The 124,161-nt window shown below is 36.6% G+C and overlaps 12 protein-coding genes across 22 annotated transcripts; 9 read left to right on the forward strand and 3 right to left on the reverse strand.

Annotated features, from left to right (window-relative positions):
• The first annotated feature begins 810 nt into the window (after positions 1 to 810).
• On the forward strand, positions 811 to 6,215 carry LOC127789728 (vacuolar cation/proton exchanger 3-like). Its single transcript, XM_052318681.1, has 11 exons — positions 811 to 1,175; positions 2,289 to 2,356; positions 2,534 to 2,562; positions 2,692 to 2,888; positions 2,998 to 3,210; positions 3,395 to 3,526; positions 3,942 to 4,058; positions 4,147 to 4,200; positions 4,296 to 4,412; positions 4,511 to 4,601; positions 5,852 to 6,215. The coding sequence occupies exons 1-11, from the start codon at positions 909 to 911 to the stop codon at positions 5,872 to 5,874; spliced, it is 1,308 nt and encodes a 435-aa protein (XP_052174641.1). The 5' UTR covers positions 811 to 908; the 3' UTR covers positions 5,875 to 6,215.
• Positions 6,216 to 7,532: 1,317 nt separating this feature from the next.
• LOC127789684 (probable envelope ADP,ATP carrier protein, chloroplastic) lies at positions 7,533 to 12,484 on the forward strand. 2 transcript variants are annotated; one of them, XM_052318634.1, is made up of 10 exons: positions 7,533 to 7,914; positions 8,389 to 8,445; positions 9,571 to 9,633; positions 9,737 to 9,793; positions 9,898 to 9,981; positions 10,131 to 10,199; positions 10,308 to 10,420; positions 10,511 to 10,680; positions 11,537 to 11,615; positions 12,076 to 12,484. In XM_052318634.1, the coding sequence occupies exons 1-10, from the start codon at positions 7,567 to 7,569 to the stop codon at positions 12,206 to 12,208; spliced, it is 1,173 nt and encodes a 390-aa protein (XP_052174594.1). In that variant the 5' UTR covers positions 7,533 to 7,566; the 3' UTR covers positions 12,209 to 12,484. The 2 variants fall into 2 exon arrangements, with proteins under 2 accessions (XP_052174594.1, XP_052174595.1); XM_052318635.1 differs by having other exon boundaries at positions 10,511 to 10,644.
• A 2,988-nt stretch (positions 12,485 to 15,472) lies between these two features.
• On the forward strand, positions 15,473 to 16,653 carry LOC127791089 (chlorophyll a-b binding protein CP29.2, chloroplastic-like). Its single transcript, XM_052320859.1, has 2 exons — positions 15,473 to 16,048; positions 16,141 to 16,653. The coding sequence occupies exons 1-2, from the start codon at positions 15,551 to 15,553 to the stop codon at positions 16,504 to 16,506; spliced, it is 864 nt and encodes a 287-aa protein (XP_052176819.1). The 5' UTR covers positions 15,473 to 15,550; the 3' UTR covers positions 16,507 to 16,653.
• A 1,379-nt stretch (positions 16,654 to 18,032) lies between these two features.
• LOC127789677 (protein yippee-like) lies at positions 18,033 to 21,994 on the forward strand. Of its 3 annotated transcripts, none has more exons than XM_052318623.1 (6): positions 18,033 to 18,141; positions 18,287 to 18,415; positions 19,143 to 19,186; positions 19,555 to 19,663; positions 19,745 to 19,800; positions 19,875 to 20,259. In XM_052318623.1, exons 2-6 carry the CDS (start codon positions 18,320 to 18,322, stop codon positions 19,957 to 19,959), a joined length of 390 nt encoding a protein of 129 aa, XP_052174583.1. In that variant the 5' UTR covers positions 18,033 to 18,141; positions 18,287 to 18,319; the 3' UTR covers positions 19,960 to 20,259. The 3 variants fall into 3 exon arrangements, with proteins under 3 accessions (XP_052174583.1, XP_052174584.1, XP_052174585.1); XM_052318624.1 differs by having other exon boundaries at positions 18,039 to 18,141; positions 18,312 to 18,415; XM_052318625.1 differs by lacking the exons at positions 18,033 to 18,141; positions 19,875 to 20,259 and adding an exon at positions 21,934 to 21,994 and having other exon boundaries at positions 18,150 to 18,415.
• Positions 21,995 to 25,622: 3,628 nt separating this feature from the next.
• LOC127791245 (uncharacterized) lies at positions 25,623 to 30,260 on the forward strand. Its single transcript, XM_052321107.1, has 6 exons — positions 25,623 to 25,920; positions 26,558 to 26,711; positions 26,819 to 26,930; positions 28,049 to 28,163; positions 28,465 to 29,511; positions 29,736 to 30,260. Exons 1-6 carry the CDS (start codon positions 25,915 to 25,917, stop codon positions 29,904 to 29,906), a joined length of 1,605 nt encoding a protein of 534 aa, XP_052177067.1. The 5' UTR covers positions 25,623 to 25,914; the 3' UTR covers positions 29,907 to 30,260.
• Positions 30,261 to 37,298: 7,038 nt separating this feature from the next.
• LOC127790835 (putative serine/threonine-protein kinase) lies at positions 37,299 to 60,966 on the forward strand. 2 transcript variants are annotated; one of them, XM_052320545.1, is made up of 7 exons: positions 37,299 to 37,904; positions 38,747 to 38,859; positions 39,201 to 39,411; positions 39,566 to 39,803; positions 42,162 to 42,312; positions 42,793 to 43,148; positions 60,786 to 60,966. In XM_052320545.1, exons 1-7 carry the CDS (start codon positions 37,841 to 37,843, stop codon positions 60,949 to 60,951), a joined length of 1,299 nt encoding a protein of 432 aa, XP_052176505.1. In that variant the 5' UTR covers positions 37,299 to 37,840; the 3' UTR covers positions 60,952 to 60,966. The 2 variants fall into 2 exon arrangements, with proteins under 2 accessions (XP_052176505.1, XP_052176506.1); XM_052320546.1 differs by lacking the exon at positions 60,786 to 60,966 and having other exon boundaries at positions 37,303 to 37,904; positions 42,793 to 50,004.
• On the reverse strand, positions 57,403 to 59,198 carry LOC127790836 (clathrin light chain 2-like). The gene is made up of 3 exons (XM_052320548.1): positions 58,902 to 59,198; positions 58,265 to 58,418; positions 57,403 to 57,948 (listed from the first exon to the last, which is right to left on the reverse strand). The coding sequence occupies exons 1-3, from the start codon at positions 59,069 to 59,071 to the stop codon at positions 57,601 to 57,603; spliced, it is 672 nt and encodes a 223-aa protein (XP_052176508.1). The 5' UTR covers positions 59,072 to 59,198; the 3' UTR covers positions 57,403 to 57,600.
• A 2,571-nt stretch (positions 60,967 to 63,537) lies between the features above and the next one.
• Positions 63,538 to 68,067, forward strand: LOC127790833 (probable LRR receptor-like serine/threonine-protein kinase At3g47570). 2 transcript variants are annotated; one of them, XM_052320537.1, is made up of 3 exons: positions 63,541 to 63,882; positions 64,035 to 67,537; positions 67,632 to 68,067. In XM_052320537.1, the coding sequence occupies exons 2-3, from the start codon at positions 64,123 to 64,125 to the stop codon at positions 68,012 to 68,014; spliced, it is 3,798 nt and encodes a 1,265-aa protein (XP_052176497.1). In that variant the 5' UTR covers positions 63,541 to 63,882; positions 64,035 to 64,122; the 3' UTR covers positions 68,015 to 68,067. The 2 variants fall into 2 exon arrangements, with proteins under 2 accessions (XP_052176496.1, XP_052176497.1); XM_052320536.1 differs by having other exon boundaries at positions 63,538 to 67,537.
• A 347-nt stretch (positions 68,068 to 68,414) lies between these two features.
• Positions 68,415 to 72,364, reverse strand: LOC127790834 (auxin transporter-like protein 2). 6 transcript variants are annotated; one of them, XM_052320543.1, is made up of 9 exons: positions 71,976 to 72,364; positions 71,424 to 71,615; positions 71,124 to 71,309; positions 70,926 to 71,038; positions 70,616 to 70,799; positions 70,410 to 70,507; positions 69,813 to 70,020; positions 69,468 to 69,725; positions 68,415 to 68,908 (listed from the first exon to the last, which is right to left on the reverse strand). In XM_052320543.1, exons 2-9 carry the CDS (start codon positions 71,601 to 71,603, stop codon positions 68,696 to 68,698), a joined length of 1,440 nt encoding a protein of 479 aa, XP_052176503.1. In that variant the 5' UTR covers positions 71,604 to 71,615; positions 71,976 to 72,364; the 3' UTR covers positions 68,415 to 68,695. The 6 variants fall into 6 exon arrangements, with proteins under 6 accessions (XP_052176503.1, XP_052176504.1, XP_052176499.1 ...); XM_052320544.1 differs by having other exon boundaries at positions 71,424 to 71,624; XM_052320539.1 differs by having other exon boundaries at positions 71,785 to 72,364.
• Positions 72,365 to 86,677: 14,313 nt separating this feature from the next.
• LOC127789523 (aquaporin PIP1-2-like) lies at positions 86,678 to 88,890 on the forward strand. Its single transcript, XM_052318405.1, has 4 exons — positions 86,678 to 87,057; positions 87,182 to 87,477; positions 88,279 to 88,419; positions 88,531 to 88,890. Exons 1-4 carry the CDS (start codon positions 86,730 to 86,732, stop codon positions 88,624 to 88,626), a joined length of 861 nt encoding a protein of 286 aa, XP_052174365.1. The 5' UTR covers positions 86,678 to 86,729; the 3' UTR covers positions 88,627 to 88,890.
• Positions 88,891 to 98,644: 9,754 nt separating this feature from the next.
• LOC127790309 (sulfoquinovosyl transferase SQD2-like) lies at positions 98,645 to 117,451 on the forward strand. Its single transcript, XM_052319751.1, has 11 exons — positions 98,645 to 99,257; positions 107,311 to 107,377; positions 107,921 to 107,991; positions 114,607 to 114,724; positions 114,847 to 114,920; positions 115,184 to 115,239; positions 115,332 to 115,415; positions 115,545 to 115,632; positions 115,718 to 115,795; positions 116,352 to 116,408; positions 116,678 to 117,451. Exons 1-11 carry the CDS (start codon positions 98,917 to 98,919, stop codon positions 117,171 to 117,173), a joined length of 1,530 nt encoding a protein of 509 aa, XP_052175711.1. The 5' UTR covers positions 98,645 to 98,916; the 3' UTR covers positions 117,174 to 117,451.
• A 1,999-nt stretch (positions 117,452 to 119,450) lies between these two features.
• LOC127789753 (transcription factor DIVARICATA) lies at positions 119,451 to 122,295 on the reverse strand. Its single transcript, XM_052318709.1, has 2 exons — positions 121,012 to 122,295; positions 119,451 to 120,519 (listed from the first exon to the last, which is right to left on the reverse strand). The coding sequence occupies exons 1-2, from the start codon at positions 121,434 to 121,436 to the stop codon at positions 120,024 to 120,026; spliced, it is 921 nt and encodes a 306-aa protein (XP_052174669.1). The 5' UTR covers positions 121,437 to 122,295; the 3' UTR covers positions 119,451 to 120,023.
• Between the last annotated feature and the right edge of the window lie 1,866 nt (positions 122,296 to 124,161).

Here is a 124,161-nt window from a genome sequence, read left to right on the forward strand (position 1 = left end):
GCAAAAAAATTACTAAATTTTGCACTAAAGTATAAAAACGTTATCATTTCGTTAATCTATTTTAACATATAACGATAATTATAGAATCGTATACTAAATTGAAGTTCATTGACCTTTTGGCTATAAATTGAAATTGAGTAACTTTTTTGTATTTTAGTATAAAGTTCAATGACTATTTATGTTATTTAATTAGAAATACTCGTAATTTTATATATATTAACTCTTTGCTCTAATACATATATATATATATATCTCTAAACTTTATTTTTAAGCGAGTGATCAATGTCTAAGCTTGTGCTTAATAACCCACAAATTACCTCTGATAGCTAGCTATATAATATAACATATAATATAGTTCAATCAACTAGCTAGGGTTTCTCTACCCAAAAAGGAATTAAGAAGCTTTAAGGGTAGGAGTAGCCCATGCATCTCAATTGTCTAGGGAGGGTGTGACTACATCGGGATTGAGCCAATTACACCTAATTGTCTATTGCTATATATTTCCTAAAAAACTTTATTAGATCTTCTTTTATTGCATCACAAGCGGAATTTTGTAAAATCACTCTTTTATTGTATCATAAGTCGATCTTGGTGGAATCGGCTAAAATAAATAAGAAAAGAAAGAAACAAACCATACTTGGCATGCCCCATATATGCAGATGGCTAGCTGCTGTACAAGAAACCAAAAATGAGAAACTTCCCGGAAAATTCAGGATGATGGATGAGCTGATGATAGAGATGAACCTACGTACAGGGCTTTTTATAGCCGTACATATCGATAGCAACCGATCATCTCTGAGCATCGCGTACTTTCTTCTTGCTAGCTATATTAATTGCGTAGATCATCAGCTAGCAAATATTCTGCAAATTATAAGCATCATCAGCTGGATATATTTTGCTATAGCAATATGGCTTCAACAGAAGCAATATGGCTGACGGAGGATGGCAACATCAAGGGCATGAGCAAGGAGATGAAGCATGGCCGGACGGCGCACAACATGTCGTCTTCGTCGCTGCGCAAGAAGTCCGATATAGCCCTGGTTTCCAAGGTCCCCTATGGGCTTGTTAGGCAGTTGCTGGCTAACTTTCAGGAGGTTATTCTGGGGACGAAGCTCTCTATTCTCTTTCCCGCCATTCCACTTGCCATTGTTGCAGAGCTCTATGGCTTTGCAAGGGTGAGTTCCTTCGTTTCCCATCTGGGCTTTGCTTATGAAACAGTGACCCCTTCTCCAAATCATATGAAATTAACAATAATTTGATTGATATCACCACTGTTTCTTTGGTTCGAGAAGGGTAGGGAGCGTTTGTTAACGAAGATAAACAAGAAAAAAAAATTAGATATAAAAAATATTCTGAATGTTTAGTGTTTTTAACGTATTTGTTAAACTTATTTGATTATATCTAAAAAAATCTTCACGTGACCTCTTATCTCACTCTTTTAAAATAAATTTATCTAACTTTCTTTATTAGATAAATTTATCTGATATTTAATTTATTTATTTAAATCTTACAATTAATATTATTTAATACATTTTTAAATTATCATATATTTTGATAATTTTTAAAATTTAAAATTTTCTCTCTATATATATTTTATTAACTAATACAATTCCTTTTCCCAAATAAATTTCTCCTTCTCTATATATATTTTGAACATGGATTTAAAAAATAAAATATTATTTTTAATATTATTTTTTTAATAATTCATATTAATCATAAAATATTATTTTAATCATAAATTTGATGTTGATGTTAACAAATAATTTTAAATAAATTTGATAATAGAGATATTTTAATAAAAAAAACTCTTATCTTAATATTTATCTTATATATTAACAAACATATAGAAAGAAAAAGTATAATTATCAATGAATATAAAAAAAATTAACAAATAATCTGATAAAAATTTTAGAATACTTTCCAAGCTTATCTTAATCATTCTATATCTTGATCCAGAAAGTATTACAAACTTATCTTGATATTTTTTATTTTTCTCATTTTAACAAACGCCCCTAAATATTTACAATTGACTTTCTTAGCTCTTGCCTTTTGTTTTTGTTATTTAAATGTCAATAAAAAGACAATTTCCGATAATAATATTCAAAAGTTCTGTGTCTAAACTCTCAAAAGAGATTGATTTATGTCCCTTTCCATTATGCCAACCTAAGGGTTTTCGTTTTTTTTTTCATTAATCACTTCTCCATGTTACCATGTAATTAAGCTACGAACCCCTAGGTTTAATTGCAGCAATATATAATCGTTTAGTTGTGTATTAATTTTGGTCACAGCCATGGGTTTTTGCTTTGAGCTTGCTTGGACTCACCCCATTGGCGGAACGTGTCAGCTTCCTCACAGAGTAAGGGTTTCAAACGCTTAAAAACCAGTTTTTTCCCTATTACCGTGTTCACTTGTTTCAGTTTCGTAAATATTCAAGTATTTTAATTAACGACTTTGTAACTGTCACAGACATAAATGATTGTATTGTTCTTTCATACGAGTTTAATTTTTTGATTTTTTTGATGAATTATGGCAGGCAAATTGCTTACTACACTGGTCCTACAGGTAACTAATTCATCTAAGTTTAAGCACTGATCGAAAGTCATCATTTTCTTATCGAATTAAGAAAAATATATTATGAGATGGTCCTGCTAAACTAAACCTAATTTAGAGAGGAAATTGTTGTTGCTGCAGTGGGAGGGCTTCTGAACGCAACATGTGGAAATGCCACAGAGCTTATAATAGCAATACTTGCTCTGATCCAGCACAAAGTAGATGTAGTCAAGTACTCTCTCTTGGGCTCCATTCTCTCCAACCTTCTCTTGGTTCTTGGCACTTCTCTCTTGTGTGGTGGCCTCGCCAACCTTTCCAATGAACAAAAATTTGAGAGGGTAAGACTAATTACGTTGCCCTATTGCTTAATTAATCCCATTCCTTTTAGCTGTTCGATATAAAGACTTTGGTGGTGGTGCATGGTGTTGTTATATTGCATGGCTGCAGAAACAAGCCGATGTGAATTCACTCTTGCTGTTGCTGGCACTGCTGTGCCACATGCTGCCACTGATGTTCCGATACGCCGTGAAGTCCGATGCGGTGGCCGGAAGAGCGACGCTGCAGTTGTCGAGAGCCAGTAGCATTGTGATGCTGGTCGCCTACTTCGTGTACATTGTGTTCCAATTGTGGACTCACAGGCAGCTGTTTGAGGCACAAGAGGTGATCTCTTAATTAAGCCTTGATTAATTATTAATACGATGCTTTTACTAAACCAGTTAGATGACAAGTCTTTGAGCCATGCATCATACTGCACAGGTTAATTAAAAGGTCCTGAATTAATTATGGTTTGTAAAATTGGTGATTATATATATACTAAGCTAATGTAATATGTGTGTGTGAGCAGGAAGAAGATGAGAGTGACGATGTGGTCTCGGAAGAACCACCGGCGATCGGATTCTGCAGTGGATTTGCTTGGCTAGTTGGCATGACGGCGGTCATAGCCCTCTTGTCGGAGTACGTGGTGGCGACGATTGAGGTAACCCAGCTCTTGTTCTCACCATTCTAATGTTCAAGTAGATGATGTCTGATAATACATCAGAAATAGTGATTTCTTCTTATATTTGAGCTAGAAAAAGAGTTAAGAAGAGACTAATTTATCTTATTGATCCTTATAAATCACATCAACGTACCCGTCCTTTTTGTGCTTTTCTCAAATCAAATAATTACTCGTCTATCTATTTATTCTGTCGCTAATAGAAGTAATGAGATAATAAATAAATGAATAATGATAAAAGAGTCACGATTGCTTGTATCGATTGTCCAAACCTAAAGATGCTTGCAAAAGCATCCACCATGATAAAAAAAAAAAAAAAAACTAGACTCTAGACCCAATTTGACCTCCTCTCAACAATCTAAATTTGCAATAATTAGCTACCACATATATCAAACAGGATGCATCAGCAACTTGGGGCCTCTCTGTAAGCTTCATCAGCATAATCTTGCTGCCAATTGTTGGAAATGCAGCTGAGCATGCGGGAGCCATTATATTTGCTTTTAAGAACAAGTTGGTAAGGATTAATCCCCCTAATCATTAATTATTTCTTGGGATTATATATTAACCTGCTTAATAATCTTAATTACTTTGTTGTAACGTAGGATATAACTTTGGGAGTTGCTCTTGGATCCGCAACCCAAATCGCCATGTTTGTGGTGAGCTGAGTTAATAATTACAGTTCATAATCCGACTAAGATTAAGATGTTAGTTAGTTAATCGATCTTAATACTGTTTTTTTGACTTAATACAGGTTCCATTAAGCGTGCTGGTTGCTTGGATAATCGGTATCAGGATGGACCTTGATTTCAATCTCCTTGAGACCAGCTCCCTCGCTCTTGCCATCATTGTCACAGCCTTCACTTTACAGGTGATTTAATTAAACAAAATCAATGCTAATTTGATTAATTAACAAGAACAAGAACATGAACTAAACATATCTTATTTACTGTTAATTAATCTCTGTAGGATGGAACTTCTCATTACATGAAAGGATTAGTTCTTCTGCTCTGCTACGTTGTTATCGGAGCCTGCTTTTTCGTTTCTCAAACGCCATTAAGTAAGCATCTATTGAGTAATCATCCATTAACATGGCTGCTTTATTTTTTGCATGTCATTATAATATTATGAGAAACCGAGATTCGAGACACCAAGCTACTAACTCTTATAAGTACGGGTTTTTATTCTAATATATTAAAGAACAAGCAAGAGAGAAGAGTAATAAATGAGTTAAAAGTCTTAGGCTTGTCTCGTTATCTTGAAAATTTATGGCTTATATAGGTTGAGCATAATTTCCATTGAACCATTTTCTAAAATGTGACCTATGACTATTCTCTTGATCAGTGTTGATCCATATTTCTCAAATCACTCTAGAATTCATTTTTTATTTATCAAAAATTCCTTATCTTGAGTAGTGAGACAAAATCTCTATATACAATTTACTTCATTTACCGAAATTAAGGGTACAAGTAGGAGACTGTGCAAGAATGACAATCTCAAAAAAAAAAAATGATGATATATGATTATTTATCAAAAAAACATAACACTGGGGCACATGTATCATCTTGATCTTTAAGAGATTTAATTGCCATCCGTCAATATTTTTATTTTTGTTACTTGAAAACTAAGTAACTTAGGCCATATTTATATTTTTACTCTTTCGTACCCATTTAATTTTTTTGCTATTTCGATTATAATTTTAAATTTGATTTTGAGTCAATTTAATCTGTGTAATTTAACATTTTTTTCATACGACAATCTAAATTTTTATTATTTCGATTATACTATTAAACTTGCATTTTTGAGTCAATTTAATATTTTTACTTTTATGTGAAAAAAAATAAAATAATATAATAAAATACACATCATACTTTGTTCACGTTAAAATATATGAGTTCAATTGACGCGAAAATACATGTTTAGAGGTGTAATTGAAATAATGAAAATTCAGGTTATTACACAAAAAAATATTAAAATATCAATTAAATTTATTAAAAAATATAGATTCAGATATATAATTAAAATAACAAAAAAATTCAAATAATCACGTAAAGAGACTTGAAATCACATAAAAAAAATATATAAATTTGGCCAACTAAATCCATCTCTTAATGCACATAAAAATGGTGTCTTGGGACCTAGTCTAGAATCTTAACGTTGTAGAAACACGAATCCAAGTGTAAAATTCATGAGTTTTGACAATATTAATTGCAACTTCTATTTGAAACCTTGTACTTGATTATTATATTGTTATAGATCCAAAGTAGTGTTCATGTAGTAACTGTAACTCGTGCATGTGAATTAATGCAGACACAGGCCATTTGGCGCAGTAGGTGGCTGGCTGGCCGTCAAGTGATGAAGATGATGACAAAGGACAGATTCGATGCGTTTGTTAAATTCTTTTATTCGAATTGCCCTCCTTCTCTATCACCCACCAATACCATAAGTTGAGCTTCCTTGCTGTCTTCCCTACGTATATAGGGAGGCTCTGTGGCTTCAAAACTGAGATGGGTACCATTGAAGCTGCAGCCAGTGATCATGTGCTGGGCTTTTTTTTTTTTTTTTTTCTTTTTTTTGGTGATGTCATTTGCTAATTTCCTATGATTAGCAGATGTGTTGTCGCATCAAAAGGGTTGCTTACTGTCTATGTTTAGCAATCAATAAAATGAAAATTTTCAAGTTTTGATAAATACATATGTATGTATGTATATGCTAAGTATAAATTATTGTAAATACGCATATGGACAATTATACTAAGAGATATTGGGTCTAGGTGAGACTTCAAGAAAAGATTCATAATATTGTAATTGATTGAATATAACAATTAAAATTAATATTGCGGGAGAAACTTCAAGAGTTAGTAAAATTTGACAGGGAACAAGGCTTGTACGGTAGAAAGTTGTTCGAGAGAATTGAATTATCGGCCAATGAGAAGACCTGCAAGGTAGAAAAAAAGTTAGAATGCACATGGAGACTTTTTTCGTGTTAATCTTTTAATACTAAAGTAAAGAAATGTTGCAGTGATGTCTGGATGTAGATAAAATTATGCATAAATTAGCGGTAGGATGTAGTGAAGTGTTGTCTAGGAGAAAGATGTTTTTTTTTTGGGGGGGAGAGTTTGTGTTATTGGTGTTTCCAAAATTTGACAGTCGGGAAGAAAAATAAGAAAAAGGTCCTTATAGCTGTTAGTTGGTAATTGGGACACATGGCATGCACATGCAGGGGTACAGTACCTTTTTGGATGAGAGATGTAATGTTGTTCGGAAGAACTCATTCTTTAAAAAAAAAAAAAAACCCCGAAATGATATTTTCTCCTGAGTATGATGTTTTTTCCAAAATAATTTTTCTTAAAAGAAAGATTACAACAAATACTAAACCAACAAAACCCAATAAACTAGAAAGCTTCAAAAACAAAAGCAAAATATAACATGACTTCTCCAATTAATAGTGTCAAGAAAACAAAAAATCATAAAAACAATGATACGTGGAAAGCCCAAACAAAAAGCATGAGCAAGGTTCATTAATCACAAAAAATCTTATTGAAAGAAATCTTGGTCTAGTCATTCCTCTAACCATGCCAAAGAAAATGGATCAAGATATTGAATTTGAGTTTCAGGATTCCACAAACTTAACCTAAAATTCGTAATGACTGGAAATCATCACTAAAAACTTAACATGAAACTCATGATGCCTCGCAGTCACCAACAAACGCAAAGAAAATGAGAAGGACTTGAATGAAAGCTGGTTGAGGGGATGCGGAGCAGCGGCAAAACCAAGCACTGGACAAGTTGACATTTGGAGCTCAAACCGAGACCATTTGATACAAGGAATTTCGTAGCATAACTCAAAAATCAAGGGCCAAAGTACGATTTAGTGTAAAGTGGAGGGCTGTAAGTGCAATATTCCCTTTTCAGGGGAACGGAATTTCAACGTTCAGTTCACACACTATAAATAGGCCGCAATGCCTTGAAGTCTGACCGAATCAGAAACCAGCAACAACTCTTATCTTCTTACAGAGAAGAGCCATGGAGCTTCCACTTGTTCGAACCCGGCCCGGGAACCAGGGATCCAGCGGAGCCATTCTGGTTTTCCGAAACATACCCGGTGTCGAACCTTCTTCCCTCGGTATTTCTACCTTCGAAACAACTAAAGACCAAAAATGGAGCGACGGCGGCTTCGCCTGCATTTCCTTGGCTGAGAAGAGAGCCGAAAGGAGAGAGTTCGCGGCGACGACTTCCCAGCTCTTCAAGCACCCGCTGGCTATGCTCGCGCTGGTGCCCAGAGAAGCCACGCTTTTCGCTGCCGGCGCCGTCGCCGGCGCCGCTGCGAAGACCGTCACCGCGCCTCTCGACCGTATCAAGCTTCTTATGCAGGTACTGTTGTTATCCTTTTACTTTAACTTCCGTTTGAATTCTGGTGATTTCTTGCTGTTTCGGAGTTTGCTTTTGTTCGCAGATGATTAAGTATGATGATGCAATTTGACTTAAACATCCTCTAAATTATGTGTAAATTAGAACGATGCAATAAAAAGAAATCATTGTTCTGATAATTTGCAAGAGTTAGGGAAGAGCAGGATGATTGGAGCAAATAATTCGTCTCTTATGCTGATATGGTTTGGTGTAGTGTGTATATTCATTAGTATAGTCACTTGTGGTGGTTCTCTCCAGAGAAGGAGAAGATTCAGTAGAATTCATTGAATTTCAGAAATTTGAGGTGAGAGTCAGTAGCGATTTGACGGGTTGGTGGCGGGGAGAAGTTAATCTTATTATCGACAGAGTGTCTTCTAATTTGGTTGGGATTGTTGCTTGTTAGTCTCTATCAATCTAATGATCTTTGTTGGTTTGCAGACTCATGGGTTACGAGCAGGGCAAGAGGTTGCTAAGAAAGGAATCGGGTTCATTGAGGTATGTAGTCGTTCCATATCCCAATGCTCTGTTTTTCTCAATTCTTTATCATGTAATAGATCCCTCACACTTGATCTTATTCATGTTCAATTCCATTAATCGAATGACACAAGAGCAATGCACAATTTCATTGATAGTCGGAGGCAAGAAGATGGGTAGAAAGTTGGCTTATATTGCAAACTTAGTAGAGCACTGCCATTACATCCTAGGAGTCTGTACGATATCCATCTTTTAGTCCCAAATCATCTTCGTGAAGTTGATCATACAGGCTGTTCGTTCCACCTTGTGAACTATCTTCACTCTGCTTCTAGGGTTCTATTGGCTTTTTATTTCAACATTGATGGCAGCTAGCCTACCCTTCTTTGGATCCCACAGCTTATTAGTTTAGTTTCTTTTCCATTTAGTCTTTGTTTTGTCTTATCCCCATCAAAGAGTTTGATACAAGGGTGCGTTTGATAGAGGTGGTTCAATTCCATAGAATTCTAATTCTCACCCCAACCCTTAGGAATTCCAATTCCTTGATTTTAAGGAAAATCTTCACTTTTTGAACTAAAATGGAATTCGAATTCCATGGAATTGAAAAGCTGTTTGATAGAATTTATTAGAATTTAGATGGAAAATGAATTTCATCCTCATTTTCCACCCCTATCAAACGCATCCTAAGGTCAGTGGAAATGATCAGTGAGGCTATTCGTCTTATGTTTCAACTTCATCAATTTGTGATCTTCATTTGGTGTTATAAAAGCTTTTGCTATTCGATCTATAAGCTGTGTACTCTGTAGCGCATGCTTATATAATTCCTTACTAAGCTTCATCCATCTACTTTTCCTTCCACTTCCTTTTCCATGTCTCATTTTGCGCCCACCAGAAATAAGGCTAGTTCAGAGGATAATTATCCTTGCTTCAATTCTTTAGGATTTTCTCTGATTTCCAGATTGTAGTAAGGATAAACATTACATGAGTGGTATAAATGGATAACCAACTGTTTTTTTTAAGTAAAGCATTTTATCTGGATCTTGTGAAGTCTCTAAACTTCAGTACGCAATCTGCGGTCATTGCTTTTATATATGCCTGCAATGAATTATAGGGGAGATGTTGTATGGTCTTACTGGGTATTAATTTCAGGCCTTCGCATTGATAGGGAAGCAAGAGGGGATCAAAGGTTACTGGAAAGGCAACCTTCCTCAGGTCCTTCATTCAAGCATTCCTTCTAACAGTAGAATGTACTTCAGCTGGGTTTTGGACAAGTTCTTTCTCGAGTCTTCATTTAACGTTTCCTTTTCGATTCTAGGTGATACGCATCATACCTTACAGTGCAGTTCAGCTGTTTTCTTATGAAGCCTACAAGGTAAGAGAAAAAAACTATTTCAAACAAATCTTAGTGCACCATTCATCCAAATAGAAAACAAAAATCTTAACATTGTCTTATATGCTTTACCTTTAAATTTCTAGAAACTTTTTAGGGGGAAGGATGGGGAGCTCTCTGTTATTGGAAGACTCTTTGCTGGTGCTTGTGCTGGGATGACTTCGACTTTTGTGAGTGATATAGCAAATAAAATCACCTATGAACTCAAATTTATGGGTGATTATCTGTGTTTAGATCTTGTATTCACTTTATTTTTACTCTATTTTTATGTATATTAGTGAATACAAGTCATAATCATTGAAGCTTTTTCTCTTTATAGGTAACTTACCCTCTAGATGTCCTAAGGTTAAGATTAGCTGTTGAGCCCGGGTATAAGACAATGTCAGAGGTAAGAGTAATCATCTTGAATTGAACATTTCGAAAAAAAAAAAGTAAAAAATTGTGTTTCAGATAAGAGGATCTCTACGTATAATGGCGTTTATTGGATTGTTTTCAGGTTGCCTTCAACATGCTAAGAGAGGAAGGAGTTGCTTCCTTTTATAATGGTCTTGGACCTTCTCTTATTGGCATAGCACCTTATATTGCTATGAACTTTTGCATTTTTGACTTGTGAGCTTACTCTTACAGCATTGCCTTCCCTATCACCAATTAAGCGCTATACAAAAGTATAATGTTTTTATCACGAATTTCATCTGTCAGGATGAAGAAGTCTTTGCCAGAGAAGTATCAAAAGAGAACTGAAACATCTCTAGTAACAGCTCTGTTGTCGGCTACTCTTTCAACGCTTATGTGCTATCCTTTGGATACAGTAAGAAGGCAAATGCAAATGAAAGGTACACCTTACGAGACAGTTTTGGATGCTTTCCCAGGTAACTGAAATCTTTGATATGCCAAGTGTTGAAACTAACAGAAATTTCTAAAAATTAGATCATAACACAGCTTGATTCATTTCATGTACATGATATCCAAAATAGTTTTCAGCATTTCACCTAGGCATCTATGTGTCCTTCCTAAAACAGAAGAATCCTAATTTTCCAATCATCAAGTCATTTTCCTTTTCCCTTTTTTGGATATAGAAAGTATACCTGTGCTCACAGAGTTTTTCAAATTGAATGGCTACTTGTTTTGTGCCCCTATGTTTTTATCATGCATCTGCCAGAGCATACATATTGTAGAGAATTAAGAGAGTTACAGTACTCACTCGAGTGTATTCCAGAGTATCACTCAATTACTCCCCTGCTGCCTCCCGTGAAGTCACTCAACTACTGCTCGAAGATAGCTAAAGCTACAGCTTCCATTTATGCTTTCTTTTCTTTCTTCCCTCACAGTCAGATAGATAGTATTTCTTCCACTTGTTTGTTATGTTTTGTTGTTGCCAACATAGTCAGTGACAGATATTTAAACTCTTGTATCAACTCCTCAATATACATGAGAGAATCATTTTCCGTTTATCCTTCTCTCTCTTCTTGCAAATTACTCGACCTCTGAGGGAGATTTCTAGGTTTTGACACATATGCCTACCAGATAAAACAAAACGTACCCTTTACAAGTCAAGACTGTTTTTTGGTTGAGTTAATAGTTGCAATGATCTCTCAATTAGCTAAGTTCTGTTACCAAGTGTAAGCATGAAACCCATTAATCAAAATTGATAGGAATGCTCGGTTTCTGAACTTCTAGCTAAGCTTAGCTAATTGCTAATTCTCTGCTTCAATCTTGCTGGCGCAGGTATAGTGTCGCGTGATGGTTTAATTGGATTATACAGGGGTTTTCTTCCCAATGCACTGAAAAATCTACCAAATAGCAGGTTTCTGTTGCATCTGCTCATCAAATACTTTCTTGTAACCAATTGTTTTGAGGTTTCACTTTCAGATTCAATCAGTTTATTGCTTGTTCTGTTTTAGTGCTGCTAGATTGTATTGATTGCGATCAAAGAGGGCAATCGGGAAAAGGATACAATGGCCCTATATGAAGGAATAAGGATTAAGGATCACTCTCATGATTGAGAAATCCTGGTGGTTTTGGTCCCCAAGGATCGTTTCTGCCTCTTTATTATAGGACCAAGAGGGGATAATATGTTTCCCCCTCTCACGACATGTTTAGATTAATCGATAGATAGTTAGATACTGAGTTGATTTGCACCATAAAACAGGGTTGGCTGCTAATACTTTCCACTTTCATACCATCATCAGTCGCATTATTCTCAATATAGCACCTATCCATCTTCTCTGATCTTCGCGTTCTTCTTATTTTCTTTCCATTTGCAGCATTCGACTTACCACCTTCGACACTGTGAAACACCTAATAGCAGCCAGTGAGAAGGAGTACCAAAGAGTTTTGGAGGAAAGTGACAAGAAAGCAAAGCAATGCACCACTGATTCTACAGAAGATTGTTGCTGATTTTCCCCTTCATTTTTGCCTACCTTCTTATGCAGAGCACTCTCTTTCATTCTTCTTCCTTCATTTTCATTCATCAACCTGTCGTTTGAAATAGCTTAGAATTTCATGAGAGCGATTTACATGGATCAGTTTTTATCTGTAATAGAATCCCTCGAGAGCCATTAACTAATTACCATAGATGCTTTCTCTAGTATTTCATGTAATGCAGCCAACACCAATCATTTATACTTGGAAACAATGTAAAAAATGTAATTTAAAAGAAAAATATTCAATGTCCTTGACATGTTTAACATTAGTGTGATAATTGTGACTCGAAATTCAAATTTGATTGAGGTTGGAACACATTTACAATTGAGGATTTATTTTTTTCGTTACTCATTTTTTTATCAGAATATATATTTATATAATTTTTTTTTGTATACATCTAAAGATGAGTGGTAGATCTATAAATAGATACCCAATAATTTAGAATTATTGTAGTAATATCATTATTGTAATATTTTATTCTTTATTTTCATAGTTTTTCCCAATTTGGGTTTTTCTTATAAAATATTTGTGTTTGATTATGTGCTTGATGTTTTGTTTTCAATATTAAATTCTTACAATTAGTTTTAACACAAATAACTAATCATGCTAACAAAAGGAGGACAATATCTTTACTACACTTTCAATTTTTTGCTTAATAATTATTGGTCCCTTAGGGTATGGCCATTTAAAAGGGGGTGAATTGAGTGATTAAATTTTTTCTCAATTTTAATAAATATTATTGATTAAATATTTTATTGAAAAATATATTTGATAAGTATAATAAATTATGTTTAAGATTAATAATAAATGTAAACCACAAGATATAAGAAAAATAAATATAATGAGGTACAAGACAATTTATAGTAGTTCAGTGTCTTTACATACACCTAGTCTACTATCCCAAGGTCTAACCACCATTGGGGTTCCACTAAATCAAAATCATCAAGGTTTTCACACTAGCTCATCTTGGAAACTAGATACAAGCATAGATTATAATGGGTTCTGGGCAACCACTATACCAAGGTTTTCTCTCTGGATTACCTTGGAAACTAGATTCACCTATATTTTAACGGATCTAGGAAACCTATACAATACTCAATAATAATTAAATAATTTGTCCACACTTGTACACAAATAAACAACTAAGAATAAATTATACAAGGTAATAATATTTAAATAAATAAATTTGTAACCTCAAATGGAAAAGTTTGGATTTGTCGTAGAAGACTTGAAGAACTTTCCTCCTCTTACCTTGTTACTCTTCGGTGGATGAACAATAAATCTTTGAGAGTTTTGGAATGCTTGGAAATTAGCTTGAGAGTTTTTAGGAGTTTTGGATGTACAATATGTGCAATGGATAATCAAAAAATGAGTTTGAGGGGTATTTATAAGCATTTTAGTCACTAAAGAAATGATTAATATGAAATTTGAAATTCAAAAAATGTTTAGACTTTATCAAACAATAAAAAAGCATGTCTCACCTTTAATTCAAAATAAATTTACTTTTTTGCATAAGAAATTAAGATTTGAAAATTTAAATATAAGCTTTTGAGATATAAATGATTAAAACAAGAAAATATGTCTAAAAATAATATCTTTTAATTCAAAATAAATTTACTTTTTTGTATGAGTAAGAGAAACATGTCTAAAACCAATTCTCTTTAATTAAAAAAAAAATTACTTTTTGTATAAGAAAGAGAAAACATGTCTAAAAGTAATTCTTCTTTAATTCAAAATAAATATACTTTTTGCATAAGTAATAAAAATATTTATAAATAAATAAAAATTCAAATATAAACTTTTGAGATATAAATGATCAAAAGTAGAAAATATGTTTAAAGACAATCCACCTTTAATTCAAAATAAATGTACTCTTTATACCTACGTTTAATTCAAAATAAATTTATTTTTTATATGAGAAAGAAATACATTTATATCATAAAAATATTTTTGTTAATCATCAAAACTTAATTAATATCAGCAAGTTGGCTCAACAATAATGATTTTAAGTGATTGGGTAACGAATATTGTCATATATGTTTGGTATCGATTTAAGAAAAATGTTATTGACACAGATATAATTTAAGTTTAAATAATTAGTACACAAGTAAAATAACAAAGCATCTCAATATTTTAAAAGTTGGTTTGGCTAGATTTTTTCTAACAAATTTTTTAACTTATATTTAGCATTAAAACCTCCCATTTTAACTATATGTATATTTATCTTTTTGTTGGTCTAACTTTAGTTTTTATATGTAGCTTTAAGCTTTAAACAATAAAAAGTTGGGCTAAATATCATAAATAGTCACTATACTTTACACTAAACTATAAAAAAATTACAAAACTTCAATTTGTAGTTAAAATATCACTCAACTTCTATTTAATATATAATTTATAATTACAGTCAATTGTCGTTAAAAGAAGCTTAAGAATGTTGGCATGATTAACAATGTGGACGGCTTAACATGATCAATAGTCATTGAACTTTGTATAAAAATATAAAAAATATTATTAAACTTTGTATTAAATTACAAAAATATCAGCATTTCATTTGTTTTTTTTAAAAAGTAATTGACGATATTTATGAAATTGTATACTAAATTGAAGTCAATAATTTTTTCGCTACAAATTAAATTTCATTGACCTTTTTATTCTTTAGTGCAAAGTTCACTGACTATTTATGTTATTTAACCTAAAAAATTCACCTCTTTCATCTTTCTAAAAATACTGTTATAAACGTTTCTACAGTTTAAGTTTAATAGTTCATAATTTTTTTTGAAAATGCTGATAATTAGCTTTAAAATTAGTATTAACCTACACTTTTGTAAGTACATGAATTACATAAGATTTTTAAGAAAAATTCTTTCAAATGTCTGTGCTAACTTAAATTATAAACTTTAAATTCTATATCCTAAATTCGAAATAATAATTAAATATCAAAATAAATTTTAAATTAAATTAATATTAAAAGGGAAAAAAAAGGCAAAAAAGCAACTTAGAGAGACACACAGATTTTGTTTCTGCCCAAGTGAATGTGAGCCACAACACAAGCAGCCCAGCAAACCAGTAGAAATCAGGCAGATTCCACAAGCAGATAAGGAAAAGATAAGGCCGAGGCTCTCTCCACCGTCAGATGGATACGCTCTTCAATCCGACGGCTGGAAACCCACTCCTCAGATAATCTGATAGGCCCACCAAAAATCTACAACCCCCATCACCAACTATAACCCGAAGCTCCCAAACCCAAGCGCAGAATCAATCCATTAATCCAATCCCCCATATCCTCGCACCCCCGGCGCACGTTTGTGCACAGACATGGCCTCCACCACCGCCGCCGCCACGTCGTCTTTCCTCGGCACGCGACTCCCCGACGTCCACTCCAGCTCGGGTCGGGTGCAGGCGCGGTTCGGATTCGGAACCAGGAAGGCAAAGCCGAAGAAGTCGATTTCGAGGCCGAGCGTGGACCGCCCGCTCTGGTACCCGGGAGCCAAAGCCCCAGAATGGCTCGACGGCAGCTTGGTCGGAGACTACGGGTTCGACCCGTTCGGTCTGGGAAAGCCGGCGGAGTACTTGCAGTACGACTTCGACTCGTTGGACCAGAACTTGGCTAAGAACCAGGCGGGCGACATCATCGGGACCCGGTTCGAGACCTCCGACGTGAAGTCGACGCCGTTTCAGCCGTACACGGAGGTCTTCGGGCTGCAGAGGTTCCGGGAGTGCGAGCTCATCCATGGGCGGTGGGCCATGTTGGCCACCCTCGGCGCTCTCACCGTCGAGTGGCTCACCGGCGTCACCTGGCAAGATGCCGGCAAGGTTCGTGCATATATATATATATACGTATATTAATGTAATTGGTGCGGTTAATCTATAATTGAACTATATTAATACATGTATGGATTGATCAGGTGGAGTTGATAGAAGGATCATCGTACCTCGGACAGCCTCTTCCATTCTCGATGACCACTCTGATCTGGATCGAGGTTCTCGTCATCGGCTACATCGAGTTCCAGAGGAACGGCGAGCTCGACCCGGAGAAGAGGCTGTACCCCGGCGGCAAATTCTTCGACCCACTGGGATTGGCCTCCGATCCGGAGAAGAAGGCGACGCTTCAGCTGGCGGAGATCAAGCACGCCCGCCTCGCCATGGTGGCCTTCCTGGGCTTTGCCATCCAGGCGGCCGCCACCGGCAAAGGGCCGCTCAACAACTGGGCGACCCACTTGAGTGATCCGCTCCACACAACCATTTTTGACACCTTGGGACTCTTCTCTTAGATCTTCAACTTTCAGTGGCTTGTGCCGGCCATCCATCTCTTACTTGTATCAGCCATGGATTGATTACTACTCTGTATCTTTGTTCCCATCTCTGTAAATGTTGCAACGTTTCACACTCCTAAGCATATTATGCTCTGTTGCCTCTTATCTTAGTCTCAAACACTCCAATTATATTAAAATATTTTAGGATATGGTATATTTATTATTAATTAATAAAGATATTTAATATTATAAATAAATTATTCACAGTAAAATTAAGAAAATAAAATTAATTTTAGACAAAATTACCCCAAATCAATATTTAAAATTATTACCCTTCAGATATATAAAATAAAAAATAAAGAATTAAAAAGAAAATTGACTTGAGATAAAATCTGATAATTTTTGAAAAAAAAAATTGGATAGATTAAATTGATTTGAAAATATAATGTAAAAGAATAATTAAAATAATATAAAATTTAAATTATTATAAAAAAAATCAAAACACATAAGATAAATTGGTTTTGAAAATATAAGTCTAAGATCGAAATAATAAAAAAATTAAATAATAATAAAAAAACATAAAAATATAAAAGTAAAAACATGTGTTTGGCATGATATTAAATTCTATTGGCAGCCCGACAAATTACTTTTCACAGCCTATTTCATGTAAAATTATGCATTAATTTTCAAATTCTCATTTTAACCCCAACTCATTACCTCCTCTGACCACCCCAACTACCGCTTTGCCTCTCTCTTTTTCTCCCGCACCATATACACATATATACACACAAACACATGTACTGTATATACACACTCACACACACATATATATATACATACACACACGATGTCATGGCTGTGGCCATGGCCGACCCACACACACACATTTATATATACACACACACACTCACACATTTATATATACACACACACTCACACAGTCACACACATATATACACACACACATGGTCGCGGTCATGGCAGCCGCGACCATGGAACCTCTACACCGCAAGGTGCGGGGGATTCTACAACCTCTGCATCTCGCGGTGCGGAGGTTCCATGGCCGCAGCCATGCGTGTGTGTGACTGTGTGTGTATATATATATGTGTGTGTGTGTGTGCGTATGTCCTATTTCTCTCTCTCTGCGAGGTGGGTCAGTTTCCATGGCCACGACCATGAAATTGTGTGTGTGTATATATATATGTGTGTGAGTGTATATATATATATATATGGTGTATGAGTTTGTGTGTGTATATGTGTATATGGTGCGAGAGAAAAAGAAAGAGCTGAGGCGATGGTCAGGGTGGTCAGAGGAGGTAATGGGTTGGGATTAAAATAAGAATTTAAAAATTAATACATAATTTTACATAAAGTGAACTCTGAAGAGTAATTTATCGGGCTGTCGATATAATCTTACTTGGTTAATGCTTAAGTGTGGAAGGGTGTGGAATATTGGCAAATCTAGGGACTAAAAGTGCAAAGACCTCAAACTACCTGAAAAAAAAAGTTGAAAATCAATTTCGAGTATTTAATTCTGGATTTCTTGTCAATCTCTCTCTCTCTCAGACTATAAATAGGGGGGAGAGGACGGTACGGATCCAATTTGTACATGGCGATTGCCTGATTCGTATACGTGCTTTGTATTAGTTGCTGGTAAACCCTAGAATCCTTCCTCGTTCATTCTTGATTTCCTTTCTTATATTCTGTAGGTTTTTCTTTTCCCTGTATTCCCTTCAATCTATCGGTGTAATCTGAAGCTCTCTCTTCTGGCTTTCTTGGATTTACCGGTTTCTGATAGGGAGATTGATTCCTTCGTTCTGTAGATAGAGACATGGGTAGGGTTTTCTTGATCACTCTTGAAGGGAACGTCTATAGCTGCAAACACTGCCAAACCCATTTGGCTGTAGCCGAAGATATCATGTCAAAGGTTCCTATCTGTCTCTTTCCTGTTTCTGAGTTTTCAAGGATGATTACTTTGGCCCTCTGGTTGTGGCATTATTCGAATCTTCACTTTGAAAATTTGTTGAAAGCAAATGAAAATATCCTGATGAGCGATTTGGGCTTCTGGTTGCGGCATTTTAATCTTTACTGGCAAAACTTGTAAGAAGCAGTTGGAAATGGAAACTGATTTTAGGAAAACCTGTTTGGGGGTTTGCTTTTGTTTAAGAGCAAGGGAATCTAATATCGATTTTCCGTTCTATTAAAAAGAAAATAGAGATCCCTGAGGCGTGCTATGAGTTTGCTTCATATCATCCTATGTTCTTGGTTAAACTTGTAAATTTTGTAATTAGTTCCCGATTGAGTGATTCCTACTGTCTATAGATCCTTGCATCCATGTTTCATAGGATAAAGCCTACCAGGCAATGTTTAAACTTGTGAAGGAAATCTGTGTTGTTTATGGACTCATTGATTACCAGATTATATGCTAAATATTATTTCTTCTTCTCATAAAGAATGCCTCTGTCTTGTTGTCCAGACTTACACTAACTACCATGCTGCACTTGTTTTGACAGAAGTTTAAACTTGGAAACTTATCTAGATTCATCTTTATTCCGTGTTTTGCCTTGCCCTTGCTGTCCTATCCATTCTTGTTAATTACTCCTCTAAATTGATTAGCATATATCCTAACCCATTGCTTTTGGTTGCATTGCCAGTTGTTCCACTGCAAACATGGGAAGGCTTATCTCTTTGATAAGGTGTAAGTATTTGCAGCTTCTGTGCTGCTTATAAAATTAGAACCATGTAGTTGATAGGGTGTAGGCTATTTCAGACCTTGCATCTTGACGTTTAATGGTTACCATGCTTACAGTCAGAACCTATTAATGCTGCATGAATACATTTTGAATTCCTTCTTTCTAGTTGCTGGAATTCCTTGCTGAGGCACCAATATTTATTGGATGTTCATCTGATTAACATGCGATTGTACATGGAAACTAATCAATGACCAATCACTACTTTATCTTTATATTCGATCTGTTGATAACCTCAAGAAGATGCAGACGTGGCATGCTTCTTGTTCCTGATTAATGCGAGAATTGACTTTTGTTCTTTCTCAATGCCTGTCAGTGAAAATGTTACCGTTGGAGAAAAAGAAGACCGGATAATGATGACTGGATTGCATACTGTTGTTGACATATTCTGTGTTCGATGTGGCTCAATTGTGGGTTGGAAATATGTAAGATAGCTTTCATTTGTTTTATTCTCTTCTCCAAAAGTTCTAGAAATTTTCGTTAATGTATCTTCCTCCTAACTTCAGGAGGCTGCAAAGGAGAAGGGCCAAAAGTACAAGGAAGGGAAATATATTCTTGAGAGGTGGTACCACTGTTTTGCTTCATGTTAAAACAATTTTTGTTGATGAATTTGAGTTCTGAATCTGGTTTCAGCAGGTTTAAGATCCTGGGTCCTGATGGAAGCAGCTATACATTTTGTCCGGAAGCTCAGTCAGGTGGAAGCGATGCTGATGAGGCTTGACTATGCTCGCTGCTGTTGGTGTTCTTTCGCTGGTTTTTTGGGGCAGTCATTCAGTTTGGGAGTTAATCAAAGTGTTTTTAACTGTACATTCTTTGTTGTTTTTCTTTCATCCTAGTTTCAATCTCGTTTTGGTATACTTACTGATGAGCTCTTAACATCAGATGTAATGCGCACATTCAATAGCAGACAATGATGAATAGTATTACATATATTTTCCCCTGAGTAAAAGGGATAAGTCCCAATTCCGAAGGCACCTGTGTCTGCAGAAGAAACAGGCCCAGCCCCGCTCTTGTATATCTAGTCTGCATTATCTTCTGTTCATCTATTGCTTTTTTTTTCCCCCTTGTGTTCTCTTGATTTGATCTGTGTAATCTGAAACACTCTGTTCTGGCTTTCTTGGATTTACTCGGTGGCTTCTTTTTCTGTACATAGAGACATGGATAGGCTTTCCTTGATCACTCTTAAAGGGAACGCCTATCGCTGCAAACACTGCTAAACCCATTTGGCTATTGCAAAGATATCATGCCAAAGGTTCCTATCTGTCTCTTTCTTGTCTCTGAATTTTTGTGGACGATCATTTTGGCTCTCTCTTGCTGTGGCATTATACGGATCTTTACTATGAAAACTTGTAAGAAACAAATGGAAATGGATCTTTCCTGTTTCTGAGTTTTTTAATGAACGATCACTTTGGCTACTGTCAAAACTTGTAAGACGCAAATGGAAACCGAAATTGAATCTGATCTTGATTTAGCATTCTGTTGAAAAGAATTGTAATTGAATGCTTTTTGACTCATATAAGCTGGTTATGTTTGCATAATTAATAGCTGTTGCTGTGTCTGTTATATTATCCAATGTTTTAACTTTGATTAAACTCGTATATTTTGTTGTTAGTTCTCAATTTTTTTGTTTCCTACCTTCTATGTATCCCTTCATCTATGTTTCACACGATAAACCGCACCATGTGATGTTAAAACTTGTGGAAGAAATACGTGTCGTTAATGGAATCACTGATTACCAGATTATATGCAGTTAAATATGATTTCTTCTTCTCATAAATAAAGTCTCCATGTTACTGTCCAGACTAAGAGGAACTACCTAGCTGCACTCATTTTTGACAGCAACTCAAGTCTGGAAACTTATATAGATTCATCTTCCTTATTTACTCTGCCCTTGGTATCCTATTCATGCCTGTTAATTCTTCCGGTAAATTGACAAGCACTTATCCTTAACCCATTGCTTTTGTTTGCATTGCCAGTCCTTTCACTGCAAGCATGGGAAGGCTTATCTCATCGATAAGGTGTAAGTGTTCTCAAAATTCTGTCCTGCTTAATTAAAAAACTAGTACACTTGTAGTTGATAATGTATGTAATTCTGTCCTTACATCTTGATGTTTAATGTCTGTGGCATGGTTACAGTTTGTACATGTGATCCTTCTTTCTAGTTGCTGCAATTCCTTGTCATCACCCGGTTATATTGGGATTAAGAGACACCGATATTCTCGTTTATGTTTAAAATGAGCATTGGATGCTCATCGATGTAGGCATAAGAGCGTATGCATTCATTACCTTGGACGCTTGCCCACTTTTCTTCACCCAATCTCACTAGTAGAAGTGGTAATTGCAAAGCGATTATCCTAAGAATTTGCAAGAGACGACTGGTTATGTACCCCTAGCAACCCTAGCAACTGAAAGCTTCAAAGAGCAAACCGCCCCATGCTAAGTGGATGTGTGAGGTTTTATTCCGTTCATTTGAAATCTCCTCAAGTGACCCTCTGGTAAGAGGCTTATAGTGGTCTCTACCAATTCAATCAGAGTTCAAACCTCCTCAAGGCCGAGCAACTTTAACTGACTCTGTTTTCTCATCTGAATATGAAAAGAGCGAAAAGTTTTATTCTTGAGAGGTACCACTCTCTTTTGCTCTGTGTTACAAGCAGTTTTGTCTATTGAGTTCAGGTTGTAAATCTGGTTTGAGCAGGTTTAAGATCCTGGGTCCTGATGGGAGCAACTGTTCAGTTAGGTAGCTCAAGCGGGTGGAAGCCAATTCCATGATGCCTTGACTATGGTTGCTGCTGCTGCTCTTAGTGTACATTCCTTCTTTTTCTTCTTCCATCGCACTTTGTTTCTCTCACTGCATCTAAGTGCCATCTCTTACAATTCTTGGGTAAAACTCACTCTCAAAAACTTGCTATCAAGGGAAGGGTGTCCAAAAGATTATAAACTTCATATTAAGAGCTTAAACTTTTGATACTAGATAAGTCCCATACTTTGCATTTGATCATAACATACCACTATGTTCCATAGTCTGACGCTCATGACAGTAGGTTGTGCATTAACCATAGCTAGTCTTGACGAACACTACAATGTCGGTGTCACTTCCATTGTCGCGCGATTGCAAATGAGAGACATGGAGTTGGTTCTGATTATACTGTTACACTGTAAGATATAAGATTTGTTCTACATTAAAAATTTAGACTCTTAGTACAGGGTTTATAATTTTTTCAACACATGTTTTGATAACTAATTTTTGAGGATAAATCCTACCTAAGGAGTATAACATTATCTACCCTTTGCTAGGCTTGAGTAGTAAAATCGTTATTCAATAGTCCTTTTATCTGTCTGAGCTTAGGATAATTCTATGACAAGTCATGAACTAAATCCCCCAAAATAAGAAAAGGGTTCGAATATGAGATTTTTCTTTGAAAGCGTATGATGTAATGTGCAGAGAAAAGGGCCCAGTGGATTAAGAGAATGTGGGCTGTGGTCAAGTCATATCGAGTGAGTCCCTTTTGCTTTACGGGCTGAGGTTTTGTCGGGGCTGGGGGGGTGGGGTAGTCACATCTCAAATCACTTATAGATTTTAATTTATTTTTTATTCGGGTCAGTCTGAAACGGTTTAAGGTTGAAATTGAATTGTAATTAATATAATATATAATATATTAAGTTTAAAATATATATTATATACATATATATTTTTTTAAATTATATTAAAAATAGAAAAAAATATTTAATTTTTGTTAGTGTTGTTATTTAAATACAATAATAAATTTATTTCTGCAAAAGAATGTCTCGATTAAAGTTTGTAAATGATTTGTTAAAAAAAAATAAAATCAATTAAGAGGTGTGGGTGATCTTTTGTGTGGGTCTTTCGAGGCTTAAATTAGCTTTTTGTTTGAAATGTAGAATATAGAAAATAAGTAAAATTATAATCTAAGCAGAGTTGTGAGTATATATTTACTAGATGAGTGGTCACCCATTTATAAGGGGGAAGGAGATTAATAGGTTGACAAAGAGTTATAATCAACGATGAGTATTTTAAGCTCTTTTCTTGATTTATTGACAATAATATTGGAGATAGGATTAACTGTATTTTTCATGGTTTTAAGTGAATAGTGTCGGGAGATCAAGTATCTCAAGATTTATAGTCTCTTAGAAGGGTTTCTTGCGTGGTTGAGAGAGCGGCTTTTGTGTCTAGACATAAAAATCTTTCAAATAGATAAAAATCTTTCAAATAGTAGTGATCGAGTAACATATGTATTCTTGAGAAGGTCTCGAGTGAGGTCACGTAGTTATCTTTTGGTCTTACTTATTCGGTTTAAATCACTCGATTGATGTCTCTTGGGTCTCACGATCATCCGCCAATTTCATGCACCTGTGATTTATTTTTGTAGATTTCTTTTTTCGATAACTTTTTAGATTTTTTTCTTTGAACTTAGAGCTTACTTTCTTGGATACGATAATTAGAATTGGACCAAATGGAATTGATCCGGTCTCAATTTTAATTGGTCTTAGTGTTCAATTTGAAAATTTTAGGAATCTTATTTGACTGAATGACCACTCTTATTATACTAAAAATGCTCCTTGTTTTATAAGTTTGAGATAAGTGGGTCTGACTTAAACCTCATTAATTATTGAATATAATATTTAAAATTTAATTGACATTGAATCTGAGTTTGGGTCAGGCCATTAGGCTCGTGAAAGGGCCTACTTGACAACATTTGGATTATAGAATGAATTTTGATATATAATTGTAAAGACGTGACACTCAGTTGAATGCAACACAATTTGATCAGGTTGACATTAGGGTTTTTATTTTACAATAATAATAATTGGATCAGGTCTAAATCAATCGTAAATAATGATGTTATGATTGATTTTATAAAGTGTGGAGAGACCCCACAAGGGGCCATAAGTCTTGTTATGGGTGGCCAGATTCAAACGACATGAACGTGGAGTTGGAGGAAATGGACAAGTGATGAGAGAGAGAGAGAGAGAGAGGCAGGCCATCTATGCATCTGCTCTGCTGTTATATCATTGCATTTTGGCCAATAGATGCTACTTACTACCCTCGGGATTGGCCCGGACATTTACACATTTAAATTTACCTTATTTATATTTTATCTTTTGAACTTATATCAAAAAATTATTATTTTTTTATTTTTAAATTTAATCTATTAAATACTTAATTTTTATAATTTCTTTTTATTGACTCTTTAATTTAATTTAAAATAATATATAAATTACGCATAAAATAAAAAAAAAATGATCAAATCCATCATTCTTTTTGTCTTTCCCTTTATTTTTAATTGTTATTTTTGTTTTCATTGATTTAAACGAAAGAATTGAGTTTCTTACCGACTCAAACGGAGGAAATTTAATTTTCTTTGTTGTCATCACGATTAGTTTTTATTTATTTGTTTTTGTTCTGATTGATGACTTGCGAGTCACGTTGACTTATCTGTTTTTGTTTTGATGGATGATATGTAACTTATTTATTGATAAATATTTTAATATTAATTAATAAAAATATTGAAGATTAAAAATAAAATAAAAATTTGAAGATAATTTTTAACAAAGATTCGTATTCAAATAAGAATTATGTTAGATGTACAATCTTTTTATACATCTTAAATTATATAAGGAGTATTATGATCAAAATATTCTATAATTTACATACGTCTCACGAGGAATTTTTTTATCGTTGATATATTTTTATGTAGTTTAAGATGTATATAAAAGTATACTAATAATATTTTTTTCAAATAAATAATGTTTCCGAAATAGTAAATGGAGTGTCAGGCGAGCGGTGAAACAGTGTTAAAACTCACGGAAGCATATGATAATGCATATCCCGAGGAATCAATCATCTGACAAGACCAGTCCTCTCCTCACCCCCACCTTGGAGTTTGCTCAACTTTCAAATTGAACTTGAAATTGAAATTGACAAACAAAAGGGGGTCATTTTAAATTGAATTATATAAGATTTAAATTAATATAAAAATATAAGTTTAGTCATATAATTAAAATAAATAATTACGTAAAAAATAATAATAATTTTGTTGAATTAACCATAATAATAGTTTGAGATAAGAGTTTTCGTTATGATAAGAGGGGTGAGACATTAATGCTTAAAATGGTTTGCTCGAGTTAAATTAAATGATATTAATATATTAAATTTTATGTTATGTCATTATAATAATTATAGTAATAATAATATTAATTATGATAAGGGTAACGTTGAAATAGGATTTTGTAATAGCGGCCGGCGGAGGCGGTCTCCACAGTATTGCGCCATCAAATGGCATATTCGTGATTATGCTTATTGTTGTTGTCAATTGTGAAAGCGATTCAAATCCTCGCTTCCTTCCTTCCATAAATGAAAGTGGAGCGAGAGAAGAAGCATCACATCACTCCGTCGAAATCACAGATAAACCAAACGCAGGCCAAGTCACTGTCGTCGTCTCATGAACGAACCCCGTTTCCCCCCACATTTATCGCGCACCCCTCTCTCTCTCTCTCTCTCTCTCTCACGCGAGCTCTGTTACTCTTTCCGGCCATTATTGGACCGAAGGATGGAATAAATTAACGCAAGCTGCCACTGCACCTCTTCTTCTCCTCCTTCAGCCTCTGCACTGGACGTTTCTGCGACACATCTACTGGAGCTCTTTTTTTCGGCAAAATGGCGGTACGTTCTTATATTTGATTCGTTGAATCTCTCTTTCTGTACACACACATGTATATATTATGTTGATGTGCGAATGATCTGAGAAATAGCTGATGAAGTTTGACTGAAGTTTACGGTAGGCAGAGAGAGAGAGAGAGAGAGAGAGAGAGAGAGAGAGAGATCTCGTTCGCGATAGTCAACCAATGGTTGCGACTTTGGCATGTCGAGTTTGTAGTTTTCGGTCTTCATTCAGATCTAACGAATCGGATGAATGCGGAGTGCCTTTGGTGTTCGAATGTCTGTTTCTGGACTAGGATTGTGGAGTAAAAACAATAAACAATGGGATGGAATAGAAGAGAAAATGAAAGGACTGAAGTTGAATTTATTTGTTTTTTTTATTGGATTTGGAAGATGAAAAGAAAATGATCAGATTTTTGTAAGAAAAAAAATGTGTTTTCTGCTTTGTTGTTTGTGCGTTAAAGAGTAAGTTCATTTTCCTCGACAAATCCTCTGTTAAATGGTAGCCTTTTGAGTTTGTAGCCATCTATAGATGAATACATAACCAATATCTATGTACATATGTAAATTTGTATTGTTTAGCTGAGTTGACATTGGGTAATGATTTAGCAGTTTGATGGTTTGGGAATTGCAAATGCAGGCATCTGTGCAGTGTAGACAACAAGAGAGGAGCCTTGGGATGGTGATGAAAGAAAAGGATGATGATCTAGATTTGTTCCTTGAGATGCAGAGCCGCGAAACGGAGAGGAACAGCCTTCTTCTCCAGAGCTCTGATGATTTTGATGAACAAATACGTACTGTACATAGTGAAATTCAATTGATTCTTGAAATTGAACTTCTCCTCGATGTTTGGGTAGTGTACTATTTGAATGGATAGATTAATTGAAATTCTTGGGTGCAGATTCCAAACAAGAAAGCTCTTCAATATCTTATAGAACATCTGCATTGCCTGCAAGCCAAACAGCTGCCAATGAGCTTCTGAGCTGTGAAAATGATAGAACTGATTATGATTGGTATTGAAAAACATTTTATTAGCTTCCTGCTTTATGCTCGAATCTTTTAGTTTACTTATGATTTGGTGCCCCAAAACAAATTTATTTTTTTCATCACGCTCATCTCAAATTCGTTGTGCGTTTACAAGTTATAAAGTTAATTTACATCCCCCAGAAGCTGTTCGGGATGCAACAATAAGAATTATTTGTTGGAATCCAAATATTCTCTGAAAATGGTTGTTAAAACAATAAGAGAGTAGCAAAAAGTGTCATTTGGAGGGAGAAGAAGTTTTGCCAATGTAATTATAATGCATCTTTTTTGAGAGAGCGGTGGCGTTTATATGCTTAAAGATGTTTATATCAACAAGAGTTTACATATTCATTGATCCGATTGCAGTAATTGCAAGCAGTCTATTTATCTTTCAAGAACAAAATTATATAAAAAAATTTAGGTTGTATGTTGTGCTTTCTTGCTAAAAAAATCTCAGAATTTACTATTAATGTCTTAGCTTATCTTTGCTGGTTATCTAAAAGTTCAATTCTAATTTTCTCCATTGAGGTGTGCCCACTGTTCTCACACTCACAGCTTATGTCAGAATTCTTTCCTTTTGGTTTCTGTTTACAAATAATCAACTAGTTTTCTTTTTTTCCCCCATTGAGTAAGAAGGCTATAGTTGTCACGAATTGATGACGGCATATCTTGCTAGATAGGGAAGAAAATTCTATTGAAGCATGTCTTTGCGTTAAAGTGAACATCAATGTGTGAACAAGCAGCCTGCAATTCCCCCCCTGAATTTTATAGTACCATATTTCATTGAAGTTGCAAAGTCATTTTATTTAATGAACTATATTTATTTTTGAGCTATTAGGATTTTTCCCTCTTAGCTGAGGTGTATATATATAAATAGTTGCATATGATACAATGCTCTTACTTTATCCAAGCTTTCAGATTCTATATGTTGGTGTATTCTACCAAAATAATGTCTTACTCTTTGGTGATCATCTGAAGTCGTTGTGTAATAAGGGTTATATACATGAATAGTTGCATATGATACAATCATCTTGCTTTATCCTAACTTATAGTTTCTGTATATAATGTCTTACTGTTTGGTAATCATTTGAAGTTGTCGTGTACTCAGGCTTCTTACACCACCTGCTACCCCACCATGTCCTTCATTAGAGATGGAATCAAAGAAAACTGCAATGAAACAGATAGGGATTTCAAATGGTCGTCCTGTGGCCCCAATATCTGTGGTGAGGGTTTCACTTGAACTGAGTTTTTGAACTTTTGAACTTGTCCACTGGTGTTTTTGAGCATGGCTGCAACTGACTCGTTAAGATTACTGTCCTAGTCTTTCAGCATAAAGCATATTGATATCTGAAATTGCAGTTCCTAAGCTTACCGTTGCTATTAAATGTTTCATCTTCTTCTTCTTTTATTGTTTATTCATGAGATGGTTGTTGGTTTGATCCTAATTTAGTTATACCATTTAGCTTGTTTCTTTTTTCGTTGTATTGCCAACTCATATTGCCATGACCTCAACTTGGATTGCAGTCAGATAACCAACCTGCAGAACCTGCTTCAAGGAATAATCAAACTAGGGAGCTTATATCCACTTCAGTTGCTGCAAATAGAAGGCCATCATCATCAGGAGGCTTGAAATCAAGTGCTTCTAGGTCTGCAACACCAACTGGAAGAGCCACATTGCCTGCGAGAGCAAAGTCCTCAAGGCCTTCCACACCTACTTCACGAGCTACTTTACCTGCTACAACAAAGCCTTCCAGACCTTCCACTCCAACTTCACAAGCTAGATTAACCTCAGTAGCAAAGCCCTCAAGAGCAGCCACACCTACTTCACGAGCAACATTGCCTTCCCCTAAGCCTTCTTCTCCTACAGTGAGATCTTCAACTCCAACAAGACCAATGGTCCGCTCTTCTACACCAACTGCCAGGTCATCCGTACCAGCAGCTTCCAAGTCCACACCAAGATCAGCAACACCAACAAATCAGTCATCAACCCCTTCTAGTGTTACTAGCATATCAGGTCCTCCCAGTTACTCCTCTTCTGTGACAAAGTCAGGTCCCAAAATTTTGAAAAATCAGGTGCCATCACGTGGTACTTCTCCAACAGTGAAGTCTAGGCCTAGGAAACCCTCTGAAATGCCTGGTTTCTCACATGATGCCCCTCCGAATTTGAAGGCACCAGTGCCTGGAAGGCCAGCTTCAACTTCTAGGAGTAGACCAGGACCAACTAGTGCTCAATACTCTTCTACTGTGTCTAGTTCTATTAGAAGACCAAGACGGCAATCATGTTCTCCTTCTAGAGGACAGGCCCTAAATGGTAGTGCTAATAACAAAGGAAACTCTGTGCTGTCTCTGAGTAGAGGACATTCCATTTGTGGTGATGATGTGAACCCTGTTTTGATTGGAACGAAGATGGTTGAAAGAGTAGTAAACATGAGGAAATTAGCACCACCAAAGCATGATGACCATTTATTTAAGAATAGTAACTCCTCAGGGAAGTCTTTGTCATCCCAAGAAAATTCAGGCTTTGGGAGATCGCTTTCCAAGAAGTCATTAGACATGGCTTTGAGGCATATGGTATGTTCCCTTGAATTACCGTTGATTACCCTGAATGCTTGGAAATATAACCATATCCCTTACACATGCATGCTAGCATTTTGGATATTTTGCATATAGTTTTCACATGCATGCCACAGTTGGAACTACGAACATATTTTTTGTGCCTACGAGAATGATAAAATGCTATTCATATTCTAGCATGTTTCCAGTCTTTTTCTGATGCATCATTTCCTTTTGGGCAGGATATAAGGAGAGTGACAAACATTCCAGCTTCTTCTGTGTACAGTGTGAGATCGGGATCAACAAAAAGCAGGACAGCCAGTGTCTTGGACTCTCCTCTTGCCACAAGTAGTAACGCCAGTTCCGAGCCAAGCATCAATAATAACTCTCATTGTTTAGATGGCAGTGACTAGATGAGAATGAACTTGGCAATTAGAGAGATCAGTCCTTTCCTACTAGCTGCCTGCACGATAACTGATCCATCGGGACCTGTCATGCTGTGATATAAATTGGTATATGTTTATTTCCACGTGTTCTCTTGTTGCTTTGAAAGCCCAATTAAGAAGAAAGGGAAAGAACACTTGTTCTGAAAGGAACTGACCCAGAAGGGCATCCCATATTTTTCACTAATCTTGCTGGAAAAGTTCTTTTACATATATTTTTCCAGGTTGTTGAACCTCTTATCTACCTGCTGTTACTGTTCTTCTAATATGAATTTTATGTAATTAAAATGTGACAGCTTAAGTCAAAGCTCCCTTCATGAATAAGATGAGTGCGGTAGTGGTAGCATCTAGCATAGGCTGTAGGGTGAATCTTGTGCACCATGGTGTGCAACAATTATATACTCTTTTCTTTTGCCTTCACCATGATACAACTCTATAGACATTTCAAGTCTCTATCTGGCCTTTACTTGCTACTTATGTTTCAGTGGGTTTGAAGAACAGGTAACTTGTGCAAGGAGTTTAGCCATCTGAATTTGCTTCTTTACCCTATCCTTAGCACCATCAAAGTCATGAACTTGAACTGTAGAAGTCAGTTCAACCGTCCAAATGTTTAAAAATGTTCAGCTGTTTTCAGATGATCGATCAATAAACGCCTTAGCATGAATGTGGCCAAGAGTTCACGTTTCATCGTTTCTCTTTTGTTGAATTTGGCATCTCTGGAGAAGTTGACTTTACATAAATTTGCTGTTGTTTCAAAATACCCATTTCCCTATTTTTATTTCACTTTTGGTATTTTAGGAAGCAACTCTGGCAGTTCACCATAGTGACTCTTTCATTTGATCTTTCCATGTATTCATAAGCAGCATGAGCATTAGGACGATGGAATCTTCATCCCAACAAAGCCTCTTGATTCAGGAATTACTCTATTCTGTTCTGTTTGTAGAGACACGTTATGTTGCCCGCGCGTTGCCGGACGTAGGGGTGAGCATTCGGTTTAACCGAACCGAGCCGGCCATTTTTTATCGAACCGAACCGAACCATTTTAAAATAGAAAACCGAACCGACCAAACCGAACTATTATACTAACCGATTTAACCGAATCCGAACAAACCGACAGTAAAATTCACTTAACCGAACTGAAAAATCGAACCGATTATACACAAGAATAACTGAAAAAATCGAATCGATTATACCCAAAACCGATATAATCGAAATCCTACAAACAAAATCGAAATTGGTGAACAAATTCTTACAAACAAAACAGAAGTTTGCAGCCAAAAGTTTTCCACAAAAAATTGACAAGTTTGTTGGAAAACATTGCATCTAAACATAAAAATCATCAACATAAGTTGGCCGAAAACCATTACATTTAAACATAAATCATAAACAAACATACCCCCATTGCATCTAAACAATAAACATAAATCATCAACATAAGTTTGCTGAAAAACCATTGCATATAAACATAAATCATAAACACACATACCCCCATTGCATCTAAACAATAAACATAAATCATCAACATAAGTCTGCTGGAAAACCATTCCATATAAACATAAATCATAAACAAACATACTTCCATTGCATCTAAACAATAAACATAAATCATCAACATAGGTTTGCTGGAAAATCATTGCATATAAACATAAATCATAAACAAACATACCCCCCATTGCATCTAAACATAAACCATCAATGTAAGTCTGCTGGAAACTAAGTCATGCAATGTGACTTAACTACAAACAAACAAATCTTCATTTTATATAAACATCTAAACAAACAAATCTTCATTTTTGTGTTGTCCTCAACATAAGTTTGTTGAGTTTGCTGGAAACTAAACCTTAACTACAACTCTACAAGCATTTTGACATGCCCCTTCCAAAATTTGATCACAAGTTGATAAAAAAATTTTGTACTTACCTTTGAGTACAAATTTTGAAGCAACTAAATACATAATGACGTTAGAAACTTAGAATGTTATCGGTCCTCCTCATCTCCTTGCATCTAACCTATAAAAAAAGTGGAGCCAATATATGTTAGTCCATGAAGAAATTTGTTCAAAGCAATTCCATTTCAGAGTACACAAATAGAAAGGTTGTATAAGTACTTTTACCAATATATGTTAATACCCATGAGGATAATTAGGTTGATATTTTTTGCACCAAACGAAATGCAAATGTTGAACTCAAGAACAATGGAACAGAAGCCCATTCATTGCAATTATTAATTGTATGCACCACACAAAATATAAAATATATACTTACAAATATAAAATATATACAACTAGAAAGTAGAAAACATATATACTTACAAATGCACGAGATCTTCAAAATCGGAAATCTAAATTTTCATATTGGACGTTGAGCTGCTGCTTATGATAACCTTTGACAATTCTAAAAGCAATATGCAAAATGAATTAGTTAATATCAAAATAACATGTATTGAACTAACTCTTGAGTGAATTTAAAAGAGAGTAAAACTGAGTTTTACCTTCTTCAAGTTGTTCAACATGCTCCAAATCTTCTTCAACACTTATTGGGGGTGGTAGATGACCGAAGCCAATATTGCGTACAAATCAAACTTTCAACCACTTTAGGAGATAGAGAGCTTCTAAATGGATCAAGACTCGACCCCCAGTGCTGAATGCAGACTCAGACGGAACAGTAGAAACTGGAATTGCCAATACATCTCGAGCCATCGAAGACAAAATAGGAAATCTATGACAATTTGCTTTCCACCATTTCAAAATGTCAAATTTTTTAGTTGGAGGCTCACACACTTCACTAAAATATTTATCCAATTTCGAAGGCACAATTGTATGTCTACTACCACTGCCACACTTATATTTTTTGAAGCGAAAAAAAAATGAGTTTTCAAAGTCGTCCTCATCATTCGCCACAACAATTGGAGTAGACACTTCAGATGGCTTTCTAGCATCATCTCAAGATCCCAACTTTTTCTTATATTCCTCATATAAAGCATGTAGGAAATTTTTTAATAATAAAACTACACTAACTCCTCTCTCACCTTGATACATCTCTTTCAATACATATTCCATATATTCTAACTTGTACCTCGGATCAAGCACCACAACAATATAAATTAAGTGATTTGTTTTATGCGGATCCCCCCCAATATTTATCAAACTTTCTTTCATTTTTATTTATCAAACTTTCTACCATTTCAAAATCGTCACTCTCCAACCACCCTTGTAAGAGACAATGCATCTTACCAAGCTCATGAAAAGATGTGTTGGAGGTGACATATGATGGACTCGATACTCGCAAAGTTAGCTCATAAAAATGTTTCAACACTTTGACAAAAAGTCTGACCTTATTCTAATCCTCTGCCTTCGGTCTCCCATCTATAGTAATAACATGGTTCTAATCCTTTGCCTTCGGTCTCCGATTCATTTAGGTTTTTCAACCTATTTTGTACAACCAGATTTATAATGTGAGCCACACAACTCATATGCAAATATTGCCCATTTATAATGCTAGTATCTTATTTGCCATTTTTTTCTTGAAATTAGCCACAACAACATCATTTGAACTAGTATTATCCATGGTCAAAGTAAAAACTCTATCAAGTTCTCGTCCCATGAGACATTTCTCAATTGTCATAGCAATGACATCACCCTTATGACTAGAAATTGGACAAAAGTTTAAGATTTTTTTCTTTAGAATCTAAGTATTGTCAATATAGTGCGCTGTCAAGCACATATAATTCATCATTTGAATTAAAGTCCAAGTGTCAGTGGTTAAGCAAATTCTTTGACAAGAATTTTTTAACTCATTCATCATGTTCAATCTCTCTTTATTGAATAACTCAAAACAATCACGCGCCATAGTCCAACGTGAAGGAAACCAAAATTTTGGACAAATAACATTCACAAAGTGTCTAAACCCCTCACGCTTAACAAAATTTAAAGGTAGCTCATTTACGATCAGCATACGACCTAAAGCATTTCTTACGAGCACTTGATCAAATTTTCAATTAACCACTATAGCAACATTATCACCACTCTCTTTCTCACCCCCTATTGTAGTTGATTGAAAATGTAATTCCATTTGACGAGATTCTACAACATGGGGGTGTTTCTTACAATTTCCCATATGATTCCTTAAAGCTGTAATCCCATTTTTTTTGGGATCACAGTGAAACTCCTTAGAACAATAGTTGCATCTCCCTTTAATCTCACCATCTGAATTTGTAAACTTGGTAAAATGATCCCAAACCTCTGACCTAGCTCTTATCGGTTTTCTCTTTGCCTTCCTAAGTGATGTTGCACGTCTATCATTTTTTAGTTGGCTATCTTGGATTGGTGCTATTGTGCACGTGATTTTGAAAAATATATGTTTTTATTTTATGAGTGAAAAATATATGTTATTTGTCATGTATTTTTTTAAGTATGACTTCGAACAATTCAAGCCTTAAAGATCCATTTGACTATATCATCCCGTTTTATTTTTATTTTTCAATAATATATATTAATGATGTACTTGTCTGTAGTGATTTTCTCAATAAGCATTAGAATAATTCAAATACATTTTTTCATATCATAAAAAAGAATGGTTTTGTTATATCAACTATAAAAATGCAATTGTTCCAAACAAGAATCAAATTTCTCGGTCATAACATTGAAAATTGAACAATCATTCCTATTGAGAGATCTCTAAATTTTGGAGATAAATTTTCAGATGAGATTATTAATAAAACCCAAGGATTATTAGGTAGTCTCAATTATGTTTCTAATTTGTATTCAAATCTTGGAAAATTGTGTAGACCTGTATTTGGTAGGTTGAAAAAGAGTCCTTTGACATTACATGCTTTCCTTTACATACATCTCCATTGTTAGGATTATCTAAAAACATTTTAAACACTTACCTTGTCTAGTTATATGTCATCTGAAGTCACCAAAAATTATTGAAACTGATGCATCTATCTAATATAAGATATGGTGGCATCTTGAAACAAGTCATTGATGGTCATAAACATATAATCCATTATCACTCTGGTACTCGAAAAAATGCCCAATTAAATTATGTTACTGTTAGAAAAAAGTTTTATCCATCAAATTATGTGTTGTGGAATTTCTAGATGATTTTGTTAAATCAAAATGGATTGATGCCATCATGCCAAGAAGAAGTCATTTAATTAAAACCAAAATAAAATCATAATGAAAAAATCAAAAATAGATTAGTACAGTGTACACAAAGACAAAGTTTAATAGCATATCAAAAGATTCAAAACAAACAAAAAAACCAAAATAAAACCAAGAAGAAATCATTTAATTAAAACCAAAATGAAAAAGAAAAAACCAAAAATGGATTGGGACAAACAGTGTACACAAAGACAAAGTTGAGTAGCATATCAAAAGATTCAAAATAAACGAAAAAACCAAAATAAATGAAAAAATACCTAAGAGTGGTGGACGCGGACGGACGATGGACGGACAACATACGGTCGGGCGGGTCAATGACTCGGCGTTGGCTCTGAGCATAACCAAGAACAAAGTTAAATACCGGAGAGAGAGAGAGAGACGCGAGGGCTGATCAGAGACTCACCTGTGGCTGTGTGAGTATGTCGATGTCTAACAAAGGCGACGGATGGGCCCGGACAACGGAGGTGATGAAGGAATTGACTATCGAGGGCGACGAAAGATGGCTACGATGATTACGACCGGGGTTCGAAATGGGGTTTCTGGGTTAGGGTTAGGGTTTTGCTCTCTCTCTCACTTTGAACTTGGGAAAGCTAAGGAGATCGATGAATGGCGTGCGGATGAACCGACTATGGGTCTAAGGCAGGGTGAGGTCTTAACACAAAACGACGTCATTTCATATATCGGTCGGTTCGATTTTTTCGAGTAAATAGCCGAGCTACCCGAACCTCTAAATTCCTAACCTTTTAACCGAACCGGTCACTGCCAACCTAAATAATCGAATCGAACCGATCGGTTCGGTCGATTTAATTTGGTGGGTTCAGTTAAACCGAAATAATGCACACCCCTAACCTGACGTAGGCTTACAAGGGGGACCCACACCCCTCAATCAATTTTCCCAGCAACAGAAAATTTTCCTCAATTTGTGAGTTCATTCCAGCATTATAGAGGTGTCAACTTCACATCCTAACAAATGACACCGTAATCTCACCAACACTACTTTTTCTCGTGATTTGAAATCGTGATGTTATTAATATGAGGTTGCTTGACGATTGAATTTAGTTGACTTTGATCTCATTGAGGATTTGATATATATATATATATATGGTTCTGGTTAATTACCCATTCAGGCACCTCGACTAGCAACATGTCGCGTATAGAATTAGTTTTCGAGATAAATTTTGAGGCCACAACGTAAACACACGTTCATGGAATGGAGCCAATTTCTGTCAAGAAAGTCAAAGAAAAGCGCTTGAAGTTTGAGTCAACCTTATACCAGCTACCAGGCTTTGGCCTTACTCCTCGTAAATGGGTGCTTAAAATGAACAACGGGGGTGCGAAAAAAGACATTTGACTTTATCAACACCTACCTCACTGCCCCCTCCCAACTCCAAGATACGCTGCGGCAGGTGAGACATTAATACCTTCCATAAATATTTAGATGACTGCTACATTAAAATAACAAAATCAAAAGCCACTTTATACATTATATTCACAAATAAATACTTATTTACAAAAATTCATAGATGAATTTGAGTTTAAAAAATAAAATAAAAATGTGATCTCGAGTGTCACTTATGATGTAAGAAAATATTTTGGGTGCTGTTTCTGTATTTTTAAAATCGAAACATCTAGAAACATTAAAAAAAAATCTTACGAGATCGTTTTATAATATTAAAAATATATTAAAAATGAATTTCTGTTCAGGAAGAGATTAGAGGTGAAAAAATTTCTCCTATATTATACAATATAAAAATATAGAGAATTTTTTTAATAGAGAATTTTTTATATTAAAAATTATATTTATAAAAAAATTCATATATTATTTTCATTTACACATTTTCTTTTATTTTTATTTATTATTTTTTTAAAAAAATATCATTTTCCATTTCACATGATATTCATTTCTCGTTTCTAATTTTATTTCTTTCTGTGTAACTTAGAGTATTAGTATTGAATGTTTAAATAATATTTTTATATATTAGTTGTATGATTTTATAATAAATAAATATAGACTAGTGAGCAACTAAAATTTATGTAATGCCTCCAAGGCTCCAACATGTTTATTAAATAATTAAGTGGTTTTATTAAATAAAGTGATGATGCGGAAGTTAGCGTTACAGTTAGGTTGGTGTACCGCACTGGCGCACTGAACCATAATAAGCGGACAAGTAAGATCCAAGTCGTTTTCAGCGCCTTCTTGGCAGGCGCCATCTCTCTCTCTCTCTCTCTCTCTCTCTCTCTCTCGCAAATGGCCAGGCCAAGTTCCTCTTTCTGGCTGTCAAACACTCTCAAGCGCAGAAGAAACAACATACGCACAGACAATTAATTACAGCTATATGCACACCTGTACCCACACGCATATATGATGTTCGTACGGTTCTACTTCTGCATAATTGCCTCCAAGCCAGGGTAGGTCTTGATCCGTTGTGTTTTTGCTACCTGTGGTTGCAGAGGATATTTCTCCGTTTGATTCTCTGAAGAAAAGACGGAAAGAAAATTGCCTTTTCTCGTTTGACTCTCGAAGAGAGGAGGAGAGGAAATAGGCTTTGAGAGATCCAAGGGAGGAAGAAAACCACGGCGACTGCTTCGTCTTTTCTTGTCGCCGAGTTCTGTACTGCACATATTCTTCGCCGTAATTTTTCTGCTGAGATTTGTGGTTTTCAGCGTTGGATTGAAGAAAGGATGTGAGAGAAGGCTTAGGTTCTGGAAGGTCCAGCACGAGTGCTTGTGACGGAAAGCGATGAGTTTCAGTTGCTTTGGAGCATTCGGTTCGTGTAAACAGAAGCCTGCGGCGCAGGCAGGAGGTAAAGAGAATGCATCATGATTCCAGAATGTGTGTTTCGCAAGTTCATTGATGTATAGTCTCCGTTTGCTACAAAAGAGCTTCTTCTTTTTTTGTGTCAATTTTTTCTTCCTGGATATCTTGATTTGTAAATTGATTGAGTTGAGAGAGATGGCTTTCGATGTTCAGTAGCTACTGAACTTGGTAATGACGGGAGAAGAGCAAGACCACTCGTGGAGTGCATACCAGACACTTAGTTTTTGAGTATTTAGACTTTAGATACGGTGATACACTTCATGCTTTTCTTTTCTCATTTATTTGTTTATTTTGCTTGTTATGTTTTCCATGCCTCCTCCCTCAAAATACACCATAATCAAGGCCCATGTGGTATAGGATCCCGGTTTTGGCCTTTGTATAGATCAATTCACTTCGGATTTAGGTTGGACCTGGTTTGTCGGTCTCGATATATATCATGTACAAACCAATACAACAACAGCATATACAAAGAACTTCATGTACAAGTCAATGATCTTAGAAATTTTCAGCTTCAGGAAAGAATTTCATTATGAGATTCACCTTAATGATCGTGCAATTTTTATGACTCACTAGAAAAAAAAAAAGATCATGGAATTTTTCTTTTTTTTTTTTGTGACATTCAGTAATGTTTAGATCATACTATTCTAATCTAGCCAGTATGCTAATTGCCCGTATATAGTGCTTGGCCATTGCATGTAATAAACCAAAACAAAGAAGTAGAATGTTTCCATAGATATTTCTTTAACTTCTATTGTGCTTCCTCCTTAATATGCTGCAGTGCACAATGTCTTCACATTCTTCGTTTTTTATGTGTTTGTGCATGGTTAGAGATTGCTGCCACCAATGTGAGGCATTTTTCCTATAATTCGTTGAGATCAGCAACAAGGGACTTCCATCCATCAAACAGAATAGGTGGAGGTGGTTATGGAGTTGTGTATAGGGTATGTGAAATTCTAATTTTGTGTTTCTTTTTACCATCTTTTGCTAGAGGGAGGGGAGAGAGAACAAAGTTTTTTAAGTTTCATAGAAGCTTGTATACAAATATCACTAGAAGAAAGACTGAATTAACATGAATGAAGTACTTCAGAAAAAGGAATTGCCGAAACAATGCAAGAGTTTTAGGTTACCTGATGGCTTGCATAACGTGAATGAAGTACTTCAGACAAAGGAATTCCCAAATTTTCTGCAACTAGATTTTCCTTATCCCCGCCCCCCTCACGGACGCCCGCGCACGCGCGCCCGTTATTTGGTACTTACCCATCTTTACTACGTATACCTGTAGGGGGTTTTGCGTGATGGTACTCACGCTGCAATCAAGTGTCTCTCTGCTGAATCCAAGCAAGGGGGTAAAGAATTTTTGACAGAGATTAATATGATTTCAAAAATCCAGCATCCAAACCTTGTTGAACTGATTGGTTGTTGTGTCGAGGGGAGCCATCTGATATTGGTGTATGAATATCTAGAGAACAACAGCCTTGCTGGCATTTTACTTGGTAATTCCCATTATACAATAAATATTTCTCTCTTTTTTTCTTGAATTTGTATTTACCCCTATGATTGCTGGTTTATATATATGAAATATGTGCTTGCTATTATAATGAGTTATCAGGTTTGGGATAATTTGATATATAAATTATTTCATTTCAGGTTCGAAAGGAAAACATATTGCTCTGGACTGGCCTAAAAGGGCTGCTATTTGTATAGGTACAGCTTCTGGTCTTGCATTTCTTCATGAGGAAGCTGAACCACATATTGTCCACCGTGATATAAAGGCCAGTAATATACTGCTTGATGGAAACTTTCATCCTAAGATAGGAGATTTTGGGTTGGCAAGACTTTTTCCAGACAATGTCACACATATTACTACTCGGGTGGCAGGAACTGCGTAAGCCTGATACGCCTGTAGTTTTCATTTTTATGTGTTGTCTTGATGAGCTACCTGAAATATTCACCCGTTGGAAAATTATATCTGATGCTTTAATAGAACTAATGACTCATGTTTTAAAGGTCAGTAGTAGTTGTTTGGAAACTTCTATTCATTTGGCCATTCTATATTTCAGTTGGATCATACGATGCCGTAAGTACATCTTATACCAGTAAGATCTATGAAAAACAGCCAGCTGAAGTGATAAAATTAAAGAATATGAAGAGACTCTTTCACCTTTGAATAAACAAAGATACAGAGGTAGGTTTTATGTTTTGGGTTTAGGATCCTTTTGGATAATAGAGTCCTAACCTGTATTGATATCCATCAGAGGGAGGTTCTATGTTTTTGGTGTAGGATCTTACTGAATCAGAGTCCCAATCTGTATTGATATCCATCCAATCTAATTTTTATTTTTTAATATTATTTGCTAAATGTGTCAGTTGTCTTTGTTTTTATTTTTGTGGCTTGAATGGCCATTTCAGTTTAGGCTCAAGTTGAGTAAGAATGACTCATATTGAATCAAATGTATGAAAAAAGTAAAGTGGAACGGCATTCATACATTGCAGTAAAATAAAAGAGGTATAAAGGACTAAGGGAAGATAGATACAATTTCAAATATCTCCATCCCCTTCTTTTGCCCATACTGTTGTTGGGCAATTTGTCAAATTCTTTCTGATCTCTCAGTCGTAGATTTTTCTCCTATGGTACATAAATGTCTCTTCTATTTTCTAACATCTCCAGTGCAAATCTTTTTCTTAATTATTTTTTCTCTGTTTTTCTTTATCCTGTAACTATTACCACAGTAATAGAATACAAAGTGCTGTAATGAAACTGTTGTACTCTGTCTCACGTATTTTTTTCTCATTTCTAATGAAATAATAAACTTTTACTGTTAAGGTTTCTAAAATACAATGCTTGTTTTATTATATCTTTTTACAATTTACTTTTACATAATTTGAGGCTCATTTTTGTATCTGCTTCTGATATATATTCATATATGTGTTTCATGTATCATTTTCTATTTTGTAGGATCTTACAGTCCTCAATTCAGTATCCTGTAAATCTGTCCAAGAATCTAACCTGGGATCCAACATCCTTGTAGGGTTTTATTTATTCTGGTAGCTTCCTCACTGGAAAATGTCCAATCAAGACAATGTTTCATTTCTTCAACAATAGTAGAATTTCCAATCCGTGTCTGATTCAAAATTAAATTTTGGTATTTGACTGTGTTGTGACATTTGTATTAGATTAGATTAAATGTAAACAAGTTTATTTTATTCCGCTGCATGTTTTCGGTTTAGCATTAGAATTAAATTCTCTTCTACAAGGTTTGTTTCTAGAAGGGGCAGCTGACCTATTAGGTTAGTTAGGTCAGTTGGGCAGGCGGTTATGTCTTGTAATCCTCGCCGCTATATCTTATAAATAGGGGTCGTGGGATAGAAGAAGAATCAGAGGTTTTTAGCGCATCTATTCTCGGAAAGGTTAATTTCCAGTTGCTGTCTTATTTTTGGGATTGAGAGCGAGAGGTAGAGAGTGGCTGTATAGCTTGTATTCTCTAGGATCCTAATAGCTTTCAGTGTATATGGGCGAGGGGGATTCAAATCTCGTTGTAATCATCTCATGGATGTTTCAAGATAGTGGATCAGATTGGAGCCTAGCAGTCTGGATGTAGGTCTTGTTTTTCAAGACCGAACCAGGATAATTCTTGTGTGTTTTTTGTGTGTGAATGTCAGTTTGTGTTTCTCCTCTATGTGTTTCATTATCGGTGAGTTCTTGAGTTGGTAGTAAGCTAGTTGAGTTGAGAGAATCGGTGGAGTTGTTGCGAGTTACTCTAACAGACTGAGTTGTCACTTAGTTCCTTAAAACTGTTTGGTTTTTAAGTGCTTGCTTCATCGGGATGTGTTGACTGCTGATTGTTGATCCATGGCACACAGTGAAATGGTGCATTATGAAATATGTTTTTATGAATTATCAATTACCATTTTCTGGTGTTGGCTCATCTTGAAGTTACTTTCAATTACATGACTTGCCATCACAATCAACCTTGTTGAAAATCTGAACCTGGTATAATATTCCTAATGACATGAAAACTATAAATGTTGGGGAGCCATAAGGAGGTTAGAAATAGAAGTTGTCTTATCTTGCTTATTCCATATATGCACATAGTGATTCATGCAATCATGAAAGACAAAACTACCAGAAGTTACATTTGCACTCTAGCAGGACAGAATATTGTGAGCAGTGGTTGTATTCTATTCCTTTTTTCTATTTATGGCTTCCCCTCTGCTCTGAATTTTTATCTTTTGAATTATGCAGAGGATACCTTGCTCCGGAGTATGCCAGGTTAGGGCAGCTCACGAAGAAGGCAGATGTATATAGCTTTGGAGTACTTCTACTTGAAATTATAAGTGGCAGAAGTAGCAGTAAGGTAGCTTTTGGAGAGGATCTGTTAGTTCTGGTGGAATGGGTAGGTTGTGGAATCATCATATTGATTATGCTGACTGTGTCACAAATTTAGATTTTGTTTCTTTGATTTGCAAGAAAACATGCAAGATAAGAAAATTTGAGGTCTTATGGCTGACTGAGTTTGATGGATGGTTACGAGATTCGAACTTTTCTGGTCTTGCTCTGAGAGAATTATACTTTTAATGAGGTGAACAAGGTTTGAAATAAGATCTCTCTTTATAAAAAAAAAAAAAAAGTAATCTGGTAACTTAGTGGGAAAAATAAATAAATAAAGTAGCCTAGGAGGAGTTTGTAAATGTAGGCTTCACTTACCCCATTGAAGATATTCAGAAGTTCAAATAGAACTTTATCATAATGGTCCTGAGACACTGCAAAAATTGGAAACACACTTGAATAATTGTACAATGAATCTGTGCTTTTGTGAACGGATACAATATGTATGGTGTTGTTTTCATCTGACTAAAGAATAATGTTGTTGCAGGCATGGAAACTGAGAGATGAAGGTAGGATTCTAGACATTGTTGATCCTGAACTGGTTGAATTCCCTGAGGAAAAGGTACTGCAGTTCATCAAGGTTGCACTTTTTTGTACCCAAGCAGCTTCTCACCGAAGACCTGGAATGAAGCAAGTGGTAGATATGCTCTCTAAAGAGGTTACCTTGAATGAGAAGTTATTAACAGAACCTGGGGTCTATAAGGCACGTACCTCTAAGAGTTTGGCTGGTGGTAGTTCACAAGTTACATCCTCCTTCATGAAGAAAGGCAAGCAATCAATAGATTCTACCTTAACTTCAGGTCTGATGGATAGCTCTGAAAGTGTGACACAGATAATTCCTAGGTGATGCATGTTTTTCAGAAATAATTAATTAGAAATCCTTATTACAGCAACATTTTAGTTGCATTTTGGATCATCTTCTTATTCTCATATTGCCCCTTCTTGAAGCTTGAAAACTGCCTGCTCTCTTCGAGCTTCTTCTTCCATTCTTGTTTGCATTGTTGATTCTAATTTTATTCACCATGGTCTTGCAGTTGTATTTATGCGTTTCAGAAATAATTAATTGGAAATCCTTATTACAGCAACATCCTAATTGCATTTTGGAGCATCTTATTCTCATAATGCCCCTTCTTGAAGCTTGAAAACAGACTGCTCTCTTCGAGCTTCTTCTTCCATTCTTGTTTGCATTGTTGATTCTAATTTTATTCACCATGGTCTTGCAGTTGTATTTGATTTGATTTATATTTATTTTTTGTGGCCAAGGTATAATTCATTTAACAAAAGGAAAGAGATACAAAGAAATAGCAAACAGAACAAGCATAAACACCCTCCTAGACAATCCTGCCACCATAACATACTAGCACACTATCCTCTTCCCTCTCCTTACTCATTACTTCCTTTAGAACAAAAGGTGAATTATCAAGTTCCAAGCAGCCATTATCATTCCTTCACAGTGTGGATTTAGCTAGATATTCTGCAGCCATTATCATTCCTTCGTTACTTCCAAAAAGTTTTTGGATATCCAGAACCAGATATATGATGCCGATATTTCTTTCCCTGTCTCAAAGCAATTCTTTGCCAATAACAATGCATCGGATTCACGAATGTGTCAAGTCCATCCTAGGTTCAAATCCCAAAGCAAGCCTCCCTAGCTATCTTGACTCTTCTGCTAATGCTGAGCATGCAAAACGGGTATAATTTTTCACTCCGACAACATTTCCTTCGTGATCTTTCACAATGGTCGCTCTTCCATTCTTTACAGAGCAGTATCCTTTTTTCACTTTTAGAAATCCTAGCTCAGGTTTAGTCCGTACCCCTTGAGATAGAGATGAATTCATGTTCCTTGTAACTTCTTTTTCCTTATGGATCTCCTTCTGTTCCCTCCAATTTGATCTGATTTCTCTTCTGTCCCATGAACCTGATATGAGTTGGTATCCTGCTGTATCTTTTCCATCTACTCCATTGATTCAGCTATTTTCTCATTACAGTTCCCCAAAACTTCTTTGTTCCACTTCTTGGTTCATTTTTTGTGTTCTTCAATTTCTTGTATAATCTTAATGGATTCAAGCCTAGTACATCCATGGACCAACCTTTCTGAACTACTCCTTTTTAAGGATGGATCTCTTAACCACATGACCTCAAACCCAAAAGGCCTTCTGGAAGCAACTATTTGTCCCTTTGTGTTTAGCTAAAGTGGGCAATGGCTGGATACAATGGCTGGAAGGTGTTTGATAGTTGCTTTGGGAGACAATTCCATTCATTCTGCTTTACAAACACCCTTATCTAGTCTTTTTTTGTCCTATACCTTCCCTTTTGTTAAACCAAGTATATGGCATCTCAGAAAAGTCAATACCAATTAACACCAGAGGTTCTAAGAAGCCCTTAAAACCTCCACTTGAGAATTCTGCATTTTGTCTTCCACAGATGAGGTTGAACTTCTTCTAGTTTTAGCATACACGTTATCAGGAGCCAATATTGGTTCTCCTTTTGTTAAATGATGAGTTGAACTAATATTAAAATACTGGTGCTCTACCTCCACCTCCATGCCTTCTTTACACCCCAAACATATTTCACCTGACTTGCATTTTCCATAGCATAGTTTTTGAATCCTAGCCTTTTGTTGAAAAGTGTTATATTTGTTGCAAAAGATCAGAAGTTGAATAAGTCAAAACAGTTGCAAAAGATCAGAAGTTGAATAAGTCAAAACAATTGAAACTATTGAAGATTTGGTGGAATAACGGAAGCTAAAAGGCTACTGAGATTTTGAATTTCTGTTGCAAGTTTATTTTAGGGATTTCTTATTGAGTTTGTTATAATTTTCTGTACAAATACATTCATAAGTTAATGAATGAAGTATCAGTTTTTGTAGCTCATTACCTCTGTTACTCATTTTCTGTAAAAACATCCAACAAAGTGGTATCAAAGCGGTTTTCTTAAGGGATCTGTGATGTTTTTTGTGAGTGAATTCAGTGAGAAAACTGTACTCCTCCATACTAAATCCTACCCTAACCTAAGAGAGAAATGCCAGGAAACAATTACATGGCAGCACCACCTATCTTCACAGGAGAAAATTACCAAACTTGGGCTGTGAAGATCGAGGCTTTTTTGCAGGCCAACGAGTTGTGGGACTTGGTGGAATCTGATGAAACTCCACCATTGCCTGAGGATCCCACGTTGGCACAAGTTAGGAATCAAAGGGAAGAGAGAAAAAGGAAGTATAAGGCCAAGACCTGTATTTACTCAGCTGTATCAAAAACGATCTTTACAAAGATCATGGGGTGTGACACAACAAAACAGGCGTGGGATCTTCTCAAGGAGGAGTACCAGGGTAATCAAAGACAAGGAAGATGCAAATTTTGAATCTCAAGAGAGAATTTGAGATGAAGAAAATGAAGGAAGCCAAGAGCTTCAGGGAATATGTTAACAAACTGATGGCCATTGTCAACAAGATCAAGATGTTTGGTGAAGCACTTCCTGACAGCAGAGTTGTTGAAAAGATACTGGTAACACTTCCTAAAAGGTTTGAGGCTAAGATTTCCTCTCTTGAGGAGTCAAAAGACCTATCAACTATTGCATTGGGAGAGTTGATCAATGCGATGCAGGCTCAGGAACAGAGAAGAGCTTACGGGAAGAAGGAGGGAGTAGAAGGGACTTTTCAGGCAAAGGACACCACTACTAGTGAAAATAAGGGAAAGAGGCCTTGGAATAGAGGAGGAGAAGACAATGTTGGCAAGGGCACACAACCCTCCTAAATTTCCTCCTTGCCAACATTGCAGCAAAACTAATCATCATCCAGCTAAATGTTGGAAAATTTTAGAATGCAGATTATGCAAGGAAAATGGGGACATTGCTAAATTCTGTAGGAACAAATAGAGGAAAGATCAGCAAGCCCAGGGATAGATCGTGCAACAACCTCATGAAGAACAATTATTTGTTGCAACTTGTTTTGCAGGAAATAACTCCATAAGTAAGGCATGGCTAATGGACAATGGATGCACCAACCACATGATGTACGATGGCTCCATCTTTTAGGACCTTGATAGGTTTGCTGAATCCAAAGTCAGAATTGGCAATGGTCAATTGATTAAGGTAAAAGGAAAGGGAACTATTGCTATAACAGGTTCTGCAGGTAAAAAAGTAATTACTGATGTATTTTTTGTACCAGAAATAAACCAAAACCTGCTTAGTGTTGGGTAACTGTTTGAAAGGGGTTATTTTGTATTTTTTAAAAATAAAACATGTGAAATTATTGACTCCAGAGGTGAAGTTTTGTTCTCAGTTGGCATGAAAAGCAAGAGTTTCAGCCTAGAGAATCCAGTGCATACTTTTGCTCAAAGGTTGATTTATGGCACCGATGAATGGGACATTTTCATAATTCTACATTGGAATTTATGCAAAAAAATGAAGTTGTGAAGGGAATGACATTTACTGGAGAAGGAACCAAGGTATGTGAAGCATGCTAGCTAGGGAAACAAGCCAGAAAACCATCCCCAGTTAACAAAGCTTGGAGAGCAATTGAAAGACTATAGCTAATCCACACTAATGTGTGTGGACTAATGAGGACAAAGTCTCTTAATGGGAGTAGGTATTTCATCCTCTTTATTGATGATTTTAGTAGGATGTGTTGGGTGTATTTCATGAAAGCACAAATAAGAAATTACAACAATTTTTTGGAAATTCAAAGCTTGGATTGAAAATCAAAGTAGCTGTAAAATCAAAGTAATAAGGTCTGACAATGGAACCGAATACACAACCCATATATTTGCAAAATTTTGTGAAGACACAGGGATTGAGTATCAATTCATTGCTACAAATATACCTCGGCAAAATGGTGTGAGTGAAAGGAAAAACAAAACCATAATGGAGATAGCTAGGTGTTTGCTATTTGAGAAGCATATGCCAAAAAAATTCTGGGGCAGAAGCAGAAGCAGTTAATACTGTTGTATTTTTGCTGAACAGGGTTACAACAGAAGCCTTAAGAGGGAAAAACACCTTTTTAAGCATGGTATGATACTAAACCTTAAGTGTCAAATTTAAAATTTTTTGGTTGTTTGTGCTTCACTCACATTCCAAATGCAAAGAGAGGAAAGCTAGATGAAAAGGCAGAACATGGAGTCCTGGTGGGATATAACAGTCACTAAAGGGTACAGAATTTTTCAACCACTAATTGGAAAATTCATTATTAGAAGGGATGCAATATTTGATGAAGATGCAGAATGGGATTGGGAAAAGGCTGAACCAAGGAGACAAACAACAACAACCAAAAAAGAGAGGAAGTAGTTGAGCTTGATGAAGATTGATATAATTGTATAGCAATGGCATCAAAACCTAAGAGGGGGTGAATTGGGTTATTTAAAAATTTTGTTTGAAATCATTTTTATGAAAAATAGGATTTTAATGCAAATGAGGATTATTGAAATCCTTAGAGCAATAAATGAAACAATGAACACGATCAAAAGAGGGATACAACGATATATAGTGGTTCGGCTTAAATCAAGCCTAATCCACTTTTTTAACTTCTCACTAAAGAATTTAAAACCAATTCACTATACTCTTCTTATCACTCCGAATAGACCCTCTAGCAACAAGTTATGAATGTACAACCTCTTGCCTTAACAAGTAAACCCTCTAATAACAAAGTAGGCAAAATAATCCACCTACAAACAAGTGTAGGTCCTCTAGCAAAATAAGTTAAGAATTGTACAAAATGATACAAGATAGAAGGATCTAAGAATTAACACTCTTCGTTACAAATTCTCTCAATAAAAAACCAAGACTTGAAAGTAAATTTACAAAGATGAAAGCAAAGCATTGGAGAAAAAAAAAATGCAACAATGAAGCACAAAATGGATGAACACTTGGGAGCTTGCAATGTAATCACTTAGTTGTATTGAAGCATCCATTTGATTTCTATTTGTAGAGCTTGATGACCCATTTCAAGAATCTTGTCATTGGTAGTGAAAGGAGCATTTTGAAATAGTGGAGAAACTAGCCATTAGAGGTGTCAAACGAAAGAAACTGTCGACAGATATTGGAAAATTTCCAAAGTTAGTCAATAGATGCTCTACCATCTGTCGACAGATGCAACTAGGATATTTACAAGCATTTTGTCTGTCGACATATGCTCTCCCATTTGTCAACAGATGCATGTTAAATCTCAACATGCATTCTATCGGTCAACAGATTCAAATAGGTTAGTCGATAGATCAAGGAAAATCTTCAAAAGATAAAAAAAACTAGAATTCTGTATGTCGATAGATTGATTAAAGTTAGTCGACAAAACAAAAGAATTTTTCAATATAGTCGACAGATGGTTGATTTTACCTTAAGAATTTCTTTCATATTTGAGAAGGTTTTGAAGAACTTCTTTTAATAGGTTTGTTTGAGAAATGTTTTACTTTGTTTTTCCAATTTCCATATGATGCAGTAAATCATTTAAATATGATGTTCATTTAGGCTTTGAATATTCATTTTATCAATTGACATTGATTTTTGTTTGAGAGCTATGAACTGGATTTTTTGAGAAAAGCTTACTTGGTATTTTTCATCATCAAAACCTTAATCACAAGAGTAAAATATCAACGACAACTATGATGAACTACCCGTAGGAGGGACAAGGTCTTTTGCTGAAATTTATGAAAAATGCAGTGTAGCAGTTTTGGAACTTGTTGGTTATGAAGAAGCAACAAAAGATCCTAAATGGATCACTCCAATGCAGGAGGAGATAAGGATGATCCATAAGAATTAGACTTGGGAGCTTGTGGAGAGGCCTTTACACAAAAAGGCAATAGGAGTCAAGTGGGTTTACAGGAGAAAGCTGAATGCAAATGGGACCATGAACAAACACAAAGCTAGACTAGTGGTGAAGGGCTACGCACAACAGTTTGGAATGGATTTTTCAGAAACCTTTGCACTAGTGGCAAGGTTGGACACAATAAGGCTACTCCTGGTAATTGCAGCACAACAATAGTGGAAAATTTATCAACTTGATGTCAAATCTGCCTTCCTAAATGGTTATCTGCATTAAGAAATTTTTGTTGAACAACTTGAGGGATTTACAACTTATCTTAGCAAGGTTTATTTACTTAAGAAGGCTCTATATGGGCTAAAACAAGCCTAAGAGTCTAGTATGGTAGAATTAATGAGCACTTGATAAGCATTGGCTTCAATAGAAGCCTAGGTGAGAATACTTTATATGTTAAAATAGAAAAACATGAAATAATTATTATCTTACTATATGTGGATGATTTTCTAGTAACAAGGAGTAATGAGGAGCTTGTCAAGGTGCTTAAGGGAGCAAATGATGGTTGTGTTTGAGATGGCCGACCTTGGTGAGATGGCTTTCTTCCTTGGAATGGAAATCCAGTAATCAAAAAATGAGACTTTTATTGGTTAGGAGAAGTATGCTAAGGAAGTGTTAGGAAAATTCAAAATGGAGGAATGTAAGCCCGTGGATACTCCACTAGCACAAAATGAGAAATTTTTTCCAGAAGAAGGAGTTGAAATGGTTGATGAAGGCTTTTGTCGAAACTTGATTTGTTGTTTACTGTACTTGATAGCCATAAGGCCCGATATAATGCACTATGTCAGCTTAGTTTCAAGGTTTATGCACTGTGCCAAGAAAGTGCATCTTATAGCTGCTAAAAAAGTGCTAAGATATTTAAAAGGAACACTAGACTTGAGAGTTAAATATAGAAAAAAAAGATGAGTTAGTTATGCATGTGTTGTTACCAAAATACAACAATTAAAATTTGTGAGGTGGGGTCCACTCGAGCTCGATGTCGGGTGAAGTTAGGTTGCCGTAAGAGATGTCGCCTCAAGGGAGATTACTTTTAGGATGCTTGTTGCAAGGATTTGCCACTACCTTTTGCCACTAGCTCTTGCCACAAGCTCTCACCACTAGCTCTTGCCACAAGTTTTTGCCTTCGTCGCAAGCCTTTTGCCTTTACCACAAGGCCTCGCCGCAAGCTTTAGCCTTTGCCGCTAGGTCTCGTTGCAAGCTTTAGCCTTCGTCGCTAGGTCTCGCCGCAAGGATTTGGCCCTATTGATGCTCAAAAAATGGGTTAGAAGGCTCGTGGGAATCTTCCCCTGCGAAGACCCTCCGATACCAAAGTCAATCTCGAATCTCAATGACTATTCACAAAAATTGTAAAAGTACATTCAAAGTGTCTAGATTTTACTGAAATTGGAAGTTCTGTTCACTGTCTTCTAGCTGGATATTTATAGGGGCACGATTTTCAAGGGTGGCTGGTGTCATCACGTGGAACTTGCCAAGTGGGGCTCTTGGCTTTTTCGGAAGACGCACATTGCCGCAAGGCCTTTAGGCTTGCCGCAGGGCCGGGTTGGCCGCAAGGCCCTCCTGGCAAGCGCGCGCCGTTTTGGCTTGCCGCAAAGCTTACACTGCGAGCCGGAGGGGTCTGGTCAGCATATTGTCGCAAGCCCAAGCGCTTGGGGGCTTGCGGCAGTGTGCCCTGAGCTCGCGGCACAACACATTGCCGCTAGCCCAAGTGGTCGAGCTCGCGGCACACTAGGATTGCCGCGAGCCCATGCGGTCGGGCTTGCGGCAGGGTGGCGCGAGCTCGCGGCACAGCACCTTGCCGCGAGCCCAAGCGATCGAGCTCGCGGCACACTAGCATTGCCGTGAGCCCATGCGGTCGGGCTTGCAGCAGTGTGCCGCGAGTTTGACAAAAAATTCTTTAATTTCTTCCTCCGATTTTTTTGGCACAACAATTGTCCCCACTCTTTTATTTTGTCTATAGGCAAAATGGAAGAGTAAAAATTTTATAAAATAGGAGCACACCGCCGCTAGGCTGGTCCTTACCCGCGGGGTAATTTTCCTTCCCGCCCACTAGTTCTTTCAGCACCCCTATAAATTCTCCTCCCTGCACAAATTTACTGTGCTTTTTTACTTATCTCAAGGACCTCTTTGCCTCAAGCTTTCCGCGAGATTTCTCTTAGTTTTGCTTCGGAATTCTTTAGCTTTTTTGTCTTTCTGCGAGTTCCGTTTCTTCTCACGAGATTGCACGAAGTTGCCGCGAGGTCGTGCGAAGTTGCCACAAGCTTATAGCACCTTGTCGTGAGGCTTCTCGCGCCTGCACTTGCACTTGCACTTGCCGCGAGCTTTCAGCACTTAGCTGTGAGGCTTCCAGCACCTTGCCGGGACGTTTCTTCCTTTTCGCCGCGACGTTGCTTCCTTCTTGCCATGAGGCTTGCTACCTTACCGTGAGGCCTTTCTTGTTGCCGCGAGTCTTTAAATTCTCAAGTACCTCTAAGCTCACTACTTGCCGCAAGCCCGCCGCTAGCTTTCGTGGCCGCTAGCTTCGCAGCAAGCTTTACTTGTTACAAGTCTTTTTCACATGAGCCATGCTTTTCACTAACTTCATCATTTCCTTTCTCGTTTCTTCAAGTCTCTTAGGATTGTCCTTTTCTTTTTCCAAGTCTTGTATCTTTTTCTTTTGAGTTTATTTCTTTTTGTCTTCCAAAGACCATGGCGTCTAGGCGTGTTTATTTTCGTACCCAAGACCTTGACGGACATGCCTGTCGATTTCTTATGGGCAAACGTTCCTCTTTAACAGCTGACGATCTTGCCCAACTAGTGAGCAACTATCGCGTTCCCCCCTCTTATCGTGCTAGGTTGCCTGAGCCAAGCGAATCTTGTGCTGTCATCGTTGCAAAGGGATGTATGGCGGTTCATGAAATAAGTTTCTGTTTAGGGTTTTGCCTTCCGCTCCACCCTTTCGGTGTAGAGCTTCTCCGTCGGAGCTTTCTAGCCCCTGCTCAGCTACATCCTAATGGCTGGGCCTAGTTAGCGGGTTTTTTTGTCTTATGTCACTAGATGGAGGTGTCTCCCACTATCGATCTTCTTCTTTCTTTTTACCGTTTTCGGCTAGGGCAGTCTCGTTATCACTTGTATACACTTTATAGGGAGCATGTCGAGGATCGCTTGTTCGAGGGCATTTCGCCCAAGGCTCACTACTTCGACACTCGTTGGTTCGTAGTAGATCCTCCACCGGGTACATGGTATGCCCCCCAAGGTTGGCGTTCTGATGATCGAGTGGCCAAGCTAATTCTTTCTTTATCCATCCCCGATCTTCGGGAGTGATACAATGATGAGCGGCGTCAACTCTTGCGTGGAGGTTCAGTAAGCCTCCTGGACCTTCTCTCTGAGGACTAGTTGAAGAGGGCTGGCTGGGTACTCCACGTGGGAGAATCATCGAGGCGCACGGTCCCTTCGACGCTTCCCCTGCGGCCCCCAGCTCCTCTAGCAACCGATGTCCAAGTAGAAGGAGGGGCTGTCACTCTCCAGGAGCGGTCTCCTCCTGAAGGTTTGGATCTTTTCAATTGCCCTTCTTCTTACTTTTTTTTTTTTCCCTAGGCGCCTTGGCCTTTCTTTCCCTCTCGCGCTTTTTCCTTCTATATTTATTTATCTTTGTTGATCTTAATTCACAAATCTTTCTACTTCTTGGTAGGTATGAGGCGAGCAATGCAAGCTTCTCGCTAGAGGGCGATTGAGGGAATGACGTGTGACGGACCTTCTCAACCTATGTCCTTCCAGCTTGAAGGTGTTGCTGCCATCCCAGAGACTCATGCTGTTAAGGGGACAGGGGAAATTGGTGAGGTGCGACGTCGTCATAAAAAGAGTCGGCGTCAGTAGAGGGAGGCAGGTCCACCCACTTCCCAGCCGATCGTTGTCCCCACTCCTATGGAACCTCATGAGGGCACCCCATTAGCTCCTCCCCCGGCTGCATATCCCCTTGAGCCTGGTGAACTCCCCTATGAAGGGTACAACTTGGTCGCCATGAGTAGGGCTCCTGATGGCGCGGGGTACGTTGGTCATTACGATGCAACCCCGGTGGTCCATAGTGGACAAGAGATCGAGGTTACCTCTCGCCTTGACCAAAAGGCCATCAATGCTGCCTATCCTGCTGGTCGTGGGCAATTTCGCAGAGGGGTAGTTAACCCACAGCGTTCTGAGCGTCGGGTCCTACACAATGAGGAGAGGTTACGTCTCTGAGGTTTAGAGCCCAGATTTGCCGAGCTCCCTCCACCAGCTGAAGGCGCCTTAGATCTTAAAGAGGGCCGATGGGCGCGAGGCGAGGAATTTACGGTGCGCTTAGGGGTTTTGGATACGAATTCCATAAACATGAGCGGGGTTAGGGCACGCTTGTTGTATTCCACCATTCTTCCTTGAGATGAGGACCGCTATTTTCGAAACCCTCTTGATGACATGGATGATTTTGAAAGCCACTTGGCCATTGTAAGCCCTTTTTTTTTTTTTTTTGAAGGTTGCCTGTTTAAATTTCCTTATGGCAAGGTGCTCAGGGAGCCGTGGTTACTTTGGCATCGGAGGGTCTTCGCGGGGGAAGATTTCTGCGAGTATTCTAACCCATTTTTTGAGCATCAACAGGGCCAAATCTTTGCTGTAAGACCTAATGGCGAAGGCAAAAGGCTTGCGACGAAGGCAAAAGCTTGTGGCAAGAGCTTGTGGCAAGAGCTAGTAGCAAGAGCTTGTTACAAGAGCTTATGGCAAGAGCTAGTGGCGAATCCTTGCGGCGAGCATCTTAACGACAATCTCTCTTGAGGCGACATCTCTTACGACAACCTAACTTCACCCGACACCGAGCTCGAGTGGACTCCACCTCATAAATTTTAATTGTTATATTTTGGCAACAACAATTTGGCGCCGTCTGTGAAAAATTTGCAACGAAAAGCTAATCTTAACACGAGATGCCGAGAGGGACAAGATCAACTGGTTTGGCAAACCAACTTAACCTTACCCGGAGGAGTGCTCACACCAGGACAAGAGACCCTAGCCAAGTACACCCTACGGTACCTGGACTTTTGGAAGATCATCTAAACACTTTGAATGCACTTTTATGATTTTCGTGAATAGTCATTGGGATTCGAAACTGATTTTGGCATCGGAGGGTCTTCACAGGGGAAGATTCCCGTAAGCCTTCTAACCCATTTTTTGAGCATCAATAGGGACAAATCCTTGCGGCGAGGCCTTGTGGTGAAGGCAAAAGGCTTGCGGCGAAGGTAAAAGCTTGTGGCGAAAGCTAGTGGCAAAAGCTAGTGGCGAATCCTTGCGGCGAGCATCCTAACGACAATCTCCCTTGAGGCGACATCTCTTACGGCAACCTAACTTCACCTGACACTGAGCTCGAGTGAACCTTACCTTACAAATTTTAATTGTTGTATTTTGGCAACAACAGCATGGATGTAGATAGTGACTAGGTTGGAGCTTGTGAAGACATGAAGAGCACCTTAGGTTACAGGGGCGGACCTAGAAATTTTTACCCGGGGGGCTTCAAATTTTTTTTCCAATCGTGAGCTTTACCAATAATTTTTTTTTTCAATCGCAAAAGTCAGGGATAGAACTATAATTTTAACAGAATCTGAAAAAGAAAAGAAGAAGGGTAAGGGAGCTGGGCTGGGGAGGGGGGGGGGGGGCTTGGGGTTAGGCTGGATTTGGGGAGTTTAGAATAAAAAAATATATTTTTTTAGTATACAAAATCCATTTTTAAAAAAACTTGGGGGGGTTGAAGCCCACCCTACCCACCCCATGCATGCGTCCGCCCCTGTCAGGTTACCTATTCAGCTTGGGTTCAAGGTGTTTTTGTTGGAGTTTAAGGAGGCAGAAATCTGTTACTTAGTCAACTGTAGAAGCTGAGTATGTGGCAGCAGCTGCTGCAATTAACCAAGATCTATGGTTAAGAAAGATCACGACTGATCTAAGGCTAACATAAGAATGAGAAACTGTAGTAATTGTGGATAATCATGCTGCGATAGCAATTTCGAACAACCTAGTGTTCAATGATAAAACCAAGCACTTCAAGGTGAAGTACTACTTTATCAGGGAAGTGCAAAAAATGGTGAGGTGAAGCTGGTATATTTCAACACAAGTATTCAACTTGCAGGCATTCTAACAAAGGGTTTATCCAAAGCAAGGTTTGAATTTTTGAGAGAAAAAATAGGGATATGCAACAAATTAGCAAGGAGGAGTGTTGAGAAGTTCTATATTTGTTGCAAAAGATCAGAAATTGAATAAATCAAAATAGTTGCAAAAGATCAGAAGTTGAATAAGTCAAAACAGTTGAAACTGTCGAAGATTTGGTGGAATAACGGAAGCTAAAAAACTATTCAGATTTTGAATTTTTGTTGCATGTTTATTTTAGAGATTTCTTATTGAGTTTGTTATAATTTCTTCAATAAATACATTCATAAGTTAATGAATGAAGTATCAAATTTTGCAGCCCATTACCTCTGTTACTATCAAGCACATCATCAAAATATTGAGATTTAACACCCGATTCATCTTAATGTAGAACATGAGTATTCAATCAAATATGAATACACTTATGTATAAAAATACCTTAATCAATCATACAATCATTTTCATTATAAGGTCACATCTTCAATACCTAGAACACCCCATGAAATTAATTGAATCTCAAAACTCCAAATAAACAGAAATAATTTCTTTAAGAATAAATCAATATTCAACCACATACATAATTAAAGCCAACAGTCAAGGTAGAAAATTATATCAACACAAACATTTGAATTTAATAAGTTATGAAATAGGAATACATTACTTATTACTTGGGGAGATTTATCATTTTCTCCAAAAACAGATTTGTTTTAAGTCCCATGGACTGCATATACTACTTTCCTAAGAGAGATCCTTGAATTTTCTAACCTATTTCTCTACCAAGGACTTATTCTTAACTATCCAAACCATTTTTGGAGCTAGTTTAAGCTCATCCTTAGGAACCATACCTTTTTTTATCTTAAAGGGAATGTTCACATTCTTGGGACAAAATAATTCCCTATGACCATAAAATTTACAAAATTTATATTTAGAATCAAATTTTAACTTAGTTTTTGACTTTTTAGATTTTTCAAATTTCTTGTGACTCCTTTCAACATAACCTAAACCAGTTTTGTCATAATATTCTTTTTGAGATTCTAAAATGTTATATAAGATTTTGCTTCCTGCAGAAAAAATTGATAATATTAACTTAGAATCTTTTAATTCTGTTTCAAGATGTTTATTTTGATCAATAAGGATTGCATTTTGAGATTGTAGATTTTTATTTTGCTCAATAAGAGCTACTCATTTTCTGTAAAAACATCCAACACCTTTTCATTACTCTCTCAGTTGTGTGTGTGCATGTGCGCGCTATTTTTTACCCAAGGCCCTCAGCTTTGTGTTACTTGACTTGAGATTCAGCTAGGAATAACCAATTAGGCTTTATGTAATCTTAATTAGGCCAATTTCATGAGTCTTTTAAGGTTTGAGCATGCCTTGACAATTCTATGTTAGGTCCATCATGGCTGATGGTGATGAGCAGACAACTAAAGACTTCCTCCTTAGCCCAAGGGCGTCTCGATGTTTGACACTCCATTTTTACACTTGTTTTAGTTTTAAATAGGGTAATTAGGGATCCTGTTGGGAACCCATTTAAGTCCCTATTCGGGAGGGTATGAGAAAAGCCTTTTTCATATGTAGTATTCTCTTTACTTAATAGCAAATATATTGTTTTTGCAGATCAAACTCATGACTATTCAATTATAAAAAAGCAACCTTACCATTGATACCGGGTCTCCCATTGCTTTAGTCCTTGCCCTCAGTTCGTAATTCCATTGGCTCTAACCTCCACCACCCTCATTTCCAAATCTTTCTATAATTCTATTCCTCTGCGAGTTCAGGTCCTTTTTAAGTTTAACCAAAGGTTAAATTGCCACCTTCAAGTTACCATCTGCTATTCAATTACTCTCAATGTTAGTTTGTCCCCATAAACCAACCACTTGGAACTAAAGCAGTTGACAGTGACACAGCTATAACTGAATTTGTCAGGCTTCAGTCAGTTGTAACTGTCTGCTCGGATAGTTCCCCACCTTCAGTATTAGTTTTAACTGCTTTTACTCCGGACATCGTTGCACTTTCATTCTGCCCACTCTCTTCCCTGACTGCTTGTTTGTTTACAGCATACCGGACAATCCAGCTAAAGAAATCATCAAGAAGGTAAGATGGAAGAAATTGAAGCCAAATAATGGTCCAAAACCAACCAAACAGGGTCGTTATGCCAGATTGGTACAAAACAGAGGGACATATTCACAGCACAACAGAGTAATATCTACACGCAAACAAGCTACCTCTGTACTGCTGTACATAGAGGCAGAATCCCCGAAATCTGTAAAACTAGCATCCTCTTTAATACAAATTAAACCCCACTTCATAAGGAAGACAACCTTTTTTACAGATAGAAGCAGCACAGCCATTTCAGATTCAAGCCCTGGGAGAGGCAACGGCTACCTGCTTAGGAGAGGTGGCCCCAGGTGGGGGTGGCCCGGTTTTGGCATCTTTCTTGGTTTCAGGCGGTGGCGGTGGCGGTGCAGTCTTCAGGTGGGGTGGTGGATTGTGCTTGAGCTTCACGAGTACATGACGCATCCGGGAAAGATCAGTTAGCTTACCAGGCTTGGGGCCCTGGATCACAACAATGGAGGGCTTCTTATCCTTCTCCCGTTTACCCCGCTTCTCTATAGTTGGCACTTCGTTTGGGATGAGCTCTGCAATTGCTTTCCAGTAATTCTGGTTAGCTTCTGCGTGAAACTTATCCTGTCTTTCCAGATACAGCTGCAAATTGGAATCCAAGTTGGGAAGTGAAATTTGGTATTAGCTCACAGTTCGAACTTTGGATTAGATTTGCTTTGCAAAACATCCAAGTGTTGGAAGAAACAAGAGACTCAAAACAATGGATTTTGTATTCTTTTGAATGAATGACATGATTGTCGCATAAAACTATTCATAGAGAGAGTTACATAGGTGATAACTCTATACAGATAAGCCTAGTTTCGAAATATCAAAAACTTAACATCAGGGTTGTTGGGGATATATTAAAATCCATTCAAATGATGAATTGCAGGATGAAAAGTGATACATTCATTGCTACCTTCTCTTTTTCCCTGTTGGCAGCTTTGTTGTTCTCAACTGCCAGCTGCCGCCTCCCGTAGAAGTCAGCTTTGTACTCTTCAGCCTCCTCAATTATTTCTCTCAACGTTTCTTTCTCCTTCTTCTCCTTCTCCTCCAGTCGAAGTGCATTTTGCCTGAACTTTCACATCAAAGACCCACAATAGGAGTTGTATCCCATAAGAATGGCCAAAATATGATTAAAATGGCATATCATCACACTAAAATAAAAGAGGTAAGAGGAAGATCAACAAAAAGTAAAAACTTGGGTATTATAGTTAATTAAACCCCACATTTAAAATAAAGAATTGGGTATTATTTGTTGTTGTATTTATTTTCTTATTTTGATCAAACCCTAATCCAAATTTCTTTCCCAGCTTGGCATTTCGTTTTCATCCCCGGGACAAGCCTAATTTCAAACATCCATATGAACACACAATTGCACCAGAAGAATAAGTCAAGCACAAAGCAATTGTTATTAAAGGGCATTACACACTCATCAAACAGTAAAATTGTCATGGTTCAAATCCAAGGCTGGTCACAATCTTCACTGCGAAGTTCAGACAATCAATGAGCAAATCAACATGTATATAGCGGTAGAGAGCTGACTACAAACTCACCTGCGCCACTCCCTCAGAGCGAGCCCCTCCTCCGCCTGCATCTCCACCGCCGGCGGCAGAATCGGCCCGTCCGACTCCACGGAGCCGTCGCCAGTCAGTTCCTCCACCGACTGGCCGCCGACGAACTGAGGATCGTAGCCGTCATCGAACGACCGAATTGACGCCGACATCTCTCAACGGCGAAGCCTTGCTCTGCGTCGAGAAGGTTCCGTTTCTCTCTGTTCTGCTGCCGAAATCAAATCGTGAAAGGAATCTAACCGATCGACAGATGGCCAATAGCCAGAACTCACTAGTCAAAGAATTCAGAAGTGATCGATCGTTGTCTTTAATTACTTACCTGGCATGTCCTGATTGGCTTAACCATACAAAATTGTCTACCATTAGCGGATGAGAAGTGTCCGGAAAAATAAAGTAACTGATTTTCCTTAGTCCAATAATAAAGGCTAATACTTTTATCTAATAATTATTATTTAATTATTTGATATATGATGTTGCACGATTAAAAATAATTTTATCATTAATTAATAATTTGAGTATAGAAATTTCGCTAAATTCAATTATTTTAATAAAAAATAAAATTAAATTATTTCATCAATTTCGATGAATTCAGTTAAATTATTTCAAAATTTTTGTTTGTGCGGTCGGTCCATCGGTCGCAGCTCTTAGTAGAAACTGCTGCATTTCACTTTTCTGACAGAGCCCGCGGGAAAATCCCTATTTCTGCTTCAAATTCTGACTTGGAATCAGGCATTCTGATTTTGATTTGTTAATTTTCGATTATTCGTTTCGGGTTTGAATCGGTGGTTTGCCATTGCAATGCGTGTGCTTGGGAGAGTTGGAAAATGGAGACTGTCCCATTCAATCAAGGAGACGAACAATGACATTCGATTCGATTCGTTCCGAATCTACTACCACATTGACTTTTTGATGAAATGGATGGCTTTCGCATATATATTTGATCCTTAGATTTCCTTGACCTACTACCTACATTGATTGGAGATGATGAATTTATATAAGTTAGATATCTAGTATTGAATTCCCAAATTGACTTCTTGAAATGGATGGCTTTGGCATATTTGATGTGTGTAGGCTCCTTAGATTTCCTTGAGCTACTACCTACCATGAAAAAAAAGAAAGGTTTCTGGCTAGGAAGATGTCAAAATAGTAATCCCAACTCCAATTAATTATTGGGTGTCTGAACTCCCAACTGCTTGCTGATCAGTCTACATGAGCAAGTTGGCCATTTAGTCATATCTCAGGCTATTGTGTAAAATGAAATCATACTATGCTGTCATCATTTCACACTTTATTTCATATTCTTTGTTTCCTGTCATCATGTTCTTTCAGCCATTAAGTAGCTAGTATGTAAAGTCTTCTTTCGACTAGTTATGAGATAACATTCTTAAGCAACCAATAATTAGCTAGCTAGCAGCACATGGTGTATACATGCAAAGGGTAGTCGTCTTGAAAGAAAAGCCTTAGTTTTATACTCTTTTTATCTTAAATAGTTTTATCCTTCCATGGGGAAAACTAAAAAAGTAACTGGTGCGGCAATTTGGCATGTTATTCAGGGTGAAATTCCTCGTGAAATTGGCTTGTTATTAAGGCTGCATGTTCTAAACTTGTCCAGTAAACTTGTTGGGGAGGTAAATTCACAAACTGCGATAACTTGAGAAGCCTTTAGATAGCAATTAAGTTCTTAAAGGAAATCCTATTGAAGAACTTTGTTCCTTATCCCAGTTGGTTTGAACTTTCTGTCAAATCCGATGGAAGGAGGAAAAAGAATGATTATATTAACCTAAAGTAGTTGCTGTCTAGCAGTTGAGTTACTGTAGAATGCTTAATTTAGCCGAATTATGAATCTGAAATGTTGAGTTTTTGCAGGCTTCACTTGCGGTTGAGTTGGGTGATCTGGTTTTCTCTTGCTGCTGCTGCCGCTGCCGCCGCAAGTTCCCCAAATGTCAAAATTCAGTCTCCAACAATGTGCCTTGCGCCTTTGCAAAGTTTGACCCTACCCATGGAGCAGTCATTGTTGAAGGTTATAAATTAATATAATGTTGCTTTCGTCTCTCATATATATCAAAAGTCATGATGTAAATTAATTAATGAAAGCCCATTGTGCTAAATTTGTGTATTTTCAAATCTTCTTCCTATATATACACATGTTACATTTTTCAAATCCTTGATGACTTCTTGACAATAGCGTTACCATTATTATTATTTGTTTTATCATCCAGGCTTGCACATAGAATTAGAATGCCAATTAATTATTTCTCCTGGTTGGAAGTAGAATCCCAAGTTCAAAAATTGACTGTGTCTCTCGAGTTTTTTACAATAAAAAAAAGAAAAAAAAAACACTAAACAATCCTTTTTTTGGACCATATTTTTTTATGCCTAGACAAATTCATGTAACAGAAGAACATGGGTTCCAATCTAAAAGTTTACCAGAGATTGAGGCAACATTAATATACGTATGGTCTCTTTCTTTGTCATTTCCAAAATCTCCTTCTCCTCCATATCTCTCTCTCTCTCTCTCTCTCTCTGTGAAAATTAGAGATAAAATATTCAAATCCTAAAAATCTTGCCCCTCAAAATATTCATAATTTATCACAATCCAAATAGAGACGTATTTGAACTTGGGATCTTGTGGTAAGTTAAATTTTTTAACTTATGTGATAGATTATTTATGTTATCCGAGAAATTTTTATTTTTATGGTTATCTTCTCTTCTAGAAAAAAAAAAAAAATGTGTTCCAGTGTCCATCTTATTTTTTATTAAGATTTTCTTATTGGAAGTAGTTAGAAAACAATAATCGTGTCTATTTTTTTTTTTTTAATTCACTATCACGAACATCCCCACTATTCGGTCCCATAATTTCAATAAAAAAGATAAATTAAGAAATCTAACTGACAAGTTTCGTGCCTATTTTTTCTGCTTGTTAAGATCAAAATAGCCTCATTTCTACAAGGCCAAATGCAAAGTAGCCAGCAAGGAATGAGGTGTAGGAAGGGACCCAAAAATAATAAACTCTTTTGACAAATTGATGATGCCCACAATTTGTAGTTGAAAAGTGGCGCGACATGAATATCTCTACTTCATATTTAAAAAGTATAGTCAAATGTATCACCTCTCTCTCCTTTCATAGCCCAAATCATGCATTCTTTAATAGCTTTACTTTGTTATATTCTATCTCAAATGGTAACGAATTAAATGTAATCAATCTATCAACCCTTTCCATTTTTAGGTCCTAATATAACTCACAAATCATGCATCCCAAATTCATGTATAAACATTAGGTTAAGTTTAAAATATAACCATTCACAATAAAATCAAGTAAAGATAGGCAAAATTCATATTTTTACTTATATATTTTCATGTTTTGTTATGTGGTCATTTTATTTTTTTATTGTTTTCTAAATCTAATTTTTGAATCAATTTAATTTTTATACTTTAATTTTTTTTGTGAGAATCTGAACTTTTTTTTTTATTTTGATTATATCATTGAATTGTATTTTTAAGTTAATTTAATTAATATAATTTTATATATAAAAAAAAATAAAGTGAGATAACAAAATATATGTCACATTCTGTTCATGTCAAAATATAGAAGTTAAATTGACTTGAAAATATATGTTCGGGGGTGTAATCGAAACAATAAAAAATTTGAGTTATCACATAAAAAAAAAAAGTTAAAGTATAAGAGGTTAAATTGATTGAAAAATATAAGTTTAATAATGTAATTAAAATAATAAAAAAAAATAAAATGACTACACGAAAAAGAACTATAAGAGTACAAGAAAATTGTTACTTGTATATGATTGTTGAGACTCTATTAATCAATTATTAATATATCTCTTATTTAAACTCTAATTTACAATTACTAATATATCTCTCATTATTAAAATATTTTAGATTATAAATTAAAATTTAAATAAAAAATATATTAATAATTAATTAATAAAGTACCAATAAGGATATGCAAGTAGCATTTTTCAAAGTACAAATAGATTTGGCCCATAAAGGCATCTTTCAAAATAAACATTAGAAAAATTCCATTTGCACTCATTTTTTTTTGCTTTTCACAGCCACATTGCACCCAACCATCACCGCTAGTGGTTGTGAGGAACATGGCTACCCATTATCGTACTCGCCGGCGGCCACGAGGAATGTGGTCGCCCATCATCGCAAATCTCTCCCTGGCTGCCGCATCACCCACCATCGTTGGCAGATGCCCATCATCGCAAAGCTCCCATCGGCAACTACATCGCCCATCATTGTTGGCGGCTGTAGGGAACACGATTGCCAGTGGGAGAGAGAGAGGGGGGAGGAAAGTGGGTGCGATAATAGATAGGAAGTGGGAGCTAATGGCAGCTGCGTTTGTTGCAGCCGTCGAGGATGATGGGTGGTTGCAAGTAAAGGTAAAAATGACTTTTTTCTTAAGTATTTTGCAATATAGATGCAGAGAGCAAAAATGATGGATGCATGAAAAATTTCCCTAAACATTATTTAGTACGTTACGAAGTTCAACTGCATCTATGATTTTCAAGGTGGTCCAACTCTACCCATGTTGCCGACCATTTACTGTTTGGTACAAATCTTCTGTCAAATGCAACTCGGAAACGAAAAGGATCTGAATAGCTTCTTGCACGTGCACAAAGACAAGCACAGTGAAGTCTGACACGTAAAGAATGCAAGTGGGTGGGAGAGTTTTGTCCTAGTCGTCAAATAAACTTCTCCTTTCTCTCGCCAAGAGCCACAAAGAGCATACCTTTAATGGCGGTTGAAGTTTTTCTCAGGAAGCTGCCTCCATTCCAACCTTCTTCATTTAGCTTAGACTTGGTGTGAAAGCAGATGGGAACAGAAGTATTTATTCTCACCCACTTCGTCACATCTCAGGCCTTCTGATAAACTGGTCAACGATCCCTATTCCGTAACTAACAATAGTATGGTCTTTTAAGGTTTAGCCACATTCCTTTTCAAGGTTAGCGCTTGAGATGGTGGACTTTGTCCAACTTATCCTATCCGATATATAAGCCTCGCGTTGTATAATTTTCATGAAAAACTTGCTTTTGAACTCGTACTGATGATGTTGATGATTTTTTGGTGGCTGTGCATGCTTGTGTTCGATGAAAGTCCTCAGAGGACAGCCTTGGCCTTGTCTGTAAATGAGATACATAGGCTGGCCTTGCTGTCCATCAAGGACCAAATAACCCATGATCCTATGCTAGTTACAAGCTCATGGAACGATTCTCTCCATTTCTGCGAGTGGAGAGGTGTTTCTTGTGGGCAAGAAGAACAAAGAGTCACCAGCTTGAACTTGAGGGACTCCAATTTGGCAGGCACTATATCTCCTTCCATTGGTAACCTTTCTTTCCTCACATCTCTTTATCTCTCAAACAACAGCTTCCAGGGTGAGATTCCAAGCGAAATTGGGATGCTATCCAGGCTGCAGTTTCTGGACTTGAACAGTAACTTGTTGGAAGGATTGGTTCCAGTGAGCCTTTCAAGCTGCCATAGCTTGAGAAACCTTAGCTTAGATAACAACAGGTTCATAGGAAGTATTCCCAAAGAGCTTGGTTCGTTGTCACAGTTAGTGAATCTTTTCATTGGCTCCAACAACTTGACAGGATCAATTCCACCCTCTTTTGGAAATCTCTCTTCTCTTGAAATGTTCTCTGCAGAGAAGAATATGCTGGAGGGAAGTATTCCAGACTCTCTAGGCACCCTGAAAAGCTTGAAATTTCTTTCACTTAAGGTAAATGGACTCTCAGGTATTATTCCTCCATCTCTCTATAATGTCTCATCAATGACTAAATTCTGGGTAGAGGATAATGAACTTGAGGGAAGTCTTCCTCAAGATTTAGGCCTGAGTTGGCCAAATATTCAAATAATTAGTGCTTGGGGAAACCAACTCACGGGATCAGTTCCAGTTTCAATATCGAATGTTTCAAGCCTGGAAGTTCTTGATTTATCATACAACATGCTTTCTTCCAGAGTGGCTGTTAATTTTGGGAAGCACAAGAATCTCTGGTGGCTGGGTTTGGCTGAGAGTGGTCTGGGAACTGGGGATGCCAATGACCTTGATTTCATTTCCACTTTGGTCAACTGTAGCAAACTGACTCAATTGAGTTTAGGGAATAATAGCTTTGGAGGTGCTTTGCCAAACTCCATTGCCAACCTCTCAACCGAACTCCAGGTTTTCTCAGTTCATTCAAACCAGATAGTTGGAGACATTCCCGCAGATATTGGAAATCTGGTGGGCTTAAACACTCTAGATCTGCACTCTAATAAATTGGAAGGACCAATTCCAGCCTCAATTGGCAAGCTATCCAGGCTGCAATTTCTGTACTTGAACAGTAACTTGTTGGGAGGATTGATTCCCCTGAATTTTTCAAGCTGCCACAGCTTGATAAACCTAAGCTTAGATAACAACAATCTTGTAGGAAGTATTCCCGAAGAGCTCAGTTCGTTGTCACAGTTGGTAAATCTTTTCATTGGCTCCAATAATTTGACAGGATCAATCCCACCTTCTTTTGGGAACCTCTCCTTTCTTGAAATGTTCTCTGCTGAACAGAACAAGCTGGAGGGAAGTATTCCAGATTCACTTGGCAGCCTGAAAAGCTTGACATTTCTTTCGCTCAAGGTAAATAAACTATCAGGTAATATTCCTCCATCTCTCTATAATCTCTCATCAATGACTAAATTCTGGGTAGAAGATAACGAACTTGAAGGAAGTCTTCCTCAAGATTTAGGCCTGAGTTGGCCAAATATTCAAATAATTAGTGCTTGGGGAAATCAATTCACTGGATCAGTTCCAGTTTCAATATCGAATGTTTCAAGCCTGGAAGTTCTCGATTTATCATATAACAAGCTTTCTTCGAGAGTGGCTGTTAATTTTGGGAAGCACAAGAATCTCTGGTGGCTGGCTTTGGCTGAGAGTGGCCTGGGAACCGGGGACGATGACGACCTTGATTTCATCTCCACTTTGGTCAATTGTAGCCAACTGAGACAACTGAGTTTAGGGAATAATAGCTTTGGAGGTGCTTTGCCAAACTCCATTGCGAACCTCTCAACCCAACTCCAGGTTTTATCAATCCATTCAAACCAGATAGTTGGAAACATTCCTGCAGATATTGGAAATCTGGTAGGCTTAAACACTTTAGATGTGCACTCTAATCAACTGGCAGGACCTATTCCAACCTCCATTGGTAGACTTCATAAGCTTCAAGAATTGGGTTTTGGTAAAAACAAATTTTCTGGTCAAATTCCTTCCTCTATTGGAAATTTAACCCTCTTGAACCAGATTTGGTTGGAACAAAATGATTTCCAGGGAAGCATACCTCCAAGTATTGGAAATTGCAAAAATTTGCTACTACTGCACCTTTATGGTAATAATTTGAGTGGCACCATACCCAGAGAAGTTGTTGGTCTCTCATCTTTATCAAAGTCTCTGGACTTGTCTGGAAACTCTCTTACTGATTCTCTTCCTCGAGAAATTGGAAGCTTGAGAAATCTTGTTGAACTAAATCTTTCTTATAACCAGTTATCCGGTAAAATTCCTAGCAACCTTGGCAGTTGCTCGAGTCTGACGCTCCTATATCTGGACCACAATTCATTAGAGGGAGCTATTCCAGAGTCATTGAGTTCTCTCAGGGGAATTGAAGAACTAGACCTGTCACAAAATAAGCTTTCTGGTGAAATTCCAGAGGTTTTCAGAACCTTTACTTTTTTGAGGAAGTTAAACCTTTCTTTCAATGATCTTGAAGGAGAGGTACCGGTAAGAGGAGTCTTCACAAATGCAAGTGCAATTTCAGTTTCAGGAAATAACAAGCTCTGTGGGGGTATATCTGCATTACAGTTGCAAGCATGTGCTTCTAGGAAACCAAGAAAGAACAGAGGGATTCTAATTACTTCCATAGCTTGTGTTGTTCTGGCTATCGTTTTGGCAGTGTTTCTTTTTGTTTGTTGGCTTAGAAAGAGAAGAAAGCAACCTGCTGTGGAATATCCTCTGATGGATTCCCCTATCAGTATGTCATACGGACAACTCCTAAAAGCAACAAACGGTTTCTCCACAGCCAACTTGATTGGTACAGGAGGATCTGGTTCAGTATACAAGGGAATTGTTGATCCAAATGAAAAGGCTATTGCAGTTAAGGTACTGCATGGACAAAACAGAGGAGCTTCAAAGAGTTTCATGGCAGAATGCAAAGCTCTGAGGAACATCCGGCATCGAAATCTTCTCAAGATTATAAGTGCTTGTGCAAGCATTGATTTCCAAGGGAACGACTTCAAAGCCCTGATCTATGAGTTCATGGAAAATGGGAGTCTTGACAGTTGGTTACATCCTGTTCCACAAGCAGATGCTGAAGATAAGCAACTGAGAAGTTTGAACCTTCTTCAGCGATTACAGATTGCAACTGATGTGGCTTCTGCTTTGGATTACCTTCATAACCAGTGCCACGAGCAGATTATACATTGTGATATAAAGCCTAGCAATATTCTTCTCGATAGTGACATGACTGCTCACGTGGGTGATTTTGGTTTAGCAAGGTTCCTACATCAACGTGACAATGAACTTTCTAGGGGCCAAATAAGCTCCATCGGGGTAAGAGGAACTATTGGATATACAGCACCAGGTAAATCTATCACTTGTCCAAATTATCAAATACCATTGATGCACAATCTTTGAAATGTCAAACATGTAATGCATTCTGAGTGTGTGTTCTGCAGAATATGGCATGGGGAGTGAGTTGTCCACCAGTGGTGATGTATACAGCTATGGGATCCTCTTGTTGGAACTGTTCACTGGAAGAAGACCCACCGATGACAGGTTTAAAGACAATTTCAACCTGCACAAACTAGCCAAGATGGCTTTGACAGGAAGAATGATGGAAATCGTCGATCCAATACTCCTATTGGGTGCAGAAGATGAAGGAGAAAGCGAAAGCTCTGGGCCACAGATGAACGTGGGGAAGATCCATGAGGCCTCAGTTTGGATTCTCAAAATTGGAATTGCATGCTCTGAGGAGTCTTCCAGAGAACGTATAAACATTGCCGATGCGGTTGCGGAACTACATCTAGTTAAGGACATGATACTTGAAAATAGAGGGTAAACTTGGTGTCATTTATGTGAATCCAATCAAATATTCTTGTTTAATGTTTACAATGGGAGGTGCACGTATGATCTCTCGTGGGGGCGGGGGCATTAGCATATATATGTACGCAGGGGGGAAGAGTGGCACGTGACAGGGAGGTGAACAAATGTGCAAACCCATGTGAATGGGCCACTCCTTGAAAGAGAATCTAATCTAGGTCAAATTTCAAAAGGGTCATTTTAGAAATGTCCACACCAAGCTTTGAGATCAAAAGCCCACATTGCAATAAATAAACCAATCAGACCCCATATCCTTTAGGATACCAAACTTTGGGACATGCCCAGTAATAATGAGACTGCAAGTTGAATGGTTATAAATTTCCAACGAAAATAAATCAAAAAGAAAAGAGGGTTGGGAGGAGGAGAAAAATGTAAATTATCATATACTGAGTTGACTAGGCAAAATGCTATGGTAGCAAAGGAATCATCACAATTCAACACACTATTTTCTCTAAGAAAAATAGGAGGAGAACAAAAAAGAAAAGAAAGGGAAATCCAACACACATCACTTGTAGGGGGGAGACTATGGCTACCTCCCGAGTGTATGATACAAAGTGTGGAGATAGATAGGAGAGAGTTTGTTGAGTTTTTGGTCGAACTCAGTGGAACTCTGTGCCGGGCCGAGCTGAGCTGAGTCGACTCAGTGCTTGGCTGGTGCGGTTGGTGGTGGGGGTTTGCATTGGTAGCACTTGGCAAAGAGCCCAAATGTATCAACTTGCCTGACGAAGTTGGTCATGCTGGCCCAGCCCCCGAACCCGAAGCCCACCACCAAGACCCAAACCACCACGAAGATGTTCACCGCATACATGCCCGCCCAGCTTGGCAGGAAGAATGGAGGCTTCTCTGCTGCGTTCTGCAAAAAATCCAATCCAAGTTACAAAAATGTTAAAAATGGCGAGTTTCCCTAGCAATGATAAAAGTTGTTCTTTTGGGCTAAACTTGAAATAGTTGTTTTAGTAGGAGAAAATGGAGGAATTGGCAAATGGGTTCGAATATGGGGGTGGTAGTGATTGCGGGTGAGGAAAGGCAGCTCTCAGGTCAGACATAATACAACAATGTGACTGTAGCAAATAACTAAAATGAAAGGGACGTGCTACCAATCTTGGTCTAGTCTCTCAATATTTCCAAATCCAGCCATTCAATGCTCTTGTACCCTTCTCTCTCTCTCTCTCTCTGCCCATTTATTCCTCTGCCATTGCTGCCTCAATCCAATCCATTCGCCCCCATAACCTATTATTGGCCTTTTTATGTGCCATCTATCATCAAAATATACCTACTCTTTCATCTTAATTCCAGTGGTATTTTCTCTACAATAATGATCCTTTAGGCTTTGATATGGGAAAGGGACCATATATGATAAAATGTAACAGTAAGTATTAAGTAACGCAAAAGCTGTTAGCATAGAGATATACCTGGCGAGCAGATGCCTTCCGGTAAGTGAGCATGTGGGCGAGGGAGGGGATGATGTAGACGGTGAAGCTGACCAAGAGAGCGCCGACGGCCGAGTTAATGGGGCCGAAGAAGGGGAAGATGATGGCCAAGAACCAAATTGGTATCACCACCGGCAGCCTTGCCAGTGCCCTTAAGCATATGCTCCTTGTGTCATGCATCCCAATCACCTTCTCCCACACAAAGTACAGCGGTGTGCAAGCAAACCCAAATGTTATAAACTGCACATTCAGGGAAGGAACCACATATTAAGCCTTTATCTCATCTTATAAAGTTAATTACGTCATAATTCGGAGAACGTAGTAGACCTGGTGGATGAGCATGAGGATGACGGCGGCGTCTCGCCAACGGGACTTGGGGAGGAGGGAGAAGGCGTTGGCGTGGTTCAGAAGCTGGTCGCCGAACGCCCAGTAGACGGCGGAAGCCGACGGAATTGTGAGCGTGAAAACATAGAGTGTGGCCATCAAGTATATGTACTTGAACTTTTGGGGCTTCCACATAGCGTGCATAATTTCCCTGCAAATTTTGCATCACCAAGTAAATCAGAAAAAGAAAAAAGAAATCAATTCCCTTCAAGTAAAGATTTTGACAACTGGGGTAAAAGCAAGACTGTGGCCAATGATTCAAGAAACCTTTTTTTTTTTTTTTTTTTTTTTTTTTTTGGGGGGGGGGGGGGGGGGGGGGGTGTGCTTTGGGGGGCATTGGATTCTAGGATAAGGACCAGGAATTAACACGCGCAAAGATGATTCTTGTGGTAGTATACTAAACATAAGAGCGATTTCATTTTCACTTTCCGGGCTTTGTCTGTTTTCCCGGGAAACAAACAAAATTTAGTCTCTGTTATAATCCTGTCTACAGCCTCAAACCCCGAGGTGGCCGGCAAAAGCTGCAGCCGGGAAGCTTACACTGTGACAGCATGTCCGCCGAAGGTGTAGAGTATATTGGTGGCGCCCGTGAAATACAGTACCATTTTGGTCGGACCCGAGTGGGCGACACCTTCCGCCTACAAAAAAGATGGATATTTTGGGTTCAAACTCTTGATTATATTATAATCGTACAATTCATTTAAAGCGATACGATATTCATTGTTTTGGGTCCCGTATTTACAGACCTGGCCGTGGGTTAGGGCGGCGATGGTCAGGTACCAGGCGGTGTAAGTGGTCATGCCGAGGCCTAGGAAGGACCAAATTCGGTAGTTGTGGAATGAGGGGATGAACACTGTGGTGGCACAGCAAGCTCCAAATATGTAAGTCCATGTCCGCTTGTCCAGTTTGTCGTTGATGTAGTATATGTTACTGTATATATCCACCAAGAAACCAACAAAAACAGTCGAGATTAAGCCAACCCATGTTCACAAAAGTTTTCCAATTCAAGCTTGGGTTAAAAAAATAGAAAAGAAACCAATAGTCTGAAGACCAGACCTGGCACAGGCAATAAGCTGTATCACAGATCCAAACAGAAGAAAAGTACAGTTGAAGGCCAGACCCACTGCTTTCCAGTAAGGACCCAGCAACCCATCAAGCACTTCAAACCACTGCAGCTCACAATGGAGGAAAATGGATGGATTTAGGCATCGAGGCGGAACCACGTTAAAATTTTGAGCTTAAGGAGAAACTAACCTGAATGACATGGTTCTTGAAGCTAACATTCTCCTTCTCCTTCCTGGTTCTGTATTCTATGTATAGAACACTGATCAAATAGGCTGTCCAGCTGCCAACAAGACCGTAGAAGATCTGGAAAATAATTCCTGAAAGCATGCCCAGTTGGGAGAAAGAGTAGGGCAGGGTGAGCAGAACTTGAGCTACCTGTGACAAATTATGGTGCAATTTTGATCAGAACAGTCTCAGGACAGGAATATTGAAATGGATTTTGAGTTTAATAGGTGAAATGGATTGAATTTTTGCGGGTTTGAGGCAGACTTGATTGGAAGCACAGCTGAACCAGGCGTCCCAAGCAGAGCCGCCATGCCAGAGGATGCTCTTGACACTGAAAATGGAGTTGTCCACTTCCCGGCGGTGGTTGTTCTCCTCTTCCTTGCCCTCAATCTGGGCCTCGTTGGTGGAGACTATGGCTTCTTCTGCCTGCTTCTGAGGCAACATTGTCTTTGATTTCTGGCAGATCTAAAAAGACACTAAATGAGACAAAAACATATATAGAGAAAACTGCTCTTCCCCAGAAAAAGAAAGCCAACAAGACCCAAGATCCAAAAAGAGGAGAAAAATCATAAAACCCCAAAAGGAATTACCCAAAATCAAAGCCCAACAAAAACAATTCCCACACCTTGGCTTGAGATGTCTCTTTCTGAACCCAGATCTCTCAAAGCGTTTAACCCACACCCAACCCTTTTCAGCTCTGGCTTTTTCTTGATGGCTATATGCTTATATACACACTGAATTCTTCACTCCTCCGAGATTGAGCAGGAGGCTTATTAATGGCGCCCAAACAAATAATAGAGAGAGACAGCAACAAACCCTTTTAATCCGGCTTAAATGTGGCTTCTGATCAGTTACTGGATTTTCTGGCAGAGAAAAGGCGGCGAGAGAGCTCTAAAGCGGCTGTTTTCTACTGGCAGCAGCAGTAGCAGCAGCAGGGACTACAGAGAGAGAGAGCCGGAAGAAAGCTCCGCTTTTTCATCTTATTTATAAGGAATACCTTTGTATTTATAACGTCTTGCTTTCTTTGGCACTCAAGTTCCTTGCCGCTGCCTCTCTCTCTCTCCCCCCCCCAATTCCCTGTATTCCACTCCTTATTCGATTCTATTGGGTCTTCGCTTTCACAGTGAGTGAGTGAGTGAGAGAGAGAGAGAGAGAGAGCGAATGGAGTGGTTTATGCGACAGAGACTTGGTGCTGATCAGTAAGGATTTGACAGATTGTCGAAAAGATCCTTTTTATAGAGCCTAAATCTTCTCCCCGTTGTTAAGAAAAGTTTTTTCCTTTTTCCTTTCTCAGTTTAACAATGAATTAATCAATTGCAATTTGAAGCACTTTGCCCATCTCTTCTTCTAACATCTAATTATTATATAAATACAAACCCCAAATAGAACTTCAAACTTAGGAGCAAAAGAACATCGTGACAGTTGGTAATTGAACGAATCCCTGTTTGTGATCTGATACGCATATTTATCACAGACACAGTTGTCTTCCCACTGAATGGCGAGCGAGCGAGCGGGGATAGAGTAATTTCGTTAAGATGGGGAGAGAAAATCGAGCAATTTCGGAAAATGAAGTTTAGCTCGGCTCGTGAAGTTGTTGTGACTGGCGGCATAGGTGGCTTGAAGCCGCGCCAACCAATATAGGGACCCGTCTTAAACGTTTAAACGCGCTCCTGAGGCCGACACGCGCCACCAAATGCCCGTCCCACTTTCCTCACCCACCCGCGGCTCCGGCTAGACGCTGCCCAAAATTAACGTTATATGTACACCATTAAAAGCTTAATTTTCACGTTTAAGGTGATCTCTTATATTAATATATTATATATTTATATTATTAATTTTATTTTATTAATTAACAAAAATTGACTTTTTTTCTAAAACAAAGACACTTCAACCAACTGTTTGCTTTCAATACCAAACATAAATGAAGTGATAATATTAGTATTTCACTCTTAACGTATTTAAAGCGAGACTTGTATCAATTCCTATAAATAATTTCGTTCTATCATTCAATGCTTTGTGGGCTGCTCACAGCCCATTTCAATGGTGTGCCATTGAAACCTAATATATGATGTATTCATATTGTTGATTTCTTAAAAGATATTAGAATATGGTGAGAGCGACAAATTTAACCATAATCAAAGCCTACTCTTACGAGCACGGCAAAAGTTAAGAAATCGTTGCTCCAACACACAATTGTCTCTTATTTTGAACCTTTTGTTTTGAAATACTATTCAAATATTTAATTATAACCATTTTAGTGATATTTATGTATTGATATAAGATGGCATACGATATGTCAATATATGTGTTACGAAAAGAAAAATATCACGGTTAAATATTTAAATGATATTTTTATTTTTTTAATTAAAAAATATTAAATTTATAATTTTACTCTTATACTTTTATGTGTTTTCTCATGTATTCACTCAAAATTTTTATTAATTCAATTATATATTTGAATTTAATTTTTGAGTTAATTTAATTTCAGTAATTTGACTCTTTTTTTTGTGGTAATTAAAATTTTTTATTATTTCAATTACATACTTAGATCTGTATTTTCGAATCAATTTAACTTTTATATTTTTATGTATAAAAAAAAATAAAATGAGATGAGAAAATATATACCATACTATATTCAAGTTAAATGCATTTGTTAAATTGGGTTAAAAATACGACTTTAAAGGTGTTATCAAAATAATGAAACGTTTGAATTGTCATATCAAAATATATGAATTAAATTAATTTAAAAATATAAATTTAAAAGTATAATTAAAATAATAAAATTTTAATAATTATAAAAAAAATTAACGAATAAAAAAGTAATTTTGGCATTTGTTTGAGAAAAAAGAGGAAATGATTGAGCATGCCATCTGAGGTTATTATGGAAATTAAGAAATAGAGGAAAAGGTGTCAGCATTGAACCCTTTGTTGCCGTTAAGAGCGGCAAAGGCTGGTGGTGGTATGGCGGCGGCCGCTGCAGTGACTGCCGGAAGATAAATAATGGATTCATTATAAGGAAACCCACGTTGCTCCCCTCCAAACAGGGATTTGTCCGTTCAGTGGACGCCCGTACTCCTGGCCCGGCCCACTTAACCCAATAACTCTGTCTCCCATTCTTCACTTTAATAAAAATAATAATGATGCTATAAATAAATCCCCAAATTTACCACTTATTTATAAAAACAAAAAGTATGGGTAAATTGATATTACATCTTTGAATTTTATTTTTTATTAAAATACTTCTCAAATTTTAAAATTTACCTATTTAATTTTTATTTTTTTTAAATTAATTATGACACCCTTTGTTAGGATTAATTTTAAAAATTTAATGACTGATTGAATGAATTTTAAAATTTAATAAGTCACTAAATTAAAAATTAAAATTCAATAAATGTGTGATTAACTTACATTAAAATCATCTACGTTAAGGAACGGTATTGATGGGAATTTTTTTAATTTTGAGTAAAATTACAAAAATACTTCATTTGCTCTCTAAAAGTGAGATGTGTCTTAAGAAACTCAAATTTAAATTATGATAAATAAATACTTAAGACTTTAAATTTAAGTTAAGATCTAACTCGAAAGCCGAGTAAAATACCTACCGATCATGAGATGTAAATTAATTGGTTAGGAGATCCTAATCATTATTTAATGGAGAGAGACTTGGGGAAGGGAAACACCAAATGGCAAGGGACTGGCAGGTTGACTAATAATGGGAGTGAGAAGGAGGGGGTAGGGGGGGACAGTGGAACGACGCCGTTTGAGGGGGGGGATTGAATTTTCAATGTTATCCTTGGAGTGTGAATGTGAGTGGGGGTAACAATGATTAAGGATTGGATTTCCTTATGGTCACGAGGAAAATAATTGGCTTCTTTGTTCCATTGTTGCCCCTCACGTGGGTCCCACCATCTACTGCTTTGTTCCTCTATTGGCATCTTCCCTGTTCCCTCCCCCCCACACCCTTTCATTTTCTTCTTTATTATTTCTTTCATTTTAATTTATAAAGTAAAAAAAAAAAAGAGAAAAAAAATGAAATATTAATGAAGTTCATCTTACTCAATATTAAGGAATAATTGAGTTAATTTTACTAATGTTTATCAAATTATAATACTTTAATACAAATCTAAGTTACTTGAACCAACCAATTTAAGGGAACCAAAACTAATCCAAAATTAGTAAAGTTTTGTAAAAAATAATTGATATCCTTCTCTCGATGTTATAAAAAAAATAATTAAAAATAATATAAATATCATAAATATCATTTTCAATTAGCTAACAAGTTTTGTAAGAAAAGAGAAAAATTTACGCTTTTCACTTTTGGGCCATTTAGCTAGTTGATAGGATAAACTGAGGAGGAGGTACACTTAATGATGTGATAAAATATGGTTAGACTTATATTTTTTTTCATATGACAATTTAAATTTTTTATTATTTTGATTATACTCATGTGTTTATATTTTTGAGTTAATTTAATTCTTATATAATACCAGCAACTGTCACTTTTTGCTCTTGTTCTCTTTTACTTTCTTCAGTAGATAGAGATTAATTAAATTGACTTAAAAATGTAGATACATAAATATAATCGAAACAATAAAAAATTAGAATTGCTATTTTAAAAAAATGTCAAAATATAAGGGTTAAATTGACTTAAAAATATAAATACAAATGTGCAATTGAAATAATAAAAAAATTAAATAATTATATAAAAATTATAAAAATTATAAAAATATAAATATAAATTTGATCGATAAAATATTAATGAAATTATATAATGTTATATTTTGTGTGACATGTGAACGTATTAGTTAGAGCTAGCTACTCTATCCCTTATGCAGCATGATAGATGATAATACCTCAACTATAGCAATAAATTTATCCAAATACCTTTATTGCCCACCAACTAAACATCAACTTTGACTAACTAATGGGTGTATTTTCATCCAAACAAAACTTCCATGCGAGACAAATTAGTAAACAATAAATGATATGACAATTTTAAATAGGCTTTTGAAATTATTCTTAGTTTATTTTTCTTAAAAGATGGGATGATCAAAGCAAAGGATGTGGATGTTATGATTGACTATGGCTTGTCACAATACAATAAGAATTAATTAATTGCTTTATATTTCCTCTTCTTTAGTTTTTGCTTTTGCCCTTTTGGCATAGACAAATGAGATGAGCACAAGAAGCCGCCCAGCCAGCTAACAAGACATCCATTGAAGTTAGTTGACTCGATAATCAAATGGGTAGCTGCCTTTGATGGATCTTTTGCATCGATCGATTTGCATACTTTAAAAAGTAGAATCTAAGAAAGAACCACACTAAGTATAAATATATTTATTGATATATATATATATATGTATATAAATATATGGGGGTTAGTAGGTGGGGGTGGGGAGGGTCCAGAAAGCAGACTCCAAAGACGGAATATGCCTTTTGGAAAGGGTGGTTTCTACTGCTCCACCTGCCCTCCTACAAAAACCCTTTTGAACCCTCTGGGTCTGGGAGATTGATTGATCATAATCAACTAATTCCCTTGAATCATCATCACTCATCAGGATCGATGATCTATTTTTCTCTGAGAAAATCCCGTTTCCAACACCAAGAAAATATACAGCTGTCCCAACGGTAGGGTTTCCAAGCCCAACTTCTTTGTTGCTTTTTAATTTATTAAGTGTGGATTAACTTGCTTCTTAATTAGTTATATTAATTTACACATTTAACTACTTTAACTTATATTGGGTTCTTTGATTTTCATTCAAGGTGACGGAAAAGAAGAAAAAGAAGAAGAGCGGAGACCTATCCATGAGTAGAATGAAAAAGATAAGATTTTTTATATTTCTATATTGATTTATTGAGGAGTTGGGATTTGTTATATTATTACTCGTCGAATTCTTACAAGTACGGAGCTTTTGTTATTCAATTAGACTCCAATGATCAAATTAATATTAAAAAAGATAAGAAAAATTAATAAAATAATGGATAAAGTAAAGTTCAAAAGCTTCTTTTATAAAGAATTTATAATTTATATAATTTAATAAGAAATGATCCGAGAGTGATTGCTGGTAAGACTTGTTAAGCACCCTTACTTGAGATGTGACTTTGAATATGGTCGAGAGTGATGCCAAGTCATCCTTAGAACTATGCTTCTAGTGGTCAAAAAGAGATGTGCGACACATAGTGACTCGACTGTTCTCTTGATATCTTTCATGTAAGAGACCTAAGATGAGTCTAAGCTCACTCTTTCATCAATTGATTTATGTGAGATTAGTTAATATATATTAAAAAGTTTTAATACTAATTATATCAAGATTATAAGGACGAAGACTTGTGAATATTAGAGGGAGAGAGAGATCATCAAATGATGGTTTGGATAAGCAAAAGAAAAAGTGTAGGGCAAAGGGTTGTTCTTAATTGGCATGCATGCATGCATGCCACTTTCTTTTCTTTTCTTTTCTCCCCCAAAATTTCAATCTTATCTTTGGAATCTACTTTTCATGGTTGTTTAGAGAGGGGCTACTGGGTAGGAAGAAATCTAGGGCATGATTCACTTCTTCTGACCCATCAAGGGACTACCCCAGCAGCTGCCTCTTCAGCCTTGGTGAAGTTTGAAACACACTTATTCCCAATGGATGTATTGGAATCTAGAAAGTTCGTGAACATGCAATAATTAATAGATAATTATAGCTTACTATTATATGTCTTCATAAATACAAATTGCTTGCTTGGTAGGGGTTGGTGGATACATGTTATTATCAATGCAAGTGACATCAAGATTATTCATGCTTAATTACGTTTTATCATTGTATAAACATGACTTAAAAATTAAGTATTAAGCTTAGAAATGTGCCGGCGAAGTCTCATTCAATTCATGACACCTACATAAATTAGAAATTAAAATTAAAATATTTGCTTTCGAAATCCTAAATAGATTAAGAATATTGTTATAATTAGAAATTCTAATTTTTGTCTATGAATACGTAGACATCATTTTTATAAATGTTACTTTCTCAAATAGTGAAAAACACTTAGTTTAGTCATGGATGTAGATATTTTTTTGCTTAACCACTTAAATTTTATCTTGTTTTTGCGCAATTTTGTTTCAAATTTTTTTTATTGCTTGATTCATTTTCTAAACGGAGTGTTCATTTGGTCCTAATCAGATTAGGACTCCTAATAATTTTGAATTAAACTAGTTTACACTTTTTTAAATTTTTATATTAAATTAGATTAAATTGAATCGAAAGTGAGTTGCAACCAACAATGGGACAAAAGATCATTGGTTGGCTAGGACCAATTTTTAATCAAAATTAGAACTTTTTTTACCAAGACTTGAGTAAATCACGAGCTTAAATGTATAAATATATTATAAGAAATTATAATCTAAAGGTAGAGAACACGTATGTAAAGATCATTGACAATCATTTAACTTTATTTTTAGGAATCAAACTCCTAAAAACCAAAAAGAAAAGTTGAATATATATATATATATATATATGTTAATGCTGCACATGTCATTTGACGCAAGGATGACGTCCAGTACATGGAGTGGTGGCTCAGCTGGAGGAAGTTGCCGACCGTCGAGCGAGCCCGGTGGCGCCACCACCCAAGAATTGATCTCCGACAACTCGTTTCGGTTTTCACCAATCATAAGCACTTCTCTTCTCTTCTCTTCTCTTCTCTTCTCTTCCCTTCTCTTCCCTTGTTCGGTTAATTAATTTATCTATCTATATATATATATATATATGCATGTGAATTATTACTAATTAATGTAATCTTTCTCGTATGCTTCGCTTGGATATGAATTCATTAAGCAGCGGTTACAAGTTCGAGTAAAATCATAATATAAAAGGCTTCGATTTTCTTCTGTTTTCTGGGTCGCCGAGTTCTTGTCAGTTCATTGCCCTTTGCTCATGCGGTTTCAGATCTCACCTTCAATCTGATATTTTAATCAACGCCCAGCCAACTTGCGAACAGTAACGTGCATGTAAAGGCCTGATTTTATGTTCCATCTACAGGTAACGTAGGGCTGGTTGATGGGTTCACAAAGCTGTTTCTTTGTTTATCTTCTCTAGATTTTGACTGTATGCTAAGTATATTCATTAATCAGAAGTGTGAAGTAGACATAAACAGATTCAAATCTTAATTATAGAGGTTCATATATATAGGAGAGAGAGAGAGAGAGAGAGGGAGAGCAAAGGCAGTTCACGGGTAATATTGGCTTTTTTTGCTGTGAATTTGTCTCTCATAACTCTTCTTCTTAATAAGAAACTGTAATCGTCGTCTTATCTCGAGTAAAGTTAATAGAGATACATATTAAGTGAACGACCAATGAGCGTAGAGATGGGGGAATTACAGAGTTTGCTTATGGAATAAGCAGTGGGCACATGTAAAGTTACACAGCGTGGATGATATGAGTAGTCAGCTGAAAGGGGGGAAAAGAAATGGAAACAAGAGCTTTGGATGAAGGGACAGATGTCAGGAGCCTGGCTTTTTGGCAACAATGGCATGTGAAAGCCGCAGTCTTCATGAGCTGATGAGATTTCACGAGAGAGAGAGTGGCCCACTTTGCGCGCCGAGAAAGAGGCGATCGAGGGCTTTTCTGGCAGATGATATGTATGTATTGGATCGTTAGGAAGGAAATGTAAACACTAAGGTTGAGTTCTCCCTGCTCTTTTTAAGTTATTTTTAATTTTTAATTTTTTAAAATAATAAAAATATGTTTTTTTTTACTATTTTTAAAATTAATAAAAAATTATAAAAAACTCAAAATAACAAAAAATTATTTTGAGTATTTTTATCCAAAACAAACCCTAAATTCAAAATATATTTATTTATTTATATTTTATTATTATAATAGAAAAAAATATTACAAAATTCATTAACTTTAAAATGTATATATCTTTTTAATAATATATTAACATTAAATATTTCTAATTTATTGAATAAAATATCATTTAAAAATTATTTTCAAAATTTTGAGAATGCATTTTTTAATTTTCTATTGTAAGAAATAGTTTTTCAAAATGATAAAGAGAACGTATTTTTAATTTTCTAAAAACAGATTATCAAAACAAAAAATTAAAAATAAATTCAAAACTCAAAATTAAAAATTAAAAGGCAAAGAGAACGCAGCCTAATATTTTGGTATATGTATTATTGAAGTTGTAATGTGTTGTAAATTTTTTTTAAAGTATTTGTATTTTAAAAATAAAATTGATAATGATGAATAAATTATTGAGATTTATCTTGAATGAGTACTACACATAGATAGGGCTTTTGTGTGATCCCTCGTAAAAGTCTAACCCATCAATTAATAAGGAGAAAGTGAACTAATATAAAATAAATTTTCATGATCATGTTTTTAAGGAGTCGAGAGTCTTATTCCCTTATCTCATTTGTTGTCTTTTCAATCAAAATATGTTACGTCACCAAATTAATATGTGTGTATTAATTTGATAACGTGACATATTTTGTTGAGAGGATAAGTTGATGAGATAATAGATGTGAGCTTATTTTTAAGAGTTCATTTTTATTTATAAAGAGTATAAAGTGGCACCTTAAGGTGTAGTTTTGACAATTGAGTCGAGATTCTTAAATAATTGAAGAAATTTTTGAGATAATAGAGTGATTTTCAATTAAGTAGCTAGATAGATAGAAGTAGACTAACTCTATCTAGATGTTCCATATCAACGATGGATCCAGATGAACACAAATCAACATTCTTTTTGGAGATAATAGGGAAGAATCACTTTAATCTTTGATAATACATGTGGCACATACCGATTGATGGACCCATAAGAGTGATAGAGTAATTTATCTCTTGGCAGAGAGTGTGATTTGTACATGCCCCACTTGTTTTCCCTATTTGGCAAACTATGTATTAGTGCATGATGTCCTATCTATATATAGTTTGAAAATAAATAATATTTGTGAAGAATAAGTTGTAATAAATACAATAGTTTAGGAGTTTAGGGTTTAAAATTTTACTATTAGTTAAATTTGCATGTACAATATAAATTTCTCAATGGTCCATAAGAGTGGTGAATAGTGGTAACGTTTTCTTTTGTAATGTGAAAAATTCGAAAGGTCCCTTGATCACATACAACTTTTGGTTTGGACCTATATATCTCATTTTTTTTTTTAAATTTATGATTTGTCTGCACCATAACTCTTAAGTGAATAGATAGATTTGTTGTGAGCAAAAATGCAAGGGGTCTGGCCCATTAGATACACAAAACTGATTGCGCAATTCTTCATGGAGACAGATTCAAATTTACGATCTCGCAATAATCTAGACTCTTGAATGCGTGTGACGTATATAAGGTTGGTTGTTGACTAGATGTTTTTTTAATTACTTGGACGTGTTTTATTATTAACGTGACAGTTTTTTTTAAATTTATAAAATAAAAAATAATTAATTAATTAAGCTACTTAATCAGTTACTTAATTAGGGTAACTGATGGATCGTTAATTAACAGAAAATCAACTGTCCAGATTAAAATTCAAGGAATAGTCTGTTAGGGTCAGAAATCATGTGGAGAGATTCGTTATGCTTTGGGTGCCATAATCAGTATCATTACTTCATAATTAGCCTGAGTACTAGTTAGTTAATTAGTTAATTAGCATCGGCTCAGACACTTAATTTATTCGGGGATCGGAAATAATTAATTAAACTGCATCGTGATCGGCAACAGAACTTAACCTCTTAATGAGTTGGCGTTAATTAAAAACTTGTACATAAAATGATTGGAGATTAATAAAAAATAGGGTAACGTTGATTATTATTTTTAATAGCTAAGATGAAGTAAATTGTATTTTATTTTTAAAGAATATATATTTATTATATCTTATTTGTAATTTAAAAATATTCTGTAGTGGGTATTGGAATTTCAGTAAAAATTACAAAAATACCCATCCTCGGAGACACTTTATATGGGATATCTCAAACTTAAGGCGAGATTAAGGGGAAACATGAATATTAGGTCCAATGCCCAAATCTAACTTGGGGACATATTAAATGCAAATGAAAGATTTGGCCCAAAAAATTGGATTTAAACTTAGACATAGACTCAAATCCACATTATTTCTTACCAAGATCAGTACATCAGTTCAAATCTAATCATTTATGTGATATGATTATAGTCATCTATTAAGCTTACATTTGATCTTCCATGTGCAATCATGGTGACTCTCAAATGGGTTCACAGTGCATTATATAAAGACCTAAATTTCAAGAGCCATGTAGTTCATAAATTACATTATATATCCTTTTTTTATATAAATATCATTAATTACATTATTATTATATTATTATTATTGTGTCATTTTATCTTGGATCTTGTGATTAATTTGATTGTCAAGGGACATACAAGGTGATAAAGTTCTTTGTTTTTGTAGGTCGGGTAAGTTTTAGACAAATTGGGGGTCGAGTATAAAATGTATTGTTCAATTTTTTTTTTCTAAAGAAAAACGAAAAATGCTACTTTTCAAATTGTTCACACTTCAATAAAAATGTATAATAATTGTATTTATATTAATATCATTATAAGTAGTAAAATTCAAAATTTACTGATAATATTATAATAAATAGAAAATTTGATCAATAACAAATAATTTATTGTACTTCAATATTATATTTTTAACTAATAATTAATATCATTATAATATTAAAAATATCAGAATATAAGTATTATTAACAGTAAAAATATATAGTAGCAAATAGTAAATTGACCAATGATAAATTGTCAAAATATAAATAACAACAATATTGATATTATAATTAAAATTTCTAAAACCTAGAAAAGAGAATAAAATTATAACTAACATGCATCACTAATCATTATCATTAATGTTGCATTAATAATAAATTTATAAGATAAAAAATAGTTCTCAATATGTCAAAAATTGAATTAATTATGTCAAGCAAACAAAAAGAAAACCAATTTAAAATATTTATTAAAGTTTTTTTTGTGAAAATAAACATTATAGATGAAAAATTATAAAAATATTTTCGACTCCGATAATTAATTAAAGACAAATTTGCTATCATTCCATAAAAGGAACCGAGTCTTGGAAATCTTGACAATGACATTGAGTATCTAAACTAGCCAAATTTCAACCCAACTTATATAAAGACCTCGCTTTCTGCAGATAAAGTCATTCAATTCATTTTATATTCTATACACCTACTTTCCTGATTAATTTGATTTGAGCGTTTGAGGCTATACTTAGAGCCATGTAGTCCGATTTTTTTTGGTAGGTATCTAACCTAAGGGAGACCCCTGGTAACTGGTCACACGTAACATCAAGTATATATTGATGGTTCAATATAGTTCTGTTTAGGACAACGCATCATCAATACTGAAAGCTTTAATTTGGTTAGTGACAGGGAGTCCCTACAAGGAGTGTGTGGGTATCACTATGCTGCAAGTTCTTTTCAACAGGAGGTGCCCTTCATCAATCTGATATGTGATCAACATTGCCCAGATTGGCGAAAGATCAACGGATGGTGCATGGTAGTGGTGGAGATCACCACATTTCTGGGGCGCCTTAATGGGAACCCATCTATATATCTTCTGCAGTACATATTTCACTTTCTGTCAATCTTTTCAATGACTTGAACCTGCTACCCACATTTATGTATGTGTGTGTGTAGCCTTTCAATCTTGATTATATATTGTATTTGTATGTGCATGGAGGATGGAGCCTTCTATCAGAGAGGGTATAATCTGGATTTGAAGGGCTACCTTACCTAGGTATAAAAATTAAAAATCAAGCTTAACCTCTTGTTCACTTATTAGATTAGACTCGATGAGGCCGACCCTGATGTTATCTATTAGACCCACAACCTAAATTAAGATTGGAGTGTTGGGATTCATGCATGCGACTGCCAGCTCTAGGAAGTGTGTATATATGAAACCCTAAATGTCGAAATTTTGTGGTCAAAGAATTATGGGCACTTGTCAATATGAATTGGCCCTTGATGGGAAATAGATAGATGGGATCCCACCAAATTAAGGACACATCCCACCTCGTAGGGGACCCAGTTTGATATGCAAGATAAAAGGGGGCCACTCGGGGAGTTAATGCTTCACCAATCGCTCTGCAACTTCGACATATTCATCTTCCACTTCTTTGGATAAGCTGCTGTTCCATTCTACCCCGCCACCCTTGACCCTACCTTAATCTTTACAAATTATACGGATTAATTGTATTTTTATTACGAAATGAAAGCGTGATATATATGTTGTTGTTATTGTTGCGAGGATGGTACGTGGGGGGTTTAGAGGTATTGGAATTTGGAGGCATCGAAGACAGACATTCGAAGGGGACCCTCGTGCACGTCACGTGCTCCCGTCCCTAAGACAAAAGACAGCTGCGCAACAAATTAAACAGAGTCCACAGTCTCTCCCCCCTCCAACTCTATGAGCTTTCTCATGTGCTGCCCTAACCCCCACCATGTGGCATTGTAGTCCACTCGAAAACATAGTCTAAGGGCAGCCCGAGCACATAATTAACAGCGGTTAAAAAAATAGTGATTGTGTGTTCTCATCAGTAAGGCACGTATCGAACAAAAGAGTTGGTAAAGCTTCAGGTTGTCCTTAAGAGTGTTCCATTGGGACTCATCAACCTAGGGCTGGACATGACACATTCATGCTTTGGTATTTCTTATTTGGAACCCACCAAACCTTACCTTACCCCCTTCCCTTCACTCGCAGCTGGAATCTTCAAAGTGTTCATCCCATTGATGGGATTGCACCAATTTTCTCCTTTTTTAATGAAATCATGATTGTGTGATCGGAACAATAATGTCCCTTCAGCTCCTTGGGCCATTCAAATTGTGGGAATAACCCTCAAACTGAGGGGACACTCCAAAAATAAGGAAAATTTTGCTGTGGCATGAATAACCTAAGTTAAATTAAACTATTTTTTTATTTAAATCGAATAAAATCGAGCTTAATATATAGTTTTGATATTAGACAGATTATTATTATTATTAGCTGCTGTTTAGGAGGATTAAAAGTGGAAACATTTGATAGCAAAAGGAGGGTAGAAATAAAGAAAAGCAGGAAACTTTTTCCATCTTTTTACACGTGCAATCCCAGGTTCCAACTTTTCTTTTGGTTTCGCCTTTGCCTAGCTTTCAGTTCATTTTCACAATCACAGTACTAGGAGGACCAAATATCCTTTCGACTACTTAGAAGTGGGAAATTAATATTTGCTGAAATGCTAATCCTTAATGTTCACAAATACACAAGTTAATGCCTTTATCTGAAAAAAAAAAAACAAGAAAAATGTCTTTTCAAAACGTGAGTGATCGAATCTGGTGCACTAAGAATAACGTATAATAGAATAACGTATAATAGAAGTCAGAAACTGTTTAGAATAATAAATTAATTCTTGGATTCCAAGCTTGATTGTGAGTCAATAATCCAGATTGTCTCTTCTAAATGATGAGTTTCAATGGCTTTTCAAAGTGACAAACTGGAAGTAGTAGTGGTACCCTTTCAATCACATTTTGCTAACAACAATCTGTAGTGGATGGCCTACCCCCAATTCAACTTTGGATTTTTGATGCATGAACATGTGAACAGCCAGTTGTGTCTAAAGTTTAATAAAGTGGCAAGGAAGGATGAATGAGCTAATTAAATGGCAACTCATCTTTTACTTCTTTTGGGCTTTTCATTCTATGTACGGTACTATGTTTGAAATATTAATTAATTCAACACTAATTACTTACCAATGTAGACAAAAATTAATACAAAATAATGCTATATATATACATGCATAAATCGATATTAAGTTTAATTAAAAGAATGTCACTCGATTAAAGAAAAAAAAAATTCCAATAATTATTTATAGCTATATGAAAATGTTACTGTTACATCATTCTGATGATTTCTTTTTAGATTAATTAATACATTGTCTTTTCACATTGAGGAGTCTTCTTTTTCTTTTTGCCCTTTGCACGAATGGATTGCAGAGATGGTGGCAGACAATGAGAAATCCATACCAAACCCTTCTGATATTTTGCATCACTAATTAGAAAAAGAAAAAGAAAAAGAAAAAGAAAGGGGGGGGGGGGGGGGGGGGGAAGGAGCCTCCATGGAAAGTCAACAGAAAATGTTTCTTTAATGGATATTCCCCCTATAGCACTGCACATCTTTTGGACGTTTATGCAGGGTAGTTCTAAGACTCAAATGGGCCAATTCTCATAAGTTTTGTGGACTGGACCTCCAACTATAATGGAATCCACTGAGGAGAAGCCCAGGACACACCACTTCTGGTCTTGGTTTGAATATGATCATATGATCATGTTAATGTCATTATGTGGTTGGTGTGATAATATATGATCATATAGAAGACTTCAAAGTTTTCTCTTATATATCTTGGTTACCAAGAATGACTTTGCCACCTTTCCGCCTAAGCCACGCTTCAACCACATCACTTGATTGCTCCCTGTCTCACTGCGACTCCTCATCCATCTTAAATTCACTCACTTTCTATAAGCCCCAACCAAGAGAGAATGTGAGTGAGAGAGAGAGAGAGAGAGAGAGAGGGAGAGAGATGGAATGGAGAGAAGAAGATGTGAGGGTGGGAGCGAGCAGGTACGGCGAGCTGCAGCCCATTGGGACGGCGGCGCAGAGCATCAAGGACTACGCAGAACCACCACCGGCGCCGCTGCTGGAGGCCGGAGAGCTGTCTTCGTGGTCCTTCTACAGGGCCGGCATCGCTGAGTTTGTGGCTAGTTTCTTGTTCCTTTACATCACCATCCTCACGGTGATGGGCGTCGCGAGGTCCCCCAACAAGTGCTCCAGCGTTGGCGTTCAGGGCATTGCTTGGGCTTTCGGTGGCATGATCTTTGCCCTTGTCTATTCCACCGCTGGCATTTCAGGTACCATCCCAAGTATATATGGTTGAATTGTGCAGTCCAAGAATATTTTTCCTGTCTCGGTTTGCATATTCTAGAGGCTAGAGCCATGAAGTAATGATTGAAATGAATTTGATGTTTGGTGCAGGTGGTCACATCAACCCAGCAGTGACGTTTGGGCTACTTCTAGCAAGGAAGGTGTCACTAACCAGGGCAGCGTTCTACATGATGATGCAATGCCTTGGAGCCATATGTGGAGCAGGCATGGTGAAGGGCTTCCAGAAAAGCCAGTTTGAGATGCTTGGCGGCGGCGCCAACACCGTCAGCTCCGGCTACACCAAGGGTGACGGCCTTGGTGCTGAAATCATGGCCACTTTTCTTCTTGTTTACACTGTCTTCTCAGCCACTGACGCCAAGAGAAATGCAAGAGACTCCCATGTCCCTGTAAGCATTATATCATACTCCAATAATATCGCATCTATAGCTTATATACTGATGCCACAAATTTTCGTACCAATAAATATTTTGGCCGGGAGTCGACCTGGCACCAGCTAGAACTACTCTTGTCGCTTTCAGTGGGAGGGCAAAGCTTGCAAAACAAAGTTAGGATTCCTCGGGGCGTTCCCAAAAAGATTCTTCAGTACTTAAATCAGTATGCAAAATGAAAATCATTTTTCTTTACAGAGAGAGGGCCTTTTTTTTTTTTCTTATTAAGAGGGGCTTAAATCCTTTCTTTTTTTCTCTCCCCTTAACCCTTCGTTAGGGTTGTCTTATATCTGCTTGTGCTGTGGGGGCCCATGAGTCCAGTTGGCCCCTCTATAATGGCACAATTTTCTGTGCCTCAAAAGGTGCATGAGGCTTGGTTGCTAGTCCGTGAGTCATACTTCCACGATGAGCTTGTTGGGCTGTTGGGGCAATTGAGTTATGCCTGGCGTAGTTGTGCTGCAAGGCGGAGTCAGGGTACAGAATTAACCTGGGGTGCACTTCAAAGTTGGTCTTTCACACTGGCCGAGCTTGCCTAGATGGGCAAGGGGTATCCCTTAATCTAGCGACCCAAGTGGCCCTTTGTGAATCTTGTAGCTGTCCTGGCGGCCTCAGAGCTGACAGTGGCAAAATTTTCCAAGCTTCCCCCGCATCATATGTGTAACATGTATTTAGCAGGTTTTCATTTAAAAGTTTAATTAATTAATTCATTCTTATGATGAGTTGGGTTAATTTGCTGAATTTGGATTAATGGAAGTTCAGATATTAGCACCACTGCCAATTGGGTTTGCTGTGTTCTTAGCACACTTGGCAACCATTCCAATTACTGGGACGGGTATTAATCCAGCAAGGAGCCTTGGAGCAGCCATCGTTTTCAACAGAGACCAAGCTTGGGATCACCATGTAAGCTACAATCATTTTTTAATCTTTTGTTAGGAAAATGATTTTTTATATATATATCTATCTGCAATATCACCTTCCAACATATACTGTTTTGATTGTGTTTTGGTGCAGTGGATATTCTGGGTTGGTCCCTTCATTGGGGCAGCACTTGCAGCAGTGTACCATCTGATGATAATAAGGGCAATGCCATTCAAATCCAGATCATGAATTCAATTAATCTTCAAATTAATGTATGACTAGTGCTGGTGGTTTATATTGATAATATTTAACCATCCAGCCTAATATATATGGAAATAAATGCCTCTATTATCTTTCTTTTTCTCTCTTCTCATCATCTTCTTCTTCTTCTACATGTAATGAGGCAAAGAAAACAAAATTATATTGGTATCCTGAATAAGTTACTAATATTTATATTCCTGTTGATCCAATTAATTATGGACATAGGGTACCTTCCAGCTTCCACTTCTTTTTATTAATTTTCAATTTCCCATGTTATCTTTAATTTTTTATTTAATTCATATAATTCTCATAATTAAGTTAATAGATCCAATCTCTTAAGTTAATAGATACAACTCTCACATTTATTAAAAAATTACAAAAAAAATTGTGTGTCAGATGCGAAAAGAAGATGTGCAGTCGGGTCCATTGACAGCATTCAGGCTGCCATCAAAGGTGAAGATAACAATGAGTGAGGATTAATCTAAGCTTCTCTTTATCTTTGGAATTTCAAGTTTATATAGCTTGATTTAGGATGATCCAAAAGTGATTGTTGCTGAATCATTTTTTGTTATGTGACCTATGAGTACGGTCTTAATTGGTGTCTAGTTTTTACTTTTTGAACTACTCTAAAACTCATATTTTTTACATCAAAAAAAAAAATAATGATATATAATGATTTGTGAAAAGAGACATATGTATGGACGGAAATTTATGTAGGGGGAGGCTAAATTTTTTTTTTAACATATAAAATTATATATCATAAATTTTGGAGTGGGCTATAATTTTTTTTAAGACTAATTTATTATTAAAAATTAATTTTTTTAATATAAAATTAATTTTAATTGTGAGCTGCCCTTGGGCTTCAACCGAGAGCAGCTCAAACGTAGATCCACCCCTGAGCATATGTCACTCGAAAATTAATTAATTGAACTAAAGTTTATCTTTAATTTATTTATTCTCTATTACAAGTTATTCTTTCATGTTTAACCTTTTCTACCATATACCCTTTTTACATGTCCATTAAACAAAATCCCAAAAAATCTCATCACTTGGCATCTCTTTCTCTTTCTCATTCTTCCACAATATATTCTCTCATACTTTGGAAGATGGGTTTGTTTTCAACAACTTTTCTTTTTGATAAAATAGATATGAAGACATAATTATGATTACAAGTTGAACTAATATGTATAATTTTTTCATAAATAATAGTAAAATTCTTACAAAAAAAACCATATTTAATCTTCACAAAACCAAGAATCTTATGTATTAATAGTCTACTTTTTCATTTGTTCCAAAAGGTGAAATCGCTCACCTAATCTACTTTCTCATTTAATTTGAGCAGTGGATGCCATAGAGTTGTCCATTTATGAGTTGGATGGTGGTGACACATGATACGAGAGATTTTGCAAAAAATAATAAAAGATTTTAACAGGAAATAACTTTTTTTTTTTTGTTCATCTATTATTACATACGTTATAATTCATAAAGTACACATATATTAAGCATATAATAACGAGATTTATATCTTATTAAGCACAATTATATTCTCTTAATTATCATTAAATCAATAAACCATAGCGATAAATAATGAATCATAAAATCTCTATTCATCTGGCAATTTACATAATTTCCTTTACTTCATCATGACAAAAGAGCGGCTTCCTAGCAATGACTTGCAGGGACCGAGTTCGATCTCTGCAAGGAGGAAGAAGAAGAAGAAGAGTACTTCAAGAACTCGATGCAATCATCTATGGCTTCAGCTCGGTGAGAATCAATGGTTTCTGCGTAAGACCGTGATCTAGCCAGACTACTGGACGAAGAAACTTTGCGCGAAGACCTACTCACGGCCCTGAAACGCAGCGCCATTGCAACCTTAGCCCCAACTCGCCTTAGAAACCCCACCGGCAAAAAGCTCGAGCTTTTCGGCAACCTGAAGCTCCAAATTCCGATCACCCTCCTCTTGCTCCCGCCGGCTAATTTGGTGGCGTGCTTGTGAGAGGCTCTGGCCTTGTCGACATAGAAATCGGGAGTACTGAAACCCACTGATCTTCTACTCATTTTAATGTTAACGATCAAAGAACGAGCGTTCTTTGGAGATGGAGAAGAGGGAGTTGGAGAGGTACGTTGTTGAAGATGAAGAAGGGCAAGTGGAAGTGAAAGATAGTGAGAAACGATAAAGGGTCTTGGTTTTGAAAATTCTCACTGTAACCAGAAATCTTCATTGGCTGCGGGAAAATATATGCTTTGTTGCATGAAGTTGACCGCATACCAAACAAGCGTCAAACTTACGCGTTCCGCAGTTGTTAATGCATCTCCATGGAAGCAACAATTAATCCCACTCTTGGTGAGTGAAAGGAGAGTTATATAGTTTATAAGTATTAAGCTTGTCTTCGGTTTTATAATGACCCTTTCCAAGTTAAAATTGAGTAGGTTTTGTCCAATACCCTTTGCTACTTATGAGGTGCACTTTAGGAGAGTTATAAATTAAGACAAGTTATAGTTTATAAGATTTTGTTTAATACTCAACTATATATCGAGTGCACTTTAATTAAATGAGAGTTATAAGTTAAAGAGATTATAGTTTATAAGGTATTTTTTAATACTATAATATATATGTATATATGTACCGGGTGCCCTTCAAGGGAGAATTATTAAGTTAAGGAGACTTATAGTTTATAAGATTTTGTCCAATAATCTTTACATGAATAGGTTTAAGTATGTATTGATTTTTAAATTTGAACTCGTAATTAAAATTTTGATTTTGAAAGAAAACCCAAATATGATTTTTTTTTTGGGGGGGGGGAGCTGTGGTTCCAATTACGATATGTGATCTAAATTTATAAAAATTAACAAACGAATAATTTTATTATAAAAAAATTAAAATAATATAATCGATCATATCTCATAACAAAAAATTCAACACACCCAATTAATCTCTCTCTTTCACGACGAAATAGGTGATAGAGACTTAAATTAGTCGGTCAAAACTTCACATTAATATCCCCGAGTATAGTTGAGATAATTTATATATAATTTATTGGTGATAATTAAATTATATTTTAATAAATTATCCTTTTATAGTGAAGTCGTGAACGCAGAGATTGAATCATGTTAAAGGGTATTAAAGCTACCCGACAAATCAAAAAGGCCTAAGTGGGTAAGCATGGATTAGGGAAGAAATGGTTTCATTAATTAGGGTTATATACGTATAAGTGCTTAATTAGGTCAAAAGAGAAAGGAAAGTGGTGAGAATTATGAGGTGTGAACGAGAGAAGATGACAAAAAGAGGCAGCGTTTGGATTGGAATTCCCTCTTCTTAGGTATCATTAATTAATTGTCTCTTTCAATGGGCTTGTCCTTATTGGTCGGCCTGTTCCTCTGTAGGCCACCTTGATTCTGCTTCAGGAATCAGAATTTCTAGCCATGGCCCCCTCCTTCAATGCACTTCTCAGAGTGGGAAAACGTGAAAGGAATCTCCCTCATGCATGCTGTCCCAAATGTTATTTAGACACGAAATTATGTTATTTTATATGATATTTAATTTTAATAGTTTGCATATTTACTTTTACTATGAATAACGTTCATTTCTAAGATAATTTACCATATGCATCTGCTATCTCATTTGTAAAAACTCAAATTAAAGAAAATTTTGTATTCTTTTATAAATAAAGATGGCATCATTTTAAAAAAATGTATAAATATACGTCTCTAATATTAATTTTAATACGGTTATGAAATTTTTAATATTTGGCTTAAACAATGAAATATTTATACAGGAATTTTTTTGTGCCATCTGATTATTCTTTTTTTTTTTACAGATTTCAAATAACTTGACGACGATATTTTTTATATTATATTTTAACAATAATAATATTAAAAATTTATATTTATAAAACATTTCCGTGTAAAACGGGTAACCCTAGCCAGGGCCAATGCTGCCTTTTTCTATTTACTTTCTTCCAGAAAAGCAAGGAGCTTCTTGGAGGGTTGTTCAAATGTTTGGTGGGAAACATTAATGGCCGTTCATCTCGCCTTTTGAGGCTTCTTTCATACCCTACCCTCGTGGGGTTAGGGTTACTGCATCTGCTTCCAATCAAGGCTTCCATTGGGTGATGGTCAATTGTCCTAAATATATAACTTTAAATGTTGAATTCATCACATGAAAAAAATATTAAATGTTTAATGCTTTTACTTATTATCGATCGAACCTATCCTTTGTTTCGTCTTTCGTCATTGTCATTGATCATCATTTTTGCTCTCATCTTTTGTTGACTCAAACAAAAAATCAAGTCTCTCGTTGGTCGTCATCATCTCGACTAATCCCAACTCTTCCTCTTTGCTTTAATCTATGTCCCACAATTGACTCACTTTTCCGACCAACACCCATCACCGACTCACTCTTTTCCAACTTACCTTTCCTCATCTTTTTTACTCTAATTGACAACCCATTTACTGTTGAATTTGTAATTGGCCAACCACTGATCATGGTATTTTGCCGACATTTTCACGTGTGCAGGCATGGGTCTAAATATCGATCTTTTGAGCATGTGAACCTCAAGGACTCGTCAGTGTGTAGCGACAAAGCCCACTGTATCATCTCTCTAGATCAAGTGGGCTCGGGCTTCCCAGATTTGCCTGCCGGCCCAGCAGCAGTTGGCCCACAAACAACAGCTTGCTTTGTTTGTTATATAAATATATATATATATATATATATTAAGTGGCTCTCTTCTCTTCACTTAAAAAAATAAATAGACAAAATCAATTTCATAGAACAAGAAGATCCATCTGACTGCAGCAAAATGGCCAACACTGTCGCTCTTCTGAATTCAAACCATGGGAGTTAATATGGTTTCGGATCAAAACCGAGTATTTTGGGCCCAAAACAAGTACTTTGGGCCCATTTCGGCCGAAATGGTAAATGGCGAGTGTTTCGTTCCATTTTCCCTTTCGAACCGAGACTACTTTGATTCAAACTTTAGTAAGAGTCTGTTTGATTTTATTATTAGTTTTTATTTACTCATGTTCGGTATTAGTATTTAATTTTTATCTTTACGTAAAAAAATTATAAACAGAAATTACAGAACGCGACATTTGATTTTTACTGCTAGAAATCATAAACATATTATTACATTATTATTATTATTATATCTTAATAATAATTAACTATTATATTATTTCATATTATTTAATAATATAATTGCATTATTGAATTTACTTTTTAATTTTTTTAGGTAAAAGTCTAAATAAAATAAATTTTAGTATGGTGATAAAGTTATTTGAAAAATTAATTATTATTTAAAATTTTCAAATTTCCATTTGAATAGACTAATTTGATTGAACCCTAGTTCGATTTTTGGTCTAGTTATAGGGTTCAGCTAGCTTTCAATTCAGTCTAATTCGGGACCAATCTAAGATAAAAAATCAGTTACATTTAATATAATAATATTATTTATTAATAATATATTAGTACTTAAAATTTAAATATGCATATTTTAAAAAAAATTATATTAAAAATAAAAAAATTCAAGATCAATCTAGATAGATCTAGTTTTCAATTCAAAAATTTTAGAAATATCGATGATGCAATCCAAGTAAATACTCTAGTCTTGAATTATAAAGTTTTTTTTTTTTTAACATAAAATTGGGTTCTTCTAAGTTGTACGAAAATAAAAACAGAAAATGAATACGATATAAAACAGAAATGACGAAACGGTATTTTTTGAAAAAGTAGAAAAAAGAAATGTTGGGAAAATATGTAAATAAAAAAATATAAGTTTTTTTTCAATATAATTTTTAATGTAGAAAATTATATATAAAAAATTAATATATAATATAAGAAAAATTTTGATATTTTTATATTATATAATATAAGAGAATTTTTTTCGTCTCTAACCTTTTCATGGATGATGGAAACGCGTTTTTAATAATTTACTAATATTACGAAATGACCCCAAAATATTTTTGAAAATACAAAAACGATACTCTTGAGACATTTTTGTGCACCATAAAGGTCCATTAGAATGCATTGATAGCACACAACCTTGATTGAAAGGACAAGTGAGATGTGGTTGGACCAACATCTTATAAAGGGAAACTGAGATGTAACAATTCAAAAATGGGTAAGAATATCGAGTAAGAATGTGTTATCGATATTTATGGAATTAGTGGTTAGAATGCCTATTTCAAGGTTGTTATGTGAATGAGTGTGCCTTTGACATTAAAAGATAATGGGAATTAAATTATTGTGATGAGATAAAAGTGGAGGAAGAGTTAAAAGCATAAAGGAAATGAAATATATGTTGTGGAATAGTCAAATAAGGAATGGAGGAAGAGTTAAAAGCATAAAGGAAATGAAATATATGTTGTGGAATAGTCAAATAAGGAATGGAGGAAGAGTTAAAAGCATAAAGGAAATGAAATATATGTTGTGGAATAGTCAAATAAGGAATGGTGTCGTGGGTGAAAAGTCAAAGGAAAAAAAAATAGATTAAAGTTGAATATCGAAAAGTCTAAATTAGAGGTAATGAGAAGGGGTTATCATGCCTAGTTAGGTGTATATATGTGTGAAGAATATGCATTATGATGTCATTAAATTGTGTTGAAATATGTGTGAGAGCTGTATTAGCATTGGGTGCTGTAAAGTCAAACCCGCAGTTGAGAGATTGGAAGAAGAAGACAATTGGAAGAGAATGGTGGCAAGAGGCATGACTGCACTTGGGAGAGTGGAGTTGGAAGCTTAATCTCCCAAGATTGTCGGTTGTACGACAATGGTGTATGTGTGCAAATGTATGTAGAGGTATCATATATAGGATTGCAGATTGGTATAATGAGGTAGAAAGTAGCAACATAAGAGGATAAAGCTGCTGACGATCGACAAGTGGGACGAGACTGTCGACCATTTAGTGCAATAGGTGTATGCGATCAATACGTGGTGTTAAGGATGTCAACCGTTTGCTCCAAAATGGGGAAATTGTCAACCTTTTCTTAGAGGTTGTTGACTATTTATATGTAGAAATGTTTTTGACTGTCGATAGATGCCTTCGACCTGTCGACCTTTTTTGCTGGGGCACGATTTTCCAAGCCGTCTAGTGGATAAATTTAAGAGGAATGTTGGGAGAAGTTTGTAGAAGCTGGTAGAAGGAAAGTGCCATGTGAAGTGGTGGTTTCTTCTTCTTCTTCTTTTTCTTTTATCATTCTCTCATTCTTTCTTGTTTATTTTCTGGTTTTGGAGCTTCTAGATAAAATGAGTGCAAGTTCCAACAGGTTACTTCTTCTCCTTGGGTTCGACCATTCGAAATCTCTTAAGGCAAGCTCCACTTCTTTTTTTTTTTATTAAAGAGACAAGTTCTTATATTTGGATTGTTTTTCATGGCAAGTTCTTCTTCCTATGAGGCAAAACTCTTTATTTTATATCTTTTGGTGGCAACAATTTCATCTTCTCTTGTGGTTATAGATGCAAGTTTTTATTTCTCCTTCTTGCTATAATCCTATGATATTTCTGTTCATGAGATTTGATGCAAGAAAATCCCCATTTTGTTGTAAGGGGCACACATTTGTTGTTTATGCAGAAAGTTTGTAAATCTCTCTTGTTTCTTATTGGTTCATGTCAGACTCCTTTTGAGCTTCAAATAAGGTATTGTGTCATCCTATATTTCCTTGGGAATGATGCTTTTATTGGCTAGGTTAAAACATATAAGATTTTGATGTTGCTTGCTTGGATGTGCTTTGTATATGCTAGTTCGGGTTGTAGGTGGTAGGGGCTGTCGACCGTTTACTGGAATTGTTAACCTTTCTTGAGGCAGTTTCGTTCGAGCAGTCGCCCGACTAAGCCGTGCTGTCGACTGTCGGATGTATAGGCATTGGCTGTGGACCATTGTGGCAAAGTTGTTGACCGTTAGACTGAACTAAGTTGTCGACTGATGTTTGGTAGCTGCTGACCATTCCATCCTTGCTAGTTGGTGATTCAATGTTAAGCTATGTTGTGGTGAACCTATCCCCTCTTGAATTCTATATTATGATTGCTTGTTCTTGAGGGTAAAGTGCATACATTCATGGGCATGTCAATGGGTTCATATGTGATCATATGAAAGCATATGCTAAGAGATTGTTATGAGTATGAATATAGTTGTGAATGCACAAGCACATAGCATATGCATAAGCATGTTTTGAAAGGCACAAGTGTTGCATGTGTTTGAATGGTATGTATTTTAAGGCCTTAGGTTGAGCTACAATGGCCCCAAAAACCATATGTTATATGTGTACCAAGACTTTGGGTTGAGCTAATAAGCCCAAAAGGTCATATGTTATATGTGAGCATAGGGTTTGGGTTGAGCTAATAGGCCCCAAAGATCTCATGGTATATGATATGTTTAAAACCTTGGATCGATTGTTATGTTTATAAGATATTTTGTGATTCCAAAGATATGCATACCTTACTCATTTGTGCATAAGATAAGGGTGCATGGCATGGGTGTATGTGATAATGTTAATGGTGTTGTGTCGCATTGCTCCTCGTTGATAAGTCTATCCATTGTTGACTCGCACTATCATATTTTACATTTATTGTGGACTCATGCAATTGCATATTCCTATATATTGTTGGCTCCTATTGCTTCATGCCATTATATATTATTCTTGCTAAATCTTGTGGCCCATTCTTGTTTTGCATCATTTCAGGTAAAGACAAGGCTAAAAATGAGAGTAGTCATAGTAATGCTTGATCTTGTGGGGTAGATGTGTACAGGGCTTTCCCGAATCAAAGGTCTTGGGATATCAATTGGTTTGCGTCATGCTATTGGTTGTGTTTTTGTCTTGAGGGCTTGATGTATATCTTTTGAAAAGACCTAATGAGATGTAAAGAATGATGCTTTGTCTTGAATGGAAAAATGACTAGTCTTTATTATTTCGTATAATGGAGTGAATGTTCTTAATCGAATTCTATTATGTATCCATCCTTTTATGACATCTTCTTTTGAATTTTTTGGTCATAGGAATTTCGAGAGTGGGTAAGAGCAAGTTGCAGTAGCTTGAGCTTTGTAGATAGATATGTGTACAAGACAATCCCGATAAAAAAGATCCATGAGAAATTCTTGAAGACAAAGAACATTTGTAAATTATATATTCAGACTTAATTGTTCTTTGGGAGTTGTATGGGTGATTAAAGCCTCATGTGTGTTTATATTGAAGTATTTTGTAATTAATTATTTGATTTTTGTCCTTCATATCAGAGTTTATATAAAAAAAATTTCGAGTGTCGCATGAGAAATTCAGTCAATTGGTAAAGTTATTTTTTTTTTTTCCTTTTTAAATGATTGGTAAAGTTACTTCACACTTCCATCCATGATTAGGTTAAGCAGCTCCACAAGTTTGGGAGAAATGGTAAAACTATGTCAACATCAAGGAACATTAATCAAGGGAGTGACACCAAATCATCCTACATGTTCACATGCATGCTGCTCTGCCTGCTTCTGTCTCTAATGCTAATCTGGGGCAGCATCTGGGCCATGGGAAGGAATCAGGACTCGAACCAACCAACTACTGCCCTTTTGATTAAAAACATAAGGTTAATTATGTCGTAATTAAAATACAAAAAAATATTATTTCTTTATATGATATGGTAATTAGGGTATATTTATAAATAAAATTTATATTTTTATTTATATATTTTTACGTTTTGTTTTTGTGATCAATTAAATTTTTCGTTATTTTATTTATACTTCTAGATTTATATTTTTAGGTTAATTTAATTTTTATATTTTAATTTTTTCATGTGATAATTTAAATTTTTTTGTTATTTTGATTATATTTTTGAATTAATTTAATTTTTTATATTTTGATGTGTAAAAGGGGGAGGGGGGGGGGGGGGTGTTTAAAATAGGGTGAGTTAGGACTGTGTTGGATATGAGTTCTAAACTGAGTTTTAAACAGAGTGGGTGACACACAAAAAACAATTGAGAGTATGCAAATGCAAAAGGACAATGTTGCGATGCCAACGAGACTATTTTCAACAGAAATAGGATAGAGTTTCAATGAATACAAGGAACCACAGACCCCACCACCTGTGAAAAGAACTTCAACCTTCCGGTGGCCGGTGGGGTGTGGGCTTAGCATATGCTCTGCAAAGTTTCAAATTATTCCACGGCCATGGAAAGAATATCCTTTTTTGAGTTACTCTTCTCAATGGATTGATTCTCTTTCTCTGTCTCTCTCTCTCCAGCAAATTCAAATACTCAGAATCTCTCTCTTTAATGTAACTTTGCGTAATTAACATCAAGCATCATGAGTACTCTCTCTATAAATCCTGCACTTTCCCTTTCCTTATCGGGCAACTCTGTTTCTTCATCTTCATCATCTTATACACCAATCCCAACCAGGGTGTCCTGTTTTTCTCCTTCAAGAGCACGACCCATTGGCCTTGCAGGCAAAAAGTTTCGATCTTTGCGGTCAAAACGACCCAATTCTGGGAGATTAACTCACAGGGCTTCCCCCATTGCAGCAAGCAGAATGAGCATCAGAGAGTTCAGGGATGATGAGGAAGAAAACCCCCCTCCTTTGCTTGAATCAGAAATGACCTCTAGGCCTCGCCGTATTGCCCTCTTTGTTGAGCCCTCTCCCTTTGCGTGAGTTGACTCTGCTTCTTAATTACTAGTACAAAATTGTTCTTGTTGTTTAAAGTACCTATAAGTCACAAATGTGACCCATTTGGTTAATTTCTCTCTTCTTGTTGTTTTCACGTCAATTTGATGTTTTTTGTTTTAGCCATGGAGTTTTGCCTACTTTGTGTTCGATGCATTTCATTTGGTTTGGCGGTGAATATTTATGGAACTATAGAGAACGTAAAGTCCTTATAAGTCATATTTGTGACCCATTTTGTTATTTTCTCTCTTCTGGTTGTTTTCATGTCAATTTAATGTTGTTTTTGAGCCTTGGAGAAGAGTTAATTTTACCAGTAATTGACTGAATCTTAACTTGGATTTTGCTTGAAGCTCTGGGTTTTAGACTTTTCTGCAATAACCTTGGTGGATACTGTTGCTTGGGATACTTTTTTCTTATCATGCCAAGCTATGCGTTCTTCCCAGCTGTAACTAGAATGGGGTTTAGTTCTAACTCATCGGTTTCGTCAAAACTTTGTAAGTTAAGGACAGTTAGCTGTTATTTACAAGATTTGCTTTTGGTTCGTCTCATAGTGTTGTCTTCTGAGTTCTACATTTGACTTGACCATCTCTCTACCTTAGCTACCATTTGGTGTGTGTGTGTGTCTATAATGCTGAGTTCCGGGTTTGGACTTTTACTCTAAAATAGGCCTATGTAATTGTACTTGTCCCGAGTGTTAATGCATCGCGATTGCAAACACAATGTAGTCACCAAAACATTGTGGCTGATGTAAATTATTTTGAATTGTTAATTACTGGCTAACGTGTTTGTCTTGTAGTTTATTGTTTGATTTGTACTATAATGCAGGGTTCAGTGATTCCTCTTTTGCGATTTTCGCTTAGTGGCTTTCAGTCATTTTTCTTGTAACGCTGCTGTGTTGCCATGATTAATAACATATGAATAATACGTGTTTTAGCCATAAGTTGTCAGAAATTGTTACTTAAAGGGGCCTTGATTATTGGGAATAGTTTAATAAGTTCCCCAGCTCTCTTAGCATTAACCTGTTATTGGAATTATGAAGTTATTAAATTCGTCATCGTGTAGTGCTTTTTGTGGTTTATATTGGAGGCCAAATCAATTGCCTTCGGAATCTAGCTCTTCTTGATGTGAAGCATTCCTCTTATGATACTCATGATTTTTCTTGAAATCTGAATGGTCTGGATAGACCCTGATAAAAGTGTAGTAATCAAGAGGTGGTGCAGTGTGGAGGTTGTTTGTTGGGTGGAGTGGGCTATTATGGCTACTTCAGGGATAAGATGCGGTCGTTTAATTTTATGAGATACTACCATGTTGCCACGTTTTCATGTGAAGATTGGTGTTCAGCTTCTTGCATTTTCAAAATTGCCTCCGAAGGTAAGAGACAAGAATAGGAGACTTCGGGAGGAATTGCTTGTAGTCAGAACTTCTATGTTATCTTCCGAGGACTAATCTTGATATGAAGGAATCTTTGTTTTTTATTGAGAACTGAATCTTTATGAATCTTCTGTTGGAAGGGGCAAGGCATATTAAATTGTTGGTACTGCTGTTACCTATATTGAACTAAATTTGATTTTTTTTCCCCCTTAAATTTGTTAGATTACTGGTAGATTACTGAAGATAATCTACCTTGATTTACTGTCAAATGAAGAGAATTACACTGGAAAAAGTAAGTAAATGAAGGAACAATGGACTTTCGAGAGGTCCACATTCTCCCAAAATCTTCCTTACTACCGATGCCTCTCTATTCTACTATCTTCCCTATTTATATGTTGCTCTAGCTATGCTCCTCTAACAAAATCCATTGTACGCACATGCCATCTGCCTGCTCTCCCCAAAATGCCCCTTAACCGCTTTTGTTTCTTTCTTCCTCTCCCTTATCACTATTCTGCCCCTGCTTATTCCGTCTTTGATAGCGGAATTGTATGGGCCTTATGGGTCTTCTATCAATGCCTCCCCCCATAGAACTCACCTTGTCCTCAAGGTGGAAGTCAGGAAATTGTTGCTGGAGCATGTCATAGGGTTCCCAGGTGGCTTCCAAAGGTGGCAGCCCTTTCCACTGAATGAGTACATCCAAACCTCTCAGGTTCTTACCCATTCCCGGCCTTACTCCAATAAATGCCTCCGATTCTACTAACATCTCGAGTTCTTCACTGATCTGGCTAGGTATATCAGTTAAGGCGGTGAGCATTCCGTTGGCCTTGCGTAATTGGGAAACATGAAAGATGGGATGAATGCTGCAAGTCGCAAGCAAGGACAACTTGTAAGCGACCTGCCCAACCTTCTTCTCCACAGCGAATGGGCCATAAAATTGAGGTGCTAGCTTCTCATTAGGATGTGCAGCCAGTGACTTGTGACGGTAAGGTCTGATCTTCAGATAAACCATGTCTCCAACTTCAAACTGAACATCCTGCCTTTTCCCATCCGCCCTTGCTTTCATATGATTTTGAGCCCGCTGCAATTGAGCCTTCAATTCATCCAACATCTGATCCCGCGCAATCAGCTGCTACTCCACTGCCGACACCGAGGTAGAACCCCTTTCAAACCGCAATAACCCCGATGGCTCCCGCCCATAAATCACCTGGAAAGGAGTAAGTTTGGAAGCCGTGTGGTAAGAAGTGTTGTACCATAACTCCGCCCATGGTAGCCAGCTGAACCAAGCCTTGGGTTTTCTTGATGCAAAGCATTGTGGATAGGTTTCTAGCGTTTGATTTAATACTTCCGTCTGCCCATCCGATTGGGGGTGGTAAGCCGTACTTCTACATAGTTTTGTGCCTTGGAGGCGAAATAATTCCTCCCAAAAATGGCTCATGAAGACCTTGTCCCTGTCTGACATAATAGATCGAGGCACCCCATGCAGGCGTATCACTTCCTTCACAACAATCGCAACCACACTGCTAGCCGTAAAAGGGTGTTTGAGCCCTATGAAATGCCCATATTTGCTCAATCTATCTACCACGACCAATATGCTGTCCATATTTCTAGATCTAGGCAAGCCTTCAATAAAATCCATAGCTATATCTTCCCATACCTGACCCGGAATAAGGAGTGGCTGCAAAAGGCCTCCCGGTGATAAGGCTTGGTATTTGTGCTGTTGGCAGATGGCACATTGGTTCACATAGCGATGGATATCCCCCTTCATCCCAACCCAGTATACATTCGCTGCTATCCGCTTGTATGTCTTCAAGAACCCTGAATGCCCACCTAAACTCCCGTCGTGTCCCTCTTGGAGCAATGTAGGAATCAGAGTTGATCCCTTAGGCAAGTACAATTTGCCCTTGAATAAGAGTTGATTATTGGCCCATTGATAGTCGGGTTTAGTAGATGGATCCAGCTGTATTTCGTTGATTAATTTTTGCAATTCCACATTTGCCTCCACTTCCTTAGCCAACTGTTCAAGTTGCACAACCTTAGGAACTGTGATGGAAAAAAGACCAGCTGAGTGATTGATCCTAGAAAGAGCATCTGCTGCCTTGTTATCCCACCCGGGCCGATATTGGATGTCAAACTGAAAGCCCATTAGTTTCAACAACCATTTTTGGTGTTCAGGACTCACCAATCTTTGCTCCATGAGAAACTTCAAGCTCCTTTGGTCGGTGCGTATGATAAATTTTTGACTCAATAAATAGTGCCGCCATTTTTGGACAGTGAACACTATTGCCATCAACTCCCTCTCATACACCGACTTATTGCGACCGTTAGGATTAAGTGCATGGTTGTAAAAAGCAATGGGGCGATGCTCTTGTATCAAAACAGCCCCTAAGCCTGAGCCGGACGCATCCGTTTCCACCTCAAACCGTTTAGTGAAATCTGATAAAGCCAACACAAGTAAGGAGGTCATAGCTTCCTTTAATTGCTGGAAAGCTTTCTCTGTTGTTTCATCCCAACCGAACCCGTTCTTTCGTAGTTTTTCTGTGAGAGGCCAAGCCAACTTCCCATAATCTTTCACAAACCATCTATAGTACCCTGTTAGTCCCAAAAACCCCTGTAATTCTTTTATCGACCTCGGCCTTGGCCACTCAAGCATGGCCTTAACCTTGGACTGGTCAGCAGCCACCCCTTCGCGTGAGATGACATGGCCCAAATACTCCACTTCTTGCTTCCCAAACTGACACTTTTTTCTGTTTGCGTAGAGTCGGTTTGCAGCCAACACCTTCAGCGCCTCCTTCAAATGCTGCCCATGTGCCGCCAAGTCCTTGCTAAATACCAAAATATCATCAAGAAAAACCAACACGGATCGTCTCAACTGACCTTTAAAGATATCATTCATGAGAGACTGAAATGTTGCCGGCGCATTGGTCAGCCTAAAGGGCATGACCAAAAACTCGTAATGCCCCTCGTGAGTACGGAACGCCGTCTTCGGCACACCCTCTTCCTTAACTTTAATCTGGTGGTACCTGGCCTTCAAGTCCAGCTTTGAAAACACCGTGGCCCCATGCAGTTCATCTAACAACTTATCAATCACTGGAATAGGAAATTTATCCGGCACCGTTACTTTATTCAAGGCTCGGTAATCGACACAGAATCTCCATCCCCCATCCTTTTTGTTTACTAATAAAACAGGGCTAGAAAAGGGACTAATGCTAGGTCTAATAATCTCTACAGCAAGCATTTCTCGTACTAGCCTCTCAATTTCATTTTTTTTAACATAGGGGTAACGACATGGCCTCACGCTTACCGAAGAAGCTCCCGGCTATAAGTTGATAGCATGTTCTCGTGTCCTCCTTGGTGGTAGCCCCTCTGGATCATTGAATGCTTCACCGAACTCGGCCAACCCTTGTTGGATACCACCCTGCGTGACAGCAGTGAACTCCCCACAATCTGTCGAGAGACACCCTAATTCAAGAAGCACACCCTCCCTGCTGTCCTTTAGTGCTTTCATCATGGCCTTCAAGGTGACAAGGGTTTTGCTTAAGCTGGGATCCCCTTGCAATGTGACCCTCACCCCTCCTGCATTGAATCTCATAGTTAAGGACTTCCAACCAACTTGTAGCTTGCCCAAAGTTGCCAACCATTTCACTCCTAGGATGACATCCGAGCTGCCCAGCTCCAAGGGAAGGAAGTCCTCAGTTATCTCCAAGTTTTGAAGAGAAAGAAGCACCCCCTTACAGATTCCAGCGCCCTGCACAGCCATCCCCATTCCCATGATCACTCCGTAGCCTGCCGTCTCTGACCTTGGCAATTCCAATGTCTGTACCAACACAGCTGAAATGAAATTATGCGTAACCCCGCTGTCTACAAGTACTACAACCTCATGGCCAGCATTTTGCCATCACACCTTCATGGTTTGGGGTGGGGTAAGCCCCACCACTGAATTCATAGACAATTCTATCACCTCTCCCTTAGCCTCCTACACTTCCCATTCACCCCTTCCTTCCGCCTCCTCTTCTACCCCCAGCTCATCCTTCTCTTCGTCATAAATCACCATGACTTGTAACTCCCTGTTTTTGCAGTGATGCCCAATAGAATACTTCTCATCACATCTAAAGCACGGGCCCTTCTCCCGTTTGGCCTTCAAATCTGCCTCACTCAATCTCTGGAAAGGAAGATTACTCCCCTTACCAATAGCTGGATTCCGGTGCAGCACAACTGCATTGGTTGTTGCTGGCTTGGGCGATGCTGATGGGGTAACCGTGCTCACCGCTCGGTGCTGATTCGGAAATGGGTTGAAGTTAGTTGTCCCCCTGTTTTGACCACTTCCGATGGAGCTTCCTCTGACTACCATGTTTCTTTCCTCAATTCGTTGGGCCACTTCCATGAGCTGATCCAAACCATTCGGTCTAAGCATTCTCAGTTCCGCTCTGATTTCCGGCTTCAACCCATTGATGAATTGGCCCTCCAACAAGGCCTCCGGCATGCCTTCGAGAGGTGAAGCCAATGTTTCAAAGCAAAGGCGGTACTCTCGAACTAATCCCCATTGCTTAAGGGCGAGGAATCTCTCCTCCAAGGTCCCCTCATGCGTAGACCAAAATCGACTTCATAGCATCACCTTCAGTTCTTCCCAACTCCGTATCCGCCTCCGCCTTTGTTCCCATTGGAACCATGCGAGTGCTGGCCCATCAAAACAGAGGGCTGCAGATTCCAACTTCTCCAACTCGGACAACTGATTAACGATGAAGTACCTTTCAGCCTTGAAAATCCAACCATCTGGATCTTCCCCCTCGAAGATCGGCATTTCCAGGCGCCTTCCCTTGTAATCAGACCTTCCTGCTCTTTCGACTCCATCTACCCATCGCCTCTACCCATTCTCACTTCCGACGTTCCCTCCATGGACGAAGAGGAACCCTGCGGCAGCTCCCTCCCCTCCCGCTTACCTTTTCTCCCTCGCTCTTGTTCATCCCATTGGGCCATCAGGAGAGCGAATTGATCCATCAACATGGCCATGTTTTTCTCAATTCCGCTCACCTTCTGCAGTTTCGACTTCAACGAATCCAATCCATTGTACAACCCATCTATCCGCCCTTCTAGGTCCCCTACTCGGTCACTAAGGTTCACCATGGAGATCGATTTTGTTGCTCTGATACCAAAATGGTAGATTATTGAAGATAATCTATCTTGATTTACTGTCAAATGAAGAGAATTACACTGGAAAAAGTAAGTAAATGAAGGAACAATGGACTTTCGAGAAGCCCACACTCTCCCAAAATCTTCCTTACTACCGATGCCTCTCTATTCTACTATCTTCCCTATTTATATGTTCCTCCAGCTATGCTCCTCTAATAGAATCCGTTGTACGCACATGCCATATGCCTGCTCTCCCCATAATGCCCCTTAACCGCTTTTGTTTCTTTCTTCCTCTCCCTTATCACTATTCTGCCCCTGCTTATTCCGTCTTTGATAGCGGAATTGTATGGGCCTTATGGGTCTTCTATCAATTACCTACTTATTTTACCTTCATTTTGAACCTGGTTGCTATTCTATGGATGCCTGTTCATGTTTTTTTTTTTTAATAATTCTTTTACTTCTCTTTTTTGTTTTTCTAGCAAGCTAGAATTCACGTGGCTGAACCCACGTAAGTGGGATTAAAGCTTGATATGCTGTTGTTGTTGTCTCTTTCTTTCTGTTTGCTTCCTTAATTCTTTATTTTGTATCTTGTTCTCTCTAATGATGTTATAGTTCTGTTACCTCCTTGCTAAAGAATTAAAATTTCTGATATGCTTTGTGGTTAATGACTGTAAATAGTACATTTTACTCCATTAACTACAACCAGATGTCCAACTATAAGTGATATTTACTTCAGACTCATTTTTATATTGGACATATGTTGCAACCCTTAATTTCATATTCTGTTCTATGTGCCCACTCCTCCCAAGGGTTTCTCACTTTGAAGATTCAGCATATAAAAATTCAAATGAAACTAGTCCCTTAAGTCTGACTAATTGGCATTTTATCTCTTTGACACCAATGACCTTTAACAAATAGTTAACCTGGATTTGTTGGAAGAGAAGATTCTGAAGTTTCTGAATAGATGCCAATGCGCTTGCAAGTCTGGACCAGTGTTCTTGTTCTGGCAACAGTGTTGATTACAAATTGATCTTCTAGTTGTAAAATTTAAACCTTGTTTTCTGCAGGTTGACTTTTCCATGCCTGCTGCATTTATCAGACATAGTAAATATAGATTTCTTTTTCAAACATGTACTGAATCAAGATTGGAAAATTCTGAGATCCAAAAAGGATGAATAAATAAATAAATAATACAAAAGAAGGAAGGTAGAGTATTGCTGGTTAAAGGTTGTATTGCTGCAAATGAATGGGAACAAGGCATTGCTAAGAAGATAAGATTTTTGAGGCTTTATTGTTATGTTGGCCCTTCTTAAATTCAAAAATTATATTTGTTTTAGAGTTCACTTATTTATGTCTACTAATTTACCATCCTATCGGTGGAAATGGGTACTGTGTGCGTACTCATTGAAAGTAAGCGGCATTGTTCATCTAAACTTCAAGTGGATAGAGACATTTCAAAATCATATTATTACTTTTGTTTGTCCTTCTTGATTGAGTGGGTGGTTTCTAACCTCTATCTGGTTTATATTGAATTTGCAGTTATGTATCCGGGTATAAAAATCGATTCCAGAATTTTATCAAATATCTACGGGAAATGGGAGATGAGGTACATAACTATCTTTCTCCCAAACTTCATTTGGTTGAAGTAGTAATGTCTAAGATCCTGCCTTTAATTACTAGCTGTGTGGGCTTGAACCCCACAGCACATGCTCAGGGCCTCAGGCACTAGTTTTAGCAAGGGAAGTTTGCATTTTTCATTTCTTTTTTTGACCAAATGTTGGTTGGAAATAGTAAGGTTCAGCATGTGGCCTTTGCACACTGTTACTTGACCAACAGAATCAAGCATGCCTGAGCTTGATTGAAATCGGCCATTTTCTCTAATTAACAGCCTCAGGTTTGAGTCTTATCAGTAATTGTTACTTTGCACATGGTTTGCATGTGAGAAATGATATTCTATTACCTTACCTTCATTTGTGGGGAAGGGGATCCACAATAAGATGTTCCCATCTAAGTCAGAACCTTTGTTTTGACGTGCTTAGTTATAATATTTGAAAAGTATATTTACATGTCAAGATTCAAACCATGTTAGATACTTTATATGGTTTCATATGATTAAATGATCAAAATGGGTTTTGGATGCATCTTGTAGGTGATGGTTGTGACAACACATGAAGGAGTCCCTCAGGAATTTTATGGAGCAAAATTGATAGGATCTCGAAGGTTGTAATTCAATATATTTTCTGCTATAATGCTCTGTACTTTTTTTTTATCCACTTGCTATTTTTGTGCTTCAAAATTTATTTTGCAGACTTGCTACTATGGTGTCAGCTTAAAGCCAACTATTCTATTTCAGTAAAAAACTTTAAATACAGAAGGCAGGGTGTTAAACTCAGGACCGCCACACACACACAGCAAACTATCCCTCCAGGAACTCACTGATTATACCCCCAAATATCAGACACACAACACTTGATAGAAAACACAAGAATAGGAATAGAAAACAACAACAAAACCACAACAAGAGACACAAGATTTTATCTTGGTTTCAGTCTCATAAATGAGACCTACATCCAGACTGCCTTAGGCCCATGAAAACTCCACTATCTTGAAACCCTTACAGCAATTACACGCACTAGGAAAACCTCTCTTTCCCTCAGTCTAAAACCCTAGACTAAACAGAGAAGAAAACCCCCAAGAGAAATACAAATTAACCCTTCTCTCGGCCTAGCACATTCTCGCTCAACTCTCTCAAGATAACCCAATGTTTTCATGCCTCATACTCGAGCCCTTGCCAGCCCCTATTTATAAAACATAAGGGCGGGCAGGACAGTTACAACTAACTGCTTATCCTGACCGAAATAAAACACCCTCCGGTCAGCTTAAAACAAACTAACAACCAACTGTTACAACAAGAAAATATGCTAACAGAATTCTTAAAGAAAAAACTACTAAGTATAGAGAACTAATATAAGACAAATGTCTTCACACAGGGCAATAGATTCTGTGTCAGTAAAGGTACTTTTAATCTTGGGGATTCATTTTTGGATACATCAAGTTTGGATCTTTATCATCACAAGCCTTCTCCCTTTTGTCCCTATGTTGTAGTAAGGTAGGGTGGTTTTCTTGAGTTGCTTAATCGCCCCTTAGCCTGGTGCTCATGTAAGGTTGGCCACATGAATTCTATCTCTCTAAATCATCTACATGTCAAGTTTGTACAGCTTATATATCTAGAGAAATATTAAATAATATAAGTATTGAACAATGTTGACCGCAAAGGATCTTGAAAGCAACATAGAGGAGAGAGAACTCATTTTCAAACTTATGGTTACTACATGAAATGACTTCTAGTTGACCATGTTCCCAGACACTTTGGTTTTGAGTTCAGTTGTCAAACAAGCACTTGGTGCATTTTAGCATATATTAAAATTATAAGTGTTTTTCACACTTATATAATATTTCCTTTTCTTAACAAGTTAATGGTGTTAGAAAAAGACCAATAGAGGCTCTTGTGAGCAAAGTGGATATGCAAAAATTTTTAGCAAAACAGGTAGAGGAAACCAATAAAACTTGGTGAGAAATTCTTCAAGTATGATATGAATTGCAAGGGCCTTAATTAAGATATGGCCTTAGATAGAGATGATTGGCAGCTTGAATTCATGTAGCCAACCCCACTTAGTGAGTTGATATGCTGTTGTAACAAGTGAATGGCATTAGATTAATTTATAGTTTTGTAAAAAGTAATCTTACTCTAAACAAGGCTGAGAAAATATATTTCTCTATTTCTTTTTTGATTATACGATGATTTCCCTTTTCTCTTTATAGAGGAAGAGAATAATACAAAAGGAAAATAATAAAAAGAGAAAGAGGAATATACACAGAATATACATAGCTTCTAAGATATTCAAAGAATATTCTATATTCAAAATACTTCTATTTCTACACTCCCCCTCAAGCTGGCTTGAAGATATCTTCCATGGCAAGTTTGCTCACAAGTTTCTCAAACTGAGTTTTGTGTACTCCTTTTGTAAGAATGTCAACCACTTGGTCAACTGTTGGAATGTAGGGCATACAAATTACTCCATTATTAATTTTTTCTTTAATAAAGTGTTTATCCACCTCTAGATGCTTCGTCTTGTCATAGAGAACTGAATTATGAGTAATAGAAATTGCAGCTTTATTATCAAAGTAAACTTTAGCTGGAAGGGAAGTGGAGACCCTCAAGTCTGATAGAAGCCTTTTTATCCACATGACCTCACAAATACCATGGGCGATTGCGTGAAATTCGGCTTCAACACTACTTCTGGCCACCAAATTTTGTTTCTTACTCTTTCAAGTAACAAGATTGCTCCCACAAAGGTGCAATATCCTGATGTAGATCTTCTGTCAGTTATATTGCTTGCTCAGTCTGCATCTGTATAAGCCTCTACATGAAGATGTCCATGTTTTCTAAAAAGTAGACCTTTCCTAGGGGTTCCCTTTAGGTACCGCAGAATTCTATAAGTAGCTTCAAAATGTTGTGAACTAGGTGAGTGCATAAATTGACTTACAACACTTACAACAAAGGCTATGTCTGGTCGAGTATGGGATAGATAGATAAGTCTACCCACAAGTCTTTGATATTTCTCCTTTTCTAGCACATTCTTGGCCTCGGCAGGTTGAAGTTTTAAGTTGGGTTCAATGGGAGTTTCAACAACCTTACACCTAAGCATTCCTGTTTCACTGAGTAAATCCATAATATACTTACGTTGGTTGACAAAGATCCTCTCCTTAGATCTTGCAAATTTCATCCCAAGAAAGTACTTTAGAGGACCTAAGTCCTTGATCTCGAACTCATGAGCTAATTTCCTCTTAAGCTTTTCAATCTCTCCCTTGTCATCACCAGTCATTATTATATCATCCACATAGACAATTAAGATTGCTTTCTTACCGTCACTAGCGTGCTTGAAGAACAGTGTGTGATCTGCTCGGCTCTGAATGTAACCATAGCTTTTCACTGCCCTTCTAAATTTTTCAAACCATGCTCTCGGAGATTATTTTAGACTATACAAGGATTTTTTTAAACGACATACCTTGTTTGTACCGAGGCTCTTTTCAAACCCTGGTGAAAGATCCATAAACACTTCTTCTAAATCACCGTTTAGGAAGGCATTCTTTACATCAAATTGGTGAAGTGACCAATCAAAATTCACTGCAAGGGAAAGGAGAACTCAAATGGAGTTTATTTTAGCTACTGGAGTAAATGTTTCTTGATAGTCAATGCCGTATGTTTGGGTGAAACCCTTAGCAACCAGCATTGCTTTGTATCTTTCTATGCTCCCATTTGCCTTACATTTTATAGTAAATACCCACTTACAACCTATTGTTGTTTTGCCTTCTGCTTTGTTCACAATCTCCCAAGTTCCATTCTTTCTAAGAGCACTCATTTCCTCTTGGACTGCTAACTTCCAATCTGGGTTACTAAGGGCATCCTGAATTGTTTTTGGGACATGCAGGTTATAAATATTTGAAAGAAAGGCCTTATGATGATTGGACAATTTTTTGTATGATAGGTATTTAGCAATTGGGTGGTTGGTACAAGATCGCACTCCTTTCCTAGTAGCAATAGGGACATCAAGATTGGACAAGTCAAATGAAGAATAATCTGAAGGAGTGAGTTTAGAGTTACCATAAGAAGAAGAAGTACTATTGGAAAGCCCATCATTCGAAGACGTCGATTGTTCAATTGTTAGAGGAATATTCGGATTGATAGTATTCTTCAGGATTTGCCTTCTTGTATAAAACTGAAGCTCCGGTTTTGGAATATTTTGATCTGTTTGTTGTAATTCTCCCCCTAGTTCCAATCCCATCACGCTAAGCACCTGTGAACCAGACACACGTTGTTCCATAATGTTTGGAACATTTATATCCTTGAGTTGTTTATCAAAGTGGAGAGGAGCACCAATCATGGTAGGACGAGGATCATAGAGTTTTAAGTAATTATCCTCCTCAACATTAGAATTCAAAAAATTATCTTCTTTCTCAATATGCTCCCCCTGAAGATAATTTTTGAGAAAGTAGGGTTGAGTTTCGAGGAAAGACACATCCATACTAATATAAGTTTTTTTGGTGACAAGATTAAAGCATTTGTACCCCTTTTTATTTGGTGTATAGCCCCAAAAGACACATTTTTCAGTTGTGGGATCCAATTTGGAACGAAATATTTGAGGAATATAAACAAAGCAAGTGCATCCAAAAACTTTTAAGGGTAACTCTGAATATATATGATAGAGAGAGAAGAGTTGTTTTAAAGAGTGTAAGGGAGTTTGAAACTGTAGAACACGAGTGGGCATACAATTGATGAGATAGGAAGCGGTTAAAATTGCATCACCCCAGAGGTATTTAGGGACATTCATAGAAAACATGATGACCCTGGCAACCTCGGGTAGGTGTCGATTTTTCCGTTCAACAATACCATTTTGTTGGGGAGTTTCACGGTAAGTGAATTAATGTAAAATTCTTTTTTCTTTTAAAAAAGCCCCCAAAGATTCATTAAAATATTCAGTGACATTATTAGATCGAAGAATACAGATTTTTGTGTTAAATTGAGCTTCAATCATATGGAAAAAATCCTTGAAAGTTCTAGGCACATCTGATTTCTTTGCAAGTAAGTAAACCCAACAAACTCGAGTATGATCATCAATAAAAGTAACAAACTACTTTTTTCCAGACAAAGTGGAGATCTTAGAAGGGCCCCAAACATCACTATGTATTAAATAGAATGGTTTTGAAGGACAATAGGGTTTTGGAAGAAATTTAACACAATGATCTTTGGATAAATGATAACTCTCGCATTGAAACATAGAAGGATCCACTTCTTTAAACAACGTAAGAAATAAATATTTCAAGTAAGGAAAACTGGGATGGCCTAGCCTAAAATGCCATTACATTATTTGATTAGAAATAGAAGTAGAACTAATACCACTTAGCCTGTGAGCTTTTTTATTACGCAAGACATCCCCATCCAAATAGTAGAGCCCGTTTATTTCTCTAGCATTGCCAATCGTCTTCCCCGAGTTCTAGGCCTGAAAAATGCAATAGGAATCAAAAAATATAACACGACAGTTAGAGTCTTTGGAGAGTTTACTAACAGAAAGAAGATTGCAGGCAAGTTTAGGAATATGGAGTACTGATTAAAGATCAATATTGTCAAAAAGTTTAATGAGACATTTACTTGCAATAGGTGAAAGACTACCATCGGCTATTCTTATTTTTTCACTACTAGAATAAGGAATATATGAGTTGAATAAATACGATAAACCAGTCATATGATCAGATGCTCCTGAATCAATGATCCAAGGAACAGATTGAAAAGAGCTATATAGGGAAAATGAATTTCTACCTGAATAGGCTAATGAACAATTGTGTGTACCAGGGGACAGATTAGGCTTTTAGCAGTCGTAGAAATTGATCAAGTTGCTCTTTGTTGAATGGTCCTACATCAGCTTCATGGGTAGTAGGTTGGGATCGTTTCAATCTAGGCTTCCAATTGGCTGGCTTGCCATGAAGCACCCAACAGGTCTCCCGAGTATGGCGTGGTTTATTGCAATGATCACACCAAACACGAGGCTTTTCTTTCGCCTTTTGTTGACCTGCAATATGCCGTCCACCAGCATTAGCATCAGCAGTCACGAGCACCATATTTTCAAATAACCCACTTTCACCGCTCTTTTTCTTACCCAACATAACCAGTCTTCGACTTTCTTCACGTCAAACTTTAGAAAAATCTTCACTAAGAGACGGGAGTGGATTTCTACCAACGATCCTCTCTCGGACTTCATCATACTCAACATTGAGTCCACCAAGAAACTTAAATACCTAGTTAGCATCGACCATTTTCTAATAATATTTGCAATCTTCTGTGTTTTTCCACTCATATGTATTGAAGAGATCCAAGTCCTGCCAAATGTGCTTTAAAGAATTAAAATATATGGTGACAGTATCACTACCTTGTCGAATCTCACAAAGCATAGAATCCGGAAGCATTTTTGAGTAAAGAGCTTCAAATCAGTGAGGTGATAGGTTGCACAAGTAATCCAATGAAGCCTCGGTTTGAAGTAGTTCAACACCATCCTCTTTTGATTCATCAGTGTTCCCATTTGCACTTGATAAAGATTGAGAAAACATTGTAGATGCAAAAGACTTTATCATTGTTCGACCCATAAAGGCCCCCACTCTTACAGATCCATAATCTATACCGCCAATGCTGTGTCTTATTCCTGAATCAATTCCCCAAAATCTTAAGTGACTAGGAATATCTACAAGTCCTATTACTTCAGCAGGCTGACAGTTCGTAGCTAGAAGTCTGTTGGCTTCACCGCAAGCTGAAGTCATCTGGTCCATTACACCACAAGGAGCTCCAACTATGTGATTCTCTACCTATATATATATATATATATATATATCTAAACAAGGCTGAGAAAATATATTTCTCTGTTTCTTTTTTGATTATACGATGATTTCCCTTTTCTCTTTATAGAGGAAGAGAATAATACAAAAGGAAAATAGCAAAAAAGGAAAGAGGAATATACACAAAATATACATAGCTTCTAAGATATACAAAGAATATTATATATTCAAAATACTTCTATTTCCACACTTACTCTACAGCTTTCCTCAAAATTATTTACGTTTCTCCTCATGGTTGATCTGTATTAATTGGATGGCTAAACGATTTAACCATGAGTAGAGATATATTTTTCTCTCTACCCAATAGTCAGTATCTAAAAAAATTTTATTATTTATTTACAGGAAAAAAACTTTTTGTTATTCAATAACGATTCTTGAATCTTTTTGCAGCTTCCCCTGTCCCTGGTACCGGAAAGTACCCCTCTCCTTAGCACTAAGCCCTAGAATAATCTCAGCGGTTGCTCAGTTTAAACCTGACATAATACATGCATCATCCCCTGGCATTATGGTGAGTGTTTTATGTTCTTCTCTTGTCATATCTTGACAATGTATAGTAAGTTGTTTCCATAAAAGGTTGATGAAGTAAATTAGCTTCCTTGCATATCTGACCATTTCCCTTCGTTAATGTAGGTATTTGGTGCTCTCATTATCGCAAAACTATTATGTGTCCCTTTAGTGATGTCTTATCACACACACGTTCCAGTGTAAGTAGGATTTCAGCTGATCTTCAGATAGAGTTCTTTCCATGTTTTCCATTTAATAATTCTATATTATACCATTATACATTAAAAAGTATGAAAATAAAACTGATAGAAAATCCCGGGATTCATATGCTGCTTCACATTGAAACTATCATATGCTGCTTCACATTGAGAAAAAGCAGTTTCAACTTGTAAATCTGTTATCATTCATTAAGGAAGTATCAATCCAGTGCTTAAGCTGTACTGATTGCTGTTTTGGTGTGCAGATACATCCCAAGATACACCTTTAGTTGGCTGGTCAAACCAATGTGGTTGGTCATAAGTATGTGAGCTTCATTCTGGCCTCAGTTCAATATGTATCTGAACTGTCCTCATTCTGGGCTAACAAAGGAAACTTTCTTCTTTTCTTTACAGAATTTCTTCATAGGGCAGCTGATCTTACACTGGTGCCATCAGCTGCACTTGCAAAGGAGCTTGAAGCAGCTAGGGTAACAGCAGGTAACCACAAAAAATCTCAGCCCCAGTAGATAATTCTGCTAACTTTCACATTGCTGCTTCTGATGTCCTTGTGCTTATATTTCTTAAAAAATAGTAAACATTCCATAGTAATTCCTTGATTATTTTCAGCCAACAAGATACGGCTCTGGAATAAGGGTGTTGATTCTGAAAGCTTCCATCCTCAATATCGCTCTCATGATATGCGATTAAGACTAAGGTAGGGTCTTGTATTAATATTTGAAATGTCATGGCCATTTGATATGAGTTTCCTTAATGTTAATGTATCAATCTTTTTGAATCAGCAATGGTGAGCCTGAGAAACCGTTGATAGTCCATGTTGGACGACTAGGAGTGGAGAAGAGTTTGGATTTACTAAAAAGGTATTTTTCTGTTTAAAATAGAAAATATTAATTAATATTTTAACTAGGAAATATTAGTTGCAAAACATATGTTGGACTGAAATATGTATTTACATGTGTGTGTATATATATATATATATATTTATTGCTTTCATTATCCATCATGGAACGCAACATGTAGCATGATCTGAAAAGACACTAGGTCGAATAAGCTTGCATTCAGTCGAACACAACATGTACCCATGTTAATAGAAGCCTTTGCCACAAAGACCTCCTAATTCCCAGTTGTCCCATCAAAATATTATCACCAGCTAGAGTTGCATGATTTTTTTTTTCTTTTTCTGTTCACATGTGGCCATTATTGAGGAGATGGACAAATGATGTTTGCGTTCTTCAATGCTAATTTCTCTGAACTTCATGGCGGTTGCTCTTGAAAGTTCATGAATTGTACTTAAAATTTTGATATCATTCCTTCAGTCTCCCATTCTTTAAAATCCGGAGAGATGTTCCAGTGTTGACTGCTTTGTAGTGATTTTTAAGTTTGTATAATTGATATTCGAGACACATGATTGGACAGGGTCATGGAACAGCTTCCAGAGGCACGAATTGCTTTTATTGGAGATGGTCCATACAGGTAATTGGCTTGTAACTTTTTGCCTGATAAATTTGAATGTCATAAAATTCTATATGACAGTCATCTTATGGTACCAAACACCAGCACCTAGCTGCCTCGGGACATGGAGGCATATATAATGTACAAGTAGCTGTAACATGATTAGGATGATAAACAACCATGAAAGCTTTTCGTAATGTCTACATCACAATAAATCATGATTGCTTTTGTGTATTTTCCATGACGGTGTCCTGGAAATGTATTCATGGGTAGTGGTCTCTTTGTGGCAGGGAGGAGCTGGAAAAGATGTTCTCTGGCATGCCTGCAGTATTCACAGGGATGTTAGGAGGGGAGGAGCTCTCTCAGGCATATGCCAGTGGAGATGTTTTTGTAATGCCTTCAGAATCAGAGACACTAGGGCTTGTTGTCTTAGAGGCCATGTCGTCAGGACTTCCTGTCGTAGCTGCACGTGCTGGAGGAATCATTGATATAATTCCCGAGGACCAAGAGGGTAAAACTGGATTTTGCTTTAGTCCTGGAGATGTTGATGACTGCGTAACCAAGTTGAAGCCTCTGTTGCATGACCTCAAACTAAGAGAAACTATTGGCAAAGCTGCGCGGGAAGAAATGGAGAAATACGATTGGAGGGCAGCCACAAGGAAAATACGCAACGAGCAATATAACGCTGCCATTTGGTTCTGGCGGAAGAAGAGAGCACTGCTACTGAGACCTTTCCAATGGCTGTTCCGGCGATTTTTTAAGGCACCGGCAATTAATTACAGGTGATGGAGATGCTCTCTGTTTGCATATTGGGGTCTCTAGGCTCTCTGTCACATTGATTGCAGGGCATATTCATTTGTATAACATGGGAAGTTACTTCCTTTGTAACATCCCTATGTTCCTAAAGAAATTCAACTATACGAATGGAGGAAAGGTTCAAGATTGCTGCTGTTGGTTATGTCAAAACAATTGAAAACAATTGAGAAGAGAATGTCTTGTGTATGTGATAGACACCTAAAGCACTGTGGTTGTCATCAATCAAAAGCTTTTTTTTTTGCCTGAAATTTCATTTGTTAAGATCTGTGGTGGTACACGCAGAATCATCTTGGAGGACATTTAAGAAGAAGACACTAAAGCAACTTTTGACCAACATTCCCATCTAATTGATTTGCAGACCCAGAAACATTGATCATTAACTTTGATCTTTTGTCATCAAACTGTACTGTGTTAGATGTCAGGAATGTTGGAAGGAAATGTGTTCTACAGCAGGAGCACAGAAACTGATATTTTAAGTTAAAAGGGTGTAAAGGAATAGTATTTTACATTCACCATATGGATCCAAACTATTCAAACCACCTGTGTTTATAAGTGATGATGATGATGGTAGGAAGAGTTGTTCTGCTCTGCTTTGGTGAATTTTGGTTGATATATGCATCAAAATTCAAAAGCTCCCACTTGAGAAGTTGAGATCATTCTGAGATATCTGTGGGCCTAAAAGAAGCACTAAATAGCTAGAAAATAACTTATACTCCATATGAGCCACTAACTAAAGCTTTTCTGCTGTGCCGTGGCTGAGTTTTAGTTAAAAGCATCAGTGGTGCATTTGCTTTGGAATCATTCTGAAGCCAAGGTCTCAGAATATTGCTCAAACAGGGAAAGATAGAGAGAGCACATAAGACAAAGAATGCAGTGCAGCGAGACTAGGTGAGTGGTCTTAATACAAACAAGGGGTATTTTAAAAATTAGAATCTAAAGTGCTTTGGAGAAAGCTACTCCATTTGAAAAGAAAGTGGGGCAGTGTTGTCATTTACCAGAAAGAGTTTATTGGCGTGGCCATGTTGCTCAATGTTGCCTTGAATTCTTTGTCTAGTGGACTGAACCAGGAACAGTATTTGCTAGTGATATAGCCTACTACACTAAGACAACTAAGACAACAAGGGAAAGGTACCCAAAAGGAGGGTTTTGTAACCGTCGAGAGAAGGTTATATTTGTACATGATATATATTTTTTATTTTTTATAAATAAATTATTTTTACGACTCAAACTTATAACTTTATGATCCAACCTTACCGTTAGAACCCTTCCAGTCATACGCTCTGACCTTTTTTTTTTTTTTTTTTTTCTTTTTTACTAAAAAAAACCCTTGAGATTATACTGAAACCACAACAAAAATAGAAGAAGAGATGGGGGAAAAGGAAAAGGATAGTTAGATTGGTGAGCAGAATAGCAGAACATGGTGAGCAAGTCTCTGTTCATTTCTTGTCTTTTTATTAATTTGAATTTCCCCTGGAAAGGTCAAAAGCTTTTATATTGATGTTTGTATGGTGGAGGCTACATCCGTGCAGTGTTAAGTTGGTAGGTTGTCTAATCAGTTGATAGTGATGTCTTTACCTGGTTCTGCATTTGACCTGATTATGGAGAATAATTCTGCTTTAGTATTACTTTTAGGAAATGTAAGGCCACAATGATATCTCCCCTTCCAAAGGAAGAACCTTAATCCCATTTAAAGATCTGCCACCAAAAGATTATATTATCTTGCCAATGACAAGTTAGATGATACCTTTGCTCCCTCAACAAGGTTTAAAAAGACTGCAGGATTTTTTTTGGCTTTACTGCACCCCTAAGAAGCACTAAATCAGGATTTCACTACTAGTAGCAGAGAATCTAATTAAAATGCAAGTCTTGGGCACAAAGCTGAAGTGTTCCTTGAGTAGAGAACAAAACAGAATGAAGAGATGATGAAGAAAAAGATGCTGAAATTGGTGGATCTTGCCCTCATTGTGTCAATGTTTGTTGTCATTCAGTCAAATAAGATGTTCACAGGAACAAAAAAAAAAATTCAAAGATGCTACAGACAAATTTGGAAAACCCACATTTATCTGGACTTGGCATCTCATGATGTGGCAGTTTTGCTCAAATCAGTTGCCTCAACCGATGTTTATGATGCTTGCAGAGAGCACAAAAATGATTCCTTGAACAGTTTTCATCATCGTCAGCTGAATTATTAGAATGATTAGAACTAGACCTCTTCTTGTTGCAAGAAACAGAAAATACAGACTTCAATGGATCACCAAATAAATGATTCCCAGAAGTTGCATAATTAGCAAACTATTACAAACTTAACCAAGCATGCTCAATGAGTTTCGGTTAAATGATTAAAGGCATTGCAAGGAAAAATAATATGCAGTATAAACAAACATCAAGGAAGCCTTTCTTTCCTAGATAATCTAGAAGTTGGTACTAGATCCATGAAGAAACTTATCTCACTGGTGACGATATCCACCTTTTTGAAACACAGCTGCTGGATAACCACATCTGGTCATGACCCTCCAATATTAACTTATTAAGCACAAGAAATCAAATCTTTTTTGTCTTGATACCTAGTCTAACATACCCTTCAAACACAAAAATGTAACACCAAAGGCGGATCCAAACCCAAACTTCACCTAGATAAGTCACCCATGAAGTTTCATAGGCCTTTTGTAGAGCCTAATCACCATGTAACTATTAGTCCATGCTTTCATCAAAATATTCACATAAAATCCCAACAGAGCTTGAATGGAGACATCAAACTTCACTCATGGAATTCAACATTTCGGTACCTTTAACAACTATGAAATCTCATCTGCCATGAAGTCATTGACGCTGGATAGATTGCATTTCAAAAATTATATTGCGAGTTCCAGCATGTCCATGAAGAGCATGGTTTTGAAGATTTTGTGCCTGAAGCTCAAGCCCATAAGAAGAAGTCCCACAAGAAGTAGCTATAAGTAGATTGTTATTTGGCAGGCTGAAAGCCATGTTGACTCCTTGGTTTGTCTGATTCCAATTATAAAGTTCTGCAGCCATGGCATTCATGTTTGTGTGCTGCTGTGGCTGTTTAACCATGCTAGACTGATCAGGCGAGCAAGGCCTCTTACTATCCGGTGAAGGAGATTTAGTGTCCGTGAGGTCAGACGTCGTAATGTCATGGATGCTAGACCTCCTCTTATCTTTTCCTCCAGAGAGCTGCCGGATAAAGTACTTCTGAGCATGGCTAGCAACCTGAGTAGGTGTCCTACTGGTCACAAAATTGCGTGATATGTTCCTCCAGTCCCCTTTACCATACTTTTTAAGGCCCATGAGAAACTGCCTGAGGAGCAATCACCAAGACACCACATTATTCAATCATTAGAAAGAAATTTTTACATAAAATCTACATAATATCAAGAGAAAAATAGACATCTAATACTAAAGCATTTGAATATGGAGGGGTGACTGTTTCAACTATGGAACTTTTCCTCTTGTCATCTGATAATTTGAATATGGAGGGGTGACTGTTTCAACTATCGAACTTTTCCTCTTGTTATCTGATCAATTATGCAGAAACTTCTTATCAAGTCAATGAATTGAAACTAATTTTGTTGATCCTATCTGAAATTTTGAATTCCAAAATGCAAGATGAAGATATAAATATTCCCAAAGATTGTGTGTAGATGCAGACCTATCCATTTGAAAGCATGGTATCTTAGTTCAAGTACTAGCAACACTACCATGCATCTCAGTTAACCAGAAGAAAAACTTTAAAATAGAGATCAGGAAGCTTCAAACATATTAACATGTAAGTTTGGCAAAACTGCATTACCTGTGCTCTTCTTCTGTCCATGGCACACCTTTCTTCCTTTCGTGATCAGAAGGCCGAGTTGATGAGTTCTGCTTTCCTCCTGGACTATAGTATTGCTTCAAATCATCAGAGTCCTGATTGTTCACCCACTCCAAAGTGAAAGAGCTGTTGTTGTATCCAGGAATGGGAATCAAGCCTGCCTCTATATCACTTACATCTTCTTCCAATTCTCTGTACTGTTTGATCACATCGCTCACGGTCTTGCCCGGGATCATGGCTGCCACATTGTGCCAACGATCTGGAGTGTCCTTATCGAACAAAGCGAGTGCATTCTCAAACTGCTTGTTCTCTTCTGGTGTCCATTTGGCCCCCTTGCTTTCTTCAAACAGCCAGTTCGCATTCCTTATGTATGATGATGGAGAAAGGATTTCCATTCTTTGATTCATGTTAAATGAATAACAACAGTGAACAGTTGGAGGGTGTTGCTAGAGGACCATGGAAATGCAAAGAAGTGGAGGTTTTTATGAGCATAAAAGCATCAGGTCAACAAGTATTTTAAAGGGGAATATGACAACTTTATTGACATGAGCGTGAAAGAGGAATCTAGAATTTTCCCACCTTTCCAAAGCCCGTGGAAAATTCAAGAACTAAAGGGAAAAAGCAGATCTTGCTGTTGAATGGTAAACCTGAGAACTCTGTATCAGATCCAAACCACATAAGCACTTAGATTAATCATCAGAACCCAAATCAATATGAAACAGAACAAAAGAAACCTTAATTAAGTTGAAGTGAACTCTAACAAGATAACACTCCAAAAAATTCAAGAAAAGACGAGTCAATTGAGAGAAACAGGGACAGAGAGCCTGGATGAGTTAGAGAAGTGAAAGTTGGGAAATTTGTTGCTTCTTCTCTTGGGGGCTAAAGCAACAGAAGTTAGACGGTAAGTTGACAGAAAGTGAAAAGGGTAGAGAGAGAGAGAGAGAGAGAGAGAGAGAGAGAGAGAGAGAGAGAGAATCCAAGTCTGTTGTACTTTGTTTGTTAAGGGAGGAGAGATTTAAGGGGAGAGAGAGAGAGAAAGAGATGCAGAGGAAGAAAAGTAAGATGGCAATCAAGGGTTGAGTTGTGATTGGTTGTGGTGGTGAAAAGTTCCCTACTTATATGCTGGAGAGAGAGAGAGAGAGAGTCTCTCCCAAGTCCCAATCAAAAACTGAAGGGCAATCTGCCATTGCTGAACCAGATCCACGCGGGTATTCTTTTGGTAATTCAAACAAAATATTGTGCCACTGCAGCCTGCAGGGATGGCTGTTCGGGAAGGGAAACGCCTAGTGACTAACTTTGATAAAGAATATCACATATTCACAAAACACTCATAAATTCATAATATTTTATATATGTCGCGTTAATTTATAAAAAAAAATATTAAATTTATTTATAAATATAATATTTATCATTTAAGAAGTTCAATAATTTTGCATATCAGAATATTTTTGTTTTGGACACGTTTTGAAAAATTAAAACTTTTTAAGAGCTATTAGTAAATGTCCCGAAACCTCTAAAAGTTTCTTTGTAACTCAAAAGATATTTGAAAAATGTTTTTGAGATTTTTCTGTAATTTTTTAAAATAAGATATATGTTTATTTGAGAAATTAAGAAAATATTGGATTAAAGTGAAAAATATTGAATTTCATTATATAGCAACTAGATTTCTTTTTTATTGCTATATAAAGTTCGCAAGTGAAGCAGATGAATGCTGGATAAAATGAATGACTTTATTTTTGTCTTTCTAAGGTTTTGAACTTATTAGGGATGATGGTCTTTTTAATTATTGTGAATAGGCTCTGTTGCAAAACACCGGTGTTCTTTGACATTTTTTCGGGACTTTTTCTACCCAAAAAACTAAGAAATATATACAAAAAAGTATTTTTAAATCATTTTTATAATTTTAAAAGCGTTTTGGTACAATTTCACAATATTAAAAAAGTATTAGAAACATTTTTCTATTCATAATCACATTAAAAAAGAAGCAATTTTGTTTCTATAAAGACAAATAACAATTTGTGTTGATGTTTGTTAAATAAGTATTTTTTATATTTTTTATAAAAAATATACTTACAAAAAATATATATATATTTTTATTTATGTATTTTTCTATTTTTTATTTTTTAAAAAATATTTTTTTTATTTTTATTTTGCATATCCATTTTCTATTTTTACACAAACTAAGCGATAGGTACCATATCGTAATTTAATAGCAAGGTGTCATATATGTTGGTATATGAAAGATTTTCTTTCAACACATTAATCCAATTAAAAAATAAAAAGTCAAATTCATGAACTGACAGTCTCATTAATTCAATTGTATAAATAATTAAGTACTTTTTAATATCAATTTTCTTAACCCATAAGGGATCACTAATACATGAATGTTCCCATGCGCATGAGAATATGCCCTCAAATATGTTAAATCCACACTAATACATCATTTTTTTTTTATTTTTTAGATTGTATTTGTTAACTAAGATATAAAAGAAAAAATGTAAGATATAAAAAATATTTCAGATTTTTATATTTTTTAATGTGTTTATTAAATTTATTTGATGATCCTTAAAAAATAAATCATGTGACTTTTATCTGAGTTTTTTTAGATATATTTATCTCTCACATTTCAAGATAAGCATATATTATTCTTTATAAATAAAAAAAAATGACATTTGTGTCTTTCAGTATATTTTAAAAAATTTAACAAACAGTTTGATAACAAATTTAAAATACGTCTCAATCTTATCTTAATCATTTCATATCTTATTTTGAATAATATTTTAATCTTATTTTAATACAATTTTTTAAGAAACACTACCTAAGAGTTTTCTATTAATGTGTGTGGCATGATCAATGATTAACAATAAAGGGTTTTGAATCTTCTGATAAAAAGTACAAAATCAGGACATAAATCGTTGTATTTGGTGGGAAATAATTTAGGGTTTGCATTTACTAAAAGGGATCCTTCATTGTACTTGGGGAAGTATTAAATATTGTTAAGGTATGTCAATGTTGTCATCAACTTAAACCCACCCCATATTACTACTGCTGAGAGTTTGATTTGAAACCCATTAAAATACTCCAAACCATTGAGATGGATCAAGGAGAATATTTATATTTATATATGAAAAA

This window comes from Diospyros lotus, chromosome 14 (assembly GCF_014633365.1).
Source record: "Diospyros lotus cultivar Yz01 chromosome 14, ASM1463336v1, whole genome shotgun sequence".
Lineage (NCBI taxonomy): Eukaryota > Viridiplantae > Streptophyta > Magnoliopsida > Ericales > Ebenaceae > Diospyros > Diospyros lotus.

Excerpts from the sequence above, each read along its gene's own strand:
- LOC127789728 (XM_052318681.1), top strand. The coding sequence starts at position 909 with ATGGCTTCAACAGAAGCAATATGGCTGACGGAGGATGGCAACATCAAG. Across the intron at positions 2,357-2,533 it reads CGTGTCAGCTTCCTCACAGA|GCAAATTGCTTACTACACTG; the intron begins GTAAGGGTTTCA and ends GAATTATGGCAG. Across the intron at positions 4,201-4,295 it reads CCCAAATCGCCATGTTTGTG|GTTCCATTAAGCGTGCTGGT; the intron begins GTGAGCTGAGTT and ends GACTTAATACAG.
- LOC127789684 (XM_052318634.1), top strand. The coding sequence starts at position 7,567 with ATGGAGCTTCCACTTGTTCGAACCCGGCCCGGGAACCAGGGATCCAGC. Across the intron at positions 8,446-9,570 it reads AAGGAATCGGGTTCATTGAG|GCCTTCGCATTGATAGGGAA; the intron begins GTATGTAGTCGT and ends TATTAATTTCAG. Across the intron at positions 11,616-12,075 it reads AAAAATCTACCAAATAGCAG|CATTCGACTTACCACCTTCG; the intron begins GTTTCTGTTGCA and ends TTCCATTTGCAG.
- LOC127791089 (XM_052320859.1), top strand. The coding sequence starts at position 15,551 with ATGGCCTCCACCACCGCCGCCGCCACGTCGTCTTTCCTCGGCACGCGA. Across the intron at positions 16,049-16,140 it reads CCTGGCAAGATGCCGGCAAG|GTGGAGTTGATAGAAGGATC; the intron begins GTTCGTGCATAT and ends TGGATTGATCAG.
- LOC127789677 (XM_052318623.1), top strand. The coding sequence starts at position 18,320 with ATGGGTAGGGTTTTCTTGATCACTCTTGAAGGGAACGTCTATAGCTGC. Across the intron at positions 19,664-19,744 it reads CAATTGTGGGTTGGAAATAT|GAGGCTGCAAAGGAGAAGGG; the intron begins GTAAGATAGCTT and ends TCCTAACTTCAG. Across the intron at positions 19,801-19,874 it reads GGGAAATATATTCTTGAGAG|GTTTAAGATCCTGGGTCCTG; the intron begins GTGGTACCACTG and ends TGGTTTCAGCAG.
- LOC127791245 (XM_052321107.1), top strand. Across the intron at positions 26,712-26,818 it reads TGATTTTGATGAACAAATAC|ATTCCAAACAAGAAAGCTCT; the intron begins GTACTGTACATA and ends TCTTGGGTGCAG. Across the intron at positions 26,931-28,048 it reads GATAGAACTGATTATGATTG|GCTTCTTACACCACCTGCTA; the intron begins GTATTGAAAAAC and ends TCGTGTACTCAG.
- LOC127790835 (XM_052320545.1), top strand. The coding sequence starts at position 37,841 with ATGAGTTTCAGTTGCTTTGGAGCATTCGGTTCGTGTAAACAGAAGCCT. Across the intron at positions 37,905-38,746 it reads GCCTGCGGCGCAGGCAGGAG|AGATTGCTGCCACCAATGTG; the intron begins GTAAAGAGAATG and ends GTGCATGGTTAG. Across the intron at positions 43,149-60,785 it reads GTGACACAGATAATTCCTAG|GCTTCACTTGCGGTTGAGTT; the intron begins GTGATGCATGTT and ends GAGTTTTTGCAG.
- LOC127790836 (XM_052320548.1), bottom strand. The coding sequence starts at position 59,071 with ATGTCGGCGTCAATTCGGTCGTTCGATGACGGCTACGATCCTCAGTTC. Across the intron at positions 58,419-58,901 it reads GCTCTGAGGGAGTGGCGCAG|GCAAAATGCACTTCGACTGG; the intron begins GTGAGTTTGTAG and ends GTGAAAGTTCAG. Across the intron at positions 57,949-58,264 it reads CCAACAGGGAAAAAGAGAAG|CTGTATCTGGAAAGACAGGA; the intron begins GTAGCAATGAAT and ends TCCAATTTGCAG.
- LOC127790833 (XM_052320536.1), top strand. The coding sequence starts at position 63,985 with ATGATGTTGATGATTTTTTGGTGGCTGTGCATGCTTGTGTTCGATGAA. Across the intron at positions 67,538-67,631 it reads TATTGGATATACAGCACCAG|AATATGGCATGGGGAGTGAG; the intron begins GTAAATCTATCA and ends TGTGTTCTGCAG.
- LOC127790834 (XM_052320543.1), bottom strand. The coding sequence starts at position 71,603 with ATGTTGCCTCAGAAGCAGGCAGAAGAAGCCATAGTCTCCACCAACGAG. Across the intron at positions 71,310-71,423 it reads TCAGCTGTGCTTCCAATCAA|GTAGCTCAAGTTCTGCTCAC; the intron begins GTCTGCCTCAAA and ends AATTTGTCACAG. Across the intron at positions 70,508-70,615 it reads CCGCCCTAACCCACGGCCAG|GCGGAAGGTGTCGCCCACTC; the intron begins GTCTGTAAATAC and ends TCTTTTTTGTAG.
- LOC127789523 (XM_052318405.1), top strand. The coding sequence starts at position 86,730 with ATGGAATGGAGAGAAGAAGATGTGAGGGTGGGAGCGAGCAGGTACGGC. Across the intron at positions 87,478-88,278 it reads CAAGAGACTCCCATGTCCCT|ATATTAGCACCACTGCCAAT; the intron begins GTAAGCATTATA and ends ATGGAAGTTCAG. Across the intron at positions 88,420-88,530 it reads ACCAAGCTTGGGATCACCAT|TGGATATTCTGGGTTGGTCC; the intron begins GTAAGCTACAAT and ends GTTTTGGTGCAG.
- LOC127790309 (XM_052319751.1), top strand. The coding sequence starts at position 98,917 with ATGAGTACTCTCTCTATAAATCCTGCACTTTCCCTTTCCTTATCGGGC. Across the intron at positions 107,992-114,606 it reads AAATTGATAGGATCTCGAAG|CTTCCCCTGTCCCTGGTACC; the intron begins GTTGTAATTCAA and ends ATCTTTTTGCAG. Across the intron at positions 115,416-115,544 it reads AGCAGCTAGGGTAACAGCAG|CCAACAAGATACGGCTCTGG; the intron begins GTAACCACAAAA and ends GATTATTTTCAG.
- LOC127789753 (XM_052318709.1), bottom strand. The coding sequence starts at position 121,436 with ATGAATCAAAGAATGGAAATCCTTTCTCCATCATCATACATAAGGAAT. Across the intron at positions 120,520-121,011 it reads TGGACAGAAGAAGAGCACAG|GCAGTTTCTCATGGGCCTTA; the intron begins GTAATGCAGTTT and ends ATTGCTCCTCAG.